Raw genomic sequence first — 144179 nt, forward strand, 5'->3', positions numbered from 1 at the left:
CTTCAGTAAAAATAGGCTCTCTGTAGATAACACAGCCTTGAGTTAGGCATTTTAGAGAAATGAGAGAAATCAGAGGAATGTTGCATGTGATTTGAAGTAATGTAGAAGAGGAACAGGATAAAGTGAAACTAAACTTTTGACTGACTCAGGAAAAAGGAGTCAGTGGTAACTAGAAAAAGCATAAGAAACATAAGAATGCCCTGAGAAATTAATGAACCAGGTTAAAGCCTTTTTATTGAACATTTAAATGACTGGTTAAGCCCAGGAGGTGGGAGAACTTTCAATTTCAGGTAACTCTATGGAAACTTACTATCTCACATGTAAACAGACCCTTTAAAATGGTTTATGTAATTCATGAGTGGTACTGCATTCACAATAGTAACACCTGATGAAGCCTGGACAAATGAAAAATAGATCCACTTGGATTTGCATTTTCTTCTATATAGTATATGTGCTTTGAGAATAATTGTTTTTAAATTTAAAAATCCTGCATTTTGTCCTCTGGCATTACTTTTGCTCACCCAACCTCACCAATCCTCTCAGCCCCAAGTGTCCAGCCTTATGTCTCATCCAGCTGTGGGTGTAGATGTGGTCAATCCAGGGTGCATCACAGCCCCTGAACTAAAAATCAACAAGACACAGGCACCCCAAAGTTTAGGGCTGCTCTGTTTACAGGAACCTCGACTTCGGTACACCTTAAATATCCCAGGAAAGAGAAAAATGGATAAAGAAGTTGTGGTACTTTTGTGCTCTGTCCCCCATTCTCTCTCTGCTCTGCCTCCTGAAAGCCTATAACTCATTCAAAATTCCTTCAGCATTGCTTCTCCTATAACCACAAACTAACCCCCCATAGCTGCTCTAAAAGGGAATGCTACTCGCTCATTCTTTTAATAAGCACTTATCTTTGGTTTTGGCCTTGCCGCGCAGCTTGTGGGATCTTAGTTCCCCGACCAGGAATCAAACCCGGGCCCCCTGCGATGAAAGTACCTGAGTCCTAACCACTGGACCACCAGGGAAGTCCCTTAATAAGCACTTTTGAAGAGCTTCTCGTGTGATCAGTTTCAAGCAATGCAGATGGTACTTGTAAAATCATGTTATGGAAAAAACTGAATTAAATTGAAATATTGAAAAAGAAAATCTGAGCAACATTCCATCATAGAACACTTCACGGAAGCCTAAATGTTATAGAAAATCAAGGTGATCTAAATGCCAATGCAGACTAGAGTTAGATTAGAAAAGATTCATAGAGTTAGAAAGAACACCTAACAAGGAGTCAGAATGAATTTACCAAGAGCAAAATGTGTTGGGCCATCTCATTTCAAAGTTTTGTCATTGTTACTGAAATGAGAGGTCCAAAAAATGATGTAGACATACAGTACTTGGAATTTTGAAGGCATTTTACAAGATATCTGACAATTTTCTTATGGATAAGATAAACTATAAAATGTATATGATTACAGCTTGGTAAACTTATTAAATGACAGAACCCAGAGGATACTGATGATGGGTCTATATAGGGAAAGTTCTATGCTTCTCCTCTCTTCCCTTTTATATTTTATCATTTTAGTTATTGACTCAAAGGGACACATAAAAAGCAAGCTTATTAAATAAATGTGAAGATAATACAAAGCTGGGAGGATCCCTCCACCCGAAAGGTATGAATCTCCTGGACTAATAAATCAGATACAAAAAAAGATAAAAAATTGAATATTTATTATTATAGTGGTCTATACTATTGACTGTAGGCCAACTGCCCAAATAAAGGGTGGAAGTGAGGGGCTTACCAGCAGCAAATTGTGAAAAGGCATGGTTTTCAGGATCCACTGAGTTCAAGATTAGTTAGCAGTGTAACGCAGCTCCCAAACCCAGTTAATTCTAGTTTATTGCCAAGGATTGAACTATGTCTCCCCTTCCCCCCTCATTCTTATGGTGAAGTCCTAACCCTCAGTGTGATAGTGTTTGGAGATGAGGTCATGAGGGTAGAGCTCTCATTATAGGATTGTGCCCTTACAAGAAGAGATACTGGAGAGCTTGCTCTCTCTCTTTCCCTGCTTTGTATGGACACATGGCGAAGGTCATCTGCCAGCCAGGAAGAGAATCCTAAGCAGAACCCGGTGATGCCGGCACCCTGATCTTGGACTTCCACCCTCCAGGACTCAAACAAAATTTCTGTTGTTTAAGCCACCTAGTCTTTGCTATGTTTTCATGGTACCCTGAGCTCATACAATTAACCTGCACAAATAAGATTCTTTGATCTTAAAAAAATTTTTTTTGTTTTGAAAGCCTCTGATTACATTTAATCTGTTCATTTTATTTTTGATATATTCTTAGTTGTTCATGGCTCATAATGTCCTTCTGAAATTGAGCCCCTAGGAGAACTCAAGTCACTAATTATGTAGCAAGCTCGCCCTCAGACTTACTCTCTGGAGATGAGAGTACAGATTTTTAAAGGGGCACAAGTCAGACCAAATAACTTGACCTTAATGTGCAGGTCTAATATGTCCTGGTAAGTACATTTATACTATTTATAGTTGACAAAAAATTTGTTTTCTTAGCCATGAAATAGAATATAGACGCCTCTCGAGTCACAGTCAAACAGGTATTGGGGGATAGGGGTTGAGGATAAAGTTGCACGTGGAAACAATGGAGAGTTTTCATGGGTGCAGGGTCAATCTAATGGTTTGAGTTTGGGACCTACATGTTAAGAACTTGAACTTTTTATTCACCATACGCACTTGGACTCTGACTGATCTTCTGTAACAGCGAATGAACCAAATAAGTTGAAGAACTATTTCTGAAATCCATCTTCACATTCATTTCTTCAACACTTGTGAGAATGTCACTCATGGCACTTGATGAATTTCTGCGAATTCCCTTTTTTAATACCTTAGTAAGGAAGTGTGAAAGAAACCATGATGAATTAATGCTAAAACATTTCCATAGGCTAGAAAAAAATCTGCCTAGAGATCAGGCCTGGAGGAGGAACAAGCAGCCCAATGTGAACTTTTGGTTGCTGTTGAGTGTTTTTGTTTTTCTAAATGTGGGCCTGCGAAGGAGAGGTGAGAGCCGTGGTCTCTAAGGAAATCCTGTGCTTCTTGCTATCTTGGCGCTGGAGTGTGGTAAATTGCTAGAGGTGGTGTACAACATATGGAAGAGGAATGGATGTGATGAGACAGACATAATTTATCTGTCTTTCTCATTTCTCTGCTATTTTCCCACTCCTTCCTATTTATAAATATTGTCAAATTTCATCTACTTCCCCTCTCTTTCCTTCTGGATTTGATAACATTGATGTCTCCTAATTCTTATTAATTCTGATTTGATTTTTAAATTTAGTTTGCTTTTGAGGAAAGAGGAAAGGAAGCAAACAGGTGCACTAAAAACCATAGAAGTTGATGCATAAACATTAATGCAATGGAATAGTGGGGTTTAGACTGCACTCAAGCTAAAGAGAGCCAGAGATAAATGGAAAGGAGAGAAAAAGCATCAAGGCAGTGGGCCTTCTCATCAGATTAACCTCCAGCTATGGTTCGCATTTCTCAGTTAAGATTCTAGAGTTAACACATGCAAGAGGACATTTTCGGCTATATGGAGATGCACAAAAAGGCTTCCTCTGGCACATTCTCTGAAACCTTTATCCCACCATAGGGAATTTGACCCAAAGAGCATCTGATCCACAGAACAGGTGACCTGTAGGGTTTCTGCAAAGACTCACGTAACAGAGATGGAGGGTTGATTTCCTCAGTGCTTTAGAGAACCTCTGGTGACTGGCAACAAAAAACCAATAGTTTAGCCAATGTTGGATATTCTTACCCTAAATTCAAAATATTTCTGTGCCTTATTCATTTAATATTTGAGACACGTACCACACATTCTTCAAGGAAAGCCCCGAAATGTTTTCGCGTGCCCATTTGTAGTTAATTAACTGCTCCCACCCACAACTCAAGGCATCAACTGACCTGCTTTCTGTTTCTATAAATTTACCTTTTTTGGGCATTTCATATAAATAGAGGTAGGCAATATGCAGTCTTTTGTGTCTGGTTTCATTCACTTAGCATAATGTTTTCTGAGGTCCATCCACGTGTGGATAGTTCCTTTTTCTTGTTGAATAGTATTTCATTATACAGGTATCCCACATTATGTTTATCCATTCACCAGAGGGTGGACATTTGGATTTCTACAGTTTGGGTTATTGTGAATAATGGTGCTATGAACATTTAAGTCTTTGAACGGACATATGTTTTCATTTTTGGGGGGGTAGCTTTCTAAGTGTGGAATTGCCAGATCATATGGTAAGTTTTCTTTTTTTTTTTTAACAGCTGAATTGTTCACATTTTTTCTCAGTTTTATCGAGGTATAATTGACCTACCTATTACCATTTTTATCTCAGGAAAGCAAGCATTTTATTTCATCTAAAAAAATAATTGACATAACAGCACTGTGTAAGTTTAAGGTGCACAGAATAATGATGTGACTTACATGTATCTTGAAATAATTACCACAGTAAGTTTAGTTAACATCCATCATCTCATAGAGGCAAAAAAAGGAAAAAAATGGTTTTTTTTTTTTCCTTTTGATGAAAACTCTTAGGATCTACTCTCTTAACAGCTTTCAAATATACCATATCGTGGTGTTAGTCATCATGTTGTATGACAGCCCCAGTGCTTGTTTATCTTTTTTTTAACAAGTGTTGCCTTGATTTTATTTATTTATTTATTTATTTATTTATTTAAATTTTTATTGGAGTAAAGTTGATTTACAATGTTGTGTTAGTTTCTGCTGTGCAGCAAAGTGGATTAGTTATACATATACATATATCCACTCTTTTTTAGATTCTTTTCCCATATACGTCGTTACAGAGTATTGAGAAGAGTTCCCAGTGCTATACAGTAGGTCCTTATTAGTTATCTATTTTACGTATAGTAGTGTGTATATGTCAATCTCAGTCTCCGAATTTATCCCTGCCCCCTCCATGGTAAGTTTTTGTTTTACTTTTGAAGAAACTGCCCAACTCTTTTCCAGAGTGGCCATACCATTTTACATTCCCACCAGCTGTGTAGGAGAGATCCAACTTATCTACATCTTTGCCAATACATGGTTTTGTCTTTTTATTGCAGCCATCTTAGTGGGTGTGAAGTATCTTATTTTGCATTTATGGATATAATTTTGTGTGTGTCTGTATGGGGTATGCGGGCCTCTCACTGTTGTGGCCTCTCCCGTTGCAGAGCGCAGGCTCAGCAGCCATGGCTCACGGGCCCAGTCGCTCCGCGGCATGTGGGATCTTCCCGGACCAGGGCATGAACCCGTGTCCCTTGCATCGGCAGGCGGGCTCTCAACCACTGCGTCGCCAGGGAAGCCTTCAGATGCTTTTATATCTGCCACATTCACTCCTATATTTGCCAGTCCAACTACACATCCAGGAAGATTCTAAGACCTGACCCTGATACATATTCCCAGAGATCTGCATTAAACATGCTTTTGAGATACAGGGTTCTTAGAAAGAGAACAGGTATATTTTAATGGGCCATCTTTAAATATTTTCTGAATGATAGAAAGATAAAACCTTGTGAAATATAAAGGTTTAGTATAAATTTGAGTAGATTGGAAAGTAATATAATGTACACCTTGACTAGCTTCCTGGTAATAGAAATGCAATAGTAAATGGGAACATGAATTTGTTGGACTTAACCTCTATAAAACAACTTTTATAGTATCAATCTACAGAGATGTGAGTAATTTAAAAATTATGTATTTTCTGTTGATTCCTTTATCCTATACTGCTTTACTCATAGTCTTCTATTTTTACTTCCCTAAAGCTAAACAACTGGTGAAATAAAGATGATTAGAATTTATTACTATTTGTCTGGTATAAAAAAAAATCTATTCCCTAGGTTTTAAGGGATAACCTAAATGACAATGGAATGTGGTGACAATCATTAGGAATTAAAGATACTGTTTTAAAAATTTTAGTGTTTCCTTAGAGCTCTAAACTTTCATTATTGTATTTCCAATGTATTAAATTAGGTATTTTATTTTCAGAATAAAATTTCACAACATCGTGTTTGCAAGTATATCTTATATCAGCACATGTTCATCATCAACATCAATCAAATTATCTCGAATTTAAAAAATGCTTAAAACATGATACTAGTATTCATACCTTATAAGAAACTGCATAAAGTTGTGAAGAAGACAAACATTTGGAGTCAGATCTGAGACTGAGCCTTAGTCATTCCACTTGCTTGCTGTCTCACGAGAGTTTTATAAATATTAAATGGGATAACCTATATGAAAGCTACTAGCTTAGTGACAGGAGTTCTCGTAGATGCTCAAAATAATTTCCTTTCCTTTTTCATTCCTATTTTCCTTTCTCTTTTTTCTATTCCTTATTATCTTTCCCCCTCCTTTCTCTTCCGTTGTTAAAAATCATTTTTCTTATCATTTCTTGCTTCTCTCAGATTAGCCTTTTCTGTCTTTTGTTCTTTTGTAACTCATTTGAGAGCTTCAAGCTCACGTCCTTAAAGATATAAGTACAGTAGAAAAGAGCCTTTCTCTACGGAAGTTCCTCCCACAAGTTCAAGGATTCACTCTGATTGGACACTTGGTGTCTCCCTAAGACAATCAGTGCTTCCAAGCGATGTGGTGTGCTGACCAATACAACCTGTGTCATCTAGTGCAGCAGTGAGAATGTGTGGGAAAAACGGGATAGAATGATTCCTTAAAGGAAATTTCAGGTATTTCTATCAGAAGAAAATGATTGGAAGCTGGGTAATTAAAACCCAACAAGCATTCATTACATTTTCTTCCTTTACGGAGCTCACAGTTTAGTTGAAGTGACAAAATGCATCATATATACATCGTTCTTCAGTTCTTTTCTGGGCCACTTTCTTTTCCCAGTCTATATAGTTACTCACCTTCTCCTGTGACTCCAAATATAATGCGTGAGCTAATGGCTTCCAATCTATATTTCTAAGACAATTTTCTCCTGAGACAAAAATCTTTATGTACATCTGCCAACACCTCCAATCAGATACCTAGAGGGAATTAAAAATCTCAACACATGTAAAATGGAACCATTAATCTTCCCCAACAAACTGTTGCCTCCTCATGTGTTCATTACCATCTACTCAGATGCTGATCCCAAATTGGGTTTTCATCCTTATTTCCACTATATCCCTAATTTTCTAAATGTCTTGGGTCTTTCCACCTAACTACCCTAGTGCCATAACCTTGTCCTGGCTGACATCTTTCCCCCTCTGGATTCCTATAATTGCCTCCTAAATGATCATTCTGACTCCAGGCTTGTTCCTCTTTAATCCATTATACGCAGCTTTTAAAAATCGGCCTCCAAATGACCAAATGTGGTTATACTACATCTCTGCCTGAAGGTATTCAATGGCCCCAACTGCCCTCAAGGGAAGCCCAGATTGTTACAGGCCTTCATTATGTGCTTTCTGCTTTCATCTTTAGTCCCAATTTTATATTCCTCTCCCTTACCCTGGTTTTCACCACTAAACCCTATTCTGCCCTCCAGGCTTTTATACCTGTTGATCCCCTCTCCAGATTATTTTTCTTCCCTCTTTTTGTTGTATTGACACCATTAAATCATTCATTGTTTGATTCTCTCTACTCCTTTGTTTCCATTTTACTAAACTCACTAGATTTTCCACATGCTTCAGGTACCAATTTTGTCTCCTTTAAGGGCTCTTTATCTTCTAAGATCAAGCATGTTGTTGTCCTGTCCTGGAATAATCAGTAGGAACCTCAAGATTTCCCAGCTAAAGGTCTGCATCATCTTCCCCATGCACTTCATTCTCCTTGGCAGTCTCCATTTCAATTGATGACCTTTCACCCACTCAGATGTCTGTATTAAATTCTGGGAATTATCCCTGATTCTTCTTTCTTTATTAGACACACATCCAATGAATCTCCAGAGTTTCCTAATTCTACTACCTAAATATTCCTCAAATGTCATCATGTTTCCTCCCATTCCTACTACTGCTGCCTTAGTTTAGATCCTCATTATGTCTGATAACAAAAATAGCTAATGTTCATTTTTGTGGCCAGCACTCTTTTAAGTGTTTCCATAAATTATCTTAGTTAATTCTCATAGAAGATTCCTTTGAAATAAAGAGTACTGTGATTGTCTCTACACAGTTGAGGAACTGGAAGGTTGAAGAAGTTTGGCAACTTGTCTAACCCCACACAGCTGCTCTAGGGTTCTTGCATTTTTATAGGGGCTCTAAAATACAAAGGCTAATGGAGTCCTTGATCTTGTATTAGTTCCTCTTAAAATCAGATACTTGTTTTTAAACACTTTCTTGAATTGTAGTCATAATATGTCACATGGCTTGCCCCAAATCCTGCGTTTTATATTGAAATCATTAAAAATATTTTCTGTGACTCTTTCGTGCTGACATTGAGGCTACCTTTCCAAGTGAATTTGGGTCAAAAGAGTAATAATCAGAAACAGCTACTGAAGGCAGAACACTTTCTTCTCTCTCTTCCCTTTCTACAGTGACATAAGCTTCCTTAGAGCTTTTAATCCTCAAACTCTGGAAGGGCTTCAGCAGACTTAATATTTTGTTTTTTTAACCTACCTAAAGGAAAACTCAAACAGTGCTTCTCCAAATAACCATGTTCTCATTTTCCACCTTATCCTTGCTACCTCATTAGATGTCCACTGCTCTCCTCCCAAGCAGCTTTCCTAATTATGTCAGTGGTGCACAGCTTGCCTTCTTAAAGACTGTGTTTTGTACTCCATTCATGCCATTTCACTGGAGAGGAAATCTGCATCCATGCTCCAGTGGAAGCCATAAGGTCACCACGTGAAAACTTGGAGGGCAAAAAGTGTTGTCAGTAATGAGATCTTAGGCATTTGGAAAGTTCACAGGGTCCTTTGTACAACACGGAAAAATCCCTCTGTTTCCTCTGGTGCTGTTTCATGCTAATTTCAGAACATCAGCCAGTATAAGGCATCTCAACTGAAACTTCAGTTCACAGTGGAGCCTCTTTTATCCTTTTTTGCAGCTAGGCAGTTAGATTTATCTTGTTGATCTTTGGAAAAAGGGAAAAAAGAAAAAAGAAACACAGTCAGGTGAATATAACAGATGGAACAAATTGAGGGGTTTGCTCCTAACACTTTTGTCCTGATTAAAATGAAAAGGGAAAATTGTTTTTCAGTGGGGTACACATCATTAGGGTTATTTAATATTTGAAAATTATGTGACATGCTAAAACTCTAAAAGTTGCTGATAAAGGCTGAAAACAACAAATAGATTATGTCACAATTACAGGGATTTTCATCACTTTGCCATTGATTTTTGCCCTGTGACTCCTCTGGTTATATCCAGTGAGGGAGCAGAAGGCCAGATTCACCTAAATTTCCCTATTTGTGACCTGTTTGATCCTACCACAGAAGAGAAAGAAATAGAGATGGAGTAAAGGAAATAATTGACTCTCTGACCTCCTACTGTGTACTATGTTGCCACTGCATCACATTTAAACTGTGAAATTTGATTTGAAAACAGATATGCTTGGGAAATTCTGGAATTGTACTCCCAGAGAGTCGCCTCATTATATTTTGCATTGTCCTAGTTCTAAAACGTTGTGATTACACTTCTAGGAATGTGCTTTCACGGTACAGGAAAGAAAGAACACAGGTAAACTTCATATTAGATTGGGCTCTAACTCCCCAGCCCCAAGTATTTGCATTGTAGAATCAAAGAAATTCTAGCAAAATTATCTGGTTTAATTCCCCACCTGTAGGCTGAAGAGTAACTAAGATTCTTGCTCTCTGCTCGTTCTTCATTAGTCTTTTTTAAAAAGTGTTTTCTATTGAGAAATGAGTCATAGTCTTAAATTTGCCAGTCTTACAAGTGGGGAATGAACACCAATCCTGTGTCCCCCATGCTCTTACATAAGGCGGTCAGCGAAAGATCCTTTTAAATTGAGAAATTGTTTTATAGAGCACAAACCATGGAATCCACTGTACCGTGTTATGATTTAGCAGTTATGTTGGTTTAAAACACCAAATCATCTATTTTTCAACCTTGTTGATGTCATCCTATAGACAGGGTGTTAGTATAAAACCATTTGTGAAATACTGGCATATAAAGGGTAGTATAAATCATAGCGTGAATAAGTGGTGATTTTTATTTAAGAATCAAGATTTTACCTAGTTTCTTATTTACTTATGTCATTTTCACTATTATTGGACAAGGTTAAATGCTGTACTTCTCCTCACTTCCTCCTCTTCTTACCTAACTACCTACCTAACTTTTCATGTTTCCAGTGTGGCATTATATATTATTTTTTTGGGGGAAGTTTTATCTGACTTGTCCTCTGATCCGCACCATGTCCTGCTGATACCATTTTACATTGCATATTGTGCTTTCCTTTGTAGCCCTTGTCAAAGGTGTAGTTATATACAGACTTGCAAATTTACTAGTATAACGTTGATCACTCCCAGGAAACTGTGAGCCTAACCAGGGTGGAGCTATGTTTATTTTGTTCAATGTCGTATCCTGTAGTGCTGGGCAAATCTATAAATGATTTCCGAAACTCTACTTAGCATTTGACTCAGTGCTTTAAGCAGAATTTATAACAAGAAACTCTTTCACTCAATTCTAAAAATTTGGAGGGAAGAATCACAAAGGCTACCTAGGAGAAGAAAGATGTAATCTGCAAAGGACCAAGAGTGAAATTAGCAAGATTTATTAATGGACACAAGAAATACTAAAAGTAAATTATGCAATATTTCAGGAGTTTTGCAGGAAAAATATTTTAAGCCTAGAATCTCATACTCAGCCAAAATTGCATTTAACTTTGAGCATAAAAGAATACATCTGGGGATATTGATAAATTCAGAAGGTTTATCATTTGTACACTTTTCCAACAAAGATTACTGGAGGATATACTTTACTAGTCCAAGGTAACTATGTACACACACGTATACACCGTATGCCTTTCCTCTATGCCAACACAGTCATGCAAAAATCACTAGTAAACCTGGAAAACAGAATCTGGGTTCTATACCTGGAAGGTGTTTGAACCAGACAGTGGCAGCTATGGGCATACTTGGGGATAAGGAGAGAGAGAAGTTATGGATATTACCTCGATGTTGGTACTGTTTTAATGAGTTTGCTCAAAATTTAGTCATAACCGTCATAATGTATAGAAGGAAAATTTCTATATCACCTCAGGAAAAAGAAAAATCTCTCAGTGTAACAAAGGGAGAAAGAGTGGGGGAAAGCATAATGGGGTGAAAGGTGTCAAGATAAGATCAAATATAGTAGTAATTAAAATATTTAAAAGAGAAGACACAGAGAATGTGTTCAAAAAAGATCCAGCTCTACAGTGTTAACAAGAGATACACCAAACTAAAAAAAAATATAAAATTTAGAAATAAAGGGGCATAAAGGAAAGTACCTGGCAATGGTCAGAAAACAAAGCATATGTAGCACCTTTAATATTGAACATGGAAATTAATACAAAAAACTAAAATCTTACTAGGTGAAGGGTATATTATTTTTAAAAGATATAATTTACCGTGATATGAATCTTGATTCTTTATATTAAAGATTGAGTCTTTATATTAACATGGTAATCTTTATAGTAATTATTTCATTAACAATCTGTATAGTAATCACGTTACTTAATAACATTAGTAGGCTTTATTTGCTTCCTTATATATTTTTCATACCAAAAGAGTAAGGAACTTGGTATAAGTCGTCATGGATGGCAGACTGTGTCTGGAGGGCTCCAGAGTGGGGCTCCAGAGGAGCAGGAGCCATCTGAACCCAAACCTTCCCAAGCGCCTTGCTCCCTGTTCCATGGGTCAGGGGGAAGGGTGGTCAGCTTGTTGTCCAGTATCAATCTCGTTCTTAAATGGTGGAGGAACAAGTTACGAATTGACAAACACATTTGAATCTTTTTTTTCACCATTGTGCTCTCCTTTCTCACACTACTAGCCTGTTACTCTAATTAAAGAAATATTGATGCCATCAAAATGGAAGCTTTTGAATAATAACCTACCCTCTCGGTTTATGATTTAATCCTTCCTTTAGAACGGCATGGACAGCTCTTTCGGTGTTTGTTTCTAGATATACACATGTAACCATAGAGGAGAGTGAATCGTCAACTATCCGTTGTTGGATAGTTCTAAACCCAAATAAGGATGAGGATGACCAGGCCTTTGCTGTTGCTTTACCACCCATATATCAGTAGGATATATTTTTTTTTAAAAAAATGAGCCACAGAAGTACAGAGCTCTAACTGTATACAAATAAATGAAAGATTTTAGAAGTGGAAAGTTTTATGCTCAGAGTGTTGAGAGAGAAATGATCCTGACAACAACTTTGGAAGATTTTTAAAGTTAAACTATACAATTAAAGAACGGCTAGGAAGCCTGAATTAGAGATTATGTAACACTTTCTTAATGAAAGTGTTAATGAAATAATTTTTCCAGCGTGAGTCCCAAGAAAGTATTAGAATGTAGTTTTCAAGTTTATGAGAAGTAAAGACATATTTATGCTACATTTCTTCTTTATTTGCCCTTCTAATTGATTTAGGGCACACAGAAACAATATTAAAAACACTTCACTTTTTAAAACTATAAGGTATCTCTATAACTTTTAAAAATATAAATTAGAAAATGCTTCTCTCCAGTTTTTTTTTGTCTTTGAATGACTGTGAAGTTTTTAGATTTGGCCAAATTAGTCCACTGAGATAGGAATGTTTGATTTACTTGAATGGGCATGTGCCCACGTAGTTTTGTAAAAGACGTGGATATGTGAGAGGGAGAACAATAAGAAACTTCTAGAGAGCTTTATATCCCCAAATTGCACAAAGTACAGCATTTTAGTCAACGATGGGATGATTTGAATATTTAGTTTCTGCACTCCCTGTTCCAGCCATGTTTTATCGTCTATCTGCTACCTTTCTGTAATAAAAGAGAAGGGGAGGCTCAGGGTCACTCTTGCTTTATTTGAACTGGTTTCCTCTCTCAAATAAACCCAGCAGGTAACAGTTGATACAGATGGAGAATCACGTTATAATTACCATCCATAGCATTGCCTTCTCCACCCTGCCCAACGCCACGTGTTTCTGGCAGGACACTCGGAGCATCTCCACTCGGAGGCCTGCTTCTGCCTAAACCATGTGCATGCCTTTTGGTATTCCCACAGCATGCACAATATACCCTGGAACACACACCGCTCAGGGTAATGTGTCTCTAATGCGATGAAATCAGTGGGAACACAGCCTTTTTTGCTTGACAGTATTGTCAGAGTGTATTATCTAGTTTAGGCTGTGGCTTCAGTTCATAGCAGTAGTCAGTTAAATTTCCCTTTCTGAAGCTGAGCAAAGTGTGGTAATGTCACAGCCACAGGCGACTGCCGTTCATAGGACGGTTACCCGAGAAGCATAGCCTCCTGGCTTGTCACACTGTATATATCTCAGGGTCTTCTCTGCCTTCCTAGTCAGAGGTTTCCAAGAATGTTGCCTGGAGCAGTCATGGGATGCAAAAGAGAGAGATTTTTGTTCTGCACTTAGCAACATTACCACACTTCACACTCAGTTTCTGAAAAGGGAAAATTTAACTGACTTGCTCTGAACTCTATCTATCAGATAATACATTCTGACAGGGCTGTGGATAAAGGCTAGAAAACCTACTAATTTATATTTCATTATCTTTGCACTTGGCTTAATCTGTTATCTTTTGCTAAGTGTTACAAAGATAACAAGGAGAGCTGAACTGAAAGGGGAAAGGGGAACCCTGACCCCACAGGGGATGCAGGAAGGCACACTAGATACTCAGCCTCCTGTCTGAAGAAGGCATGTGCCAGGGGATACACTTTGCAGCTGGTGTCAGAGATGAGAAGAGGCAGGGCAGTCTTGCACAGGTGAGGAGTAGATGGGGCATTCCTAGCATCTGCTGCTTCTTACTGTGCATCAGAGAACAACCCAAGGATAATGGAATTGTGAAATAGCACATGTTGATGCCTGGGCTCTTGTTGACCCATATCTCAGGTGGTACCACTCACGAGTAAGAATAAAATGATCTTCCCAGAAGTTAGCCATTGTTATTGAAAAAGACACTTGTACTTAAGAGTGTATCGGTACTTTCATTGGAACTGATGAACTAATAAGGGTGTTAAAAGGACCCCTGTTTTGTTCAGGGACAAATCTGCTCTCCTCCAGGGTAGAGAATGGCCAGTTGTCATAAACACTGCTGGAGGTGGAGGGCTGGCGGTTAACGACCAATTCCTAAGCAGGAAGGTAGCAGTACAATTTGGCACTTCTTTATAATATGGATAAACCTACACTGAAGTTGTCCAAGCTTTGAAAAGAGATTATAAATTAGAGACAATAAATTCAAGGACTCTCTGGAAGTATGTTGAAGGCTACTCTATACATTCAGTAGTATTTATTTATAAGGCACTAGGTCAGACACTGGGAATCCAAACATTTACAAAATTTTCTCCTTGGAGGAGAAAGGAGAATCAGAGGTCACCTGATTCTCTTTTTGATCTGTGTTGACAAGGAGCATACAGGAAGGAGGGTAGATACAGGAACATAGACTTCAGTTCAAGGTTAGCTCTGTCTGTAATTTATTCTGAGAGGCATTATACCTCTCTTGGGGGCATATGCAAAGCAGAGAGTTGTGAACTAACTGTATATCTTTGCTCTCAGAAAGGCCAAGCTGCACTTCTCAATCCAGAGCAGATGATTCCTACACTCAGAGCTTCTGCCTCCATGTGGATGAAGTGGAGTGATGGTGGGGGGAGTAAGAATGCAGGCTCCAACCATATTTTAGGGATGAAAAGTGCCAAAAAGAAAGTGACTATAGTCACAGGATTTTAGAACTCAGAGGAACCACAGAGATTATTCAGAGGAAAAGAACCAAACTAGGAGTGAGAATCTGGATTCTAATCCTAGCTATGCCATCCACTCCCTGTGTGTCTTTGGGAAAACACTTTCCCCTAAAGTCTCAGGGACATCTTCTGTAAAATGAGAATATGTGAATAGTTTACCTCTAAGAGACCTTTTTACTTTAATTCTTTACAATGGTATCTAGAGAAATGGGAATCAGCCAATGTTACACAGGAGGCTGATGAAGTAACCAGTACCAGAATTTCTGATTCTCATTCCAGTGTTTGTCTTTTCTCTTTTTTATGTCATGCTGACTCTTTTTGTGTGTTTGTTTTTAAAGTTTGTTCAGATCCTTGGAAAAGTACCTTAAAGATTCAACATTGGGTCAAGAGTCACAATACATAAATACTAGTTGTTACTGTAGAGAAGCTTCTGGCGAAGCCTTTAATGATCCTTAATGCTATGAAGCAGCTACTGAAATAAATAACTTACACAAATTTCAAAGTATTGTACTGAGATGCTCATTGAAAATACAAGAATAACTGTCTGTTATCTTTAAAATATGTCTGCCTAATGACGCACCCCAAATATCTGTGCAAAGGTAATGTCAGCTCCCAAGTTTTTCTGTTCACTCAGAATATGGTGTCCTGATTTTAGGCCTTGCTGGGATCAGCTCTCAAAATTCTGCCAAACTGCTTTTGACATAAGCCGGCTGAGAGGCACTCAGTTGTTTTGTCAATTTCTCCAGGGAACTGCTACAGTCACCCCTAGGGAGGTGGTGATAAGGGCTTCATCATTTTGAATTTTCTCCACCTCCCACACACAACCAATTTTGGTTCCAGGTTTGTGTGTGTGTGTGTGTGTGTGTGTGTGTGTGTGTGTGTGTGTGTGTGTGTCCTTAAATGCAAATTGGGAAATGGCTTTCCTGCTCTTACAGGGCCCTTCCTATTAAATTTTGCTGTGCTCAACTTTCTCTTCTTCCGGGGAGCTCTCCCACTGACATTAGTAAATAAAGTAGATCCTGCAATTCCTCATGTAACTTACAACCTAACACTCAATTTTGAGGTACTGATGAAAGCTGTATGTTATTATTTGTGAACACTTCATTCCTGATGTGTTTCTTTTCTGTAAAGGGAGCTTTGATAGTGTAACTCCAAGTCTCTCTCCAACTCATTATTTATTTCATCCCTGGAGGGATGAAAAGAATTACTTGACTACCAATATGGGAGTAATAACTGGGCAGGTGTGGCTTAGCCCCACCTTTTTTTTTTCTCTTCTGTCCACTGTCCCTCTAGAATTTCTGTTCCCTAGAGGGGGAGAGGGAGTGTGAGGTCAGCTTGGGCTCAGTCTTGCCTCTGCCTTGGGGTTAATTCTGCCTAATTCTGGGATTCAGTCATGAGGCCCATTGGGCTCTCACACTGAAGTTCACCCTCCATCCTAGTTCTTATTGGTAATAATGGTGACATTATCTTTCATGTTGTTCAGCCCTTGGGTAGGAAAGAGGGGAGTTAGTTGTTGAAACTCCCTCAGAGACACTACCTCTGACAGGAAGAAGGATTAAAATGATGAATTATCTCCGTTGAGTGAACAAACCCTTAGTGATCATCTACTAAGTGCCTGGCATGTCATTAGACATTGGGGAAATAAACATGAGTTAGACATAGTTCCTTTCTTAAAAGAGCTCAGAGTTCAATGCAGTAGATTTGTGGGGAAGACTAGGGACACCAGAAGGAAGGGGACACATTAGGACACACAAATGTTTATCCCTGCCAAGCAAGTCTAAATTACCTAGGAGTGTGGTTGGGAGCAGGGAAAGGAAATAAAGGCAAAAGATAAAAAAAAGTTTGTGGGCTTCCCTGGTGGCGCAGTGGTTGAGAGTCCCGCCTGCCGATGCAGGGGACACGGGTTCGTGCGCCGGACCGGGAAGATCCCGCATGCCGCGGAGCGGCTGGGTCCGTGAGCCATGGCCACTGGGCCTGCGCGTCCGGAGCCTGTGAGAAGCCGCAACAGTGAGGCCCGCGTACGGCAAAAAAAAAAAAAAAAAAAAAAAGTTTGTAAGTGGATTCCACGGATGCTTCATTTTATTTAATTAATTAATTAATTAATTAATTAATTTATTTTGCGGTACGTGGGCCTCTCACTGCTGTGGCCTCTCCCGCTGCGGAGCACAGGCTGCGGACGCGCAGGCCCAGCGGCCGTGGCTCACGGGCCCAGCCGCTCCGCGGCATGTGGGATCTTCCCGGACTGGGCCACGAACCCGCGTCCCCTGCATCGGCAGGCGGACTCTCAACCACTGTGCCACCAGGGAAGCCCCGGATGCTTCATTTATCAATAGAAAACCATTTCACTTTTTCTTGAGGTCATCTTTTAAAAAATTATTTCTAAAAATACAACTCTTCATGAAAATAAAACCTTTTCTGTAGACCAAAAAACTTCAGTCTAAATATATAGCAAATAGACAAATGAAAATTGAAAAGTTAAAAATGTAATTTTAAATTACATGTGACAAATTAAATGTCTTGGTGCCTAATATGTGCTTTTCCATGCCCGAACAAATTAGCCTCTTTTACAAAGTAGGAGTCACAGCAGCCACCTTGTGGGGGTTTTGTAAAGATTAGCATTAATGAATTAAAGGCCTTGGTGGGAAGTAAATGAGTAATTAATAAATGGTAAATATTATTATTTATATTGTGGCAAACATCTAGTTTGAATTAGATTTGAGTAATTCCTTGAAACTGAAACTCATAAATATCTCTTTCTGTTGCGTAGGGACATAATGCATACCTCTTAACCTCTTAGATGTGTTTGATGGTATGTAATCAAAGTGGAACATGATAGAAATTTAGATAGGCTTAGATTATGTTGCGGCTGGGGTCAGGGGGCTGAGTAGAATAAATTGAGGAAAAGGCAGAAAAAAAAAGAGAATGTTAATTTATAGACAATTAACAGTCAGTTGTCCCTTGACTTTTTAAAAACAGGCTGTTTAGAGCAATGCTTATCATTTAATTAACTATGTCTATTGACTTGAAACAAATTATCTTTGCTTCTGCAATTTTTAGCAAAAATTACTGACCTTGCTTACTTCTGTTTGAAAAATCCCACAAAGTACTAGGAGTTATAGAAACAAGTGTTAGCGTATTGGAGTCATTCTGATTAAACAAAATTTTCTGTATTCTGTGGAATCTGAATGAAGTTTTTTTTCCCGATTGTCACAGTTTAATATCAGAAAAAATAAATATAAATTACTAAAACCTACTTAGAAGATTTTATTTGTTGGCCGTGATTTACTGTAAAGGCATATGCTATGTAGAAATAATACTGTGTTCCTTTTTTTCCTAGTTCTTCGTGTTGGGCTAAATTGGAAGTGGTGGTGACTGGAGGAGCCGGGGGGTGGGGAGAGAGAGAGAGAGAGAGAGAATGAATGAATATCATTTTCACTCTGAAAGAGCTGTCACAATACTATTTCACTCTGTGCTTTCTCCCTTCTGTATCCCCCCAAATTAAGTAGTATTTTACTTTGAATCTCTTCACATTCACTTCTTTTTTGCCAGGTTAACGCACACAGAGTAGACATTACATTTTCTTTCCGGTTCTCAGGCCTATTTACATTTCGAGTCCACTGATTGTTTGTTGTGGGGGACTATATTGTTCACTGTGAGATGTTTAGCAGCATCCTTGGCTTCTACCCACCAGCTACTAGTGACATCTCTTCAGCTGTAAGAATCAAAATGTCTCCAGGTATTGCCAAACATTTCCTGGGGTGGGATGGGGTGGGGGGCAAAATTGTTCCTGGTTGAAAATTATTGAGTTAGAATGAAAAAGTAAAGGATGTGCAGAGCTCTCTCTATCATCTATCTATCTATTTATCTATCTATATCAATCCATCTATCTTCATCCATCCATTATCTATCTATCTATCTATCTAATTTATCCAACTATCATCCATCTATCTCTATACCTACTGACCTACCTGACTTAAAAAAGGAAAAGTGCTGCCTGGTGAAGCTTCCATGTTCCCCTGTTTTTTTATCAGCAGTCATGAAATGGAATGATGACTGCTTTCCCTCATCACTAGTTGCTGGAAATTAGGGGCTCGAGACCCTCGGTCATCTCTAGTTTGACCTTCCTGTTGTTAGGCTGGTGAGACTTTCCAAGGAAAGATTATAAGAAGTTTCCCCTATACAAGAAAATCTGGAATTTGCTCCTTTTTGGTTATCTCTTACATGTCTCCCAGTCACCAAAGTGGCCTGTAGGTTGTAACACAGTCCTTTAGGTCAGATACCTCTTCTACATTAGACATGCTAGCTGGCAGAGACTGGCCATATTTCCTGCATTTCCAATCTCATGATTGCTTTCTTGGACTCCCTACGGTTTATTGCCCAAAGCAATATTGCAGAAGTTTTCAATTGGCTGGTCTTCACGCATTATTCACATTTTAGCAAGATCATAGTGTGATTGGCTGCTCTCGATTTGCCTTTAGATCATGATGTTCCAAGGAGACACGCTGATTCACTGATTGTCAAATCTCAGAGTTGGTTCTCAGCTTTGGATATTGTCTGATTCATCTTCCCAACGTATCAATCCACTGTCCTTCTTGGGAGATTAGCCTCTTTGACTGGGTTTGAATATGGCTTTATGTTTGATTGGTTTTCATCTTCTTTTTTAAAACCATTTCCCTTTATTTATAAAGGAAAGATCTTATCAGAAAGACCAAATGAATTGGTCATGCCCTGTGGCTTCATCCTCGTGTGTGTTCATAGCCTCTTCATTTGCTTCATGGAGATTTACAGGTTTATACTTCCATCAAATACACTTTCAAGTAGCACAGACAGAGAGATTAAGTTCTTGCTATTTACCTTTACTCAAAAAACGTTTTCAAAAAATTTCCCTGCCTTCTTAAGCAAATATGCACTTGATTTATATTTCACTCAGATTATGTCTATAGATGGTGAAACTTTGAATCTCAATTTCTATGAACCATATTTAGATACTGTTCCATTACTCTTTCCTTTGATAAAAAAATAATGATAGATCCATGCCCATTATCATGTGACATGTATGGGAATTATAGAGGTCCCTGCCTCCGTAACTTTACGCTTGGCCGTGTGATATGTAGGTGATGCGTTTCACTCAATGGCTATGCGTGAGAAACTTGAAAGTTTTGTAAAACAATTTAGAAGGTCTTGTACAAGTGTGCCTAGGCAATACATCACATCATAAGTTAGCATGAAAATAAAGCCATAATTAATCAAGTGGATTGACTTTATTCTTTGATTTTTGGTAACATTATCTTCCCTCAAACATTAATAAATAAGGCATTTGGTTTTGTAGAAGACATCCAACTATCATTATATATCAATTGTGTACCAATTACTAATTGCCACATGTGTATGAACATTAACCTTTTATGTGTTACTTGAGACTTAAAAAAGATAACTCTCTTTGGATGTGAAAATTTTAGACTCACACGAACAACCCAGAAAGCACAGGTTAGACATGGTTTTCTTGTTGACTAATACTTGTTTGTTCATTTGTTTGTTTTGAAGGATGACTATTCGTTGAGCACTTAAATGAGTGGGATATATTGCTAAAGGAATGTGCCTTCCCTAGTTGGAGCTTCACCATCTTTGTGTAAGGTAGCTTCTATTATTTTATACATTTTCTAAGGAGAGAACTGGCTTTGTAAGGTCAAGCATCTTATGCAGTTTTGTAAAGCTAGTCAATAATTAAGTCAGAAATGACTCATACATTTTTCTCAGATTTTAGAGCTTGAACTGTTAACCACTACTGCACTATTTTTTTTTTTTTTTTTTTTGCGGTACGCAGGCCTCTCACCGTTGTGGCCTCTCCCGTGGCGGAGCACAGGCTCCGGACGCGCAGGCTCAGCAGCCATGGCTCACGGGCCCAGCCGCTCCGTGGCATGTGGGATCTTCCCGGACCGGGGCAGGAACCCGTGTCCCCTGCATCGGCAGGCGGACTCTCAACCACTGCACCACCAGGGAAGCCCCCTCTTAATCTTTATAAGATCTCTTGCCCGCCTCCACCATTCTCCCCTTCTTATATTACATAAGATTGCGTTCTTCACTAAAAAAGAAACTTGAGGGTTCTACATTTGAGGCTGTTATTTGCTTTACAATTCTCCTCTTTCAGTTCACATTTTAAAGAACATTCTTTTTTAAAAAGAAAACATGTTATGTGAGTAGTCTACATGCCCAATGAGTGTCTATACCTCTTTAGTAATGTTGATCCTTTGCCAACAGTCTCCCTAAGAACAAGCCATTTCTTTCATTAAATGAAACTATTATAGTTTAAACCGAGCGACTAAATAGTCTTAAAGATTTTGTTTTCCTGGGACAATTACACTGCCTTCAGTGAATGTTAAATTTAAGCCAAAATCTAAACAAAAACTGAATATTTAAAGTGAAAGACAACTAGGTTATTTCTTTTTAAAATGCCAAGTTACTCAATAAAGCATTGTCAGCAGGCATTTGCTTTACGTTTTCACACTGAAACTATTTGAAAACTTTTCTTTCAAAATAATTAGAGTGGCTCAGAAGAGGAGAATCTCACTTTGGGATCATAAAAGCAAATATAATATTAGACAGTTCTTATGTGGCTGAGAGATAACTTTATAAGTTGACCTGAATCTAATAGACTTTCAGTTTGGAAAATATAATTTTATTTGGAATTTTGAGAGACTTTTAATCTTTTGATTTTTGCCCTTAATATGATCTACTTGTAACCAATGGGATTTCTTTTTTTCTGGGTCCAACTACTGATACTTCAGTCCATGGGCGATAGTACCCAACAAATCTTCAGTCAGTTTTGTCTGCCTTAGTGCATATAAGCCCTGAAAAAACAAAGCAAAACAAAATAATTTGGAACTTAAATAGAGCTAGAAAAAAATTAGTAAAAATGTATTATTGAGTACTGATGAGGAGATGCAAATAAAACTACACATGTTTTAATCATAAATGCTTCGGTTACATCTCAAAGATACGGTGATCCAATAAAATGAAAAAAACCCCACAAAACTCCTTTTGAGAAGTTACTTTTAGATGAGAAGATCCTATAGTAAGTCAAAATCTGTAACAAGTTTTGGCCTGAGATAATCCAGAAATCATATTTCATAACTGGTTTAGGGATACTTAGTATTTTAATAGGAGATATGCCTTCTGAATTGTTTGCTTAAGGCAGATATTCAAATTAATCTTCATTCCCTGACCCTCAGCCGAAGGATTGCAAGGAGAGTGAGCTAGAAGAGCATGTGGCTGCTGAAGGATTGGTTACAGATCATCTAGAAGGTGGTTAATCCACAAATAAGAATTTAATGAATCAACCATATAAGTGTTATCTGAGAGCCTATAAAACCGGGGCTCTTCTCACAGAATCATAGAAAGATTCACAGATGTACTTAAAGTATGCTTATCTGCCTATTTTCCAATGAAGAACCCAAAGTAAACCATATCCTCGTTCTTACTAGCTGAGACTCTTCCTCTTCACTTTAATTCAGGCCCCGAGTGTTGGCACCACAATTTTGCTCTTAAACAACCTCCACGGTCTCACAAGCTTTTCCGTGACAACCTTTCGCTGATAGGCACATTTTAATTGTTTATGTTCTGACAAATGCTGACTCCTGTATTTCACTCCAGTCTTCTTTTTGTTGTAATAGTCTATCAATCAGAAAAATGTTCAGGTTTGATAGCTGGTTTTCAGAGGGAATACCATCTTGTATCTATGGACTGCATTTTAAGGATGATTCCATGAAGAGTGAAAAATGTCCAGAAGCCAAATATAGTATACTGTTATACACAACCACTCATGTTGGAAGCACAATTGCTTTAATTTTATCTAAGTTTCTATCATGTTCCATAAAAAATTAATAAATTTGATAGGAAACCAACATTAATTATACTCATTTATAGTTGAACTGTTGAATCTTTAATGTGAAACTGTTTTGTTTTGTTTTTTTCTTAATAAAAAGCCTCATAGGATTCACTAACCTTTCTCACATCTGTGTCATAATGAGGGCAATTCTCAGGAGAGTAATTAGCAGAGGCCTGGCTGCCATTTACATATTTAGTACACATCTTAATCTTTGCTAAGTCTAATTTGCATTGTTTGGCTTTCTTCATTTTATCCTCTAGAACTTCAGTAATGGTTCTCCATCTGAATAGCTATAAACAAGAACCTGGCGGATTAACTTACAGGATCATAGATTTGTGTTATTATAAGGCTTTGCCTGATCTCGTCCTTGTCTAATGTTTCAGCATCTTCTTACACTACCTTCTTTTAGTTTTCTACTCCCTACTACACTAGCCTACTCTCGATTCCTAGGACCAATGAACTCTTCACTGCTTTAGGTACTTTTCAGTAGCTCTTTCCTCTAAATGGAATAATCTTCTCACTAGCTGTCCTCAAGTCAGGTTTACTGTCATACTTGGTAGTTTCAATGTCACCTTTGCTGAGAGACCATTCTGTTTACTCCACCTAAACTAATTCCCTATCTTTGCTCTCCCTACCATTAACCTATTTGTGGTTCTTTAACACTGTTAAGGGTCTGTGTTCATCTTCCCATTTTATTTGTCTGCTTGTTCTCCAGACATCTTCTCCATTAGAAACTGTCAGCATCCAAGCACTCCAGTACAAGTGACTCAGCAGGAATGTGAGGTTTGGAACGACAGCCTTAGCAACCCTGTGTGTTTAGGAATCATGGGTAGTGGATTCAACCTAACAATATAGGGCAAAGGATAAATCAGATGGTAACACGGGCATGGCTACTCAGTGCCTTTTTTACCCCTCCTGCAGCCTGTAGGGTAAGTTTCACAGGTCAGAGGAGGATTGTCTTTTTATTCTGACAACCCAGGGCGGGCGTCATCATCAACAACTTAATCAAAAACTGACTCTCTAACTCTCACATCAGATGTATCGAAATGATGGGGTTCCAAAGTTTGAATGTCTATACACAGGACCTAAGGTATTCTAACCTAAGACTTACACAAAACACAATTTTTCAGTCGTGGGCCTTCCACAAATATAAGATGCATGAGAGCAAGAGCTTCGTCTCTCTTTACCACTTAAACGCCAAAGATCAATGCATGCTTGGAGTTTAGTACATAGACGGTAAAATTAATTGTAAGCATGTGTAAATAACCGAATGGACAGAATGAATGGAAAAGTGAAATAGCCATATGTAGCATCCATCTTTGGGTGTCATGTAGACATAGGTTTTAACTTTTAGTATTGAGAAACCTACAGTTTGTCTTTCGGCATTAAATAATTATTTTCCCACACGCGGAGCCTTTTTCACCTCTTCTCACATCCTCTCCAAGAATCAGGCATATGCTGAGCCAGGAAAAGAACACTTTGCCTCAGTGGGTGGGCTGTGTGCTTCCAAAACGAAAACTGACGCTTTACAAGTATTGCAAAAAAAGCAAATTATCAGGGTAACAGAAACAGACTCAAGCAATGCCTTCTGCCAGATTCTCTCCAGATCTGGCCCCCAGTAGGAGTATGTGCCTGGGGGTGTGGAAGTGGGGATGCCATGCACGCAATGAGTCTGCAGCAGCCTTTCACACAAGCACAGTGAGGAAAGGCATTCGTGTACTTCTATTTCTCTTCTGCATATCCCTCACATAACCCCATACAGGACTTCCATCCATGGGTTTAATTAAGTAAAAATACTCTCTGAGCTGTCAGTCAGGGACTGAGTTCACCTAGGGCACTGACCTCCTCTTCTGAGGTATCCCAGATGAAGCTGTCAACTTTCATCCTGCTCTGATTAAAAGTTGTGAAAAGTTTTTTTGCTTGTTTATTATTTTTCTCTTGAGTATATTCGTAATTTTATTATTTAGGCAGATTCTTGAATTGCTTTTGGAAATACTATTTGTTTCTTGAGACAGTCATCATTCATCACGTGGTTTAGCTTATTTCTTAGTATTGAATTTTTATGTAAAAACAATTATTTCCATCAACAACTTAGAATTATAATTCAATGTATATTCTTTATCTTTTACCCACCAAATTAAGAAAATAGTTTATCTTTACATTATTTCAGGGGTAATTCTTTGCTTTAGTGTGTCCTTCTGCTTAGGTCACTGTTATCACCATCAGAGTCATCTTAGTTTTTGAATACAATCTGTCATACTAAATCATGCTCAGTTTCTTCATTTGTAAAAAAAACAAAAAATTTTTTTAAACTCCTATCCCAGCATATCATGAAATACAACTAGAGAGGAAATACTTTCCCATGTAGCATATTCTTAAGCTGTGAAACATCATCCCCAGTTATATGCTACAAATTTTCTGTGTTGGTTAGAGTTCACTTTTTGGTGCCCTTTGTTTACATTTCAAGAGATAGGAAAATAGGGCTTCCCTGGTGGCGCAGTGGTTGAGAGTCCGCCTGCCGATGCAGGGGACACGGGTTCATGCCCCAGTCCAGGAGGATCCCACGTGCTGCGGAGCGGCTGGGCCCGTGAGCCATGGCCGCTGAGCCTGCGCGTCCGGAGCCTGTGCTCCGCAACGGGAGAGGCCACAACAGTGAGAGGCCCGCGTACCGCAAAAAAAAAAAAAAAAAAAAAGAGGTAGGAAAATAAATCACTGACATTGAAGATTACATTTTCAAACCAAAGAGTTACAGTGATTGGTCACAGGTAGTTGGGTAGAAGTTTACTGAGCTGCTTCTTCACATACGAGACCTTTCCGAATAGAAGGATTCTGAAGACCCAATGTGATGAAGTCATAGTGACTCATAAGATAAAATTTATCAACAGTGTGAAAAGTTACCTGAACTACTTCCAACTTCCTGGCAGTGTCTGTTGTAGTCTACTGGCATACCTATCACCTATGTCTGCACTTACTCTGGGGAGCAGTCCACACCCAAGTTGGATGTTTCCAGAATTTTAACTAGACCAACATTCTTTTATGTTATTCATATTGGGCCCCATAATCTCATAACCAGTGGCTTGTGTATATTAATATTGGACTTCATGTTTTCTTAATCTTTGATAATTTCATTGTTGGGTAATAACTTAAAACCTCACATATCAGTAGAGTGAAATTTGCCCTCTTATTTCATATGAGACGCTTTGGATAAGTCTCTCCAGCTTCCAGACAAGGAACTCAGGTTTGTAAGACTTTCATCCTTCTATGCACTTAGTGTACATTTTTAGGCTCTTGTTTCCCTTGTGTTTCCAGATCCTTTCATTGACCAAGTTCTAGTGTAGTCAACTTTTTATCATCAGGACTTTGTGTTTTATCAGCTGAAATAATAAATAGATGTATTCAGTTCCAAAATGCAGTCTCTTACTCCTATAAAATATTATCAAGTCTCTCATTTTTTCTTATTTTCCCAACATTTATGCATTGTGTATAAGATCACATTGAGTTGAGATAAATACAGAATGTTAGAATTGTGTAATCAATAAATATTCTCATAGATAAATATTTTGAGACCTAAAACTTGCCTAGCCTTACAAAGACATGGAGAAAGAAAAAATAAATCTAAGAACGTTGTTGAGATAATTTTTATTTCATAATTTAAAAGCAATGTGGAGTATCTCTTCATACAATGCATTAAAAATAAATTGCAGAATTAAGGCAATAACCATAGTATTATCCACTTATAAATAATATCCTGAAAATAGGTAAGAAAAAAATAAAAATCTGATATTAAAGAATATGGTAAAAATTTATTGGATAAAGACAATAAATAAGTACACTCCTAAGAATTTAAATGGGTAACAATTAATAAAGAAAAGCAATCAGTTACTCTAGGAGTCTAGTAATGAGCTGTATTTCTCAATGTGTCTACCACATTGAGAAAGTTTTAAGAGCTACTACATCTCTTGGTGAGATGGAAGAAAAATGCTGTATCAGTCAACATCCTTAGTTGCAAGCACCTAAGACTTGCTCTGGGTGATTTAAACAGAAAAAGGAATATATTTGAAGACTATACTGTAACTTCTAAACTAGCCGAGAAGGCTGCAAAACCAAGCTCAGATAATAAACGACAAAAAAAGGAGAAACTAATTAGCAGACACAATCACAAGTAAAATCATAAGAGAGGACCTGACTGGTGAGGCTACCACCTTGCACCCTAGGTATAGCTGCTATGGCCTCAAGTGTGATTCTCCAGTGCTTCCCCTAATGTGTCACTAGGCTCCAGATTCAAAGTCCAAGGTGGGTCCATCTGGCTGATTGAGTCTCGTTTACAAATGTGAGCTGCAGTGTTGATATTCTGGCTTCCTGCCGAGGGTCAGGAAGAAAAGTCCTTTCGTGTTGCTGCGATGAAGAAACCAGGACAGCAAAACTAAGGCGAAATAAAGGATTATGTATTGACTGGATAACTTCCAATAAGGATAAATCATTAACGTCTTTACTTTTGTTCATTGTAATTTGCACAGTTACCTGATTTTGGTTCTGTAGACATGGTTGGAAGAGGGAGTATTTGGAATAGTTGGCTGTTTAATTTGGGGTTCTGACCCACATCAGAGGAAAGTAGGAAACTGTCTATACACAGGAGGTTTCCACAAGTGACTATAAGATGAAAAAACTAAAAAGTAAAGATTGGGTCTCAGCAGTGGGATGGTGAACATTCCAATGAGAAGTTCTTTTCTGCTCCATTATTTAATTCTTTTAACCCAGCAATCCAGTTCTTCATAGGAAAGAAAGGAGTAGAGAGGTGAGCTGGGTGGGGGGCAGTTTCCAGCAGGAGGTCCACCTGGTACAGAATGTCTGGATCATAGGGAGAAAAACCACTTGGGTGCAGCACTGAAGAGGCAAGGAGAAATGGCAGAGCAAGAAAAGAATCCAAGTCAGGAACAAGCAAAGACAGTAGAATGAGAATTCCCAGGGGAAAGGTCAGAAAATGTGAAGCTAGCCTGAAGCTATGGAAGGTTGGAGATTTGTTCTGTTCCACCTGTGGATATTGAAAGCCCTGAAGAAGCCTCCTAGACCTTCAGAGTTTGAACAAAAATTCTACACACCAGCTGCCAATCCTTGTCCACACATCTGTGGTGTTACTTTGAAGGTAGTCACTGCCTCTTTCCCTCAACCTCTCTCCTTACACTCACTCTTAAGGGCATCTGGGTGCTATTTAAACATTAACCCTGCCTTTGTGCCTCTACTTTTATTTTTCCCCAATAAACTTTACTTTATTTAGCATAATGGTTTTGGAATTTTGACTACAAAATATGAGAGCCCCTCATTTCTCTATATAGAACCATGGCCGTATGTTTAGACATGATTGCAAAATACTCTTCTTCTTTGTTAGTTTTCTCTCTTTCCACATACTGACTTCTCGAAACAGTTTGGGAAGGGTTCCCCTCCCCCCCCCCCCCCGGACTAATGCTGTATCTTTCAATTGGGTTTGTTCCGAATGGGACTTCTGTATGTTGTCCATGAGAGAAGGTTTGATTGCTTTAATCTTTTCGGTTAGTAATCCCATTCTGACATATGGGGCAAGCAATTCTAATCTGAGAAAATAATGCTGAATTATAAATGTGCTGCGATTTATTTTTTTTTAAATACTCCATGAGAGAGTATATCAGCAAAACATATCTATATCATCAGCATCTAATGGCTCTATGTTGATTTAAGGTTATGACTCCTTGCTCCATAGTTCAGCTAGTATGGTGTGTGTGTGTGTGTGTGGTGTGTTTTAAAGAGTTAAAGGAAAAAAGTCACTTTTTAGGATTGCAGAAGAGCTGTTCATTCAAATTTAGAAACACTGATTGGTTTAAAAATTATGTAATGGTTTATAAAATGAGGAGTTTCTAATTATACTGCCCTGATATACTTGGAGTCTGTCACCAAAATAGGAAGGACCATAATAGGTCCAAATATGTTTGGGGGAGGAACTCAAACCTAGTGGTGAAAATATGAAACCTCATTATAGGAATCTTGAAATCAAATAAAAGCTAAAGTGCCAGAATGTAAAACCAATGGAATTCAATCATCATGCAATTCAGATTAGTATTTTCACATTTTTTTATGTCAGACTCCATACAAAGGATGATATAAAAAAGAATAAGAGATGGATCCTGCTATCTACAAACTCTCTCATTCATTTATTCATTTTATTTATTCATTCAATCAAAATTGAGCACTTCATCTATGCAAACCTCTTTGCTAGAAGAAGGAAGTCTAATAACTCTAATTCATGACTGATTATCATACCTTTTGAAACACACATGGGTAAAGAAAATGAGAAAACCTGGCACGTCAAATCTGTAACGCCCATGAAGAAAAGTGGAATTTCTGCCCAGAGATGAAGTATTGCTGAAGTGAATCAAATAGAGCACAGAGGGTTTTAGTCTGTTTTTCAATCCTTTTTCCTTCATGTGCTAGGTTTAGGTATGAGTCCAACATCAGTCATTTAAATACAGTGGAAGTTGCATGGAAATGACCATCCCCCCTCCCCCCATACACACAATATGGTGGGCTTGTAGACTCTGGATAGTTTGGTATTTTATTATCTTGACCTTAGGGAGGTCTCCATCTCTTCCTGATACAATGCACAGTGTGCTTTCTGGCAACTCCTACTGTGGTTTTCCACACATGTGTGTCTCCGTACTGCACTGGCCCTATCATTACATATTTTCACAACTCTGGGAGAGAAAAGAAAATGCAAGGGAGTGAAATCCATGGCTGTGCTTAGCTCTGACTTGACCATGGACTTTAGAATAATTATTTTCTTCTTACTTTGCTACAATTGTCTGTAGGAAATAAAAGCTCTTCTGTATTATTATTTGTATCAAATTAATATTAACACCAGCTAACCGTTTACTGCATACTTACATATCCTAATCCCTGTGTTTTGCAAGTTACATACATTGTTTGATTTAATCTTACACAGGCAGTGAGATAAGGTGCATTATCATCATTTTCCAGATAAGGAAACCTAAGACTCTAAGAGAAGTTAGGCAATTTGCCTAAAGTAGCATAAATAATAATTAGTGAAATCGGAAGTGATATTCAAATCCAAGTTTTGTGCCTCCTTTGCCTAGAATTTACCTCTATTTCTGACTCAGCCTTCTTTATTTTTACCAGTTCAGCATTCTTAATAATCTAGTGCCACCACCAGAAGGAAGTGAGAGCTTCACACCAAAGTCTCAGGGAGTCCATATGAGGCCTGCCCGCACTCTTCCCTTCAGGTCCCATTCCCTTGTTCAGGTAACCCTTGCTTTGGTTTCATTTTGTAGCTATCTTCCAGCTTTCTGCCTTTTGGGTTGGTGCTTTTGGGTGGACTCTGGTTGGATGGATTATGGCTCTTCTCAAGGCTCATTATTTTGGATGGTGCTTGGCTCTACCCTGGCTTCAGCCCGATGGCCATCCTGACATGCTTTGCCCACAACCTCAGTACTTGTAGCCTACCTCCTCCGATCTTTTTTTTTTTTTTTTTTTTGCGGTACGCGGGCTTCTCACTGTTGTGGCCTCTCCCGATGCGGAGCACAGGCTCCGGACGCACAGGCTCAGCGGCCATGGCTCACGGGCCCAGCCACTCCGCGGCATGTGGGATCCTCCTGGACCAGGGCACGAACCCGTGTCCCCTGCATCGGCAGGCGGACTCTCAACCACTGTGCCACCAGGGAAGCCCCCTCCTCGGATCTTTTAATTTCACCTCCTTTGCCTTATTTCCCTCTCGTTGGTATCCTTTCAACTCAGGTTTACGTAGAAACTCAGTTCTACAGGGAATGCTTTTTTAGGCAAAACGTCAAGTGGAAATGTCATCTGAGTAAGGACCTAAAAAACAGACCAGAAGAAATACATACTAATTTACATTCTTGGGTTTAAAAGTGATGGGATATTATGCATAAATTATATAAACAAAAGCCCATAAATTAATGGGCTTTGATTTAAGATTCCTAATATTTATGTACTCTTTGAGAAAATTACTCCCATAGCTCCATTGCTAATTGTCTTTTTGGCTGGAAGTAGTGGTCTCTATATTAAGAAATATGTTCCTGGCACAGAGCTGGGTTCAAGGTAGAGAATCACAAAGTTTTTGTTTAATTAAACGGTGAATTAATGCACAGGTGCTCCAGAACTCATTTGATGGGCTTCCTGTTTTATAGATGGTGTAGTGTAGATTTGAGCATTAAAATTAGATATTTTAAAAGGAGTAAAAAAAAATCAAATATGTCATTTCTTGTCGAATAAACTGTTTGCAATAAGCATTCTTCACTTTCCACTCCTGAAATAAAGAAAAACTTGTGCTATATAAAAGATACCTTAGTTAGCTTAGGTATAGTCAATATTCTGTCTGTTTTTGTGTATACCTTTATTAATTGCAATGTTCTCAGTTTGTCTCTTCAGAGTGAAAGCATAAGAAGTCAGTGGTTATATTTAATTTATTAATTTAACCAACTCAGTGCTTTGTACATAGAAGAGGTTGATGCATTATTTTGCATACTGGTGTTTCTCCTTTGCAAAGAGATCTTTATTTGGTCTGCATGGTGAACTTTTTTTTTTTTTTTTTTTGTGGTACGCGGGCCTCTCACTGTTGTGGCCTCTCCCACCGCAGAGCACAGGCTCCAGACGCGCAGGCTCAGCGGCCATGGCTCACAGGCCCAGCCGCTCCCCGGCATGTGGGATCTTCCCGGACCGGGGCACGAACCCGCGTCCCCTGCATCGGCAGGCGGACTCCCAACCACTGCGCCACCAGGGAAGCCCTGCATGGTGAACTTTTGACAGTTGGCTATGGAAAAATAACTGCAAAGATTCTAAGTGGTATTGCTGTATGCAGCCTAATTAATTTACTTCGATAACTTCCCATTCTTTCCGTTGAGAACAGCGCCCCCTCTGTCAGCCTCCCACCCCCCCCCCCACCCCCATAACTGTTTATTACAATCTAGTAACCTCTGGGAAACTGCGTTCTCTAAAATGCCTTTCTCTGTGGCTTAAAGATTTTTTTAAATAAATAAATACAGTTTATGTTGGGCATCTACCACTTGAAGGGCTAATGATTATTGACTAGCCTCCAGCAGGTATCAGGGAGTCTTGCCTCAGGGCCTTCCAACTAGCCCCCAAACATGCCGAATGTTAACACATGTTTCTGGATTCTGGCTGAGATTGGACACAAACAAGGCAGTCAGAATGGACCATTTAGTGTACAAGTCAAGATGACAGATCTCTGCTTAATACAAGGAAGAGAAAAATTCGTATCTTATTGAAAACGGCAGAAGAGCCCCGGGTGCTTTCACTTTGTGATTCTGCAGCAAAAAAGTGGGTTGTGTCAATATAAGTTTATGTCACCAGCTCACAGCTGCCACCCTGAATTGACCCTGTTCACGGCAGACATAAAGGCCTTCCATTTCCAAATTCTCTCTCATGCTCATCTGTGAATGGGAGCAGAATGTGGAAAAAAAGCCAACAAGTCGTCTTAGCTATAGGCGAGGAAGAGAGACAGAATTGCCTTAATGCAGCACAGCGATCTGCGGTGTGATTTCTACCATCCGGCAGCCAAACCAAGAATACTCCAGCTCTGACAGCAGCAGCTCATGCTTTGCAAATCATGAGCCAGAAAAATCTTCGTACCCTTCTAGATTCTTCTAAATGGCACAGGGCTGGATTAAATAGCACAGGCCTGTGTTTCAGAAATGGGTGGTGAAGATGGCCTTTCTCAAATGAGGTGCTACAGAATGTATGTGAATGTCCATAGGAATTCTTGCAGAGGGTTTCTGTCATCAAAATAATTTTTTGGAAAGGCTTGGATTTAAAGTGATTATTAAATTTTAGGACATTTCAGTCATATTTTGGGCCAAAGCTATAAATAGCTAAGAAAGATACATAAATTTCATAGTTTATTTGAAGGTGGAGATTTTTTTCTGAGGAAGAGGTTTAAAGTGTTCTATGGACCACTCTTTAGGAACGCTGAACTACAAGAAGAAGCAGTATTGAAACTCCATCATCTATTATATTAGTGTTGCCAAATTAAAATATACCTCTCCATGTGTACACTACTGAATGTAAAATAGTTGGCTGGTGGGAAGCAGCAGCATAGCACAGGGAGATCAGCTCGGAGATGACCTAGAGGGGTGGGATAGGGAGGGTGGGAGGGAGGCTCAAGAGGGAGTGGATATGGGGACATGTGTATGCATATGGCTTGCTTTGTTGTGCAACAGAAAATAACATGGTATTGTGAAGCAATTATACTCCAATAAATATCTATTAAAAAAATAAGATACACCTCTCACCCCAATATTTTAAGTTAATATGTTCATTTCAGCAAATATGAATTAGGTACCAACTACATGTAAGGAATTATATCAAATATTGTGGCATGGAACCAAAGAAAATAACAAGGTATGCTTTATGCTATGTGGAGCTAATGATTTGATGATATTACAAAATATTGAGTAGTTTTGGAGTAAAACTAATATCCTCCAGGTTATACTCAGGATTTGCTGCTTTTTGTTATTATTTTTAGGATAACATAGCCATAAAGTAATTGAAAGGGAAAAATCTTATTCTAATAAATTGGAGAGGACACTTATTCTGTCACCCTCCTTGTAGACAGGGCTATCTATAAATCATCCCAAATGTTTGTTGTTTCTGAAACTCATTGGACTTGCTCTTTTCTCTAGTTAATCTAGAATTCAGCTTCTCTTACAGGTAAATCTCTAAAAATTTGGCCAATATTTTGTTTGGTAAAGAGTAGGAAAGAAAGACATGTGTTCAGAATTAACTAAGATGAACTAGGTGAATGCTTTAGTTTGTCGTAATGGGATTCTTAATTGAACATAAAGCTTCATGAAGAAAGGAGTTTATTTCAATTTCAATTGAACCATATACACACAGTGCAGACCCCATGCATTCAGAGCCTGAATAACCATGGTGTCCAATTCCGCCTTCAAATGTACTGGGATTCAACTGGATTTACCTTATTACTTAATTTGATTCATATATTGACAGATAACTTTAAAAGGCAGACAAAGGAGTAAGTCTTTGTACAGTGTAGTTGAAATAGCAAATCAACAAAATAGGCAACAGAAACAGACTATTTCTAAATATGTTTTTAGTAGCATTAATATAAATTAGGACTAAAGAAATACTGTACCTGGCATGATAGTTAAAAAAAGATTTTAGAATTGGCAGAAATATCAATCTTTTTACTCTATTATTTCTTATTCTTATGGTCAAAAATTGCTTTAATCAGTTTGATTACTATTATTATGTACCAAATTTGGCTCACAATTGTTGGCTATTTTCAAAAAGCGAAAGCTGCCATCAGAAAATGAACATTTGTCATTATTAAACATGTTTGTTAGAGCCACAACTCAAGAAAGATAAGCCAAAAATGTTCCTTTGTTCACTTGGTAATTTGACAGTTATTGGCAGACCTACTATATGCCAGGAACTGCATTATATATCATAGGTGTCCAGAGGAATAAAAAAAATTCTTGAGTGCAGATTATTCACAAATGTTAGAATAGTGGAACATTGCTAGATTAAATGTAGAGCTTTCCAACCTGACTTGTGTGAAGAGGTAAAAGTTCATTGGATTTATAAATTCTTAGAAGTAGTGTCATTACCATCTTCATTAGCTGACATCCTCTTAAATAAAGTCATATATATATATATGAATGTTAAATGTGTTTATTTGGTTAGGCATCATGATATGAGTAAGATAGTCTCCACGTCAAGGTGCTAATAATTCAGAAGAATTGAAATGTGTACCAATGTCCTTATATTATTTAACCATGGCATGCAAATGATACAAATAAGGGAGTTATAGGGGTTCAGGGAGAGAAATCAGTTTCAGTTAATAGAATGAGGAGCAGTTCTATCAGTTTGAGAATGTTCTTGAACAGTGTAAATAAAGACATACAAGTGGAACACATCATTTGATATATGATGGAGTGTTGATAGAGAAAAGGCTGTTTTGGACCAAAAGGTGAAGACAGCTTGAAGTCCAGAGTTTGGACATTATCCCTTCCTTCTTCCCTCCATATTCTCTCTCTCTCTTTCTCTCTTTCTTTCCATAGGTTTTGGGGCAGAGGGTGCAGGGAGTGTCATGGAGGATGTGGTGGAGGATGTGGAGGATGGTGATGGAAAACAAAAACAGGAGATAGTTCAGGACATTATTTGCAGGTTTAAGAGAAGATGATGAAGAATTATATAGGACAGATGTTGTAGAGGCAGACTCAAAGGGACTTGTCAACTGATGGTACAGAGGCTTAACAGAAGGATGAGTCAAGGATAACTGATACTTCAAGCCTGGAGCCATAGGAGTAGAGAACATCAATAGAGCATATGTAGAGAAAAGTGCAAGGGTCCAAGGAAAAATAAGGAAAAACATATAGGAAGGCTTTAATGAGATGGAAAGAAACAGGGAACCATCAAAGAGGCAATCAAGGAGTGATCAGTGAGATAGAGAGAGAAACAGGGTAATGCAGGGACCTGGAACACAAGGAAGAGGATTGGGTTAAGGAGGTTTTTTAAAATATATTTATTGGAGTATAACTGTTTACAATGGTGTGTTAGTTCCTGCTTTATAACAAAATGAATCAGCTATACATATACATATAATCCCCATATCTCCTTCCTCTTGCGTCTCCCCCCTCAGCCTCCCTATCCCACCCTTCTAGGTGGTCACAAAGCAACGAGCTGATCTCCCTGTGCTGTGTGGCTGCTTCCCACTAGCTATCTACTTTACAGTTGGTAGTGTATATATGTCCATGCTACTCTCTCACTTTGTCCCAGATTACCCTTCCCCCTCCCCATATCCTCAAGTCCATTCTCTTATGTCTGCATCTTTATTCCAGTCCTGCCCCTATGTTCTTCAGAACCTTTTTTTTTTTCTTTTTTGGTATTCTATACATATGTGTTAGCATACGGTGTTTGTTTTTCTCTTTCTGACTTACTTTGTATGACAGACTCTAGGTCTATCCACCTCACTACAAATAACTCAGTTTCGTTTCTTTTTATGGCTGAGTAATATTCCATTGTATACATGTGCCAAATTTCTTTATCCATTCATCTGTCAGTGGACACTTAGGTTGCTTCCATGTCCTGGCTATTGTAAATAGAGCTGTAGTGAACATTGTGGTACAGACTCTTTTTGAATTATGGTTTTCTCAGGATATATGCCCAGTACTGGGATTGCTGGGTCATATGGTAGTACTATTTTTAGTTTTTTAAGGAACCTCCATACTGTTCTCCATAGTGGCTGTATCTGTCTACATTCCCACCAACAGTGCAAGAGAGTTCCCTTTTCTCCACACCCTCTCCAGCAAATATTGTTTGTAGATTTTTTGATGATGGCGATTCTGACCAGTGTGAAGTGATACCTCGTTGTAGTTTTGATTTGCATTTCTCTAATGATTAGTGATGTTGAGCATCCTTTCATGTGTTTGTTGGCAATCTGTATATCTTCTTTGGAGAAATGTCGATTTAGGTCTTCTGCCCATTTTTGGATTGGGTTGTTTGTTTTTTGATATTGAGCTGCATGAGCTACTTGTAAATTTTGGAGATTAATCCTTTGTCAGTTGCTTCATTTGCAAACATTGTCTCCCATTCTAAGGGTTGCCTTTTCATCTTGTTTATGGTTTCCTTTGCTGTGCAAAAGCTTTTAAGTTTCATTAGGTCCCATTTGTTTATTTTTGTTTTTATTTCCATTTCTCTAGGAGGTGGGTCAAAAAGGATCTTGCTGTGATTTATGTCATAGAGTGTTCTGCCTATGTTTTCCTCTAAGATTTTTATAGTGTCTGGCCTTACATTTAGGTCTTTAATCCATTTGGAGTTTACTTTTGTATATGGTGTTAGAGTGTGTTCTAATTTCATTCTTATACATATAGCTGTCCAGTTTTTCTAGCACCACTTATTGAAGAGGCTGTCTTTTCTCCATTGAATATTCTTGCCTCCTTTATCAAAAATAAGGTGACCATATGTGTGTGGGTTTATCTCTGGGCTTTCTATGCTGTTCCATTGATCTATATTTCTGTTGTTGTGCCAGTACCATATTGTCTTGATTACTGTAGCTTTGTAGTATAGTCTAAAGTCCAGGAGCCTGATTCCTCCAGCTCTGTTTTTCTTTCTCAGGATTGCTTTGGCTATTCGGGGCCTTTTGTGTTTCCATACAAATTGTGAAATTTTTTGATCTAGTTTTATGAAAAATGCCATTGGTAGTTTGATAGAGATTGCATTGAATCTGTAGATTGCTTTGGTTAGTATAGTCATTTTCACAATGTTGATTCTTCCAATCCAAGAGCATGGTATATCTCTCTATATGTTTGTATAATCTTTAATTTCTTTCATCAGTGTTTTATAGTTTTCTGCATACAGGTTTTTGTCCCCTTAGGTAGGTTTATTCCTAGGTATTTTATTCTTTTTGTTGCAATGGTAAATGGGAGTGTTTCCTTAATTTCTCTTTCAGATTTTTCATCATTAGTGTATAGGAATGCAAGAGATTTCTGTGCATTAATTTTGTATCCTGCTACTTTACCAAATTCGTTGATTAGCTCTAGTACTTTTCTGGTAGGATCTTTAGGATTCTCTATGTATAGTATCATGTTATCTGCAAACAATGACAGCTTTACTTCTTCTTTTCTGATTTGGATTCCTTTTTTTTCTTTTTCTTCTCTGATTGCTGTAGCTAAAAGTCCAAAACCTATGTTGAATAATAGTGGGGAGAGTTGACAACCTTGTCTTGTTCCTGATCTTAGAGCAAGTGGCTTCAGTTTTTCACCATTGAGAATGATGTTGGCTGTGGGTTTGTCATATATGACCTTTATTATGTTGAGGTAAGTTCCCTCTATGCCTACTTTCTGGAAGGTTTTTATCATAAATGGGTGTTGAATTTTGTTGAAAGCTTTTTCTGCATCTATTGAGATGATCATATGGTTTTTCTCCTTCAATTTGTTAATATGGCTTATCACATTGATTAATTGCATATATTGAAGAATCCTTGCATTCCTGGGATAAACCTCACTTGATCATGGTGTATGATCCTTTTGATGTGCTGTTGGATTCTGTTTGCTAGTATTTTGTTGAGGATTTTTGCATCTATGTTCATCAGTGATATTGGCCTGTAGTTTTCTTTTTTTGTGACATCTTTGTCTGGTTTTGGTATCAAGGTGATGGTGGCCTTGTAGAATGAGTTTGAGAGTGTTCCCCCTCTGCTATATTTTGGAAGAGTTTGAGAAGGATAGGTGTTAGCTCCTTTCTAAATGTTTGATAGAATTCACCTGTGAAGCCATCTGGTCCTGGGCTTTTGTTTGTTGGAAGATGTTTAATCACAGTCTCAATTTCAGTGCTTGTGATTGGTCTGTTTATATATTCTATTTCTGCCTGGTTCAGTCTCAGAAGGTTGTGCTTTTCTAAGAATTTATCCATTTCTTCCAGGTTGTCCATTTTATTGGCATACAGTTGCTTGTTGTAATCTCTCATGATCCTTTGTATTTCTGCAGTTTCAGTTGTTACTTCTCCTTTTTCATTTCTAAGTCTATTGATTTGAGTCTCTTCCCTTTTTTTCTTGATGAGTCTGGCTAATGGTTTATAAATTTTGTTTATCTTCTCAAAGAACCAGCTTTTAGTTTTATTGATCTTCACTATCGTTTCCTTCATTTCTTTCTCATTTATTTCTGATCTGATCTTTATGATTTCTTTCCTTCTGCTAACTTTGGGCGATTTTGTTCTTCTTTCTCTAATTGCTTTAGGTGTAAGTTTAGGTTGTTTATTTGAGATGTTTCTTGTTTCTTGAGGTAGGATAGTGTTGCTATAAACATCCCTCTTGGAACTGCTTTTGCTGCATCCTATAGGTTTTGGGTCGTTGTGTTTTCATTGTCATTTGTTTCTAGGGATTTTTTGGTTTCCTCTTTGAATTCTTCAGTGATCTCTTGGTTATTTTAGTGTATTGTTTAGCCTCCATCTGTTTGTATTTTTTACAGATTTTTTCCTGTAATTGATATCTACGCTTATAGCATTGCGGTCAGAAAAGATACTTGATATGATTTCAATTTTCTTAAATTTACCAAGGCTTGATTTGTGACCCAAGATATGATCTATCCTCAAGAATGTTCCATGAGCACTTGAGAAGGAAGTGTATTCTGTTGTTTTTGGATGGAATGTCCTATAAATATCAATTAAGTCCATCTTTTTTAATGTGTCATTTAAAACTTGTGTTTCCTTATTTATTTTCATTTTGGATGATCTTTCCATTGGTGAAAGTGGGGTGTTAAAGTCCCCTACTATGATTGTGTTACTTTTGATTTCCCCTTTTATGGCTGTTAGCATTTGCCTTATGTATTGAGGCGTTCCTCTGTTGGGTGCATAAATATTTACAATTGTTATATCTTCTTCTTGGATTGATGCCTTTATCATTATGTAGTGTGCTTCTTTGTCACTTGTAATAGTCTTTATTTTAAAGTCTATTTTGTCTGATATGAGAATTGCTGCTCCAGCTTTCTTTTGATTTCCATTTGCATGGATTATCTTTTTCCATCCCCTCACTTTCAGTCTATATATGTCCCTAGGTCTGAAGTGGGTCTCTTGTAGACACCATTTATATGAGTCTTATTTTTGTATCCATTCAGCCAGTTTGTATCTTTTGGTTGGAGTGTTTAATCCATTTATATTTAACGTACTTATCAATATGTATGTTCCTATTACCATTTTCTTAATTATTTTGGGTTTGTTATTGTAGGTCTTTTCCTTCTTTGTGTTTCCTGCCTAGAGAAGTTCTTTTAGCATTTGTTTGTAAAGCTGGTTTGGTGGTGCCGAATTCTCTTAGCTTTTGCTTGTCTGTAAAGGTTTTAATTTCTCCATCAAATCTGAATGTGATCCTTGCTGGGTAGAGTAATCTTGGTTGTAGGTTTTTCCCTTTCATCACTTTAAATATGTCCTGCCACTCCCTTCTGGCTTGCAGAGTTTCTGTTGAAAGATCAGCTGTTAACTTTATGGGGATTCCCTTGTATATTATTTGTTGTTCTTCCCTTGCTGCTTTTAATATTTTTTCTTTGTATTTAATTTTTGATTGTTTGTTTAATATGTCTCTTGGCATGTTTCTACTGGATTTATCATGTATGGGACTCTCTGCACTTACTGGACTTGAATGATTATTTCCTTTCCCATGCTAGGGAAGTTTTCAACTATAATTTCTTCAAATATTTTTTCAGTCCCTTTCTTTTTCTCTTCTTCCTCTGAGACCCCTATAATTTTTAAGTTGGTGCATTTGAATTTGTCCTAGAAGTCTCTGAGACTGTCCCCAATTCTTTTCATTCTTTTTTCTTTATTCTGCTCTGTGGTAGTTATTTCCACTATTTTATCTTCCAGGTCACTTACCCGTTCTTCTGCCTCAGTTATTCTGCTATTGATTCTTTCTAGAGAATTTTAAATTTCATTTATTGTGTTGTTCATCATTGTTTGTTTGCTCTTTATTTCTTCTAGGTCCTTGTTAAACATTTCTTGTATCTTCTCCATTCTATTTCCACGATTTTGGATCATTTTTAATATCATTACTCTGAATTCTTTTTCAGGTAGACTGCCTATTTCCTCTTCATTTTTTAGTCTGGTGAGTTTTCATCTCGCTCCTTCATCTGCTGTGTATTTCTCTGTCTTCTCATTTTTCTTAACTTACTGTGTTTGGGGTCTCCTTTTCACTAGCTGCAGGTTCGTAGTTCCCATTGTTTTTGGTGTCTGCCCGCAGTGGCTAAGGTTGGTTCAGTGTGGTGTGTAGGCTTCCTGGTGGAGGGACCTGGTGCCTGTGTTCTGGTGGATGAGACTGGATTTTGTCTTTCTAGTGGGCAGGACTTGGTCTGGTTGTGTGTTTTGGGGTGTCTGTGACCTTAGTATGATTTTAGGCAGCCTCTCTGCTAATGGGTGGTGTTGTGTTCCTGTCTTGCTAGTTGTTTGGCATAGAGTGTCCAGCACTCTAGCTTCCTCGTCATTGAGTGGAGCTGGGTCTTAGAGTTGAGATGGAGATCTCTGGGAGAGCATTCACCGATTGATATTATGTGGAGCTGGGAGGTCTCTGGTGGACCAATGTCCTGAACTCAGCTCTCCCACCTTAGAGGCATAGACCTGACACCCGGTTAGAGCACCAAGACTCTGTCAGCCCCTTGGCTCAGAAGAAAAGGGAGAAAAAGGAAAGAAAGAAAATAAATAAAATAAATGTATTAAAATCAAAAATTATTAAAAATTAAAAAATTAAAAATTAATAAGAAAAACATTTTAAAAAAAGAAAGAAAAGAGCATCCAAACTGAAAAACAAATCCACCCTTGATAACAAGCGCTAAAAACTATACTAAAAAAAAAAAATGGACAGACAGAACTCTAGGACAAATGGTAAAAGCAAAGCTATACAGACAAAATCACACAAAGAAGCATACACATACACACTCACAAAAAGAGAAAAAGGAAAAAATATATATAGTCCAAGTCTACAGTTGTTCCCAAAGTCCACCACCTCAATTTTGGGATGATTCATTGTCCATTCAGGTATTCCAGAGATGCAGGGTACATCAAGTTGATTGTGGAGATTTAATCTGCTGCTCCTGAGGCTGCTGGGAGAGATTTCCCTTTCTCTTCTTCGTTCGCACAGCTCCTGGGGTTCAGCTTTGGATTTGGCCCCGCCTCTGCGTGTAGGTCGCCTGAGGGCATCTGTTCTTCACCCAGACAGGAGGGGGTTAAAGGAGCAGCTGATGAGTGGGCTCTGGCTCACTCAGGCCGGGGGGAGGGAGGGGCACGGCGTGCGGGGCAAGCCTGCGGCGGCAGAGGCCAGCATGACGTTGTACCAGCCTGCGTTCTCCCGGGGAAGTTGTCCCTGGATCCTGGGACCCTGGCAGTGGCGGGCTGCACAGGCTACCGGGAGGCGAGGTGTGGATGGTGACCTGTGCTCGCACACAGGCTTCTTGGTGGTTGCAGCAGCAGCCTTAGCATCATCTCATGCCCGACTCTGGGGTCCGCGCTGATAGCCGTGGCTCGCACCCGTCACTGGAGCTCATTTAGGCAGTGCTCTGAATCGCCTTTCCTCGTGCATCCCGAAACAATGGTCTCTTGCCTCTTAGGCAGCTCCAGACTTTTTCCCGGACTCCCTGGCTAGCTGTGGTGCAGTAGCCCCCTTCGGGCTGTGTTCATGCAGCCAATCCCCGTCCTCTCCCTGGGATCTCACCTCCGAAGCCCGAGCCTCAGCTCCTGTCCCCGACCTGTCCCAGCGGCTGAGCAGACAAGCCTCTCAGGCTGGTGAGTGCTGATCGGCACCGATCCTCTGTGCGGGAAGCTCTCCGCTTTGCCCTCCACACCCCTGTTGCTGCACTCTCTTCCGTGCCTCTGAAGCTTCCCCCCTGCCACCCACTGTCTCCACCAGTGAAGGGGCTTCATAGTGTGTGGAAACCTTTCCTCCTTCACAGCTCCCTCCCAGTGGTGCAGATCCTGTCCCTATTCTTTTGTCTCTGTTTATTCTTTTTTCTTTTGCCCTACCCAGATACGTGGGGAGTTTCTTGCCTTTTGGGAAGTCTGAGATCTTCTGCCAGCGTTCAGTAGGTGTTCTGTAGGAGTTGTTCCACATGTATATGTATTTCTGATGTATTTGTGGGGAGGAAGATGATCTCCATGTCTTACTCCTCCGCCATCTTGAAGGTCTCTCCTTGCTTATTATTATAAATTAAACTTTGAAACACTTTGTCAAAATCTCAAACATCTATTGATATCCTGATTGGGATTCGGGTTAAGGAGTTTTTATATGCTCTGCAAAAAACTGAGGATGATGATGAGAGTAACCCATCATATTTCATAATACTAAATTCATAGTTGGCCTTCAAATAAATGGTATTAATAAAAAAATCCAAATTACTATGGAAACTTTCTTTCAAGAAAAATGGTGAAGTCCCCATGCAAACAGTAAACAGTTAGTAAATGTTAAATTAGTAACCTATCTGAAGGTCTTTTCTTTAGATAGGATAAATTACTAAAACTTAAATATATTTCATGGAGAATGTAATATTTCCACAAACATTCAATGTACATAAGAAATGAAATGTAATCCCTACCTTTTAGGAATTTGTAGTCAAAAGGCAGAGTCCAATGTGTAGGCCTAGGTAAAGAATTACAGTACGATATAAAAAATTACAGTGTAATACCTTATTTTTAAAGCAAAAAGTTGCATAAACAATGCGAAAGTAAGTTAGAGAAAGGGGCAATTCCATCTGGAGAAGAGGTGGGCTTCATAAAGAGGGTAGCATTGTATCTGCTGTGAAGGATGTGAAATTGTAGGAGGAAAAGCCATTTCAGATGAGGGATCAGCATGTGCAAAGTCACAAGAAGAATTCTCTGGAGTACAAGAAATTCTTGGGCATGTATGGAACCCAGCATAAAATACTGATTATTCGTTTCATTTAAGACATTCTGATAAATAAGGTAAGACTGAGTATTTGCTGTGCATATATGATTACCATGACATTACTGTAGTATTGTTTTTATACTTGTTACTACTTCATGGAAATGTTCTTCAATATTGAAATAATTGTGCTTAGTTCCAGTTAGTTATCTAACTGGATTATCCAATATGAGAATATCCTGTCAAATGACAAAACTAAAACAATTTAGTAATGAGTTTGATACCCTTTATTCAAGGAAGAACAATCCATGGATTGGGGGAGTACAGTGCCTCACAAGCAGTGGAGCAGAGTTCGCAAGGGATTTGCAGTAAGAGCAAGCTTTATAGAGCGTTAGAATAGGCAGTGAGAAAACAGGGCATGATTGGGAACCTCCTCCATCCTATCCAGGAAGTTCAGGCTAGTGGGTCCTTATAAGGCTAGTGGGTCCTTATAAGGCTAGTGGGTCCTGTTTTCTAGGGTAAGGTAAGCTGGCTAAAACTGAGTTGAAGGATTGTGATTGGTGTATGTTAGGATTCCTTGATGGTGAGGTGGTTCCCCTAAGTGCAGGCTGACTTTATTTATGATGTGGGTTGGGCCACTAGGGTGGCCTCCATTATGTGGGTCCCAATATATTGATTAACTTCATCATAACTAAGCCCAAATCACCTTCCAATTAAAATGAAAAATTTAAAAGTATCTATCATCTCTCCTCCCCCAAGTCCAAGTTTTAGACTCTTTATTCCAGACAGGTGTAGTTGAGAGGACTGTGCCTCCCTTCTCCAACATAGCTCCCACTTGTAGGGCAGAAGCTCCAACCCAAACATAGGAGGTAAAGAATATTGGTCCCAGATTGCCCTTGCCCCAGACAGTTCATAGGGTGGAGGTTCCATACTAGTAAGTGTAAGCTGAGGAGATCAGGACCTACCATTCCCACCTGGCACCTCATTAATGAAGCAGGAGTGTCTTTCTGGGTAAAGCGTGTTGCTCTCCCTTGTCCCAGCTCTGGTGCAGTGGTGCAGAGATTCTGCCCATGGAGAGAGGCAGGCAGTAAGAACAGATAGATTTGCAGCTCTCCCAATGGGGAATGATTTTTCTTAGAAGAGACCCTGGGGAAGATTATCATAAAGGAGGCTGGTGGGTCCATGACACAACTATAGACATGCAAAACAGTAGACCAGCTAGAAGTATAATAGAGAAACTCAGAGAAAGAGATAGCAAAAAAGAGTCTTTTTTTTTGATCAGAGCAAACATTTTTTTGATTAGAGCAAATGACAAGCCCCAGAGGGAGAGCAGTACCCAAAGTTGCTACAATATATTATTTAAAATGTCCAGTTTTCAACAAGAACAACAACAAAAAAAGATGAGATGTACAAAGAAACAGGTAAGTGTGAACCATTCAGAGAAAAATATCAGGCAGTAGAAATTTGAGAAAACCAAATGTTGAATTTACCAGACTTTCAAAGTAGCTACTATAAATATGCTCAAAGAACTAAAGGAAACGACTTATGAAGAATTATAGGAATGTCTGATTGACTGTCTTATCAAATAGAGAATATCAATAAGGAGATAGAAATTTTTAAAAAGTGCAAATTCTGGAGTTGAAACAGCCAATAACTGAAATGAAAAATTCACCTCAGGGGTGCAAAAGTAGATCTGAGAATGCACAAGAAAAAATCAGTGAATTTGAATATAGATCTATAATAATCATACAAGGTGAAGAATATAGGGGGAAAAGGATTAAGAAAATGCACAGGACTTCTGAGAAATGTGATACACCATAAATGTACAACATGTGTGTAATGAGAATACCAGAAGGGGAGAAAAAAGAGAAAGGCGCAGAAAAAAATTCAAAAACTTACAGCTGAAGTTTTCCCATATTTGATTTTAAAAAAAAATTAGGCTACATATCCAAAAATTCAGCCAACTCAAATCCAAATTGGATAAACACAGAGCTCCACACCCAGATCCAGCAGAGTCAAAGTGTTTTAAGACAAAGATGAAGAGAAAATCTTGAAAGCAGAAAGAGAAAAATGACTCATCACATACACAGGGAATCCCAGTAATAGAACAGCTGACTTTCCATCAGAAACAATGGTGTCCAGAAAGCAGTGGTATGACATATCTTGAAATCCTGGAGGTGGAGAGTGGGGAACCATCAACCATTTTCCAATAATTTTTCAAAAATAAAACACATTTTTTGTAAAAGAAATATATTCTCAAATTTGAAAAAGAACTTAGAGAATTTGTTTATAGCCGACCTACCTTACAGTAAGTACTAAAGTTCTTCAGGCTGAAAGCAAGTGACACAAGACAGCACTTTGAATCCACATGAAAAAATGAGGAGCACTGGAAAAATTATTATGTAATAATTATATAAGACATTAATTTGATTACTTCTCCTTTCTTCTTTTCATTGATTTAAAAAAACAGTTCCTTAAAACAATATAATGAAATTGTGGGATCTAGAATATATAGAAATGTATTATATTTAAAAATAACGCTATAAGGGAAGCATGTAGCAACAAAGCTCTAAGAGTCTATTATAAAGAAATGATACTAAAAAGTATCCACAAGAAGAAATGCAGAGAACTAGAAAAGGTAAACAGGCAATTAGTGTAATAAACTTTATAAGTATATTATTGCTCTGCTTTCTTCTATCTGCTGTTTTAAAAGATACACAGTTATGTAAAGTAATAATAAAAGTTTACGTTTGAGTTCTAAACCGATATAGATGCAATGTGTATAATAACAATAGCATTAAAAAGGGAGGAGAAGCTTTGCTATATAGGAGTAAAATTTCTAAATCTCTGTGGAATTAAATTAGTATAACTATGAAGTAGTCTGATAAGTAGATGAACATTTTAAGCCCTAGAGCAACCCCTAGAAAGTAACTCAAAGAATAAATATAGTTAAAAAATCATGTAAGTAAATATAATTTTATATCAGCAAATATTCACATAGTGCAAAAGAAAGCCATAAAAGAGGAACATTTTGATGTCTTTTTATACATCGGATATATAAGAATAAAAGCAAAATGGCAGTGGTAAATCCAATGATATAAATAATATTAACTGTAAGTGGATTAAACAATCCGATTAAAAGACATTGTAAGGCTGATTAAAAAAATCAGAATCCAACTATAATGCTGTCTACAAGAGACAAAATTTAGATTCAAACACACAGATAGGATGAGAATAAAAGGATGGAAAAAAATACACCATGCAAGCAGCCATAGAAGAGTTAGGGTGCTTATAAGAGTATTAGACAAAATTAATTATAAAAAAAATGTTACTAGAGATAAAGAGAGATATTTTAAAAGAATAAAAGGATTGATTCATCTGGAAAACATTATAATTATAAACATAGATGGATTTATGAACAGAACCTCCCAATAGTCTGGGCTGCTATAACAAAATACCATAGGCTAGGTGGCTTATACACAACAGAAATTTATTTCTTACCATTCTGGAGGCTTGGAAGTCAAAGATAAAGTTGCTGGCAGATTCAGTGTGCTGAGAGCCCACTTTCTGACTCACAGATAGCTGTCTTCTCTCTGTGTCTTCACATGCTGGAAGGAAATGAGAGAGTTCTCCTTAGTCTCTTTTATAAGGTCACTAATCTCATTCGTGAGAGGTCCTCCCTCATGACCTAATCATCTCCCAAAGGTCCCTCCTCCAAATACCATCATATTGGGGATTATGTTTCAATTTATAAGATTTTCGGGGAACACAAACGTTCCATCTGTAATGAATAGTATCAAATAAAATTGATTTTAAAACAAAAAATGTTACTAGAGATAGAATGCTGAGATAGATGAACTTGGAAACATTATGTTAAGTGAAAGAAGCCAGACATGAAATAACACTTATTGTATGTGGGTGTATTTATATTATATACATTTACATAATAAGCAGTTATTTAGAGGCAAAAAGTAGATTGTTGGTTACCTAGAACTTGGAAAGGAGGTGTGGGGAGGAGAATGGGGAATGCTAATCAGTAGAAGGTTTTCTTTAGGGGTGATGAAAATATTCTAAACTTAGGTTGCGCTGATGGTTGCACAACTCTGTGAATAAATAAAAATAATTGAATTGTACACTTAAATGGGTGAATTGTATGGTACCTGACAACTCAATAAACTATTTTTAAAAAGTGTGGGATGACGATGGCCATGAATTTGCTGGTAACCAATGCCTTAAGTAAGACTTAATTTCAGAAAAATTGTGACGAAGACAGCTAGCCTTCTCCTCTCCTGTACATATCCTTAAGAACTTTCCAGAGGCAGCTGCTTCTCTGGTTTCTGGTTCACTCAAGACCCCTGTCAGAGTGTCTTTCCCCATAATTCACAAGAACAAGAAAAGCAATATATTTAATAAGCAAATACTATACAGCATGCATGGTGTAATTGCTTTATATATATTATCTCTAATTCAATGTTTAGTCTTATGTAAACCATAAGATATATTTATTCTCATCTCACAGATGAGGAAACTGAATACACAGTGTGTTAAATAACTTGTCCAAGCTATAGGATAGTAGGGTCAGGTTTGGGAATCGAACTCAACACAAATATGAATGCACCGTGTTATAGAGTTTTTCTAAACGTAGTAGAATTTGATACTTCTTCCCTATCAAATCAAGCTCTTATCTTTTGTGATAATTGCTTCAATTTACTGAGCATTTACTATGTGCTGAGCACTCTTCTAAGCCATTCGCCCAGCAACCTTATGAGATGGGCATTATTATACTCTATTTTAGTAAAAAGCACACTAAGTTTCAGAGAGTTTAAGGAACTCACCCAATTGGTAAGTGATGTAATACATTTGAAATATTAGCACTATTTTCCCTTTGACTTGGCATTGGATCATTTTTATATATATGTAACTCAAGGTACTGCGTTCTTGGAATAAACCAGAGGCAGCAATGGTGAGGTGGCAAGACTGAATCATGAAAATGGACTCTTGTCTTATCTCTGCAGCTGGTATCTTGGGCAGAACTTCTCATCAGGGCACCTGGTCCCTCTCTTTTGTGGGTGTCAGGCTCAAACGAGCAAATTACATAAAATGTCTTTGAACATGATAAAGTGCTATAAAAATGTAAGGCATTATTAATATAAACTAGGTCAGAATCAGTAAATCCATAAAGTTTTACAACACTCTGCCTGCTCATTAAGGTAGCAGTGTGGTTTCAAATCAATAATTTACAGCAGAGTGAGGCAGTGTGGGCTGGTGTGGGAGAATAGAATGTCAGGGTCTGAAAACTCAGATCTATAAGTTGCTACCAGAGTTCAGTCTAACCTCAGGCAGGTCCCTTATCCTCTGCATTTGCAAAATTATGAACGTATTACTGACCTATTTTATAGAACTTTTGTTAAGAGGCACTGATAAAAAGTGATTATAAAGCACCTTGCAAGTGGTATTGGATGTAAAACTGTTCTAGCATAGGTTATGAATTTTACTTGAACATTCATTTCAGTAGGTAGAGCTCTTTAAATTCTAAAGTTTAAACTTAAGTTTGAAAATTGATTATTGCAACTAAGACAGGCTGTGGGCTGAGTTTTAGACCTATGTTTCCACCTTTTCAGTTGCCTGTGTTGGTGGCTATGAAAGTAGTTCAGTAATAAAGGTCTTACAACTCTATATCCTGTAGTCTAAATGATCAGATATTTTATAGCATTTAAAATAATGGAGCCATGCTTCATAGTGACTCATATCTCTATAGCGGGATAAAACAAATTATTATTGCCAGTAGAACATAATTCTGGAAGAAAATGTATTTACTTATGAAACTTTTAGTGAGAGGGGGTAGTAAGTAAATTACACCTTAAAATAAGGTTTTCTGCTGACTCTGTACAATTCAGATGATCTACACCTGCTAATTGTTCTGTATAAACGGTTATTATAATAATGAAAGCTACAATTTAGTGAGAACCCTGTGTATCCTGGGTGCCAGGAAACTTACTTATATTTGATCCTTAGAGGAAGCTTAAGAGGAAGATATTATTTTCCCCATTTTAATGACGAGATATCCAAGGCATATGGCAAAACACTCAGGTGATATATGAATATGGGTCTCCTATGTAAGAGTATAGACTTTGGTTTCTAAGATAAGGCAACATTTCTATCCTTTGTTAACCTCTGTGTTTCATCCGTTAACAGACTCTTCTGATGATAAGATAGATTCTACTTAATCCTGCAGTAATGATGCTCAACGCATGGTCCCTGGACCAGCAACATCAGCATCAATTGGGAACTTGTTAGAAATGCAGAGTTTCAGGCCCCACCCTGGACCTACTGAATCCGAAACTGTCTTTAATTTGCCTTCCAAGTGAATCTGCTACAAGCTAATGACTGAGAACCACTGTTATAGAAAAACTGTGGTTCCGGGCTTTCATTCATTCATTCAGTATTTCAAGCACCTACTAGATACCAAGCACACAATAGTTTGGGGAGAGTGATTTTGGTGTTCATCTGATCAATTGATTGCTGCTGGACATAAGGGAAGATTCGAACAGGAGCCTTGGTATGATGAATTTAAAATGAGTGCTTTAAGAACCAATGGCTCACGAGGTGACATCAAGAAATAGTCCTCGATAAACACAAAGGGCAACATCCCCATCGGCAGTCATATAGCTTCCTGGCAAACGTGGTGGCTACTGGGATTGGAGGGGTTGAAATTGCAGGGAACACAGACGTTCTCATATATATGTCATACTTATAAAAGTACACTTTTAAGCCAAGAAGGAGATAACCTCATCCTAAAACTCAGAGATAAGAGGTTTCATAATATCAGTTAAATCTCTTCAGATATATAAACCAGACTAGTCTTTGTTTCCTCTTACCTCACTCCAGGACCATACAAAGCCAGAACTATTGGAAGTTTTGTCTTGGTTTGGGTAGCACTTAGTATATGTGAAAACTGAGATTAGTATCATGTTCTTCATAGGGTTGTCAAGGTCAGATAGCAAAAGGCCTGGCTTGTGAAGTTGCAGCTGCTGGCTACCTGCTGATATTGATTTTCCTTACTTTTTTTTTTTTTTTTTTTAACAGTGGGATTCCTGAGGTTATAGGAGCACAGGGTCACCTGGCCTAAGACTATCTTACGTGGTCTCTCTTGTGGTAGATATAACCATGTTGATGAGTTCTGGACATAAATTGTGCCACTTGTGGCCATAGCACTGAAAGAAAGGAATGAGCCCGCATTCCTCTTGCCCTTTCTCCTCCCGCAGCTAGAAGATGACAAAACAGCTGCAGATATTTTAGCCCTAGAAGCTGAGATGACTGCCCCTTCATTGGACTGTTCAGCGAGAGAAGCATGAATTCCTGTGTTGTTTAAGCCACTATATTTTAAAATCTTGTTGCAACAATTTAGGCTGTACCATAATTCGGCATCACCTGGAGATCTTGTTAATATGTAGGTTGCAGTTCAGTATGTCTGGGATGGGGCCCAAGGTTATGCATTTCTAACAAGTTCTTAAGTGATGCTGATGTTGCTGGTCTACGTACGGACCGCACCTGGAGCAACACTACCCTGTATCATGCAGTTGGCATTTAATAAAGACTATTCAATTATTCCTGTCTTGCTGTCTTAGTTTAGGCTGCCATAATAAAATAGTAGAGACAGGGTGGCCTTTAAACAACAGAAATGTGTTTCTCACAGTTGTGGAGGCTGGAAGTCCCAGATAAGCGTTTCAGCAAGGTCCGATTCTGCGGAAGGTCCATTTCTAGGTTGCAGATTGCCAACTTCTAATTGTATTCTCACATGATGGATAAAAATGAGAGCTAGCTCTCTGGCCTCTTCTCATAAAAGCACTAATCTCATTCAGGAGGGCTCCACCCTCATGACCTAATTATCCCCTAATGGCCCCACTTCCATCCTATGGGGATTAGATTTCAACATACGAATTTAGGGAAGAACAAACGTTTCGTCCATAACCACTCTTTTTTCTGAGCCCTTATCAGGTAAGTGGCTCTTCAACCTTTCAATTAAATGTTACTGAGTGGTCCTCATAGTGTAAAGGAGTAAGCCAAGAAAGGTGTGTGTAGCTGTGTCCTGAATATCTATAACTAGTTAGTGTTCTGTCCTAGTAAACACAGATTGGCCGATGGAGTCATATCTATTACATATCAATAACTTATTTATTATGTAACAACTTTTTATTATATTATAGTTTTTAACAATCCCTCTGCTTCATGATAACGTGAACTAAAACTTTGGTCAGTCAGAGCTCAGATGTGGACTTGAGGTCAAAGGAGGTGCTGGGATCATCACTTGCTCCCCCAACCCCTGAGAACAGCTCACAGTGTGTGTTTTGCTGGTGCTTAGTGCTGGGTCCCTGGCATTATGATCATACGTGGGAAAGCACAACAGGTGGTCTTATTGGGCCCCTCCCAAAGAAGAAGCATTTCCCTACTCTTCCTCATGCCTCCCTCCTACCCTGCCATGTGGCTTGGCTAGAATTAATTCTTGAGTGGGAATGAAGAGCAAATTTATCTTCATTTTAATTCCTATGCGTACATTCTTTTTAATGGTAGTGGCAATAGACTTCTTAAAAAATCACTAGTTTTCAATCTGCAGACAAAGAAGGGAGGGAGCAGGAAGCACTTATTTATTTTTTTAAACATCTTTATTGGAGTATAATTGCTTTACAATGGTGTGTTAGTTTCTGCTTTATAACAAAATGAATCAGCTATACGTATCCATATATCCCCATATCCCCTCCCTCTTGAGCCTCCCTCCCACCCTCCCTATCCCACCCCTCTAGGTGGTCACAAAGCACCGAGCTGATCTCCCTGTGCTATGCGGCTGCTTCCCACTAGCTATCTATTTTACATTTGGTAGTGTATATGTGTCCATGCCACTCTCTCACTTCGTCCCAGCTTACCCGTCCCAATTCCCCGTGTCCTCAAGTCCATTCTCTATGTCTGCGTCTTTATTCCTGTCCTGCCCCTAGGTTCAGGGAGTTCTTATTTTCCTCACACCCGGTTACATCTGCATTCTGTGGAATTTCTCATAGGCAAAATGGATATTGGTGTCTAAGTAGTTATAATTCCAGGGGCACTTGAAAGCTCTTCTCTTAAAAAATGTCCCCATTTACACAAGGATGCTTAAATGCCAAAGAATGGCTTTCTTTTTTTGGATAAGTGTATTTGACCTCAAGATCACAGTATTTAAAGATTCATGTATAGGATTCAGTACAGGTGGGAATTCATTAAAATTACTTGCAATACTTTATATTTCAGTGTAAGCAGTCATTTCTCTAAAGACAAAACCTTTAGCTTTCATTAAATTCCCAAAGGTATTCATGGTTCAAGAAACTTTTAAGAAGCAGAAGCAATGCTTCTACCTAAGTTGTGAAGATGTTATCCATCTACATATTAGTAGGAATTAATTTAAGATAATTTCTGGACAATAACTTTTTTTTAACATCTTTATTGGAGTATAAATGCTTTACAGTGTTGTGTTAGTTTCTGCTTTATAACAAAGTGAATCAGCTATATGCATACGTATATCCCCTCTCCTTATCCCACACCTCTAGGTGGTTGCAAAGCACTGAGCTGATCTCCCTGTGCCATACAGCTGCTTCCCACTAGCTATCTGTTTTACATTCGGTAGCGTATATATGCCAGTGCTACTCTCTTACTTTGTCCTGGCTTACCCTTCCCCGTCCCCGTGTCCTCAAGTCCATTCTCTACGTCTGTGTCTTTATTCCTGTCCTGCCACTAGGTTCATCAGAACCAATTTATTTTAGATTCCATATATATGTGTTAGCATACAGTATTTGTTTTTCTCTTTCTGACTTACTTCACTCTGTATGACAGACTCTGGGTCCATCCACCTCACTACAAATAACTCAATTTTGTTTCTTTTTATGGCTGAGTAATATTCCATTGTATATATGTGCCACATCTTCTTTATCCATTCATCTGTTGATGGACACTTAGGTTGCTTCCAAGTCCTGGCTATTGTAAATAGAGCTGCAGTGAACATTGTGGTACATGACTCTTTCTGAATTATGGTTTTCTCAGGGTATATGCCCAGTACTGGGATTGCTGGGTCATATGGTAGTTCTATTTTTAATTTTTTAAGGAACCTCCATACTGTTCTCCATAGTGGCTGTACCAATTTACATTCCCATCAGCAGTGCAAGAGGGTTCCCTTTTCTCCACACCCTCTCCAGCATTTATTGTTTGGACAATAACTTTTTTTTTTTTTTTTTTTTTTTGGTGGTACACGGGTCTCTCACCATCGTGACCCCTCCCGTTGCAGAGCACAGGCTCCGGACGCGCAGGCTCAGCAGCCATGGCTCACGGGCCCAGCCGCTCTGCGGCATGTGGGATCTTCCCGGACCGGGGCACGAACCCGTGTCCTCTGCATCGGCAGGTGGACTCTCAACCACTGCGCCACCAGGGAAGCCCTGAACAATAACTTTTGATGAGAAGAGAGTATTAGAATTCTACTTCATTTGGAAAATGACAGGGAAAAATGTGTTAAGGAAGAAAAAGATTGAAGTTTCAGTTTTACAATTTTGCCCATGAATGGAGGAGGAAAAAAACAGAGTACCCTCTATTTCAGACACTTATTCCTTTAACCTAAACAATTATAATAATTTTCTTAGTATGTCTCCCCCTACAGACTTGATTTTCTTCGATTCATGCTGTACACCCAAAAATACCACTTTGGAATTTTTCTTAAAACACTTTTATTATTTTATCATTCTGCTCAAAAATTTTTCTACCACCCTTTTAGCTGCTAAATAAAATCCAATCAACTAAGCCTAGAATTCAGGATTCTCTATGATTGTGACCAAGCAACTGTTTTAGCTATTGGTCCTACTACCAACAGACATCTTAAGTTTTAAATAAACCGGAACACTTGCCATTTCCCAAACTGCCTGTTTTGCAGTTTCTGTATCTTTGCCAATATGAGAATTCTTTCATGAAATGATGTCTTTTCATCCTTACTTTGTAAGTCCTGACTGTTCTTCTAGATTAAGGTTGTCCAAAGAACCTTCTCTGATGTGCTAGCTTGTTGTGTTGGTCAAGCTGGGTGTACGTTTTCTATGATCCCCTTCCCTGTGGAGCTCCAGGTGAAATTTGGCCAAAGGAATTAGTAAGTTTTGAGAGTTGGAAGTGAAGCAGCAGCCATCACCCTTTGAAAGTCTTTGCCATCAGAAAAAATAATAGATGCAGAATTTTCAGGGGTGGGGGGAGAGGGAGAGGATAGCCAGCCACCTGATGGCAGGTTGATTACTTTGAACTACTTCCATGAGGGAGGGTTGGTGCTTTGATCTTACTGGAACAGATCTTTCTCTGGATTTGTATTTGTCATCCCTGACCACAAGGCTTCTGCCAAAAGCGCTATCCATGCACGGACAGAATTTACTCATTCACTGTCATAGAATTCCACACAACATTGCTTCTGACCAAGAACTGATTTTACAGTCAGTGAAGTACAGCAGTGGACTCATGCTCATGGAATCTGCTGGCCATGGTAACATGTTCCCCAACACTATGAAGGAGCTGGATTTATAAAACAATGGAATAGCTCTTATTAAGGCTTGGTTACGGCACCAGCTGGATGGCAACATCTTGGACACGAGGGGAAATGTCTTTCAGAATGTAGTATGGACTCTGAATCAGCCACCAATATGCGGTACTCTTTCTCCCATAGGTAGGAATCATGGCTCCAAGACGTAAGAGTAGAAATGGGAATGACCCCTTCACTGTTATATCTAATTACCCACTAGTATAGTTTTTACCTCCTGTCCCTATAACCTTGGGCTCTCATTGTTTAGGGGTCTTAAATTCTAAGAGATGACATAGCTATAGTTTTATTAAATTAGAAGCTAAGACTACTACCTGACCTCATGGTAGTGGCTCAGTATTCAAAGAAAGGGGTTACTTTACTGAATGGGGTAATTTGTTGACCTGTCAAGGGGAAATCAGGTTGCTAGTACACAATGGGGCAGAATTGCAGATGTTTCCCTAGGGCACTTCTTAATACTTCCATGTTCTGTGACAAAAAGTAATGCATAAATATAATATCATAATACAGGCTGGAGTGCTAATGGCACAGGAATGAACGTTGGGATCATTCCACTTGTCAACGAACTATGACCTTCTGGCATGGTCAGAACAGGGTGAAATAAGTGAGGCACCCGCCTGAGGCATGAAATTTAAGGGAGCAACAAAAAATTCAGGAATCCAGGTAAACTGTATTTTAATCCAATGTTTTAAAAAATCAAAATTAGTGCACAAAGTTCATGAGGAAAAAAATAAAAAATTTAAATAAAGACAGGATATGACCCTGCACCTGTATAACTTACCTCATTTATATCACCCTAGCCTCAACCCCGTCGTTTCCTGTCTCAGGCCAAGTTGTGTTGGGCTGTTCCATTGCCAACTTGGCTAAGCTGGGAATTATGCTTCCTAAATCCCCTTCCCTGTAGGATTTTAGGTTAGAGTTGACCAAAGGAGGGACTTGCTCAAGATGTGGGAGACAGAAGTAAAGCATAGGTCGTTATTCCCAGAACGTCTTTGCTCTCAGTTGGACAGATGAAGAGGTACCTGGTGGCTTGCAGCTTGTCTCTCCTCACTCTGCAAACAGCTCTTCTTCCCATTGGCAGGCCCGGTCCAATATCAGACACTCAACTTCAGACCAACAGGGAAGAGCTACTCAGAAGCAAGCACTTCCCGTAGACCAAACACTCAGTGACTCCTCTCTCAAAAGGGGCACAGAGTCTTAGAAGGGCAGGCTTGTGCCTCTTTTTCTGAAATTCTAACTCCACCTTTTTTTCCCAGCAACACCCGCAATGACATAAGGTCAAATTATATTAATCATTCCCTTATTCCTTTGCATTGATAGTGACTCTGCTTCCCTATTTGAACCCTGACAGATCCATGTGCTTCTCTGAGTCAGAAATGCTGCAGGTCCAAAGTTTATCACCTGAAAAACTTGAAGCCAGATGTGTTTTGGAATTTAGATTAGTTTTCCTTTTAGAAAGAAAGTATGGTGCATATGCTGTGTAATATTTAACAGCTCTACAGTGGGATCTAGGATGACATCTCCAATTCAGACACAGTCATATTTCTGTAGTGGAATAAGTGGGAGAAATAAAGAGTATAAATAGCCTTATATCATTTCAGGGCAGTTTTCGTTGCTGAATTAATTATGCAAAAGGTATGACTCTTAGAGCTTTTTGGATTTCCAAATTGCAGGAAAGGTGTTATGCACATGTATCTGGCACATAATAAACCCAATAAATTTTATCATTAGAGTCCATCCTCTCATTTCTCATTACATTTTGTAGTACTTATTTTTTTATATAGTGGTATATTATGACTTGTTCATATATCTATTATTATTATCATTATTATTATCATTATTATCAATATCTATCATTATTATGACTTGTTCATATTTTACATCTCCTGCTGAACATCAGGCCTCTTGAATAATGATGATAAGTCCCGTAATTTAGAAGAGTCATCTGTGATAGTTGCTTTACAGGGTTTCTGTCTTAGGCAAAGCAGCAAAATGTAGCCCTATAGTGTGTGAACATGAAAACAGCCAGCGATTAAATAAAGGACCTGTCATTTAGTAGTTATGTAACAATGTGCAAATTAATTCACCTCTCCATGTCTCAGTTTCCTTATCTGTAAAATAGGGATGCTAGTAGCTTCTCTAAAGTGTTACTGCAGATCATCTTACCTATATAGTGATTACAAAGCATTTAGCATCTGCATATAGTAAGTATCAATACTTAGTAAGTCAAAGCTATGATTATTATTTCACTGCATCATGGCAATGACTTTGAACTACCCCACCCCCTACCCTCATCTAATGGAGTGCCTACTTTATGGAGCATACTGAAAACATTCATGTTGCAAGAATAAATAGTTAAATGAATGGAGATATTATCAGGAAGATACCCATTTATGTAACGATATTTGGAGAAGAATTCTCCTTTGGGGTGTGAAGATCTAAGGTAGGGAAACTCATAAATATTACATGAAATACTCTAGATGGGTCCCAGTCTCTTGGGTATTCCTAAGGGTTTGGAAAACAATCGAAGAGAAAGAATCTCAGACTGTACCAATTGAAAGCAAACTCAAATAGACAATCAGGAGAGTGAGACGCTGCCTACCCAGGCCACTGTCTCTTTAGGCAGCAAGGTTAACTAATTAGAAGGGAGAATCCCTGAGCTAAGTAGATCTGGTTGCACAGAAATTACTAGACAAATGTGCTTGAATCTAGTTGAACAAAATCTGAATGTGCTCTTTTTTTGTTTCCTCCCGCTTTGAGTAGTCTACAGCAGAGACTATTTGATGTCAGAATTCAGCTATTATGTCTCTCACCTTTTGCTGCTGTAATCAAGGTAATATAGGGAATGTTTTGGTGACTTTGACTATCCTGTTTAATAGCTAATAATACTTTCTTGGTCATAGCATTAATGCTAGTCTTTTTTTCCCCAAGGCTGTGGAAACTGTATTAGCTTCTGAGATCACAATTGCTATAAGAATCTGATGTTATTACTTTTCATTATATCTTAGAGACACCAGTGAGATTTCAACTGGCCTGTTTTTCACTTTGTTTTTACTTTTGTTTTTGGTGCAAATTATTATGCCTATGATTTTTAGGTGTACTTACTTATAAAATATAATTTTCACTATTGTATTTTGCTGTCAGTTTTACTTGTAACCAATCATTTTCCCCCCCAGTATATCTACTGGACTTCACATCTCTCAAAGGAAAGGTGAACATTTGGGATTGAGACCTGTGATTGTAAATTATTGCATCAGTTACCACTTGGCTAGTATTTCCTGATCTAACCATATTCAAAGGAAAAAAAAGATCAGTATTTCTTGGAAACCATCTATCCAATTACTATGTAACAACTCATGCCTAATAGTTTTTCCTGTACAGATTTTAACATTTTTGCTGGAAATTTGATTATTCTTTAGAATTTCTTCTCTCTTCTAGGGTCAGAGGAATAAACTCATGTCTGTGCCCTTTCAACAAAAGTTCTTGACCATGAGTAAAGTAACTGGCTTCCGGCAAAGGGGAGATGTATATCCCTTTTGGAGTAAACATAGACCCTAAGTGACACTGAGTGTGACCAACGCTATTGCAGTTGGTCACTCTGAAATGTCCTAGCAGAGTTGCAGTGTCCTTGCGTTGTTACTTACGTATCTAGACTTCCCATTCATGGGGCACTGGCTTGGTACATATTCAGAGTTGAATTGGACAGGAATTTCAGCCACTCATTTTTTCTTTTTTTTCTTTTTCAATGTCCCCTAGGCACTATCCAGAGGAAATTGTTTAAAAGTGGGCTCAATTGTTCTTTTTTAACATCTTTATTGGAGTATAATTGCTTTACAAAATTGTGTTAGTTTCTGCTGTATAACAAAGTGAATCAGCTATATGTATACATATATCCCCATATCTCCTTCCTCTTGCCTTTCGCTCCCACCCTCCCTATCCCACCCCTCTAGGTGGTCACAAAGCACCAAGCTGATCTCCCTGTGCTATGCGGCTGCTTCCCACTAGCTATCTATTTTACATTTGGTAGTGTATATATGTCCATGCTACTCTCTCACTTAGTCCCAGCTTACCCTTCCCCCTCCCTGTATCCTCAAGTCCATGCTCTACGTCTACATCTTTATTCCTGTCCTGCCCCTAGGTTCATCAGAACCTTTTTTTTTTTTTAGATTCGATATATATGTATTAGCATACAGTATTTGTTTTTCTCTTTCTGACTTACTTCACTCTGTATGACAGACTCTAGGTCCATCCACCTCACTACAAATAGTTCAATTTCATTTCTTTTTATGGCTAATATTCCACTATATATATATGTGCCACATCTTCTTTATCCATTCATCTGTCAATGGACACTTAGGTTGCTTCTATGTCCTGGCTATTGTAAATAGTGCTGCAATGAGCATTGTGGTACATGACTCTTTTTGAATTATGGTTTTCTCAGGGTATATGCCTGAGATTGCTAGGTCGTATGGTAGTTCTATTTTTAGTTTTTTAAGGAACCTCCATACTGTTGTCCATAGTGGCTGTATCAATTTACATTCCCACCAACAGTGCAAGAGGGTTCCCTTTTCTCCACACTCTCTCCAGCATTTATTGTGTGTGGATTTTTTGATGATGGCCATTCTGACTGGTGTGAGGTGTTACCTCATTGTAGTTTTGATGTGCATTTCTCTAATGATTAGTGATGTTGAGCATCCTTTCATGTTTGTTGGCAATCTGTATATCTTCTTTGGAGAAATGTCTATTTAGATCTTCTGTCCATTTTTGAATTGGGTTGTTTTTTTGATATTGAGTTGCATGAGCTGCTTATATATTTTGGAAATTAATCCTTTGTCAGTTGCTTCATTTGCAAATATTTTCTCCCATTCTGAAGGTTGTCTTTTCATCTTGTTTATGGTTTCTTTTTCTGTACAAAAGCTTTTAAGTTTCTTTAGGTCCCATTAAAAGTGGGTTCAGGGCTTCCTTGGTGGTGCAGTGGTTGAGAGTCCGCCTGCCGATGCAGGGGACACGGGATCGTGCCCTGGTCTGGGAAGATCCCACACGCCACGGAGCGGCTGGGCCCGTGAGCCATGGCCGCTGAGTCTGCACGTCCGGAGCCTGTGCTCCGCAACGGGAGAGGCCACAACAGTGAGAGGCCCACGTACCGAAAAAGAAAAAAAAAAGTGGGCTCAAATTTAATTGATTGTTTCATGCATGCTAGCAATTTATGTGAAATAATATTTGGCTAAATATCTCAGGTAGGCCATATGTTAGATGCCCAGAACTTACTAATAGGTTGTTTGGTCATGGATGTTGGAAAGTTCAGAGATTTTAATCACTAGGTAATATATGTGTGTTTCCTACACACACACACACACACACACACACACACACACACACATATAATTAAATCATATTAACCATGTATTATGTAGAAAATAAAAATAGAGTAGTCAGTTTTCAGATAATTCTGAGTTTCACCAATAAATGAAGTAGAAATGTTCTTATTTAATTTTATGAAATTTATACTTACATTTACTTTGAGATAAGGGGTGTCCTAGAAAGAAGTCTTTTCAGTGGAGTAGAGGATTGAATTCCTAAATTACCTCTGACTTGTTGGGGATATTGTTTAATATATGAAGGTTAGTTTCCTGAATTGTAATATATATGCATCTGTATCTATCTATCTGTCTATCTAGATTAGGCAAAATGATTCTTCAGATCTGTTGTATCTTATTTGTTCAACAAGTGTTACTGAGCACCTTCAATAGGATGAGTGTAGAGGTCCATGATGAGTCAGGGAGGTCCATGGTGAATTTATGGTACTCAGTGAATTTATGGTCTAATACTGGCATAAATATGTTGCATCAAGTGCACGTTTCTACTCCAAATGCCATATTAAGAAGGCTTCTAAAATAGAGTCCAGAGTCAGGAAAAAAAATTCTGTGGTAAATTAGCAATACCAGCCAAAACTGAACATAGAAATGGGAGTGGCAGCAGGCATGACTTACACCTGCTGTTCTTCATCTAATCTCTAAGACTATATGCCCTCATTTCTAAAGATTGGCAACCAATTCCCCATCATACTGGATTGAGAGAAATAGAACAAACATGCTGGAAAAGCAAGACTTTTCTTATAATAATAGCCAAGTATATCAGCTATTGATAAACATATGTTAGCATTTACCTATTCATTCTGTTGGAGATAACTAAATAACTCTTAAGTGTTTTGCCCTCCAGGCTTACATTAAAAGTTAATTATCACCACGTGGGACAGGCCTCCTGAGGCCATCACAGCCTTGAACTAGTATCAGCAAAACGTGCATCTTACATTAGCCCCTGAGTTGCTAACCTCTCACAATAGAATGCGTTCTCCTTGAGTGAATGATTACAGGTTAAAAACCACACCACTTTCTGTCTGAGTATTAAGTTGAAGAAGGACAACTTTTATCGGAAGAATAAAATCAAAGGACAAGGGCACCATAAGAGAAATCTGGCATCAGATGTAAGTGTAGGGCTGTCATTAGCTACACCCTGTTACCCAGAATTTATTCTGTGTGAGTGTGTGTGTGTGTGTGTGTGTGTGTGTGTGTGTGTGTGTCTGTCTGTCTGTCTGTCTGTCTCTACCTCTCTCATGTTTCTTCATCTTGGCTCTTTGTGGAAATTGCCATGGACATTTGGGAGTAATATGGTCTAATAGTAGCCAGCAGGAGCAAAGATAGTTTAAGGGTAAGTGCAGTAAAGTATGTTTTAATCAGTCCTGGATCACTCTTGCCCCTAAATCCCTCTTTGACTGGTTTGCAAAAGACCCTCATTTTTTTTTCCATCAAATATTAATTTCTCAATCCATTAAATAGAAGCAGGCTACACGGACCAATAGTGAGTGTTTTTCAAGACCAATCCTAGTCTGTGCATTTGAGGTCAAAAATTAACTTTAAAACAGGAAAGACTAAAGTTTGGATTTCTTTGGAGAGCACCAGAACCACAACGTTTCATACACTATTATTGTACTTATAGGTTGGTCTCATATGTTGGTCTCTATTTAGGTTTCAGGTTATTTTTTCACTTATTTAGGGTTTTTTTTCCCAATTGGACTGTAAATTCCTTGAAGGCAGGAACTTTTTCTTTACAGTTCTATAGTAGCGTCCAGTGCAGTGCTTTAGATTTGGAATATTGCAGAGAATGTGAGTGTCTGGTAATCCTTGGAAATTCATCCATTAATCTGGACCCTTATGGACTGTACAATTTCTCTTATCAGAGTCTGTGTTTTCCTACACTGCCTACTGATTGATATGTTTTGAGATATCAGTGTCTTCTTTGTATCTATAGGCCAATGATTATAATCATTTTAAAAAAACAACTACTGAAATGCATTTATAAAAAGGTTATCTTTGTTATGGAACTAAAAATGATGTCTACCTGGTTTGAAAATATTAGTAATAGTCTTCAGCTAGTGACGAAAGTCTTCAGACTGAACTTTAATACTAAGCAGCCTGAATTTGTATGCTCATGTACCAATGAAGCAGAATAATATGGCATGTCCTCATAGCTAAGGAGAATCGGATCTAATTACCATCACTTCCACCCTATAAAAATATGTAATTTTCATATCCCTATTTTCAGCTTTTTTGAATTTACTTAAGTCTTTATTAGCATTTTACATTTAATGAAGGCATTTGTTCAATGACAGTTGTTAAGGCTATACAAACATTGTAAAAATGGTTCAGTACCTTTTGCATTAAATTTTATATGAGTTGGGATCAAGGACCATACCTGCTCAGCTCACCAAGTTCATTATCAAGTGCATGGAGAGCCTTGATACATGCTTTGGATGAAAAAGAAGATGCTGCATCACCCAAAATGAGGGAAGGGGACTATTAGGGAATTTTAAAGGGAGACATTGAGTAATTATGGTGGGGAAAAGTGGTAATATTGCTATATATGCAGGGGGAAAATGAGATATGAGGAGACAAAAAGGATAAGAAAATAGCTCACACAAGGAATTGAATTGGACCAGTAAAACATCTGAAAATCTACTCCTTGCATCAATGTCAAAAAATATGAAGTGAACAGGTGATTTGAGCATGCTGCTGACAGCCATCCTCACACCCTCTTGGTCTATAAAATCCTTCTTTAGCTTCCTTGAACAAAGACACCACAGTGGGCTACACAAGATGTAGCAAAGGAAAGGAAAGCTCTTCCATCTCCTCAGCATGCATTAGTCATTCTTCTTCCTCTGAGTCTGTGTCTTAATTGCTTTGCCTGTCTTATTAGATTGGAAACCCACTGGGTTGGGACCATCACTACTAAGGTGTGCAGCATGGAGCTTGGCAGGTGATCAGCACTCAATAAATGTCTATTGCTACCATAAACCAATGTATAAATTTCAGAAATAGGCATAATAATGGACCTGACAGATTAATGCCCAGGGCTATTTTTGTACAGCAGCATGGGCTAGCCAAATCAAAATCAGACATCTCAGATTCAATTCTTCTCAGTTTTGCATGTAATTCTCAGCCTCTCACACTTTTGTCCTGTGACAGACAGGAAGAAATGAGTCAACTTTTCAACATAACTGGATTAAAAAGCATCTCTCTCTCTTTTTTTTTTGTCTGTTTCTCAAATGCTATTGACCCATTATGTAGATGGCATTGCTTTTTTAAAATTATTGATAGGGTGGTTTCAAATGCTGCAGGAGATGTGATACATCGTATTTATACTCAACACTTCAAGTCCTCTTCTTTGTGGGAGATTTTCTCTAGCAGCAAGAAATTATCTACTTCAGACTTAAATGCTTCCTCTGAGGTAACTAAGGAAGAGCTTTATCAGTTTTTCTATTTGGGTAACAAAATTAACATGTGGAGAAACTGAGGGACTTAAGCAAGATCCCCCAGAGAAGCAGTAGTGAAGCCCTAGGTAGAATTCCCCTGAAATAAGAGCTCTTCACAGGTACAGGGTTGTTTCTGGGAGTCATTGAAGCTTTGTGCAGTTATCATAAAATACAATAAGCTTCACATTCCATTTTCTTTCTTATATGAAACGTCAGCTTTGTCAACCTGTTAAAAGAAGATTTTTTTTCCCAATCTTTACAAAGCTTCCTGTAGGTACAGTCTGCTATTAGTTTCCTTTTTTTAGTTAGACATTTTTATATTTCTTTTCTTGGTTTATGTGTGAAAAGTCACCCAAATTAGATCGCCCAAATATATAACATGATCATTAAATTGTCTGAAAATTTCAATAAATTCTTTAATAACTCTACTTTTTTCTGTGACAGGAGGATTATACATTTTAAAAAAATCAACTAAATAATCTGTTTTCAGACCCAGTCTTTTTGAATATGAGTTCAAGGATAAAGACAGAGCTGGCCCTATGACCAACCAGGGTTAATGAGAGGAAACTGGATATTGAGAGTATGGAATGAATGCAAAATTTGATCCTGTGCCTACAGAAAAGGAAGAATCTAGGGTTCAGATTTACACTACATAAATCAAGAGGGCTAAAAGAGGCAATTGTTTATGTAATTCAAGGACAAAAATGCCTTTGTATCTATCATTAAGATATTTCAGGTGTTTCCAGATATTACCAGCAAATATATGCATTCATACAGAACTATCCACAAGGCACTTGAAACCCTTGGGTGGAATGAAAAGGCAAAGGAAATATTTTCATGTAAATATTACTTTCCTAAATATATTTACATGAAAGTAAATGGAGAAAATTTTGATTAATCAATTAACTTTTTCAAAAATATTTTGAGTGCTGTAAACTAGACATTATGTATTTTTTCTTATTCCTTCTAGCCTCCCTTCCCCCAAAATAGATTTATGGTTGCTCCGTGTCTTTTGTTTGAAATAGAGATGGATAATAAACAAAGTCTATAAAGGAAATGTGACAGCTGCACAGAGGAAAAAAAAAAAAACGTGTCCAAAAAGATTCTGAAGTTTATGAGCTTGGGTGACTGCGAGAATGGTGGTACCATTTATAGAAGTAGCCAAGTGCCAAGTCAGGAGAATAAATAATTTGTGAAGGGGTACTTAATGACTTTAGTTTTGACTATGATGTGAATATGAAACCATCATAGAACATTCAGACGGAGGTTACCTGCCATGTGTAGAATAGAACCAGAATTTGAAGCAATTTGAACTAATTAGTCCTGAATGCCTAAATTGAGTCATTATCTGCCAAAATATGTTAATTTAATTCAATATTTGTCTATTTTGTTTTGTCTATATAACCGTACTAGGTAAAAAATAGAAGTCAAAGTGCTCAATACATCTGGAAGAAAGAAAGAGGACTTTTTCCTTCTAGAGGAAAAATTGAAAGTGCTTCTCTATGTGTGTTTGGTTTTTTTGTTGTTGTTACTTTAAAATTTTTTGGCCGTGCCATGTGGCATGTGAGATCTTAGTTCCCCGACCAGGGATCTAACCTGCACCCCCTGCAGGAGCTGGAATCTTAACCACTGGACCGCCAGGGAAGTCCTCTATGTGTATTTGATTAGCTGACATTCCACTCTGCTCTCAGATCTGGAGTATCTTTTCCCCCAAGATAGGTTAAAGCAGGAGAAATATTTTAAAAAAAATTAGAGACATATCTATTTTTGAAATTATATTTATTTATAATGTTTCTGAAGTTGGTAAAATCCATGCAGGGCCTTATTTGATTTTTTAGAAGCCCTGTGTTCATAAAAGAATGATTAAATCTTTGTCATTTGGCTTGCTAAAAGAGGTACTAAGCGTGAGGAAAACCAAACCAAACCAAACAACCCTGCAAAATGTTTAGACCATGGTGCTACCATATTTTCAGCATCTTCTTCCATTGCCTCTGACTAATTTCCCATCACGAATATCCTGTTTCTACTCTTTCCAGCCCTTATTCAGGCATCTCTGGGCCTAAGGAATCATGGGTCAGTTGGCATGACTTGGAGGTTATGAGACACATGGATACCTAATGAGAGGTACAATTTTGTCCTTTGTTCATTCAGATTTTTGCTTCATCCGATTTGATTAGAGAGGTTTTCACCTACCCCTAAGGCTCACTTTCTACAAAGGCTTTATGGACTTTCCAAGATCAGAAGTCTTAACCTAAGAGCATCTTTCAATGAGAGTGTACAACATATAGTTCACAAGCTGTGCTGGAATCAGAAACACTTGCGTTCTCATTCCAAATTATGTCACCCATTAACTATGTGGCTTAAACAAATCGCTCCGCCCTTTATAAACTTCAGTGACCTGCTATCTAAAATCAAGATAACAAAGGTACCATATGGTTTGTTATGGGCAGTAAATGAGATGTGCAGAAACTACATGGTTGCACATAATCCACGGCCTGTACATAGGGTGTTTCACTGTTGTAACTAACCTCTTCTGTGTAAGCAAAATATAAAGCCAAATTAGAAAACTGGCACAAAAGAGGTCAGGTAACAAGAAGAAGAGAAGTAAAGGGTGGGAAATACAATGATTCTTTCAGTAGTAAGTAGTAAGTCAGAGTTCCTGCATGAAGTTATTTCTTGCTTTCATCACTCTTTTCTACTTTGCTGATCAGGTTCTGGTTCTGTCAATAGCTGAACTCCCTGCCCCTTTTGTTGCCTGTGACCTTCAACAGGTCATTTTAGACACATTTTCATTTTTGAAATTATGTAAATTAACCCAATGTTGTTTCTGGAATTTGAATTGGTATATCTTGTTCTCTTTGTAATCTTTCCAAGATTCAGTTTTGAGATTATCTGCTGCTCCATAACCCCAGCAGACTCTCTGTGGTCTACACTGAGTTTAAAAGATCCTCCAGCCTCTTTATTTTGGGCGTCCCTCTGCTCTCCCCCAGCTGCTTCCACGTATTCTGTAGTCCGGGCATACCATTACATCGTGATGTTTTTACCTTAGATCTTTGTCTGTGGTTCTTCTTGATCAATCCAGTTATTTCTTGGGTTTGTCAAAAATTCTACTTTTCTGCTAATGCCTTACCTAATCCAATAAAATGAAATAAATTGCTACTGCTCACTTTGTATCACCACTGTGCCTTCTACAGAACACTATTATTGCATTAATCATATCATATTGCAATTCTGTGTCAGTTTACTCATTTACTAAGTTATGACCTGCTTGAAGAACCTTAGCTGCAGGGTCAAGAAGAAAAGAATGTTAAGCAAAACATGTCCACAAATCAACTGATATCTGCTTACTATTTTAAAATTATTTTTTTCAGAAGTATAGACCATTATTTGCAGTGAAAATAATGTCTAACGAGATGTCCTTTAGCCATCCCTGTTATGACCAAATAACATTAGCTAACAGAGACTGAGCATTTAGTATCTTCCAAGTACTTGGTCAGGGTTTATATTTTCATTTAATCCTCTCAACAAACCTTCAGTGTGGCTACCATGTTTATTCCCATTGAATAGTAGTGGAAGCACACAGAGTTTAACTTGCTGAAAGTCACACACACAGTTAGTAATTGATGGAGCTAAGATCTAAACGTAGAAAATCTGTTGATGAAGACTGTACTCTTCTTAACTACTGTGTTACATTATCACTAAGGCAAACCAGTCTGTAGTAACCCAAATAAGGAGCACTCTGAACAGCTTTGTAGCCAGTTACCATTAACAGCACACTTTTTCCTCCCCTAACACAACCAGGAAATCCCTCCCCATATTTTATAGATTATCATCTCCCACATTCTTAAATATGTTTATCCGGGAAAGGAGACTCCCAGAATATAAGCTGTGTGTTTTGCAAATGCAAATTGTCCAGTATTCTAGCCAACATTCTTTAAATTATTTTCTTCAGTGTTTGATGCTGTCTTCAAAAATTAGCACAGAAAATATGATTATATTCATTGCCACCAGCTAAAAAGTATTGGACTTCTATAGCGAAGCTTGAGGGATTTTGTAGGTTTTCTTTTTTCCATTAATATTTAAGCTTAAGTTAAGGCAAACAAAACTGAATACATAACAAATAACCATCAAGGTTATTCTTTATGGGTCAAACATAATGAGTCTCAATTATTAAAATTCACTGCAACTCAAGGCAGTGATTTTTATGATGAATATTTTGTAAGTTCTTCCTCAAACTTGCTGGTTTTCCAGTTTTAATAAACTAAACTTGGGATATTATCCAGCCATTGGGTAGAGTTGGACTTTAGCTTTTATTTTTCTTAAAGGTCTCTAATCCCCTATGTTAATAGTAAATAACCTTTAGGCTGTACTATGCTCATTTGTGTGTCAAATTGAGTTGGAAGCAGCAAGTCCTGAGATTTAAGGAGTGTGGTCAGAGTCTCTGACCCCAAGGGGGAAGACCAAGGACCCTTGGGACCACTTGACCCCAATCTAGGTTGAACTAAAATGTTACCTGTTCCTAGGCTGTCCCAAATCCCCAGCATTCTTTGAGAACCCCAGAGTGGAAGATCCTGGCTCTGAAACATGCTGGAATTCCCTAATATGTGGTACAGACCCTACCATCGCCTTACCAGCCCCACCTACCTTCCTTTTTTATTCTCACATTCTTGTTCTTTCTTATATCTAATAAATCCCACAGGCCCTCTGTCATATTCTGATTTATTTGAGACAGATATGTCCTCTCCCTGAGGACAAAGCCTGGTTAATATTAGTCGGCTCTCCCACGCAAGCCTGTCTACCCTTCTTAATGAATCTTACTCCCGTTGATACCATGGGTCTGAACTCTGAACATTGAGGCTCTTTCTCAACCTCTCCCAACCTCAGAGCTCTTATTTCTTCATGTGGAACTTTATTCCCTGATGCCCTGCCCCACAGCCAGCCCCCCTGCATACATTTTCAGCCTGCCAAAATAATGACAGATATTAAGCATGGAAAGATTGACTTGTCGACCAATGGCTAGGATGCAGGGTCAACTGAACATGGGCTTTTCCCCTAGGTCAGCTGTCACTGGTTGAGGTTCCTGAGGGAACTACACAGAGAAGAAATGGCTAGCAAACTGAATGGTTGGACTGGAATCTTGAAGCAGTCCTTTGGTGAGCCAGTCTGTTCCTGTGGAACATTCCTTGTACCTGGATCAGAAACAGGCCTACGGTCTGAAGCACAGCAGACAAAGGATGAAATATCTTGTTTTTACTTATGCTCACGTTCCAATTTCAGAAAAGACTTCAGTGATGGTGTAAAGGGCTAGCCCAGGAGAAGCAAAGGCAAGAACATGAGAATCAATGCAAGGGAGTTGCCTCTTGTTGCCTGTGCTGGGATTTCTTGACATTTCAGAAGGATAAGTATATCATCTTTTCTCAGGAAAAGTATCCTGAGAGAGAGAATGAGAGGTGACACAAACACTCTGTCTGTCTCTCTCTCTGTTTCAAGGTTATATCACTTAATTCTCACAACAAAACTATAATATAGCTACCATTATCGTTCCCACTGAAAAGTTGAGGCACATGGCTTTTAACTTGTCTTACAATGAGAGAGAGAGAGAGAGAGAGAGATTCTTCTTACATTGGGGCATGCAGGTAGTAGTCAAGGAACCAGGAACCCCACCAAAGTCAGACTCAGAACCTCACAAGCTTGTCTCAGGTGAGTTTGGCGGATGTATAATGTCCATGCCATCTTTGGGTAATCAGTGAGGAGCATAGTGGTGTTCTTGGAGTGCCAAGGAAAAGCTATCGAAGGAGTTGCCCTAGCTCAGACAGGTCACCCCTGGAGGACTAGGAAGGAGGAAGCAGAGTGGGCTTCTCCCCCTCTGCATTCAGGGATGCAGCGAAAACCATGCAGGAAGAACATATTCTTAGGATGTTAAAAAGGAGTGGTCCCCCACCCACTAAGGGAACTCGATGGTTTCTGGGGCTTTTTATTTCAGTTTGAAATGGTTCCCACCTGGGGCTGTGTAGTGTTTCAATTCACTTACAATTTTGGATAGAATTGCTAGAAGCATGTCTGCTGGATAAAATTCATCTAATGTCAGAACATGAGACAGATTGAAGATTAAGTTCAAGAAAAGAAAAAAAAAAAAACACATCCCGATTCCCAGGTCTCTGCAGAGTGAGCCAGTGCTGATGGTGATGGGGTTCACAGCCCCACCTTGAGCTTTGGTAAGAATGCCTTTTGTTTGGTAAATTCTCTCTAAATGGCTAGGGGAACATGACAGCTTTTGGATTTGTATCAATCTTAGGAGCTTCCTGTTACCTATTCTTTTCAAACTCTGTTTTTCACAAACCTAAAAACAGTATAAGATGATAAAGCTCTGTGTGTCTGTCTGTCTGTCTCCCTACTTATTCACTTAGAAAAAGCAAATGCTAAATAACCTCCTGCGTGCAGGATATTTACTGCTTTAGGGCACAATCTGTTGCAGAACAGTTAAAACTGTTGCTAAGGCATCTATTGTCATCATATATGCCTCGGCAGCCCTGTGGTCTGTCTCGCTCTGCATCTGTGAGTACAGTGATTTATTGGTAATACTAATCTGTGGAAGTCGAAGTGCTGCTAAGTCAAACATGTTTGAAGAGGGGAAAAACAGTTTCATTTTCTGTTGTTTGTTTCCATGAAATGTGCTATGACTGCTTGAGAAAACATTTTATTTGGAAAGAGAGTACATATTTATGTAGTTGAATAAAAAATAAGGAGCAGCATCTTTAGTATTCTATTATTCCTATGAGATCTGCCCTGCTACTTTCATTTCTTTAGGACAGTAGTATCCTAAGGATTGCATCATCATCACCATCATCGTGCTTGCTGTCATCATCAATTAGCCTTACTGAACAGTCATTATGTGCAGAGCGTTTAAGAAAAAAGAGGAAAATTGGAAAACAGAGACCCTAAACACAAACACAGTCTGACTCTTCCCTTCAAGAGAAGTTCTTGGAAGAGAGTTCCTACCCAACTTCTACCTTCTTTTTCTGTCCTTCCACAGAGTATTAGTAAAACTAGGAGAGCTTGACATTGATTGTATCCCAAAAAGCAGTGGGCTGAACCATTGCATTGAAACTCAGATACTGTGAAGGACAGTTGGGAGGAAGGTGAGGGTCTTCCAGGCAAAGGTGCATAGGGTTTGCACACTCAGCTATCTTCCAGGTTGACCCCAAGGTGATGATTGGGTCATGGGCAAAGATGAATAGGAAGCTTTACTCTTGTTTCAGGCCTATATCACATCCTCTATCCCAGGACACCAAAAATTTTTTTTCTTTTTCTTTTTCTTTGTGCTCAACTCCTTCACTGTACCAAATGCCTTCACCTCCCCATTCGCACTAAGGTAAAAGTTAGTGATAACAGCTCCAAGAGGTAATTGCTCTCAATCAGATATAAAGTGTCTGTCAAACACTATACAGTTGAGCCTTGCACAAAGAGGGGGTTAGGGGGACTGAACCCCAAGCAGTCAAAAATTTGAGTATAACTTACAGTTGGTGCTCCATATACACGGTTTCTCATCTGTGGTTTCAACCAACCTTGGATTGCGTAGTACTGTAGTACATATTTATTGTAAAAGTGGACCCGTGCAGTTCAAATCTGTGTTGTTCAAGGGTCAACTGTAGTTCTAAATTGAGAACATTAGTCACCCCATGGAAGAAGGCTTGATCTGTGGGAAGAAAGTCAGCAAAGATAAGGTGGGGCCTTCTGACTATAGTTTGGAAAGGTTAGCATAATTATTAACATTGTGAACTCTGAAGATTGGTTGACCTGAATTTAACTTTAGCCTCATCACTTACTTGCTGTGTTAACACTGGGTGAATTTCTCAATCTTTTTAAAAGCCAGTTTCTGTTAAAGTAGAGATAAAAGTAGTGCATACATTTTCAGGGCTGTAGTGCAGATTAGATAACATAATGCTAACCACAGTGCTGGCACTCAGCAATTGCTTGTTGTTATTTATGTGAGACAGATGATAGCATGCCTGTGTGTAAAGATAGTAACGAATGATTCCACTAACTGAATCTGCAGACTCCATTGATTTGAGTTCTTCCCACTAAGATAAAATATTTATTTCTTTTTCTTCTGGTTTAGTCTTGGATATTGGACAACAAACACAAAAGGAAGCATGAAATATAAATGTATACAGAAATTAATATGAGAGATCATCTATAAATAAGCTAGTCTAATGTGCACTTAAAACAGCAATTATCACAAGTGTGCAGTAATTTGATTCTTATTAAATAACGTCACATCAAACCTCATCAAGTCAAAATTCAAGAAACAAAAAAAAATAAATTGTTGGATTTTAATAATTTGATTATTATACATACCATATAGTCATATATGAGGAATAGCTATTTTGATTAAACTCCACATACTCTTCCAATATATTAAGGCAATAGAACATTCTGCAGACTTGGGAGTCTTTATAGTATTTTGGAATCATGGTTTTACTAATTTTGTAGCTGAGGGAACATGTCTGACTGCTTAGAGCCTAAGTTTCCTCATCTACCACTTTTATAAGATTGATTTTAGGATTAACAAGAACATATTCATAAAGTGCTACATACAGAGAAACACTCAACACCTGGTGGGTGTCATGATCGGAAGTGGGCACTTACTATGTGCAGAGGACAGCCTTTTCAAATTTCCCATTCTTGGCAACAATCTGCTTAGCAACACTTTCCCCATTTAAAGCACCTCTTTAATTTTATCTTTATTGTTAAGAGACCAGAGTAAATAAAAGTTTGAGTATGTTTTCACTTGCCCAGAAAACAACCAACCAATCAAAGCAAGCAACACACTTGGCAGTACCCAAGCGATGAGGAACAGTCTTTGCCTGCCTATTTTTTCTGTCAACGTTTAAGAGCAAGCCATTAATTCTCTACAATCTGTAAATGCTTTGTTTGAGGGCTTTGCACCTTTGGATGAATAATGAATATTAATTAATGATGGCAATGACAATAGCATTCCATGCTTTTACCTTATTGCTCTTTATGAGTCTCTAAGCCTTTTCCTTCTCAAGTGGGTTCCTTATTATTTTATCCATTATTTTACTCCTGGAAACTTGTGCTTTGTTAAAATACAGCAGATATCTTCTTGTGTGTTACCATAGCAAATTGCATAAGAATTTACACTATAAATTATTCATTACAGCCAATTTAGTATAATTATTAATTCCCGCACACACTGGTGCCTGATTACATCTCAGTGTTCACTGCAGGATCTTGACCATGTTCTGCTGAAAATAATGATCTGTCATGGCTAATCAGGATCTAACAAGTCCCACTAAAAGGTGAAAACGTTTAATTAATATTGGTTTAATGAAACAATGATTGATCCAGTTGCTACAATCTGTCAAAGATTCTTTCAAAGGTAATCCAAAATCTAACTGGTAACGAATTTAAGAGCTAGCCGTGCTGTACAAGCAATCAACGTGCTTTCCAATTCAAGGGCAAATTGGGATGTCCTCTTCCTTTGGTATCTTTCTGCAAAAGTAAATCAGCTCTACTTTCACTGGGAAGCTTTGCTCCCAACATCAGTTCTGGTATTTCAAGCTTTCATGTCTTCTTATGCTCCCAGTGAGCCCTTTTTTTTGCATTAAAGATGCATCCTGTATTGTATGTGAATGTTCCAAGCTGCACTGCCTCTCATGCGGATCTCATTTTAACTCTAAGTTGAGCTGAGCAAAGTTTGCAGTTCCATTTCCCACTGGGATTAACTGTGTAGAATATGGCTTAGAATTCAGTTCAAAAGCCTTTTGGCTGCAAAACCATGTAGTCTAAATATCCGCAGAGCATCACTGAATAGATATGGCCTTAAGTTTGATTTAAATTTGGATGGCGGGGGTCTGTTGAAATGTAGAGCAGAAATCGGTCCTATGTGCAATATGATCAATTTTATTACATTTATTTTATATATTTTGAACAATTTCTTTGTTTTATGTTGAGATCCCTCAGGATCAAGAGTGAGACAATATTAATTAATTTTAAATCTAAAGAATAAATTTTATGGCTTATCTTTTTACTCTTATAGGAGAAAATAAATTAAGATGGTAACATCTCTCTTACTGAGGGCCAATGATGTACCAGAAACTTTGTATGTATTTGCTTTCAGACTCACAATGGCCTTTTAAAGTAGATAATGTATTTCTCATTTTCAAGATAAGAAAACTGAAGCTGGAGGTCTTCATCTAGTAAATTGATGAGTAAAGTTGTAAACTCAGATCTGCCTGATCTACTCCAGCACAGTTTATTGGATCATCTCTAAACCAGGGACATAAGACAGGGACTGTTTGAAGAGCTAAAGTGATTACCTTTCTGATCCTTTTTTTGTTAGACCATGGGTGAATTTTAATGTATTGTTTAGAAACACACACGTGAATGAGACAAATGAGGGGAACGAGGCAGAATTTATATACTTGCTACCAATTCAGTATCAGGTTTTGATTGACTTGGCTGTGTATTTGGCTCTGTTTCAAGGGACATAAACTTGTGGGTGTCAGACCCGTGTACTGTAGAAATAAGTCCTATTATAAAACTATACATCCATCCCATTTCAACTTTCACACCTCCCCTACTGATGCTCTGTGTGTTTTCCTAGGAAATCACTTCTAAGGCTAGGTTTTTTTGTGTGAATTTTGTTTAAAGTACCTTACCAGAGCTTGTTAGGACTGGGATTCTCAGGAACCGTCATTGTCTGCCTTGAAGGCTCAGGGGTAGTGGATACCTCAGCAGCACTTTGAGCGGCCACCTTAGAAAGCCATCGATGGACAAATGCTATCATCTTTGCCCTGCAGTTCAGTGCACACAAGCTTGAAGGTGTTCTATACCACTTGAGAATTCATTAATGTCTTCAAGGCTAACCCCCTGTGTTCCACATCAGTTCACCCTAGAGTTCTTCAACACCAAACATCACTCACATGTAAGAGGAGAGGCCACATAGCCATAGCTATGTTTATATATAACCAAACATTCTGTTTGCTTCTGGGACTTCATTATACCTAGTGTCACATCATGCAATTTTAGAGGTCTTTGCTTGCACACTCGGTATAGTCCTCAGGCATTGCTAAAGCTTGTTACAGTTTTCTCTTATTTTCACAAGTTTATTGGGTCGCTGTAAAGCTGAGAGAAAAACTCCCAGGAGAAAGAACGTGGGAACAAATACTCGAAGAACCAGGCAGAATGGGGAAAGAGAAGCCACAGGAATATAGACAGTCAAAACTGCAAAAAGACGGTTAACCCCACTAACCTTTCCCCGTATAAACATATATCGGTATTTTCACCAAAGAGTCAAGTAAACTGCCTATTTATTTACTGACCAGTCAATTGCATAATTCATATCCTTATATTCTAGGAACAGACAATCAAATAATACAAAACAATTATTATCTCTTTTTCAATATATTTAACTTTGGTTTGTTGAAAAGTTTCAGGAAATGTCCATTTGAAGGTTTTACACCTATAGATGGGTAAGAGGAGGAGAATATTTATTCCTAATCTTGGCATATTTCAGTCCTCATGAGAATCCATTAAACATGTAGAAACAGGAACATGATGTAGGATTACTCAATATAACATGATTGTCATATTTCTGCACCTTGGAAATGCTGTTCACTTTTGGAAGATGACTTTGGAGATACAGGAAATGATTCTCACCTTCCCCTTCAAATAGGAACTTTCTCCACCCTTATCCTATCTAGTCATCAGAAAAGGACATAAAAGTGTTGGGGAAGCTAATATTTTGACCAAATATTAATGTGTTTTTCTCTTTTGCAAGTTTGCACATAACACATTTATAGTCAGGTCAAGACAACCCCCTGTCTCAGGAGTAAGGTTCCATATGTCAGAGCAGGAATGGAAGCACAAAGATTTCATCTTAATTTTCTGACATTTAGTGTAGGACTTGGTATAAAATCTCCTTCAGCACATCAAGAGCCAGCTTGGATTCTGTACAAGAGGTTTTCTCTCATGGTCCATGAGTAGAATTTAGGAAAAAAAAGACAGAGAGGAAGTAATTGAAAGAACTTCAACCCTCTCAAACAGAGGATTGAGGGATCAAGAGAAAGGGCAGAAGAAGACATTAAGTGGTCAAACACGTGGTCCATTCTCACCTGGAATGAGAAAATGTGTTATGATACAATGGTGTGAAGGACTCTAGCCTTCTCTCACATTGAGACTCTGAAGGAATATAACTGCACAGTCGTCCAGCACCAACAGTGGACAGTCTCACTCGTTTAAGAGTGTGGAATTGCATTGACAAAAGTAGAGTGTTCAAGTTTGAAATTCCAAGATCGCTACCAATTCTTGTGGGGGTAATGAGTATGTTTTCTATGAGGAAAGTTGTAGTGAAGGTGAGATGATGCCTAAGCAGAGGCTGGAGTAGGCTATTTTAGGACAGAAGTCAAGATAGAACACAAGGCTGAAATCTTTAGCACTGGCAAATGCCAAAGCCCAGAGAGAGGCCAGCCTATGAATTTTATTATCTGCTAACAATGGCCACCCACACTGGAAGATGTCCAGAAATGGGACCAGTCACCCTCAAAGGTCACCAGCTTGTGCACGTGAAGTAACCACCTTTTTTCCCCCAATGCCATGAGCTTCGTTTTTCCTATACCTGGACCTCATCATGAAGAGGAATCAGGGAAACATGGAGGAAAAAAGGCACTGAAGCTGAAAAAACATCTCAAAAGTCCAAATAATGCCTAAACACCTTCATTTAATTGTAACTTTTTGTGTCAGACTTCTGAAAAATAGGATGCAATAAAAGTCAATAGAAGCAATATGCAAACAAATTTCAAAGTTTCCAGAAAATCTATTTTGTATTGTGGGAAAATTTGTAAACTTGTTTGAGGAAAAGAAAAATTTAGGTCATAGCAGTGATGCATATCTTGATATGTGTAATTCTATTGGATCTTCTGCTAAGAGCAAGTTTAACGGGATAAACGGGTGCAAATTGGTATAGGAGAAAGGACAAAGGCCATTGACCAAAGTAGTCAGCACTTTCTGATCTCTTTCTCTCCCTGGAGACACTTTCCCTACTCTCAGTGTTTATTATACTTAATGTTATGTTAGGAAGATGATAACAAAAATTATGATAGTTACTATTGATCATTTATAGTCACAATGAATAAAGAAGATATTTCACTAGCAGAACCTAACATCAGATCTTAATAGTGGTTTGGTGAAAGTGCCTGACAATCACATGTGTGCTTTTTACCAATCAAGGACATGAGGGGAACAAAGGCTCAAACTGCTGAAAAGTAGTAACATTAAAAATATTGAACTAACCAGATGAACACAGGCTGTAAACCACCAGTGTGGGCGTATAGGTGCACAGTAGCAAATGCAGCTCTTTTTATAAGGCTTCTGTCTGAAAACTCAAATTGCATTTGTTTCCTAGAAAACAAATCAGGATAAGAGAAGTGAAAATAGTGAGTGCATCTAGATAGGAAATCCACCAGATGATCAAGCTGTTGAGATATTGATTGATGTCACACAACAATTAAAATAGTTTAAAATGGGCATTGTTTCATGATTGGAGCATTTAACACATTAGAATACATGAAGCAAAGTTATCTGTAGTTCTGCCTTCCAAAGATGATGACCAACAACTAATATTTGTGTCTTGCATTTCTTTCCTGAACAGGTATTTTTACATTTTCTTTGCTTTTATGTTAGAGACATTGTTTACTCATGACCACACAGTAAAAAAGAAATATGTAGATCTTTTTTGTTTGTTTTAAAAACACATTTTGAAGTTATCAAAATGGTGACCAAAGTATCATTCTGCCTCACTGTGACCAGATAGGCACTTTGAAAAAATTATTGTCACAAAAATACTTTTGTGAGTAAAGCAAGGATGCTTGCGTATGCATGTATCTACGTTTGTAGTGTGTGTATGTGTATGTTACTGTCTCCCGTATACCCTTGTCTGGAAAGTCTAAACTGTAAGTGAGGGGACGTAGCTCATGGTATCCTTGTTATTCTCTTTCTTTTAGTGCAAATCGTATACTGGTCATCCAGAGAATTGAGGATTCCGGAGCTATAGGCTATCTTTCTTTGCAGGACAGTTTCTGGGCCAAGCAAATAAATATTTAGCTGTTGTGGTAGAGAGGCTTCTCATAGCAACTTTGCTATTAAAAAAGAGGCATTATGTGATAAAGTATAGGGAACACTAAGGAGGGGCCCAAATGTCCAATTAGGTATTTCCCAGTCCAAAAAATGAGGTAATGTGAACTTACTATAAAATTTTATATATTTTTTGTGACAAGTTAAATATACCCTTTTCCATTTTTCCTTACTAATTATATAGCCTTGTTCACATTAGGTAAGTGCAATTTAGGGTTATGCTAACTTTATAAATACATTTTCCCCATGTTCATACTATATATCAGCTTTGGTACTTCTCTGCCTCTTGCTAGTCCTCTTGAGAAGGGATAAGAATCATTAAACGTCCTGGTTTCTGAGGAGGATTTTTGTGGGCTTATATCAAACAAAGATCTCTGTTTGGGAGAGGAGTTCAAATGCTCCCTACTATGAGTTCAGTTTTGCCTATGGTGACTATACCTGTGTATACACACACACACACAAACACACACACACGATAACCATGCATGTTCAGATTGTAACACAGACACATATAGATAGAATTTTACCCTTTGGGAGATTCTACCCTATCAGGGGTAGTAAATGAGATTACAAAATCTGACAACATTCATTTAAGACATATGATAAGTGACCAAAGTAATGCGGAAAGTAAAACCTGTTAAGGGGTAGAAATGACTCATGTCCAACTGAAGTTTAAGAATCAGGAGATCTGATTTTCAAGATCCGTCTTTACCTAACTGAGTTTCAGCAAGTCAGTTAAACTACCTGGTCCTCAGGTGTGAAGTGAGGAGACTGGGTGAGATCTTTTAATTGATAGTCATCCAATAATCACTTTTTTTTTTGAACCTCATATCATCTTTATTTTTTTTAACAACTTTATTGGAGTATAATTGCTTTACAGTGGTGTGTTAGTTTCTGCTTTACAACAAAGTGAATCAGCTATACGTGTACATATATCCCCATATCACCTCCCTCTTGTGTCTCCCTCCCACCCTCCCTATCCCACCCCTCTAGGTGGACACAAAGCACAAAGCTGATCTCCCTGTGCTATGCAGCTGCTTCCCACTAGCTGTCTATTTTACATTTGGTAGTGTATATATATTAATACCACTCTCTCACTTCATCCCAGCTTACCCTTCCCCCTCCCCGAGTCCTCAAGTCCATTCTCTATGTCTGCGTCTTTATTCCTATCCTGCCCCTAGGTTCATCAGAACCATTTTTTTAAAATTCCATATATATGTGTTAGCATATGGAATTTGTTTTTCTCTTTCTGACTTACTTCACTCTGTATGACAGACTCTAGGTCCATCCACCTCGCTACAAATAGTTCAATTATGTTTCTTTTTATGGCTGAGTAATATTCCATTGTATATATGTGCCACATCTTCTTTACCCATTCATCTGTCGATGGACACTTAGGTTGCTTCCATGTCCTGGCTATTGTAAAAAGTGCTACAATGAACATTGTGGTACAAGACTCATTTTGAATTATGGTTTTCTCAGGGTATATGCCCAGTAGTGGGATTGCTGGGTCGTATGGTACTTCATTTTTAGTGTTTTTTGTTTGTTTGTTTGTTTTTGCGGTATGCGGGCCTCTCACTGTTGTGGCCTCTTCCGTTGCGGAGCACAGGCTCTGGACGCGCAGGCTCAGCGGCCATGGCTCATAGGCTCAGCGGCCATGGCTCATGGGCCCAGCCGCTCCGTGACATCTTCCCGGACCGGGGCATGAACCCATGTCCCCTGCATTGGCAGGCGGACTCTCAACCACTGCGCCACCAGGGAAGCCCCATTGTTAGTTTTTTAAGGGACCTCCATACTGTTTTCCATAGTGGCTGTATCAATTTACATTCCCACCAACAGTGCAAGAGGGTTCCTTATTCTTCACACCCTCTCCAGCATTTATTGTTTGTAGACTTTTTGATGATGGCCATTCTGACTGGAGTGAGGTGATACCTCACTGTAGTTTTGATTTGCATTTCTCTAATGATTAGTGATGTTGAGCATCCTTTCATGTGTTTGTTGGCAATCTGTATATCTTCTTTGGAGAAATGTCTATTTAGGTCTTTTGCCCATTTTTGGATTGGGTTGTTTGTTTTTTTGATATTGAGTTGTTGAGCTGCCTGTATATTTTGGAGATTAATCCTGTCAGTTGTTTTGTTTGCAAATATTTTCTCCCATTCTGAGGGTTGTCTTTTGGTCTTGTTTATGGTTTCCTTTGCTGTGCAAAAGCTTTTAAGTTTCATTAGGTTCCATTTCTTTATATTTGTTTTCATTTCCATTTCTCTAGGAGGTGGGTCAAAAAGGATCTCGCTGTGATTTATGTCATAGAGTGTTCTGTGTATGTTTTCCTCTAAGAGTTTTATAGTGTCTGGTCTTACATTTAGGTCTTTAATCCAATTTGAATTTATTTTTGTGTATGGTGTTAGGGAGTGTTCTAATTTCATTCTTTTACATGTAGCTGTCCAGTTTTCCCAACACCACTTATTGAAGAGACTGTCTTTTCTCCGTTGTACATTCTTGCCTCCTTTATCAAAACTAAGGTGACCATAGATGCATGGGTTTATCTCTGGGCTTTCTATCCTGTTCCATTGATCAACATTTCTGTTTTTGTGCCAGTACCATACTGTTTTGATTACTGTAGCCTTGTAGTATAGTCTGAAGTCAGGGAGCCTGATTCCTCCAGCTCTGTTTTTCGTTCTCAAGATTGCTTTGGCTATTCGGGGTCTTTTGTATTTCCATACAAATTGTGAAATTTTTTGTTCTAGTTCTGTGAAAAATGCCAGTGGTAGTTTGATAGGGATTGCATTGAATCTGTAGATTGCTTTGGATAGTAGAGTCATTTTCACAATGTTGATTCTTCCAATCCAAGAACATGGTATATCTCTCCATCTATTTGTATCATCTTTAATTTCTTTCATCAGTGTCTTATAATTTTCTGCATACAGGTCTTTTGTCTCCTTAGATAGGTTTATTCCTAGATATTTTATTCTTTTTGTTGCAATGGTAAATGGGAGTGTTTTCTTGATTTCTCTTTCATATTTTTCGTCATTAGTGTACAGGAATGCAAGAGATTTCTGTGCATTAATTTTGTACCTGCTACTTTACCAAAATCATTGATTAGCTCTAGTAGTTTTCTGGTAGCATCTTTAGGATTCTCTGTGTATAGTATCATGTCATCTGCAAACAGTGGCAGCTTTACTTCTTCTTTTCCGATTTGGATTCCTTTTATTTTTTTTCTTCTCTGATTGCTGTGGCTAAAACTTCCAAGATTATGTTGAATAATACTGGTGAGAGTGGGCAACCTTGTCTTGTTCCTGATCTTAGTGGAAATGCTTTCAATTTTTCACCATTGAGAATAATGTTGGCTGTGGGTTTGTCATATATGACCTTTATTATGTTAATGTAATTTCCCTCTTTATCTTCTTTCTGGAGGGTTTTTATCATAAATAGGTGTTGAATATTGTCAAAAGGTTTTTCTGCATCTATTGAGATGATCATATGGTTTTTCTCCTTCAGTTTGTTAATATGGTGTATCACATTGATTGATTTGCGTATTTTGAAGAATCCTTGCATTCCTGGAATAAACCCCACTTGATCATGGTGTACGATACTTTTAATGTGCTGTTAGATCCTGTTTGCTAGTATTTTGTTGAGGATTTTTGCATCTATGTTCATCAGTGATACTGGCCTGTAGTTTGTTTTTTTGTGCCATCTTTGTCTGGTTTTAGTATCTGGGTGATGGTGGCCTCTTAGAATGAGTTTGGGAATGTTACTCCCTCTGCTACATTTTGGAAGAGTTTGAGAAAGATAAGTGTTAGCTCTTCTCTAAATGTTTGATAGAATTCACCTGTGAAGCCATCTGGTCCTGGGCTTTTGTTTGTTGGAAGATTTTTAATCACAGTTTCAATTTCATTACTTGTGATTGGTCTGTTCATATTTTCTTTTTCTTCCTGGTTCAGTCTTGGAAGGTTGTGCTTTTCTAAGAATTTGTCCATTTCTTCCAGGTTGTCCATTTTATTGGCATAGAGTTGCTTGTAGTAATCTCTCATGATCTTTTGTATTTCTGCAGTGTCAGTTGTTACTTCTCCTTTTTCATTTCTAATTCTATTGATTTGAGTCTTCCCCCTTTTTTCTTGATAAGTCTGGCTAATGGTTTATGAATTTTGTTTATCTTCTCAAAGAAGCAGCTTTTAGTTTTATTGATCTTTGCTATCATTTCCTTCATTTCTTTTTCATTTATGTCTGATCTGATCTTTATGATTTCTTTCCTTCTGCTAACTTTGGGGGTTTTTTGTTCTTATTTTTCTAATTGCTTTAGGTGTAAACTTAGGTTGTTTATTTGAGATGTTTCTTGTTTCTTGAGGTAGGACTGTATTGCTATAAACTTCCCTCTTAGAACCGCTTTTGCTGCATCCCATAGGTTTTGGGTTATTGTGTTTACATTGTCATTTGTTTCTAGGGATTTTTTGATTTCCTGTTTGATTTCTTCAGTGATATCTTGGTTATTTAATAGTGTATTGTTTAGCCTCCATGTGTTTGTATTTTTTACAGATTTTTTCCTGTTATTGATATCTACTCTTATAGCATTTTGGTCGGAAAAGATACTTGATATGATTTCAATTTTCTTAAAATTACCAAGGCTTGATTTGTGACCCAAGATATGGTCTGTCCTGGAGAATGTTCCATGCGCACTTGAGAAGAAAGTGTATTCTGTTGTTTTTGGATAGAATGTCCTATAAATTTCAATTAAGTATATCTTGTTTAATGTGTCATTTAAAACTTGTGTTTCCTTATTTGTTTTCATCTTGGATGATCTGTCCATTGGTGAAAATGGGGTGTTCAAGTCCCCTACTATTATTGTGTTACTTTCGATGTCCCCTTTTATGGCTGTTAGCATTTGCCTTATGTATCTCCTGTGTTGGCTGCATAAATATTTACAATTGTTGGGCTTCCCTGGTGGTGCAGTGGTTGAGAATCCACCTGCCAATGCAGGGGATGCAAGTTCGTGCCCCAGTCTGGGAGGATCCCACATGCTGCAGAGCGGCTGAGCCCGTGAGCCATGGCCACTGGGCCTGCGTGTCCAGAGCCTGTGCTCCGCAACGGGAGAGGCCACAACAGTGAGACACCCACGTACTGCAAAAAAAGAAAAAAAAATTTACAATTGTTGTATCTTCTCCTTGGATTGATCCCTTGATCATTATGTAGTGTCCTTTGTCTCTTGTAATAGTTTTTTTTTTAAGTCTATTTTTTTCTGATATGAGAATTGCTACGCCAGATTTCTTTTGATTTCCATTTGCATGGAATATCTTTTTCCATCCCCACACTTTCAGTCTGTATGTGTCCCTAGGTCTGAAGTGGGTCTCTTGTAGACAGCATATATACAGGCCTAGTTTTTGTGTCCATTCAGCCAGTCTATGTCTTTGGTTGGAGCATTTAATCCATTTCCATTTTAGGTTGTTATCAATGTGTGTGTTCCTATTACCATTTTCTTAATTGTTTTGAGTTTGTTATTGTAGGTCTTTTCCTTCTCTTGTGTTTCTGGCCTAGAGAAGTTCCTGTAGCATTTGTTGTAAAGCTGGTTTGGAGGTGCTGTATTCTCTTAGCTTTTGCTTGTCTGTAAAGGTTTTAATTTCTCTGTTGAATCTGAATGAGATCCTTGCTGGGTAGAGTAATCTTGGTTGTACATTTTTCCCTTTCATCACTTTAAATATGTCCTGCCACTTCCTTCTGGCTTACAGAGTTTCTGCTGAATGATCAGCTGTTAACCTTGTGGGGATTCCCTTGTATGTTATTTGTTGCTTTTCCCTTGCTGCTTTTAATATTTTTTCTTTGTATTTAATTTTTGATACTCTGATTAATATGTGTCTTGGCGTGTATCTCCTTGGATTTATCGTGTATGGGACTTTTTGTGCTTCCTGGACTTGATTGACTTTACCTTTCCCATATTAGGGAAGTTTTCAACTATAATCTCTTCAAATATTTTCTCAGTCCCTTTTTTTTTTTCTCTTCTTCTTATGGGACCCCTATAATTTGAATGTTGGTGTGTTTAGTGTTGTTCCAGAGGTCTCTGAGACTGTCCTCAATTCTTTTTATTCTTTTTTCTTTATTCTGCTCTGTGGTAGTTATTTCTCCTATTTTATCTAACAGGTCACTTTTCCATTCTTCTGCCTCAGTTATTCTGCTGTTGATTCCTTGTAGCAAATTTTTATTTTCATTTATTCTGTTGTTCATCATTATTTGTTTGCTCTTTAGTTCTTCTAGGTCCTTGTTAAACGTTTCTTGTTATTTTCTCCATTCTATTTCCAAGATTTTGGATCATCTTTACTATCATTACTCTGAATTCTTTTTCAGGTTGACTGCCTATTTCCTCTTCATTTGTTTGGTCTGGTGGGTTTTTATCTTGCTCCTTCATGTGCTGTGTATTTTTCTGTCTTCTCATTTTTCTTAACTTACTGTGTTTGAGGTCTCCTTTTCACAGGCTGCAGGTTCATAGTTCCCATTGTTTTTGGTGTCTTCCCCCAGTAGGTATTGTTGGCTCAGTGGGTAGTGTAGGCTTCCTGGTGGAGGGGACTGGTGCCTGTGTTCTGGTGGATGAGGCTGGATCTTGTCTTTCTGGTGGGCAGGACCGTGTCCAGTGGTGTGTTTTGGGGTGTCTGTGATTTTATTATGGTTTTAGGCAGCCTCTCTGCTAATGGGTGGGGTTGTGTTCCTTTCTTGCCATTTGTTTGGTGTAGGGTGTCCAGCACTGCAGCTTGCTGGTCATTGAGTGGAGCTGGGTCTTAGCCTTGAGGTGGAGATCTCTCGTAGACCTTTCACTATTTGATATTATGTGGAGCCGGGAGGTCTTCAGTAAACCAATGTCCTGATCTCGATTCTCCCACCTCAGAGGCTCAGGCCTGACAGCCAGCTGGAGCACCAAGACCCTGTCAGCCACATGGCTCAGAAGAAAAGGGAGAAAAAAGAAAGAAAGAAAGGAAGAAAGAACAAAAGTTATTAAAATAAAAAATATTATTAAAAATATAAAAATAAAAAAGTAATTTAAAAAAAATGAAGGAAAGGAAGAAAGAAGAGAGCAACCAAACCAAAAAACCAAGTCCACCAATGATAAGAAGCCACAAAAACTATACCAGAAGCAAAGAAACAAACAAACAAAAAGTACGGACAGGTAGAACCATAGGACAAATGGTAAAAGCAAGTCTATATGGACAAAATCACAGAAAGAAACATACACATACACAGTCACAAAAAGTGAAAAAGGAAAAAAACTGTATATATATATATAAAAAAAGGAAGAGAGCAACCAAATCAATTAACAAATCTACCAATGATAATAAGCTCTAAATACTAAATTAAGATAAACATAAAACCAGAAACAAATTAGATGTAGAAAGCAAACCCCAAGTCTACAGTTGCTCCCAAAGTCCACCATCTCAATTTTGGGATGATTCGTTGTCTATTCAGGTCTTCCAGAGATGCAGGGTACATCAAGTTGATTGTGCAAATGTAATCTGCTGCTCCTGAGGTTGCTGGGAGAGATTTCCCTTTCTCTTCTTTGTTCCCACAGCTCCTGGGGTTCAGCTTTGGATTTGGCCCCGCCTCTGCATGTAGGTCACCCTCAGGCATCTGTTCCCACCCAGACAGGACAGGGTTAATGTTAATGTAGCAGCTGATTCGGGGGTTCTGGCTCACTCAGGCTGGGGGGAGGGAGGGGTACGGATGCGGGGCGAGCCTGCGGCGGCAGAGGCCGGCGTGACGTTGCACCAGCCTGAGGCACGCCGTGTGTTCTCCCTGGGAAGCTGTCCCTGGATCCCGGGACCCTGGAAGTGGCGGGCTGCACAGGCTCCCGGGAGGGGAGGTGTGGATAGTGACCTGTGCTTGCACACAGGCTTCTTGGTGGCTGCAGCAGCACCCTTAGCTTTCCATGCCTATCTCTGGTATCTGCGCTGATAGCCGCGGCTCGCGCCCGTCTCTGGAGCTCGTTTAGGCAGTGCTCTGAATCCCCTCTCCTCGCTCACCCAGAAACAATGGTCTCTTGACTCTTAGCCAGGTGCAGACTTTTTCCATGACTCCCTCTCGGCTAGCTGTGGCACACTAGCCCCCTTCAGGCTGCTTCATGCAGCCAACCCCAGTCCTCTCCCTGGGGTCTGACCTCCGAAGTCCAAGCCTCAGCTCCCAGCCGGGTGAGCAGATGAGCCTTTCGGGCTGGTGAGTGCTGGTCCGCACCGATCCTCTGTGAGGGAATTTCTCCGCTTTGCCCTCCGCATCCTTGTTGCTGCGCTCTCCTCCGTGGCTCCGAAGCTTCCCCCCACCCACCCCCCGTTTCTGCCAGTGAAGGGGCTTCCTAGTGTGTGGAAACTTCCTCTTCACAGCTCCCTCCCAGAGGTGCAGGTCCTGTTCCTATTCTTTTGTCTCTGTTTTCTCTGTTTTCTTTTGCCCTACCCAGGTACGTGGGGAGTTTCTTGCCTTTGGGGAAGTCTGGGGTCTTCAGCCAGCGTTCTGTAGGGGTTGTTCCACGTCTTGATGGATGTTGTTCCCCGTATTTCTGATGTATTTTTGGGAGGAAGGTGATCTCCTTGTCTTACTCCTCTGCCATCTTGAAGGTCCCTCATCAATAATTACTTATTGAATGCTGCTCTATGACAGGCATTTTGTTAAGTTCTAATTATCTTGGTTTCTCCCAACTCTAAAATGTGAATGGACTGTGGATTCAGAAGAGTGAACAATATTTGTGGGCTTAGATCTGTGAGCTAAGGAATGCTTCTTAGAGCAAGAGGAAAAGGGAAACTGAAGCTGGCCCTTGAAGGAGGGGTATAACGTATAAATAGGAGAAGATGGGGCTGTGCATCTCCAAGCTACCTCCCATGCACAATCCAAGGAACTGAGACTAGAGCACAGCTTTTGGACAAAGCTTTGATGGCTCACACAGCCTATGCCCACTGGCACCTGGTGAGGGATGTGGTCTTGTGTGACCCCCTACGGGCATATACTTTCCAAGTCAAATGTAGAGCAAAGTGACACTGTGCCCTTTATAATTATTTTTAATGGACATAAATTCAAGCATTATACATATATATTTACGACCAACAAGTTATTTGAATGTTTGAACCTTCCAAACTACATAAGGATATAGTCAGTGACAGAGTTCTGACAACTTTGTTCTGTTGTGGAGTTTGACATCAGCACACATGAGCAAAATTAGACTTATACTGGAAATACTTGCACAAGTTTGGGTAAAGCCTACACTTAAAAAAAATAAGCATTTGGTTACAGTATTTATTTCAAATGACTTTTAGAATATTTCTTCTAAAGAAAAATGAAATAGGTTTACCATTCTTTTCCAGGCCAAAGAGTTGCTGCCTGTGCCCATTTGTTTGGTAAATAAATGAAGGCTATCTGTCATCATCATCTACCTATGTATATCATCTATTAACTGCTTAACCATCAGCTTCTTACCTATGTCTAATACTTATGTACATGGTTATGCTTTTGGCTACTAGTCATACTGGGTGACTATAAAAATTATCAGTGCATCCTAGGAGGATAGTACACCAAGGAGACAGAATGTAAAGAAAAAAATAGTGTATCCTTGTCATTAGAGGGGACATTTCAATTGTTACATTGCTACTACATGACTAAAAGAAATACATATTGGTAGAATGAAGCTTGATGCTAAAAAGAGAAGGAAAAATAGTCATAATTCAATGGCATTTACAATCAAATTTCAAATAACTGTCAAAAGCTTCCTTCAAATGCTAATAAATAAGTTATTCTTTTGCCATATCAAGGGACCGTGGTCTGTGACACACAGTAAATGCTCTGTAAAAGAGAGTTCACATACCTTTAGGATATGCCGAACTGTATGCAACACGGGAAAAGAGGGAGTAAGAGATGAAGCATTTGCTGAAGTTGTCATTCACTTGAAGCTTCTTTGTGTCCTGGGCTCTGAGAATTTTATCAATGGGGTGAGTGAAAACAGAGCCCACCAGAGAATATGCCTTGGGGAGCTGCCTGACCTGGGGTATTAGGGACTGATTGCGGAGACCCTGGTGCAATTTCTACAGCTCATGCTTCTGGAATCTACAGATTCTGGTTGGGAACAAAACAAAACAAACAGCCACCCCTACCAACACTGCCATGTCTGTCTAAACACTTTGTAATCTTTGGCTGTGTTCCTCTCCCTCTTCTAGAGGCTCTTAATTGGACCCAACTCATAGTCAACCTTCTTAGTGGTATACTTCAAACCAGGTTACTGCAGAGTAATATAGACACAGAAGAGTCAAATATCATAAAAGTGTAGGTCAATGGATTTCCATAAACTGAACTCTCCCCTTATAACCGTCATTCAGGTCAAGCAACACATTACCAGGACCCATAGGTCTCCCTTGTGCCCCCTTCATGTCACTACCACCAAGGGTACCCCATCCTCAATTTTAACACCACTGATTAATCCTGCCTTTTTTTTGTTTAATATAGAATTACACATTCTGTGCTCTTTTGTACCTGGCTTCTTTTATTCCACATTGCATTGGTATGTTCATCCATTTCGCTGCCTGTAGCCATAAATTTATTTTTTCATTTTTATTGCTGTATTCCATAATGTGCATATGCCACAATTTACTTATTCTTGCAACTCTTGAGGGACATTTAGGAATTTGAAATGGTCATTTTTGAAGGGCTATAAAGGAGCCCTGCTGCTCAAATATGCCTTTTCTCATAACTCTCTATACTGACTGGCATTTCTTATTGAAATACGTCCTTCAGCTCAACACATTAACTGCAAGCTCGTTAATGGGGCTTACTTGTTCCTGTATGAGCTGGTTTCTACTCTTTCCCCAGCTGTCCTCTATCGCTACTTCTGCCTCTGCTATAGTTACACTAAACTACTTTCTACTATTTTTTCTCTGTGTGTTTCATTTTGGATATTTTCTATTACTAGGTCTTCAAGTTCACTTTTTTTTTTCTGTAGTGCCTCATTGGCAGTTATTCTCATCCATTGTATTTTTTATCTAAGCGTATTTCTCATCTCTAGGAGTTCATTTAGAAAACAAACATCTTTCATTTCTCCCCTCATCCTACTTAGACTGTCCTGTACCTTCTAGAATAGCTACCTTCTAGCTATTTATCAGAGCGCTTTCAAGGTCTTTGTTTACTTTTATAATCTGTGTTATTTTTCTTGTATCTCTATTAACCTGGTTGTCTCTGTTTATGGGTCATATTGTTCTGCTTTCTGCCATGCTTATTGATTTCTGATTGGTTGAGAGGACATTGTGAGTTTTACATTGTTGGGTGGGGGATCTTCCTTTTAATGCTTTTAATGTATAGGACTTTGTTCTGGGATACAGCTAAGTGTGATCCTTTTGGTTGGCCTTGCTAGGAAGGACAAGAATGCCTGTAGCCTAGAGTTTCTTTAGGCCTGCTGCTGAGGCAGTCCCCTTCTGAGAACTGAACATCATGCCCCGTGTGAGGAAGTCTCACCTCTCTGCTGGTGGATTCATGGATTCCCTCCTCTGTGTGAACTCCAGTGACTGCTGGTTTCACTTGCTTCTGTCTGGTGATTCTTTCTCTCATCTCAGTAGTTTGCTCAAACATATGTGCAGCTAAGTACTCAGGGGACCCAAAGAAGGTCTCCAGAGTTCTGTTTGTCTGTGCAGCTTTCTGCTCTACCGTACTCTGTTTTGCAATTTCTAGTCACATATGCCAGAAGTCCATACTTTGCCTCCCCAACTCAGGGACACTGCCATGATCAGTTTGGCTTGCCCTACCAGGTGTGTGGTGTGGAAAGTCTCTCCAGGCAGTGACAAGTTGGGTCACTTGTAGGGCTGACACCACCTCATTTGTTTCCCTTCTCTTGGGGTCACTGTCCAGTGCTGTTTATCGTCTAAAAACTAAAAATAGTTATTTTGTATCTTTTTCTAGTATTTAATTGTTTAGCGTGGGAGGTAAGTCCTTATTTCATCATGGCTAGAAGCAGAAGTCACCACCCTGACCTACTTTAATGTAACAGCAAACCTTGCTTCCTGTTTCTGAGATTGAGACATACTGTTCTTTGTTCCTCTCTCTCACCTCATTTTCCTTGGCTGACCTAACTCCCACTCATTTTAATGGCCTTAATTTAATAATAATAGCTTACATTTGTTGAGAACTACCAATATGCCAGTTATTCTTCTAAGCAGTGTGTGCATTGTTTCATTTAACCTTCACAACAATTTTATTATTTTAGTGCTGCTATTATTATCTTCATTTTACAACGAGGGAATGAAGCTCAAAGACACTGAGTCACTTGTTGGAGGTCCCATAACTAATAGGTGGCAGGTTGGATTTGAGCTCAGGTGGTGTGGCTTCAGCCTTTGATGCTACAGCCTAATTATCATGCTGTACCTTCTCTCTAGTTATCAGTTATTCTGGAATGATTTTGCTGATACTCAAATTCTGTTGTTATTTTGTTTTGATTAAATATGTTTCCATAACACCTAAAGTTTCCCCAAATTAAACTTGTCCTTCCATATTAAAACCACCTGCTTACTTGTCTACATTCTTTGTTCAACTCCATGCTCTGGGAGGGCAGAGACTATATTGTCTTGGTAATCATCACTTCAGTAGCATCCAGAACATAAAAGGCAATCAATAAATGTTTATTGAATGAATGAATAAAAGGATAATATCTTGATGAGATGACACAATGATTTTTATCAAGGTCTTTATTAGAAATAGATTTTACATTTATTTCCTATATTCCCAAGAGAAGGAGTCACAGAAAAAAATATATTTTAGACATATATGGGAGGTTAGGAAAAGTCTGTATCTTGAAGCCTTGGCCCTTGACGGTGAGCCTGTTTGTGTACCAGAGCAGGGGCTCAAAAACTCAAGAGGAAGAAAGTGGGGAGGGGCTTGAGAAGAGGACAGAGAGAAACAAAAGGGAATAGGGAGTTGTTGAATAGACAACACTTGGTCATTTTGCTTAGGGCTGGCCCGCTTACTAAAAAGAGACATTTATCACATCCTATTCAAAAATCTATGATCTCTGAAGGTTGGAAGTCATTTTGCTTATTGGGCACAGATAGGTAGCTATTCTGTCAGTCCAAATAAATTACTTAGTCAATAAAGTTGCATTTTAGTGACAGAAAATTGGTATTCTTTTGAGAGTGCTTGATCTTCTTTCTTATGATGTAAAAGAGCACAGAATGAGTGAACATAGTCAAATCTGAAAGTGGCTGTTTTCATATTTATATCAGGCTGTTTAGATGATGGTAGTTGATTATCATTTCTTTCTCCTTCTTACCCAGACTACACCAGAGTGAGGGGATCACTATGAATATTACTTTTTCCAATCTGAGTGTCCTTTGTATATGTGGTTCTCCCCTTCAGTTTGCAAAACAAAAAAACCTTTCTTATGTATTATTCTATCTAGTCAAAGCAGCAACGATACAGTGGGAATTAAGAGGTTTTTACAACCTAACTTTATATTTCTGAGCCTCAAATATCCCTATATATAAAACAACTGTATTCTTTATAAATATTGTAATTCCATCCTGGTTTTCTTATTGTGCTCCATGAAAACTTAGGATTTTACAGAGGCACCATAGAGTGAAATATTGAAGGAAGAGAAGGGGAGACCAAGCAGGAAGAGGTCCAGCACTCTCACCTTTACACCAACTAGGGATGCTTTGCCTCTTCTCTTTTATCTGTGAGGGAGGATTTGCATTAAACCATCCTCACTCCCTCCCCTGGTACCGTTATAATGAACTGACCTGAAAATAAGTGCATTAAGTGGCCACAGAATGTAAAGACACTAATTAGTTCACTTGGGGATCAAATCCATGATAACAGACTTATTCATGCTTCTCTCTATCCCCAAAACTATACAGATGAAAGCAAAGGGGGAAAACAAATCTATCACATATATGACAATCCTCAAGAACAAACACTTTAAATTTCAAATATGATGTGGGTGATTCTGTCACAGGGAAAGAATCTTATCAGTAGTTAAGAATAAGTAATAATTGAGTCTGGACCCATAGCAAATAATATTTCACAGCCAAAGAATGCAAATAGCCAATAAACATAAAAAAGGTTTAGCCTCTCTGATGATCAAAGGAATTTATATTTGTATTATGAGACGCTATTTTAGACTTTTAAATTGCCAAATGTTTTAAAAATGATATATCATGATGATGCAGGGAGGCGGAAACCCTTTCTTCAGTACACATCAGTAAATTATTTCTGGAGAACAATTTGGCATTAGGCGAAAGCCCTAAGCATATTCTTGTACTTTGACTAACAGGTTCTATTTCCAGAATCATCCTAAGGATATAATCACAGGTGTGGCAAGGGTACATACCCAAGTTTTATTTTTGTGGTGTATAGAACTTAGGCTCCCTTACTTTATTAGGAAGAGATGCAGGTTTACCCCCAGATGTTATGGGTTTGTTGCAAGAGCTACAAGGAAGGGTAAGGAAGGAAGACAAAAAGATTTGCCCAGCCAGGCTAAGTGAGAGTGGCCTGCATGCGATTTGGAGCGAAGAGGGTAAGGGAGTCCTTCATGATATGTTGGCGTTCCTCCAAGAGCATCCTCTTGTCCTGTCCTTAGCAGTGGGCCCATTGCCCTCTCCTCTCACAACCTACCACTTTGGTTAAGCTGTGCTGTCTTTGTTTACTGCTGATTATGTCTCTTGCCTGAATCTTTATTTTCTCACTACCTCACGACTGCTGCTCCTAGATACTGCTTGTTGCTTTCTCTTGATATTGTGGTTTCTGCCTTCACAAGGAGACTCTGAACTCTTAAATACCTTTGATATATCTTCTTAAAAAAAAGATTCTTCCGGAAACCTCACTATTGTCCAGCCCATAGGTTGGTTGTCTTTTGTCTGGTACCCGGTACTATTCCAAATAAGTCATGTTTCCAGAGAGGATCATACAGTTTCGTTTCTATAGAATGGGTTGTGAGTGTGTCTGGTACTTGGAAGAGAACCTATTCTTACCCCAAATGTAGTAAAAGCCCAAATGGGAACCAACATAGTTATTCAAAAATAGGGGTATTAGCCCATGTATTATACTATACACATAAATTATAATATTATGCAACTATTACACATGTTTTGATAACATTGTGATTCAGGGAACATGTATATCATAACATTTAAAGTGAAAAAGTGTTTGAAACTATATTGAATAGTGTCAACTTCAGAAGATATATATGTAGAATACATATATTGGGACAAAATACACTAAACCGTTGAGCAATTACCGAATGGTTACGATATGGTGATCTCTGTTTTCCTTTTTATATGTTCGTCTTCCAGATTGCATCTTAGTCTATTGTACTTTTTTAATCATGATGCTATTTAATAGATGTAAAGAGGCTGATCTGAAAAATCTAAAATCTAAAATTCAATGAAATAAATGTATGTGGTTTGCCCATGAGACAAATTTTCCCGTGACGCTTATATTTATGCAGGCGGGAGCTGAGAGTCATTAACTTACCCAGAAGATTGAATACCTTAGGAAAATGACTGCACATTCCGAGTTTTTCTATGTTACTGTAGGGTCCTTTTCTCTAAAATGTTGCAAGGAACTTGTCTCTTGTTTCTAATCCACTCCCAGACAACCCGCCTTATCATTTTCCAACAAAATGATCAATGAATAACCATTGTGATAAAAAATGTTTATATATTCATCCTTTAGAGAAGTAGTACATTTGCCATTTTCCACAGACCTTCTCCGTGCTTTCCAAAAGGGCAAAAAATAAGCAACAGAATAAACGTAGAGCTAGCCATGGCTCCAGGTGACTACTCACATTTAAAGATCCACAATAAAAAGATGTTCTATTTGTTTATGTATTGATATATTGGACACATCTCCCTTGTAGATGGTGAGCTTCTGGGACCTACAAACAGCATTTGACATTTCTTTACATAGTCTCAGCACCTAGAACATAATTTAAAAAATGAATTTCAGAGCTGCAAAGACTTTAGAAATCATATAATCCCCTTCTTTGGCAATTGAGGAAACTGAAGCCTGTAGTGAATAAGTGGTTTTCTCAAGATCAAACAAGTTAATGGGAAAACTGACACTGGAACCAAGGTTTCCTGATGTTCACTCATATGGGGAAGAAGAAAAAATTCAAACTTTCTGATTTAGAGAAGACATCTTTTCTAAAATGAAACTACACAGAATCAAAATATGATGAAAACGAACAGTAGTACAATAGCTAATAGTGCCAGGTTAGGTTCTGGGAGAAGCAGCGGTTAAGATAGGATGAAATGTGCAAGATATTTACTGGGAGAAATACCTGGGTAAAGAGGAAGGAGTAGAGGGGAGAGTCTTCAGATCACAATGCAGGTCAGACCTGTGAAGGAGAAAGGGCAGGAAGAAGGATTAGACAGGAGCAGTCTCAGACTGCAGTACAGTTCCAGGAAATTTTCAACTAGACTGTTGGAGAGTACTCAAACCCAATTTATCCAATAAAGATGCCCCATGTTTTGTGGGAATGGCTTTCTTTGGTATCCTTGTTGTGTTTAGTCACTGGAGCAGGTTTCTGGATGCCTGACGTTGGTGCAAACTCAGTAGATCCGGAAATTAGCAGCTGGGGTTGTCGGCCAGTTATACATCCTGTAGGAGAAAATCTGGGTGGGACATTTTCATGGCTACCACACTTATTGGGTACTTGCTATGTGCCAGATACTGTGATTAAGTATTTATATGCATTATCTTATTTCATCATCAAAACAAATTTATGGCATGGATATTATTATTTCCACTTTACAAATGAAGAAATTGGGACTGAGAAAACGTTAATAACTTGAACAAGATTACATATTTGGTAAATGACAGGGAGCAGCCAGGCTGGTGGGGGGGGCACAGACAGCTGCAATAAAATGAAAGGACAGAATTTTGTTTTTTAAAAATATGTGAATTTAGACTTGTGTATTTGTGCACCACAAATAAACAAAATAAGGGATTTGTGAGTGGAATTGGATTTTCCAAAGGCAATGAAATGTTCAAGAGTTAAAGCCACTGTTAGACATTTCTCCAAATAGAGGCCAAGGAGAGTAATTGTGGAACTAATAATCTACATGTGAGGGTAAAAGGGAGAGGGACGACTTGTCCGTTTCAAAGGCTCAGGAGCAAAGAATTTGATGCTTTTTTTCTCTTCCTTGAGACCGCCTTTTCAACTGAAAATAGGAATATCTTGAATTGCAATAATATTTAAGATATCAGAATAACAGCCTCCAGAGTGGAAAATTTCCATTTCTAATTTTCCCTAAATCTTCATCTTGATAAAAAAAATTGGTCTTGGTTAAGAAGGGTTATTGTAATGGGTAATATATTAGAAATTTTCTAAAATACTAAAGTTGTGATTCTCAAAAAAAAAAAGTTAAAAAGTTAAAAAATAAACTTGTGTATTTGACAACTTGTGGGATCCTGTAGGTTTCTTAATTTTCCTTCAGTGTTTTTGTATTGTTTTAGTTTTTAAAAAATAAGCATTGTTAACCAATTCAAGTCTCTTTGTCTTTTTTACTTTTAAGTATTGCTCACAAAGAACAACCATTGTAAGTTGAATTGGGCTGGTAGTGACTTTAGCAACCTACTGATATAAACGGTTTCCCTTGTTCCTTTTGCTGCCAAAGAGTGGTAAGGCTAGTTGGTGTAAGGGGTAGAAAAGGAATTGTTAGCAACATTCTTACCTACGTCTCCATTCATCCCACCACTCCCAGAAACAGGTGGTTCACGCTATTTCTTTTTAGCAGAGCTCTAAGGTGGACAATTTGGTTCACAGTCCCCCTAGCCTCAGTCCTAAAGGAGTTCTCATAACCATAGTAGGTTGCAGGTTCATATGAAAAGATGAAATGAGATAAAAAGCATATGAAACATTATTTTGATGTAAAATTGCACAAATCATATCAAAATTTTTGTCAGCTCTAAAATGCTATGATTGTCTTTTTTTTTTTACATCTTTATTGGAATATAATTGCTTTACAATAGTGTGTTAGTTTCTGCTTTATAACAAAGTGAATCAGTTATACATATACATATGTTCCCATATCTCCTCCCTCTTGCGTCTCCCTCCCTCCCACCCTCCCTTGTCCCACCCCTCTAGGTGGTCACAAAGCACCGAGCTGATCTCCCTGTGCTATGTGGCTGCTTCCCACTAGCTATCTACTTTAGGTTTGGTAGTGTATATATGTCCATGCCACTCTCTCACTCTGTCACAGCTTACCCTTCCTCCTCCCCATATCCTCAAGTCCGTTCTCTAGTAGGTCTGTGTCTTTATTCCTGTCTTACCCCTAGGTTCTTCATGACCTTTTTTTCCCTTAAATTCCATATATATGTGTTAGTATGATTGTCTTCTGATTCTTAGCTTTGTGGCATGTGGTTGGCATGTGAACAAACATTAACCCGAAACTTTCCTATAAAGACTAGTACTGATGTCTGCATTTGAGGACACATGAGCAGCAACTAGCACTTTTGATTCAGAGGATTGAGAATGACCCTTTTAACGAAAGCTCCTTTTAAATACAAGTCCTATTTTAAATAGATGAGTCATGTGAATCTGTATATTAATGTTGATGTCAGGATTGGACGTTTGCTGCCTTTCAGTTTAAAAAACTCTAAAATATTGCTTTGTGATAAATTAGATTCAAACTTAAATGATTACAGGGGTGACTTTCTATATAAGTAACATGATAATATAATCGGGTACCATCTCCTGATATTTTTATGAGATTACCATTATTATAATCATTTACAGACCTCTTGCACCATTGATAGTATATTTGCAATGTGCATTCAGTATTTGAGAACTTATTTTGAAAAGAGGGTTATTTCTACTTTATGCAGAAATCTGACAGAGTTTTACTAATGACCTGATGAAGCATCCCAAGAAACTCTAACAATAGGGCACATATTCCCAATGATGAAAACTGTACTCAATTTAAATACAAGATGAATATTAATAGGATGCTTTGTTCCCTTTCAAATGCCTTCCCTGTTTTACTCTCTTTCCTGGGTCAGTGGTCTTTAAGCTGTGTTGTGATTGGGTTGTACAACCTTATCTTTTATAGAATTATGCATAAAATCCATAAACATCCTATGAGACTCTCTAGAATAAACTGTATTAATTCTGATTAATTCTTGTATTTGCTGAAATGTTCTTCCTCTTGCTATGCTGCATGCATTCAATTATGGGAAATGGGAATGCTTTAAAATACCACATTCTGGCATGAAGTGTTTTGAAAATCTTTGGGGACATTAGTTTGCCTTTAATAACAAGTCCAGAATCGTGCCTACTGGGCCTTTCCACTGGAAACAAAGATAGTATATTGCTATAAAAAAACAGTATTGTCATCTGTCTGATGTCTGTCTAATGGAGAATAGCTCCATAGCACAGGAGAGAAGAGCTCCATAGCACAGGAGAAGCAGGAGAAAATAGGCATTCAAAGGTGAGAACTATTCTTTTTTCCCTGGAAGATAATTTTTTTAAGACAAGAAGAAGAAAGCGTTTTATTTTTTGGTCCCTCTCTCCCCAGGCTTTACAAAACCTAGATGCTTTGTTTTCAAGTTGGAAAATTGGAGCTATGGTTACCTTAAAAAAGTTTTATTTGTCAGAATTTCTTCTCAGCATGTAAAACACCGCTTTGTAGTGTCTCATGCCACTATTTCACTTCTGTAAGACATACCGTGGAGAACAACTTGTCCAAAAGAGTCAGTATCAATGCTTTTCCTACCAGGCCAATTGATTCTAGGAACTTTCTACTTTCTTTTCCACTGGGAAAATCTTTGCTACTTTTTGGAGGATGACAGATGTAATTTAATTCTGAAATATCCAAAAAGAAACAGAGAACTGTATGGATTTGGGATTGGTTCTACAAAATAAATTGAAATTCAGTGGGTACAAGTGCCTGGTAATATGTTTAAGGGCATGCCAATAAAATACAGTTTATAAAAGTTCTGGGCACAAAGAAATAGATAGAAACATATTTCAACATGAATAGCTGATAATGAATTAAAAATGACTATCAACATGGTAGTTTTAATAGAAAAAAAAAGCAAAATATGAAATAGGTAAGGTTTCTATCCAGCAGTTCCCAGTATCTCTATAACTTCAAAGTTTCCCCTTTTAGTAGTGCCACAGCAAATCCATCTTCCCATAAAATTCATTGTCTATGCCTTTTACTCACTATTAAAATCTGATTTCAGAAATATAGACTATTAGAAAGACTCTGAAAACTGGGATATGAAGTAAGGCATTAGTTCAAGACATGGTTTTGCTTCTTATTGACTGTGTGTCCTTGGGCCAGTGGTGTCCTTTTAAATGTCTAACAACAGATTTTCAGGGAAAAAAAGTTTGAAGTGTCTGATTTCCTTGGTGTATATAGTCCTACCATGGCCAGTGTCCTGAATGTAGAGATGAGGATTGTGGACAGTTGGCTCTCATGACCTGAGAGGAATTGACTTTATCATATTACTGCCTTGAACAGATATATCACTGTTCTGACTCTTTTCTCTTTTGTAAAGTTGAAATAATAATGTTTATCTCACACAAATAGTTGAACAAAAATATTAGTGCCCTAGTTTATCAGAAAAATGTATTAAGATTAGAGACCAATGTTGAAAGGCCATGTAAATTCCTACTCAACATTTCAGTAATGCCCAGATAGAGAAGGGATATCCATCACACTTATGAGTATATAAAACTAGGAAGAACAGTTGACAGGATGGAAGACAGATTGTGAGTAAAAAAATATTTTGAAAGATTTGAGTATTGGCTATATAACAATAGAAAATTTACTGGTAACATCTACATCTACATGTGCAACTAAAAAAAAAATAAAACACATAAGCGTTAAACCGGTGAGGAAGAACACATTTTAAAGGCAGGCTTAGGTGTTTTGTAAGACAATTATCTTTGTTTCTGCAATTGATATGGTGTCACCAAAGTTTACAAACTCAGGCTAAATTGAGGCAAGTTAATTCAATTAAGAAAGTAAGAATTTCTCTCCAATTAATGGTGGCCAGTCCACATATAGAAAATCTGCCTTTTGGTTCTAAGTGCTAAACATTAAGAATAAAACAGAAACATACAGCCCATGAGAAGTAGATTGACTAGATCCAGACAGGACTTAAAATATATATATTAACTGAAGGAATTACAAATGTCTAGCTTGGATGAATGAAGATGCAATGAAAATGTGATTGCTAACATTAAATATGTGAAAGTTCATCTTACATATAGTTTCAAAGATAAAAACCAGTGTTGAATAGTTTCAGGAAAACAAATTTTTACCTCAGCCTACGAATTTTCTAAAGATGAAGTTATCTTCATTGGGAAACTGGGTTCTCTAAAATGATTGCTGGTCAGATGGCAAATAGATGACCAGATGTGAGAAGAATGGGATTTGAGGATGAGAAGCCTGGCTGTACTTTATGCCATCAAGCATTCTTTCAGTTTTAAGTTGTTATATTTTTGAGTTTCTGTTTTTAGAAATAAATGGGAAAAAAAAGAATATTTTCTGAAGTCTAAGGGTAGAGGACAATCTTGAAAACTTTCAAAGTTAATTTGTCCCCTTAATTTCAAAATATGTTAAAAACATCAGCGTGAAATATCAAGGGGGCTAAAAAAAAAAAAAAAAAAAAAATCAAGGGGCTAAGAATGTGACCAAAAGTCAACTACCTGAGAATACCAAAGGGAAGAGCTTGGTTTCTGGGGACGGTAACAGCAAGGGAAGCATTACCATGAGTGGAATTTTACAACATGATGTGTTAACTATTATCTTCATTCAGCCAGTGACAGTTATAACGTTGGGTGTTATTATAAAAGGAGTCATTTTTATCCACACAAACCGTGGGCTAAGACTGAGTCATTTCAACACACACATTCAGATCTCTGAAGAGCAATGCATGTTTATTGATCATTTCCTGGTTCCTCATTATGATGGTTATTTTAAAAATGCCCAGTGTATGCTTGTAGTTTGAGCAATACTTGATCTGGGGAAATATTTGACTTTTCATCATCCATTACATATTTCAAATAAACTTACATTTTCTGTTACTGTTGCTCTACTTTACATCCATACACATCCTTGGCTTCTCTCCTTCCCTAAATAGACACTGTCACCAGCTGGGTTTCTCAGAATGAAACCTTGGTACTCATGGAGCAAGGATAGTTTTTTTCTGTTACCTTTCAATATCATATAAATTCTCTTTTGCTTAGGTTAATCTTAAATTCAATTTTTGGTTTCCTGAGGAAGAGGCTTTGGAAAACCACAACTAGAGGTGTTAAGATTTTTTAATTTGCTAATCCCTTAACCTTGGTGTCTGCCCATTGTGCTCTGCCCAGGTTCTCAACAACTACCGTGCGGTGATGTGAAGATTTGTCTAAAACCACTGCAGGCATGGTCTTCTGAGGACTGCCACTAGTTTTTGTTATTAAAGCCCTGTGTCCTAAATGCTGGAAGTTCTAAATGTCTCTGAATGCTTGATCAGGATGTGTTTCAGTTCCTGTGTTTGAGGGTATTGGAAAAGGTCATCAGCCTCCTTGGTGCGGGCTTATCTTGGATGTGTAGTCAGCCTGAAAGTTAAGATAAAAGTTATGCAACCACTAATCATTGGTTGCTTGTTGCCCCCAATTTGGTGCTGATGCGCCTGTAGTTGAGGGAATTTTTGTCAGTCTGGAATGTCTGTCTGATTGGCCTATTTACATTGAGAAGTGGTAAACTTCTGAGCAGACAGCTTTGAGCAAAAGCTTAAGATTTCTTCCCTACATCTTTCTGTTAGACTAGAGCTTCTAATCCCTGTTATGAATGTTTAATGTGAAGGATTTGAAGAACCACCAAATGGGAGCACACAAACCTGAACCAAGTGAAGTACCAAAATCTTGAACTTAAATTCTACTCTTTAAAGACTTGTTGGAGGCTGCCAGATTCCTTTACCTGACAAGCCAGTTTTTACCTGATGGGTTAAGCTCCCAAATCTCCTAGTTTCAAAAGTCTTAGTGGCTGTTTTTCCAATTGCTCTGAATCTCTGTTCCTTGCCAAATTTGAAAGCCGCTTCCTTTTCCTCACTGATACGGGTTTCACTAATTGGAATAGGTTGGGGAGTTGTGACTTATCTGACAGTAATAGCTTCAGCAGAGTTCTTTAGTCCCCTTTTCCATTGCTTTTCTCGAAGGCCTTCTGTGTCAGTGGCTGCACTTTCTGATGACCAGCAGCCCTATCATCTGCAATATTCATAAATACTTGCTGGAAAGTCTTCAATATTTCAGGCAGTTACCAAATCATTACTTACCTTGAGAAAAATGCTTCAGAGTTACCAGTGGGAGTTTATATCAACCTCAGTGTCTTTCCCCCTCTCTATTCATGCCTTTGACAGAATCTCAGCCAGATTTTAAAGACTATTTTTTTTCAGGGATAAACAGCATTCCCTATGATAAATCTCAGAAAATGACATATATTTGTTGAGTGAATGGATGGATGGATGGATGGATGAATAAATTGTGTACTTTTTAAAAGCTAGCATGCTTTATAGAAATTCTTTTAACTATGGTCTACAGACCACATGCAAATGAATCCTCATAGGTGCTTAATAAAGTATATTCTAGTGCCCCATGGAAGGCAGCCCCAAAGATGGCCCTCAATGATCTCTGCCTCCTGGTATTTACACTCTTATGTAGTTCTCTCTCATATTCTATCAGGACTGATCGAGTTCAGTAGCATGTAGCAGAAGTGATGATAAATCACTTCTGAGAACATAGAAGACAGATTTGTGGTTGTCAAGGGGGAGTGGGGATAGAGGAGGGATGGATTGGGAGTTTGGGGTTAGCAGATGCAAACTGGTATATAGAGAATGGATAAACAACAAGGCCCTACTGTATAGCACAGAGAACTATATTCAATATCCTGTGATAAACCATAATGGAAAAGAATATATATACACACACACACACACACACACACACACACACACACACACACATATCTGAATCACTTTGCTGTACAGCAGCAATTAATACAACATTGTAAATCAACTATACTTCGGTAAAATAAATTCACCAAAAAAAAGACACTGAAAAAGACACTGTGACTTCCAGCTTGGTCACTTAGCCTCTCTGTTGGATGACTCACTTTGGGAAAAGCCGGCTGCCAAGTGGAAGAGCCCCATGGAAAAGCCCACATGGCGAGGAACTGAAGCTTTCTGGAAAAGACGAAACAGAATGGAGGCCATCTGACAACAGCCACATGAGTAAGATACCTTGGAAACAGCACTTCCAGCTCCACTCAATTCTTCCAGTGATAAAACCCCAGCTGATAGCTTTACCGTAACTTCAGAAGTGACCTTAAGCCAGAAACACCCTGCCGAGTCACTTCTAGATTTCTGACCTCAGAAACTGTGGGAGATGATACATGTTTGTTGCTTTATACTGCTAGGTTTGGAGGTGGTTTGTTATGCAGCAGTAGATAACTAATACTAATACATCATGTATCTACTGAATCAATATCCAGACAGAAGGGCCCAGGAAGCTTTACTGTTAGCAAGCATCCATCACAAGGTGACGAGACCTTTGCGTATTGGCATTGGAGAACCAGGCTATTATTCGTGTTTTTTAAGCTCTGAATAACTGTAGACTTTCATTTTTCACTAATTCACTGCTAAATATCCCTGATCTTTTAACCTGTGAATGGCTTTAGTTTCTTCTCAATGCTATTACGGTGCCTAAGGACTTCTTAAATTTTGTTTGTTTTGATGGTTCTGCATTTCTCAAGCTCACTTTTGAGAATGAAATTCTATGAGTTGGTCAGATTTAGGCATTTGTAGTTTAATGTGGTTTTCAGAATGACTCCTGAAAGGATGATTACAACTACTTGCTCTGTATCTTTAAATCTAACCACCAAAATCAAAGAAAACTCACTTTACCGTAATTACTTGGATGAACAGGAAATGCTCAGACTTCTTTCTCTCCAGTCTACTTTTCTTTACCAAAGCATGGGACCCAACTCTCTAAGATCAAAGAAAATCTTTTCTTTTTTTTCAAAGCTAGCAAGCCATTAATATCCATCTCTGTAAAGTAATCCAAATGAATATTTCAAAAGTGACTTGTATAATTAGCAGAATTTCACAACAGTGTCAGCATTCATCTGAGGACTGTAGGGGAGTCAGAGGAGCCTGGGGTAGGAGCCGTAGGCAGCAGTGACTCGGTAGAGTTGCCTTCGTTTCTCTGAATTGAGGCTGCTTTATTTCGGAATCGAACATGCCTTTTTTTCTTTATAAAACAGGAATTAATTAGAAACGCTAAAGAGTCACTTTGTAATTCTGAGCATTTTGAGAATGAATATTATTACCATCACCTTGGGTTTCTAACCCCCAAAGTCCTACTTTATTACTTCCCCTACTTTATGACCTCTTTCTACTTTATTGCTACTTCCTGTCATATCAGTCAGGGTTCAATCACAAAAGCAAAACCAATAGGAGTAGAATAAAATAAGAGATTTATTATAGGGTGCTACACTTTTGTGGAAGGCACTAGAGACATGAGGGTCCATGAATAATGTTGAAAGATCTAAAAAATTGTCACTAACAAGAACTCCTGGAACACGGGCCAGTGTTGACAAGTCAGGGCTGGCAGCCAGAGGGAGACCCATGGGAAGCCCTACACATCTCCTAATCCCCTACTTGCCCCTACCTTGCCCCTCCCCCCTTCCCTCTCCCCACTGGTAACCACTAGCTTGTTCTCTATATATGTGAGTCTGCTTCTTAACTAACTTCACGAGTTTAGTCTCCTCACTTTCCTTCACTGGGCCTCAGTTTTCACATTTTTATAATAGCTAGTGTTAGGTAGGGGTGTAGTGAACCAAAGAACTTTAAAATAACTTCTATCCATGATACTCTGGTAATTCTAGACATTTCTTTTTTTTAACTAGACATTCTTTTTCAGTTCTAGCTCTTAAATTCTATGGTTCAAAGAAGCAGTTCATATCTAATAGAGTTCTCCTTATTTCTAAAGTACTTACCTTCCATTAAATTTGCTCTATTAACCCCTGTAAAAATCATCTGCACCCAGTTATATGCGTAGAAGCAAAGATACACCGAAGGCTGCTCTCTTATGCCTTAAACATACTGTGGGTCCAGAACTAGATGCCTCAAAGAAATGTGTGTGTGACTCAGGAGTTTGGAAGGGCATTCAGCTTGGCTATACACTGTAATCATATGAGGACATTTAAAAAAATACTGATTTCTGAATTCTACCACTAGAGATTTTGATTTAATTGATCTGCAGGGAAACTCTGGCATCATTACTTTGTTTTTTTGAGCTCCCCAGGCAGAGTTAATGTCCAGTCAGCACTGACAATCACTAAAATTAGATGCTCTGAAAGGAATAAAATATGACTCATTTTATCTGTCAATAGCTATTTGTAAAAACAACCTCTTCAGACTCAAGTTCTATGGTTTGTATCAGTGTAAGGCTGAGAGGTCTGAGATTCTTAGGAAAGACTCTTCCTTCCAGCCAGCTAAATCAGTGGGTCTGCTTGTGGCCGCTTTCCGTATGATAACACACCTGGGTAGAATTCTTTCACGATGGATTTCATACAAAATGGAACTGAAAGGACCCAGATCAGCACCATGAGAAAATCATGGATTCATTATTTAAATAGTAGAAATACGGTCATCAGATTCTTGCCCCTGCCCTCCATTGGTTCTGCTGCTGTTATTCTTTTGTCTGCAGTTTACTTTTGTGTCGTTATATTTGCACACTCATGCTTTGGATAACACCACTGAGTGGGAAGCTCTTACCTCTTTTGCACCCTGTCCTAAATATATACATTGTTCACCTGCAGATGGTTCAGTGTCAAGATGCTGTACTAACCTGGGCACCATTTTCTGCACTTCCTCTTGAGCCTCCAGTGTCCATAAACATAGACCTCATGCCTCACAACACCTTAGTTGATTTTAGTCAATCATAGCCACAAGGATCTTGGCTTTAATAGCAATATTTGTTCCTGGCTGCACTGGCCTTCTTGGTTCAAGTGACTGTACCTTCAGTAACTAGTGTAGCCTTAGCTCAGGTTTTAATAGTTCTTCTAGTCTTGACTCCCCTCATGCATATGAGGTGGATCTTAATCTTGACAACATAAGCTTGAAGAGGAAGAAGTAATTTTTTGGTGTATAGTTAGATGTTCTCTGAGAAACAATAAGCTCATTTTTCTTCTCAATCTCTTATCTTTCTCTTGGCTTTATTTTTTTAGATTCTGTCTTCTCTCATAATGGTGTAGCAAAAGTAAAATATGCAAAAGCTTATGGTATTCAGATTGAAGCTGTTCATGCATTGAAAGCTTGTTCAGCCCTTTCAAGTATATTTCTATATAACTAAATATACGAGATGAAGGCCTTAAAATTTAGAACTTGAATTATGAGAAGATGACCAAATATAATACATCCCCAAAGTGTCACAGCTTTGCTGGCAACAGTGAAGATGGGTATCACAATAAAAGTATCTTTTATAGCTACCCTTTTGGAACTCACACCCAGCAGACTCATCTGGTCAATACCTCTGATTCCGTTTTAAATCTGACTCTATGCTGGGCCAATAGGCCAGCCCATCAGAAGCATTTGACAAAGTGAAACAGAGCAAGTAATTAAAATAACTAATGATTAGCAGAGACTTATGATCTGTCAAGCATGGCTCCAAGAACTTTACGTGTATTAACGAATTTAATCTTTAAAACAATCCTATGATGTAAATGCTCTCATTATTCTCTTTTTGCAGATTGAGGAACCAATCCAAAACACATTACAAAGAGGGGTAGCTACAGTGTAAGTCTGGAAAGACTACATGCAATGTCCAAGTTCTTAATTCACACCACCATTATTTCATCCATCCTTTATTGCTTCCATCCATTCATCTATTCATCCATCCATAAAAGGATGTACTGCCCTGGAAGTAATGGTATACTGTCTACTAAAGTGTGCTGGTTATTCTGTTTGCTCTTCCACATCCATTGTTTATATCACCTGGGTTCTGTCACTGGATAATCTTAGACTTAGCCAATGAAAACTTCCAGCAGGAGATAAGATGATGGAAGAGAGGAAAGCCCAGTATTTCTTCCCCACTGGTCCCCACTTTGGTGCTTTGTCTCTGGGCATAGCTGTATTCTTCCATGACTACTGGTTTTGCCTCATGGCCTCCTCCTCCACATTTCCAATTCCTAACTTATGTCTCTTGGCTCATTGGACTTGTGTAGTTTAGTCTGAACTGTGTTCTTTCAAAATTGCCAACATTGTAAAATCGGGTGACTTGAAACATACAAAAAATTAGAATTCTGGCTTCCCTTGAAGAATAAAAGTTCTGACGGGACAGAGTCCTATATTGCCATAAGATGAAAAGCAGCTGGTGCTGATTTGAAGCCATGTTCTCTTCCTCTGCCCCACCTACTTTGTCACCTGCCTGATACCTGTAGCCGTTTGAGATTGCCACCCCTGCTCTTGTCAGTTGGATTGCTACTGGCTATTGTACAACCAGAGCAGCCATTGTTCTGTTCTGACATTGGGAAGCAGAATGAAGTTGGCAGAAAAGATTGTGTTCCCTAGAGATGGAGAAGAAAGCCTTTGTTTTTGGCTTCTGGTTCCCAGTTGCAGTTCATCCAGTTACAATGGAAAATATAAGGTTTCAGAATCATCAGGGATACAGCATTTCAGAGCCGTCAAAGGAGAGTTTGCTTCTAATTGTTTGAGTAAAGTGTTGAGTTTGGAGAGTAAAAATTTAGGACAAAGTCATGAATGCAGAATAATGATTTTCTACATTGTATAAACAAAAGCCTAAAATTTAAATATTAAATATATTCTTTCACAGATAAGAATTCTTTCTGGGTACTGGAAGTTTGTTAGATTGGCTACTTACAACAGCACTTCAAATTCTAACACTTTTAATAGATTCTTAAGTGCACAAGCTGTGTAGCTTCCTCTTCATTTTTTCATTAGCCCATACTTTCTATTTTTTCTTGCTAAGTGAATGGCAGGAATATTCATTTTCTTTATAAGGTTATGGCGTGCATTTCAATTGTGTTAAAAAAAAGCAAAACAAAATCTGGAAAATGTTACTTTGCAATCAGAAATGAGATACCAGTTACTGCAAGATGAACTTACTCATATTTTTGCTTTTAATATTTTCCTGAAATAATGTATTTCAAGATTCTTACCAATATGTTCATTTTAACTATGTTCTCTATGGGACAAAAGAAAAGAAAACTAGGCCACAGGGAGAGAGTATAAAAGTTGCTTCACTTTTAGCTTTACTTTTAATTGTTTCCTTCCAAACGCTGTAGAATTTGAAGATATTTGAGATTCCCATAATCCTTTAAAATGCAAATTTATTTTAAATTTTCTTCTTGGGAGATCTTTCCTAATCTAGCAGCTTTTAATAAAATAAGCATCAAACAGCAGACTTAGGTGTTGATTTGTTTAATTAACGTATTCTCCCCACTACAACTTCTCACTGCTTTTCATTTCATGGAAACCTTTGCTAATGACACAGATGACTCCTGTCTAACATTTGAAATCTCAGAACTGATGGGCAAGGGAAGGAAGGTGAATGACATGCTGAGTAAGCCAGAGTAGGCTAAATAATTTGCCATAAGTACGATAAAGAAAAACAACTTTGCTTTACTCTTAGCTGCCTCTGAATCCTTAAGAGCAGAGCAAATATTATGTGAACAACACCATGAAATGGAATGAGGTGTGATGGCTAGATTCCCAGCAGAAGCACTGTGTGAAATAAACTCTATGACCAGAGATCTTAAAAATAAGAGTGAAACTGACATAGCCATTTGGTAGCTCTTCACTGGTGAACGTGTCTCTTTATTACATTTGTCTTTCATCATCATCGTTATTATTGTTTTGTAATATAATCATCATTTATCTATTAGCATAATTTCTTGGTTGGAGAAAATTAATGTCAGAAACCAGAATGCTTTGCTTAATTTTTACCCGACCCAGTGCCAGTCAATATTCACAGAATTCCCAGTGCCCTGTCAGTGCTCTTCAACCCTTGCTCTCGTTGAATCTTTCTTAATTGACTCCACGGAAGCAAATCCAATTTCTGCTCTCAGCCCTTGTACACATGTGTGAAGACTGCTAAATTTAAACTATTTCTGCTCAATTTTGTGCTGTCAACTCTTGACACACCAGACAGAATGAGATCACCGGAATTTGCTTTATATCTTATTTTAAGATCATGTAATTGGAATGATTTTGTGCCATTGTTTCAGGATAGTATTAAAGTGATATCCTAGAGGTGAAAAACAAATACATTATTCGACTCCATCATCCAATCTCTTTGAAACCACCTTCTTTGCTTTGTCTGCATGACTTGATTTATATATGAGATATAAGTGTCAATAACTTTTTTGATGGGTGCAATACTGCCAGGAAAATGGATATAGTTGAACATTACGCTATAAAGAGGGGCATGGGGGCTTCCCTGGTGGCGCAGTGGTTGAGAGTCCGCCTGCCGATGCAGGGGACGCGGGTTCATGCCCCGGTCCGGGAAGATCCCACATGCCGCGGAGTGGCTGGGCCCGTGAGCCATGGCCGCTGAGCCTGCGCGTCCGGAGCCTATGCTCCGCAACGGGAGAGGCCACGGCAGTAAGAGGCCCACGTACTGCAAAAAAACCCAAAAAAACAAACAAACAAAAGAGGGGCATGAAATATAATTCAGATGGGGTTCATGACACTCGTCCCTCATCTGACACACATTCTTTTCATTTCCAATTTCACTGGAACAGCAAAAAGAATGGTTTCCAATCTGTCCCACCTCATAAAAATAGACCTGTGTTTAATTCTTCAGGACCTGAAATTATCCTTTGGATATTGTCAACCAATCATCCTAGGAAAACGTTCCTGGCCAAAGTAATAGAAATACTCTAGGTATTGAGATGGCTAAAATATTACTGTTACCTTGCCTTTAATGATTGCACAGAATATTGCAGAAAACCAAATGTGATGATGATAGTGACATAGCTTGCCACTTCTATTTTTTTTTTTATTAAATTGTGCCTTTTCTCAGTAGTATATGGCGGTTTGCGAATATAACATTTTTTTAATAGGAAGAGACCAATTACAGACCCTGATATATATGTTTTAATATAGTAAAGGAACTGTGTTTGTCAAAGCCGAAAGCCTCATTTAGTTGTAACCAAAGATCTTACATAAAAGATGTTAGTTTTATTTATGATTATAGTTCATGATGGATCATCGACGTTTCAATTAAAATCTTATTCTGGCTTTCTTGATCAGCAAGTTGGATTATAAATATTATATCTCTAGAGCACAGCAGCCTGATAGAAAGTTAGCTGCCTAAATTTCAGACATTTAGACATTTTCTAGCAGAGGCCATTAATTATGTCACATCAAGCTTGTTATGAATAAACTAAATGTCCTTACAGAAATCAGAGAATATTCTTCAAAAACTTGGGCATTGAGTGAAGAATGAATTTTAGTTCAAGATTACTGGGGGAAAAAAATGATAGGTCATCTATTATCTTAAAAAGCCTATTGAAGAGATAATAAAATTTATAATTTCTCTGTCCTAGGCTTTGGAAAAGCTGAATCTGCATCATCTCATGCATGTTCTACATACACTAGCTAATAAATGCATAATTCCAAATTTGGCAAAAAACAATAAAATCTAATATGAAGCTTATTCTTTGGGGCTTACTCAGAGAGGTTAGTTATTTTACATTTATATTAAATTTTTTACACTTTCTTTCTTCTGTTCATAAGTGACTCCTTGGAAGCTACACACTGTGGATAAGGCTCTGTGGACCATATGTGTGACTCTGTGTGATCAAAGAGCCCCATTTGGTGGTGAAATCATTGGACTGAAAATCAACCACCGTCAACATTAAGAGGATTGTCAACTAGTAATTAATGTCAATTAAACTACTGTGATTGTTGATGGATTTTTTTAAACACTATATTTTAATTAGGAAAAAATATTTGAATCACACCTCTCTCTCTTTAAACTGTTCAGCCATCAATAGGGGAAACACAGGGCAAGGATTAATACTTACATAAATTGTGTTCTTGCATAAACATAGTAGCTACTGAGACCAGGAATGGTCTAGAATAGAGTATTTTCTAACAGGTATTTTGGCTGATTCCCTCTATCAACAGGTTAAAGATCAACTCTGGCTATTGAACATGACCAGTTGTAACAGGTAAAAGGTGAATTTGTGTCTCCCTAAGGGAGACACTTCATAGTTAATTTTTTCCCCTGCATCTCTCCTCCCCTAATGGCAGCTTGACTGATGCAAAACATAGTTCCTTTACGTGTATTCTCAGAAACTCCTTGAGCAAATGAGTAACACCACAGTGAGGAATCCTCCTAGGCTCGAAGCCTAATGCAGACAAGGAGAATTTCTTAGTAGACAGTAAAGGATTGAAATAAAGAGAAGTGAAGGGAGTAGAGGCTCTCGATATTTCTCAAGCATCTACAACATGACAGACACTGTGTCGGAAGATTTATGCATACTTCTTGAGTTAATTTTCAGCAGAACTATGAGTTAAGTTTTCCTAGTTCATTTTGCGAGCGGGTGAAATGAAACTCAGAGAGGCTAAACAATTTTCTTAAGGCAACACAGTGAGGAGACAAGATGTATCTGATTCCAGTTACACGAAGAGTGTCCATGAATTTCTTCCATTATACGAGGCTATCTTAAAATTTATAAAAATATGTATGTTTCTCAAACCGTAGCGTGAGGAAAATGCAAACTAGTACATTTTATAAATATGTAAGATAATCTGCTTTATAAGACCAGTGTGAATACTTTCTCTGCTGAAAACCTCCACACTCTACCCATATCCTTCATTTGTCTTAGAGTTGGGCATCTTTCTCATGTGGATACATTGTTTTGGAAGCATTTGTGTTAATGTTCACTAATTTTCTTTTCCACTTCCTGTCTTTTGTTTACCTACTTTTTGACTCTTGTTAACAACCCCTACAGGACACTAAAAAAAAAAAAGGAATTAGTGTTATTTACTGCTATGAAAAAGGTATTGGGGGTTGAAAACAATACCCTCATTAATGGATTGATTTTGCCTGTAGATTCTTATCTCTGACAAATTTGAATTTAAAGTTGGATTCCTTTGGGGCCCATCACCATAGATGCCATCTGTATGTTCTAAAACTTAGCCTGTGTACCTAGGTTTATAAGCTTCCAAGTTTTTGTAAGTCAAATTGCAGTTGTTGTCTTAGTCTCCAAGGCACATTAAAATTGAAACAGAACTTTTCTCAAAGTGCTTTTTTGGGTATTGACATAGGAAATCAACAATGGTTTTCTAACGATTCCTCCAGTTGCAGCGTGAGTTTGCTGTCACCTGCACCAAAAGAAAAAAAAAGAAACTTAGGTAATTGGTTCCTGACCTACTTGTGCCTCTGTCAGATGAATCACTATTATATATCTATAAGTGAGAATGCTTCACTGTCTGATTTCTTCTGTTGAAAGTGCAGCTAGATAACCATCCTTTGTGATTCAAGTATTTGAATAATCACTATGAGAGGAAAAAGTACCATGTGTAGATAAAAGCAAGTGTAGATATAGTATATAAGTTAGCTACAAAAATTGTAATATCAGTAATGCGATGTTGGAAGAGTTTGCTGTCAATACCGTTTATATGTTAAATGTATTATTAGTAGATAGATGTACTGGAATCTTGATATGAATTTCACGTGGATGCTGAGACTCTCAAAGGCCAAATTAGGCTCTATGGAATTGCAAATCTCTCTTTTCTATTGCCTCATTAACTTCATGATAAAGAGTGACATTTATTATCTGGAAATATATTTTTTTAAAGTGTGTGTGTGTGTGTGTGTTTGTGTGTGTGTGTGAGAGAGAGAGAGAGAGAGAGAGAGAGAGAGAGAGAAAACTCAGTTTCCCTCTTCCTCCTTTCTCTTATTTTTCCAGCAATCACCTTTCAAAAAGGAGGAAGAAAGTAAGAGGACGGGCAGGGGGAGGAACAAGGGAACATGTTTAGCCTCTAGAATTTATAAAGGTACACAACTCATCCAGGAATTGCAGAATTATATAAGACTAGGAATCATCTTGAAAGTCTTTGTTCTAGAAGTTCTTTACTCAGTCTTTAAGTCTTGTGACTAAAGGGGACCTTTCTTTCCCATTACTCATCTAGAGAATGTTTCAGAGTCCAGCCCCCCAACCCAAAAAATGAACACATGTCTTTCCTGAGCTTTCTAAATCATCTTCTAGATATGATATTTGCACTTATTGTGAGATACTGACCTTAAATCACGATTGGGACAAGGAGAGAGAAGGAAAGCACAGTGAGGTAGTGGCCCATTATTTATCATGTTATCAAGCCCTGTAATCAAAAGAAATCATGGGGGCTTCCCTGGTGGCGCAGTGGTTGAGAGTCCGCCTGCCGATGCAGGGGACACGGGTTCGTGCCCCGGTCCGGGAAGATCCCACACGCCGCGGAGCGGCTGGGCCCTTGAGCCATGGCCGCTGAGCCTGCGCGTCCGGAGCCTGTGCTCCGCAACGGGAGAGGCCACAACAGTGAGAGGCCCGCGTACCGAAAAAAAAAAAAAAAAAGAATCATGAAGACTGAGGATAGAGAAGTAATGCATTTTTAATTAATAAGAATATTTCTTCCATGTGGCACAGGAGGTGAGGACAAACTATGGCTTTTTTGATCTAGAATAGGTGGGCAAAATGTTCAGTTTTGTGTTCTAGATGCGATCATACTTCAAGAATAGGAATTAAACTCAACATTTATTTTGTCCAAAGTCAATAGATGGATACATTTCAGAGTATCACAATGATTTCTGGGTAAAAAATTCTGCCTCTATAAGCAAACGAACTAAATCAGACAACCTTTCACTTTTAGATGGCTTTGATTGTTTTAAGTTCTTTGTATGGTGAGCTGAACTTTTGCCTTTCTATAATTTTTGTACATTTCCTATTGGCTAAAGGTACATAGAACAAGCCTAGTTCCTAGCTGCAGTCCACCAGTGTCTGAAAAGATAGGACATTCCTCTTCATTGTACCTAAGGTTCAAGTATGCAGGTGCCACTGGGGGTCATTTGTAGTATATTAACTGACAAGCTATAAATACACTTATATCTGCTGCTACTATAGGCTATTCCACATTTCTGCTCTGAGATGTTTTTGAAGTTGATAATATCAAGTGTCCTGGCAATTTTCATGTTGCTCTAAAACTAGGGACATGGTTTAACTGATTTGTGGTTACAGGAAGTTAAACAATTGTGTTTCAGGAAAAGATTGTCCCTTTTAGGGACAGAGAATAACCTTTATCTAGAGATTCAGTTGTTATGTTCATACTAATGTATGCAAATAAAATCAGAGTTTCAGTAACTACTGCGCCTCTAAAAGGTCATATTCTTTTAATTAGAATCAAGCAATTAATTCTAAATGTTTCCCTATATTTTTCCGGAAGCATTTCCTTTCATTACCAAAAGCCTCAGATTTCTTCCCATACTATTTTTTTAGCATATGAAATATAAAAATTTGTACTTTAGTTCATCCTGGAATTAGTTGCCCCTCCCTTTAGCGCATATCAATTCAGTGTGGCTCTTTGGGATTTTATGTCTTTTAGTGCATGTAATACTTGTTGGTATGTAATGTTAGAACAAATTGAGTGTTCGTTATGATTTTGACACCTTGAATCCCATTCCTCTGACTTAAGTGACTAGGAAATTACCAATAATAAAGCCTTACTCTAGCATAAATTTATTATTTTTAATTAGTTAAGTGTAAAGGGGATAAAACCTAAAAATGTTACCAAAAACTTCCCTGTACTAAGAAATATAATTAAGCTAAAATTCAAATTCAAATTTCTTTTGCACTGGAATGCCCTCAGTTTGTACGTTGTTTGTTTTTTTTTTTAAATTTGATTGACTATAGCCAAAGTATTATTTAAAAATGACTGACTTAACATGCAGGATTACCTTTCTTTTGTTAATGCTTTACTCTCTCCTCCCTCTCCACTTTCATGCTCAAAAAATATTAAGAATGTTACTCATTAATGCTTTTATTCATTCCTTTAGTTATCCACTTATGTTTTCAGTCAACACACATTTATTGAGTACCTACTGCATGTTAAGCATTAGATGAATGAGCTTCTTCCCTCCCCACAAGGAGTTCCCAACTCACTCTCCTGCAGCCTGTGTAGATAGGAGCCAGGTCTGAGCCACTGCTTCTGTGAGCCAAGCTTTGCTTTAGAACAGTGCTTGTCAAATTGTAATGTGTTCGTGAATCACCTGGGGGATTTAGTTAACACTCCGATTCTGATTTGGTAGGTCTGGGTGGGGCCTGAGATTTTGTAGTTCTAATAAACTCTTGGCCCAGGGAACATACTTCAAGGATCAGGGCATTAGATCAGAGAATAGATCTGATTCCGTTGAATTGATTTTTCTGTCCATCACAAAATCAAGACATTTGCCTTTGTAAATGGAGATCATTTTGAAAGGACATACTCATATTTTAGTTATTATGAATTCATCCTCTTTGCTTTTATGGCACTTATCACACTGTAATATCTTTAATTGCTGGTGTCTCTTTTGCTGAATTTAATTTCCTTGAGAATTGACATTAAATTCTATTTAGTTAGTGTTTGTACCAACTATCGTGGTGTTTATGGCTCAATCATTATGTGATGAATCAATGTAGTAATGCTTAACACTGTCAGAGTAACATCTATTCTTACTTGCTAAGGGTCAGAAAGAGGCTTTTTCCTCTTTTCTTTTTCCCACTCTGGTCTTAATCCAGCTAGCCTTCCGAAAGAGTGAAATGGTCAAAATTGAGCTAGTGTTGGTTTTGATGTGAGGTGGAGGGACTGTCAGGATTTTGAGAAAGGAACAAAAGCAAACAGGAAGTCTTATGTTCCAGACAAGATAATATTGGAAATGAAAGAACTGTTAGGTTGCCAAGTGTCTCGAGTGGGGTGACTGAAAGCAAAGACCAGAGTTAATGGAGACTGGGCCAGGTAAGAAGGTATGTTAGAGAATAGTGTTCAGAGATAGTCCCCTGGGGAAACCATACAACGAGGAAGCCATCAGCTATGCTGGAGGGATCTGACCCATACCTTATTTTGTAGTCCTGAACTGTAGTGTCACCAGTGATAGGAGGTCAGCATGGTAGGAGCTGTGGCAAGTATGTGGGTGAGGGTATAGGTTTCTACCTGACCCCTGAATGGTCAGAGTCCCAGACAGATCCTCTCACCAACCAGCCAATGGCCTTATAATTTTCTTATGAGTTTACAAAAGCACTCACACAATTATTTCAACATAATAATAATAGCAAACTCTTATAGTCTACTTTAGTGAGTGGATAGACATATTGGACTATAGAAGTATATATAAATGCATTCTTTGTAAGGCACAGAACTAAATAATTTAAGAAACATAGCATGTCAGAATTATTGCTTTATAGTTAATATAACACCATATTTTTCCTTTGAAATGTCATAATGATATTCATAGTTACACTTAACTTAGAGCTTACTAGGTACCTGGGGTTTTTCTTAATGTTTTACATATATTAACTCATCTAATCCCTCTGAGAGAGATACTATTATCACTATTTCATAGATAAGGCAATCAAGGCCCAGCATGTTTGTGTAATTCGCTCAAGGTTACATAACAGTAAGTGGTGGGGTGGATTTTGAACCTGGGCAGCTTTGGTTCTAGTGTCTTTGCTTTTAACTACTACATGCCACTGTCCATCACATAAATAATTGTTTCTCATAAACTTTGAACGTGAGAGACATACAACTAAAATGGATCCATTTAAATAGAATTAAGAAGACAATACAGTTCTCATTGAAACCGGGTAAATAAACAGATGGGAAGTTCAGATCCACGGAGTCAAGGATTTATATCCCTAGAAGTCAGACCAAGTTGGTGCCACGTTCTGTTCCTTTGTGTCAACAGGATATCATGTGTGCCTCGTAAAATGGCTGCTGAGAGACGCACATCTATACGTATACAACGCGTTCCATGATGATTCTCTTAATATTCTTAAGGACGAAATGGGAAAATACGAGCAATCCTCTAATCCATAACTAATTGAACAACTATCCGAAGAGTTATCTAGCAATGGATTGATGCCAGGCTCTATGGAGATCTCTAGAATGGGGATTCTCCACTTGGCTCTCTTTTGTTCAGCAGTTTGTTCAATAGTTAGAATGATGAAAGAAGAAATGCTTACCACTTTTGCAGGTAATGCAAAGCTAGAAAGGGTGGCTGTTGGTTTAGATGATAGCCACATGCCTGAAAAACGATCTCTCCAGGTTGGAACTATGGGCTAAAACTAATAAAATGAAACTTTACTGAGTGATTATAAAGTCTTGTGTATTGCACATTTACAGGAGAAGGAAATTTATGTCAAAATTCCTGTGGTTTTATTTGCCTACCTGCTCAATATGAGCCAGTATGGTGTTAACAGATGCTTTAAAAAGTTAATGCATTCTTAAACTGCATTAATAAAGGTAGAGAGTCAAGTTCAGGGTGATAATAGTTTCACTATAATCTGAACTGCTCAGGCAGTGTCTTGAATATTATATTCAGTTCTGTAGGCTGCGTTTTAAGAGTTGCTGAAAAGGTGGATTACACCTAGAGGGTGACTAGAATGTTGAAGAGGCTGGAAACCATAGTGTTTAAGAAATTGAGCTCATCTAACCTGGAGAAGAAACTGATAAGGCATTATGAAAGTGCACATTGTAAAATGGTTTATTTTTCTTTAAGGGAGATGATAATTTGGTGTAATTCTACAGAGAAGTAGATACAATAGATTAGAAAGTAAAGGATTAGGTATATCGTTACAGTTATGGCTAAGAAAAGGTAGAATAAGGCACCTTGAAAATAACGTGGGGTGGAGCAAAGTATATATCATTTCTCCTTTTTGTTATAATAAAAACTGTTTTTTAAAAGAGGAGATTTTTATTATAAATGTAAGTTGCTCAACCCAAAACTGTCAAACAATTTGGAGGGTATCAACTAAAAATTAAAATTCTTTTCCCCGTCAGTATCACACTGACCACCATATGGCTGTCATAATCATCAGTAACACTTTCTTGCTCATTTTTTAGAAAATATCTATGCATAGAAAACATCACACAGGCATATAGACAAAAATGATTATACATGTATAAATATACAAGTCCTTTTATAACACTAACGGGATCGTACTATACATGGTTTTCTTGAGCGTATATTTTGGATATATCCTTTCATATCAGTGAAATGAGACCTAGCTTAATCTTTTAAGCTGCTTAGAATTTCTTTACTAAATACCCATAAATATTTAGGTGTTTTTATCGTACATCACAGTGATTATAAATTTGACGATAATAGCCAACCTTGTACATAGATCATTCATTTCTTTAGTCCTAATGGTTAGAAGCAGAGCTGTTAGGTATGAATGTTTTAAGACTTTTGAGATATTTTATGAAATTAATCTCAAAAAAGATTGTAAAATTAAACTTCTACCAGCAAGGTGTAGATAATTCCATATATCTCCACCTGACCAACACTAAGTTTTCTCATTATTTTTATAGTTTCCAATCTTATGGATGAAATAGGGCATTTTGTTTTGATTTCTATTAATAGTGAAGTTAAAATGTTATTTAGTGTGTTTATTACTCATTTACATATATTCCTTTGTGAATTCCTGTTCATGTCCTTTGGCCATTTTTCTAATGGATTGCTCTATTTTCAAAATATTGAATAGAATTATTTAAATATTTAGAATTCTAACACTTATAAATGGTGAAAATAGTTTTTCTTATCTAACATTTGCCCTTTAATTTATTTGTCATATTAGTGACCTCCATTCTCTATTATATGATAGTTTTGATTACCAACAAAAAAGGAAGAAAAGCCAAAAATAATACTCCATTAAGAAAGCCATAGTCCTCCTTGGATTTTCAGTAATACCTACTCTTCCCTGGATATCAGAATATATGAATATAATAACATCTAAGATCTCACAAAAACTAGTGATTCCAATTTTTAAATAAATTTAATAAAAGGAAATTTTAAAAAATCATTGGAAACTGTTCTAGATATTGAGGAGAACTTTACAAAAAGAAATTCTGTAAGTTGTTTTTAAAAATTAAAAATAATTATCATTCCACATTCATCAAAAGTCAACTTGAGATTTATTTTAAAATCATAGCTTTAACCATATAAACAAAAAGTGTGAGTTGATATTTTTTAATTTAAAAGTTATGCCAGTAATTTTACATTAATGGTGTGTGTGCATGTGCATGTATATGTATGTGTTTTAAGTGTATGAATTTTAATTTATTTTGGCTGTTTTATCATGTGCCTCTCCACTGATATGTTTTTGGTTAGAACATCAAGGCACAAGTATAACTGTCAGCTTTTGTGTGCTGCCTAGTTGGTGTATGATGGCTAATTTTTGTACCTGAAGTTTCTGGTGGAGTGTGGCCAAAGAATGATGTATAAACTAAAAGAATCTCATTAAACTGCTAAGGAAAGACAGTGGCAACGGAAGCATCTGTTCTCCATTCTCCATACTAATGCTGTAATAAAGAAAGAAATCAAGCATCTCACTGTATAATATTTCCTTGTGACTTTTTATAAGCAAGATTTCATTGAAGTTGAATTTTCTCTAATTGGCTATGTCATTATCAGCTTATATTTTAGTAATTGAATTGTTAGTATGAAAATCATGTACCTATCATTAAAAAGGACATAAATGTAAAAAAAAGTTTGGACAACAACAACAAAATGTCTCTCAAGTTACCAAACTATAAACACTACATAGACAAGGCTGACAAATGCCCAAACTGGATCCTGGATTTGGGATTGGTAATTAAGAGGACGTTAAATCTCTTTCTATGGAGAGATATAGATAAAACCAAACTTTTTTTTTCTTTTGAAGCATTTATATAGAAGTTAAAATGACCTAAACATGACCAAACACTCATTTTCTCAAAAACTTTTACTGGACTCCTATTACGGGTCCAGTCACAAAGCTATCTTGCCTAACTTTTCTGACAGTGAACAACTATTTTCTACCTTCACTTGCAATAATTAAGTGAAAATTAAAAGAGCTAGAAAACAACGTTCTTTCATTATCAGCTCAGCAACTATTAAAATATCTGATGACACCCAATGCTGACCAGGGTATAGGGAACCTACACCTTGTACAATTTTAGTAGAACTGTAAGTTGATACAATGCTTTGGAAAGGCATCTGTCAAAATTATCAAAATTTAAAATATGCATATTCTTGGGCCAGCAGTAATAATAATGATATAATAATAATATCATTAATAATGATAATAATAATTTATTTCACAGAAATAAGTTATATAATTGTGTGATGATAGATATGTAAGAATATTGATTGCAGTGTTCCTTAATAGTGATTAGTTATCTCAAATAATGGTTACTAAGAGAATTAATAATAGTTACTATTGTATGGATGATTTTCGGTTTCCTCTTTATATATTCTGTATTGTCTGAAAGTGTTATAATAGTGGTATATGTAAACTTTAACCTGGAATCATTATCGTGATATTTCATTTAAAAATTTTAAAACCAAGAATGATATAGAGTCCATGTTATTCAATTTAAAAATTAAAAATCAAAACAATAATATAATACAAAAAACCATAAGCTGGGAATTTAAGTGTTTTTTGTATACAGGAATTGAATCACTTCAAAGCTAAAGACCTGGAAACTTGACGCCTGATTGACTAATGTTATTTTGTAAAATTGAGTTACAGTTTTAGGGTAGGTGAGATTCTTGGACTGCCACCACTTGAAATGAAAACAGTATACCACTAAGTAGGAAATGTGATATAAGTAATGTCTCTATATGTTGTGCCGTAATTTATACCAGTGGTCCCCAACCTTTTTGACACCAGGGACCAGTTTCGTGGAAAACAATTTTTCCACGGGTCGGACGAGGGGGGATGGTTTCAGGATGATTCAAGCACATTGTATTTATTGTGCACTTATAATGAAATAATTATACAACTCACCATGATGCAGAATCAATGGGAGCCCTGAGCTTGTTTTCCTGCAACTAGATGGTTCCATCTGGGGGTGATGGGAGACAGAGACACCCCAAATGTGTGGCTTATGTCCAGTCTACTCCATGATCTTCTTTTGGTTGCTGTCACTGCAGAAAACCCTGCTTCACAAAGATAGGATGCTGGAAATGGAAACAGGCTTTTCAGTGCTTCTGTGGCAATCTCAGGATATTCGGCCTTGACTTTGATCCAGATTTGGAGATTAGAGGTTGTCTCAAACATATTTTAAGGTCACATGTCATTTGCGATCTCAAGCAGTTGATCCTGTTCTAGCACGGACAAAGCCGATTCAGCTGGCTTATTCACAAATGGGTCGCGGATCCATTCCTTCCCAGTCTGGGGGTCTTTTGTGGTTGGGAAGTAACGCTCAAACTCTTCTGAAAGCTGAGATAGGTGATCATGCACCAGCTGGGAGAAAGAAGGCCTTGGCTCAGTCTCTTTGAAAATCTCTGCTAATGTTTGAAAGATGTCAAAAATCCCAGTGTTCACTCGTCCCCATAAGTCCTGTTTGGCTTTAAAGGCAGCCAGTTTATCTGCCGACGTGAGCACAGTTGTTGTTCTCCCCTGAAGTGACAGATGGGTCGCAAGTTTTGTGACCCATTCTGTGTCACTGAAATAGGTTGCCAATGGTGACTGTTCTTCTAAAAGAAATCTCTGGAGTGGCTCTCATAACTCAAAAACTCTAGCCAGTGATCTACCTCTAGAAAGCCATCTCACTTCTGTGTACAGGAGAAGATGTATGCTCTGTGCCCATCTCCTCACAGAGCTGTGTGAGCAGACGTGAGTTGAGGGCATGTACTTTAATGTGGTTGATCATTTTAATCACATCCTGCAAAACGGTGTTAAGTTCAGGTGACATTTTTCGGCTAGCCAGCATTTCTCTATGGATGACACGGTGCATAGACTCACATTCAGAAGCGACCTCTTTGACCTGAGTAGTGAAACCAGAAAGCTGTCCAGTCATGGCAGCCGCTCCATCCATGCACACACCAACACAAAATGACCAATCCAGTTTTCCTGGTATGTAATCATTCAAAGACTTGAATAGTTCTACAGCTGTGGTGTTGGTTGGCAAGAAAAGTGCACATAACGTATCCTCATGCACATCCTCCTGAAAAGCACATCACACATAAACAAGCACTGTGGCCTTGTTGTCAACATCAGTAAACTCGTCAACCTGGATTGCATACCACAGTGACTCATTAATCCTCTCTAACAATTGTGCCTCAGTACCTCTGCCATGTCATCAATTTGTCTAGTTATGGTGCTAGCCAAAAGAGGAACATGTGCCACCTTTTGAACTGCAGCCTCGCCTAAAAATTCACAACAGATGTCCTTAGCAGCAGGCAGGATCAACTCTTCACCAATGGTAAAGGGCTTCTTAGCTTTAGCAATGTGGTTAGCCACTAAGAATGATGCTCTCAGTGCACACACATTTGATGAAGTGGTGGCCTTCAAATAATTGCTTCTGTCCTTCCTGTTCACATTTTTTTCTTTTGAAAAACTCCAAAGGCTTGTCTTTAATGCAGGGTGCTTGGTCTCCATGTGGCAAAGCAGTTTTGAAGGTTTCATGGCTTCCTTGGATAGCCAGTCGCCACATATCATACAAAGCGGGCTTGGAGAACGTGAATCACCTGTTGCAATGAACCCACAATTTAAGTAGGACTCTTGGTATTTCCTTTTAAATGCAGCTTTCTTTTTGTTGGCAGTCTTAGAGGCTTCTGCTGTCTCATCATTGGGTCTTTCCCCCTTTTCAAACAAGCTCTCCGGCGACGTTTGTCTTTTACTCGTTTTGGCGAGGGTTAGCTGGTGGGCTTACCAAAACTGTGACTGAGACAAGTGCACAGTGCGGGGAAAGAGGCGCGGATGGAAGTGGTAAATAAAATAATGGGCGGGCCATGTGCAGACTAAAATAAGTGTCGGATTCTGACTTAAAGTCTGCCAGCAGCTGCAGCTGTACAACTGAAGTACATCAGCTCACTTGCCACTATAAAGCCTGCCACCAGATGCAGCTTAATTGTCACTTGCTACTCACCAATAGGGTTTTGATATGAATCTGCAAGCAGTTGATTTATTATGGTCTCTGTGCAGTCAAACCTCTCTGCTAATGATAATCTCTATTTGCAGCCGCTCCCCAGCACTAGTATCACCGCCTCAGCTCCACGTCAGATCATCAGGCATTAGATTCTCATAAGGAGTGCGCAACCTAGATCCCTCACATGTGCAGTTCCCAGTAGGGTTCACCCTCCTATGAGAATCTAATGCCCCTGCTCGTCTGACAGGAGGCAGAGCTCAGGTGGTAATGCGAGTGATGGGGAGCGGCTGAACATACAGATGAAGCTTCATTCACTTGCCTGCTGCTCACCTCCTGCCGTGCAGTCCGGTTCCTAACAGGCCACGGACTGGTACTGGTCTATGTCGCAGGTGGAGACCCCTGACCTAGCATACATACAGTAGTTCACCCATCCATGTTTTTGCTTTTCAAGGTTTGTTACCTGCAGTCAACCATGGTCTGAAAGTATTACATTGAAAATTCCAGAAATCAACAATTTAAAATTTTAAATTGTGTCTCATTCTAAATAGCTTGATGAAATCTCATGCCACCCTGTTCCATCCCACCAGGGATGTGAATCATCCCTCCACCCTATGTATCCCACTGTGGGTCACTTAGTAGCCTTCTTGATTATCAGGTCGACTGTCGAGGTATCCCAGTGCTTGTATTTAAGTAACCCTTATTTTATTTCATAAAATAAAAGGGTCAAAACTTTTGACCCAAAAGTTCAAGAGTAGTGATGCTGGCAATTCGGATATGCCAGAGAAACTGTAAAATGCTTCCTTTAAGTGAAAAGGTGAAAGTTCTCGACTTAATAAGGAAAGAAAAAAATCATATGCTGAGGCTGCTAAGATCTACTCTAAGAATAAATCTTCTGTGAAATTTTGAAAGAAGGAAAAAGAATTTCACACTAGTTTTGCTGTCACACCTCAAACTGCAAAAGCTATAGCCACAGTGCGTAAGTGCTTAGTTAAGATGGAAAAGGCAGTAAATTTGTCCAATAAGATATTTAGAAAGAGAGACCACATTTACATAACTTTTAGTACAATATATGGTTAAAATTGTTCTATTCATTTATTATTATAGATTTATTATTAATCATTTACTGCGTCTAACTTAAAAATTAAACTTTATCATAGGTGTGTATATATATAGGAAAAAACACGGTATGTATGGGGTTCATTACTATCTGTGGTTTCAGGCACCCACTGGGGATCTTGGAGTATATCCTCCAAGGATAAGAGGGGGTGACTGTATATTCTTAGTAAAGCACATCACAGCCTTCTTGCACTTAGAATGTTAGAGAGCTCTTCAGCGCTACACTTGGGTGCCATTTTAAACAGCTAAGTCAGTAACAAAAAGCACAAAAATGTGGCACTAAGTGGACCTTCAAGAGGGTACTTGTTTACAGTAGGAGAGCTGGAACAAGAAGGCAGAGCATAGCCCTGCTCTACCTCAGCTGGGAATGAGTGCTTCCAGCAGCCCAAATATTTTTCTGCCTACACAAAATATGCACAAAGGACCATTAAAGCACATAAGTATGGATTTTGGGGTAACAGATAAATTTTAGTTAGTTGGATAATTCAGAAATACAGAATCTGCAAGTAATGAGGATTGACTATATACACACACATACAGGCACATACACACACACACACACACACACACACACACACATACATATATACAGAGAGAGAGAGAGATGATATATATATATATGAAGTGTATTAGTCATTTTAATTAAATAATATCAAATTTTTTAAAAAAGAAAGTAAGGTTTGAATTCTGCATCACTCTTTTTTATTGGAGAAGAGCAGGAAGCACCACTTTGGAAAATACTAGAAAATTCAACCCAACATAAATTAACTAAGTAATAAAGGTTCTATTGTGAAGAAGGGAAAATGGAATATGTTAGCCTAATAGTTCCGTAATTGACTTAAGAATATACTAATTTGACAAAAATCTAACTTTCTAAATCAGAAAAATCTATTATTATTTTTCCAAATGTTTCCATAATTATAATCAATACTACAGACTTAGTAAAGTAAAAATTTGTAAATGCCTTAAAGGTGAGACTCTATGTTTAAAGATTTTATCTAATGTGGCTTCTGTTGCTAACTGTGATCATCTGAGATGCTGAGATTAGTTAATGCTCCAGATTTTGGAAGAACATCTCTACCCACCTGCATTCCTGGGTCATCGCTGAGCAGGACTGTCTCATTCTTTCTTTAGTCTCAGGGGTTGGGCTTCTTTGCTTAGCCTCTCCCTATTAGTCATGGGGTGGAGGGTGTTACTCTGAGCCTTTTCTCCTGAAGGGAGGAAGTAGAACTGGCCTTTTTTGGAAAATAAGATATCCAAATCAGGCAGAAGTTATCTCCTTTCAGTAGATCCATGATGGCACCTTCTGGAGTGGTAGAGTCAGCGCCCATATGTCTACACCCTAGATATGTCTCTTTTTCTTCTATAAATAAGTTATTACAATGAGGCTCTTGGTTATAGAAGCTGTTCCCAGCTGGCCCGATAAAGCCTATATCTTAAGCTTCTGGTTCATTCACATAATCAGAGCAGTTTTGTCATCCCATGCATTTTCCAAGTTACTCAGTGCTCAGCTTTATCCACTCAAGCATGTTAGAAAGGTTTCCTCCCCTATTGGGCTGCTAAGCAACTTTATGAAACTATAGAAAAGCTACCGAATTCCTCATCTATCTCTTTCCTGGAGGGATGTGCCCTGGTGTGAGCAATTTACATTTTCCCTCCCAAGGGAAATATTATCTAAACTCACTAAGTAAAGGTAAGTGGAAATAATTTCTGTCTACAAGGAAGAGGAAGATGGGGCAGTGTTCTTGTGCAGCCTATGGTCACCTCCTCTGTGCTTGTCCAGATCCACCTGTCCTCGAACACAGACAGAGCAGGAGATTCAGTTCCATGGGTGTGGGGCAAGAGGGGTTTAGGGAGGCTGTGAACATACTCCTTTTTGTGGTCCATGTGATTTGTAAAGCCCTGAGGAAACCCAGGGTTTGAAGATCGTGAGCTGTGGTTCCTCTTCTGGAGTACACGGCTATTCTGCTAGTATTCTGTAGAAATTTAACAGAAAGAATTTGTGCTTACCCTAGACAATTTTAATGAATTTTTTCTCATCTTTTGAAAAAATTTATAACAGGAAATCCTCTTGTTAATAGAATAATTTTTTCAAGGGGGATTTAAATAAATCATTGATACAGTACTAATCTTACTATAGATAAATATGGCTTCTCCTATATGACTAAAAGCTCATGTGTCATAAGGTGTTTAAATTAGTATACTCAATTAAATTTTACAGCCAATTTAAATTTTATAATGAAAGTCACTGTGAAGGAAAAATAACATACTTTAGAAAAATTCATTTGTATGAAAAGCTTTCTAGACGCATGTAAATAGTCATTTTATTGAGATATTTTTGGACTTAGATATTTTTAGCATATATTTACCAGCATTCATTTATTTTTCAAGTCTGAATTTTACACACTCTTCAATAATCACTTGCATTGCAGAGGTTCCTTCCCTTAATTTTATTGTGTATATGTTTCCTTGAAGACTTATCACTCTCCAAATTAATCTGGGGGATTTCTTGGTTGTATAAATCAAGGGTCCCCAACCCCTGGGCCATGGACAGTAGTGGTCCACGGCCTGTTAGGAACCGGACTGCATGGCAGGAGGTGAGCAGCAGGCAAGTGAATGAAGCTTCATCTGTATGTTCAGCCGCTCCCCATCACTCGCATTACCACCTGAGCTCTGCCTCCTGTCAGACGAGCAGGGGCATTAGATTCTCATAGAAGGGTGAACCCTACTGGGAACCGCACATGTGAGGGATCTAGGTTGCGCACTCCTTATGAGAATCTAATGCCTGATGATCTGGCGTGGAGCTGAGGCGGTGATACTAGTGCTGGGGAGCGGCTGCAAACAGAGATTATCATTAGCAGAGAGGTTTGACTGCACAGAGACCATAATAAATCAACTGCTTGCAGATTCATATCAAAACCCTATTGGTGAGTAGCAAGTGACAATTAAGCTGCATCTGGTGGCAGGCTTTATAGTGGCAAGTGAGCTGATGTACTTCAGTTGTACAGCTGCAGCTGCTGGCAGACTTTAAGTCAGAATCCGACACTTATTTTAGTCTGCACATGGCCCGCCCATTATTTTATTTACCACTTCCATCCGCGCCTCTTTCCCCGCACTGTGCACTTGTCTCAGTCACAGTTTTGGTAAGCCCACCAGCTAACCCTCGCCAAAACGAGTAAAAGACAAACGTCGCCGGAGAGCTTGTTTGAAAAGGGGGAAAGACCCAATGATGAGACAGCAGAAGCCTCTAAGACTGCCAGCAAAAAGAAAGCTGCATTTAAAAGGAAATACCAAGAGTCCTACTTAAATTGTGGGTTCATTGCAACAGGTGATTCACGTTCTCCAAGCCCGCTTTGTATGATATGTGGCGACTGGCTATCCAAGGAAGCCATGAAACCTTCAAAACTGCTTTGCCACATGGAGACCAAGCACCCTGCATTAAAGACAAGCCTTTGGAGTTTTTCAAAAGAAAAAAATGTGAACAGGAAGGACAGAAGCAATTATTTGAAGGCCACCACTTCATCAAATGTGTGTGCACTGAGAGCATCATTCTTAGTGGCTAACCACATTGCTAAAGCTAAGAAGCCCTTTACCATTGGTGAAGAGTTGATCCTGCCTGCTGCTAAGGACATCTGTTGTGAATTTTTAGGCGAGGCTGCAGTTCAAAAGGTGGCACATGTTCCTCTTTTGGCTAGCACCATAACTAGACAAATTGATGACATGGCAGAAGGTACTGAGGCACAATTGTTAGAGAGGATTAATGAGTCACTGTGGTATGCAATCCAGGTTGACGAGTTTACTGATGTTGACAACAAGGCCACAGTGCTTGTTTATGTGTGATGTGCTTTTCAGGAGGATGTGCATGAGGATACGTTATGTGCACTTTTCTTGCCAACCAACACCACAGCTGTAGAACTATTCAAGTCTTTGAATGATTACATACCAGGAAAACTGGATTGGTCATTTTGTGTTGGTGTGTGCATGGACGGAGCGGCTGCCATGACTGGACAGCTTTCTGGTTTCACTACTCCGGTCAAAGAGGTCGCTTCTGAATGTGAGTCTATGCACCGTGTCATCCATAGAGAAATGCTGGCTAGCCGAAAAATGTCACCTGAACTTAACACCGTTTTGCAGGATGTGATTAAAATGATCAACCACATTAAAGTACATGCCCTCAACTCACGTCTGCTCACACAGCTCTGTGAGGAGATGGGCGCAGAGCATACATCTTCTCCTGTACACAGAAGTGAGATGGCTTTCTAGAGGTAGATCACTGGCTAGAGTTTTTGAGTTATGAGAGCCACTCCAGAGATTTCTTTTAGAAGAACAGTCACCATTGGCAACCTATTTCAGTGACACAGAATGGGTCACAAAACTTGCAACCCATCTGTCACTTCAGGGGAGAACAACTGTGCTCACGTCGGCAGATAAACTGGCTGCCTTTAAAGCCAAACAGGACTTATGGGGACGAGTGAACACTGGGATTTTTGACATCTTTCAAACATTAGCAGAGATTTTCAAAGAGACTGAGCCAAGGACTTCTTTCTCCCAGCTGGTGCATGATCACCTATCTCAGCTTTCAGAAGAGTTTGAGCGTTACTTCCCAACCACAAAAGACCCCCAGACTGGGAAGGAATGGATCCGCGACCCATTTGTGAATAAGCCAGCTGAATTGGCTTTGTCCGTGCTAGAACAGGATCAACTGCTTGAGATCGCAAATGACATGTGACCTTAAAATATGTTTGAGACAACCTCAAATCGCCATACGTCTGAATCGAAGTCAAGGCTGAATATCCTGAGATTGCCACAAAGCATGGAAAGCCTGCTTCCATTTCCAGCGTCCTATCTTTGTGAAGCAGGGTTTTCTGCAGTGACAGCAACCAAAACGAGATCACGGAGTAGACTGGACATAAGCCACACATTTGGGGTGTCTCTGTCTCCCATCACCCCTAGATAGGACCATCTCTTTGCAGCAAAACAAGCTTGGGCTCCCATTGATTCTGCATCATGGTGAGTTGTATAATTATTTCATTATATATTACAATGTAATAATAATAGAAATAAAGTGCACAATAAATGTAATGCGCTTGAATCATCCCGAAACCATCCCCACCCCACCCCCTTACCCCCAGTCTGTTGAAAAATTGTTTTCCACGAAACCGGTCCCTGGTACCAAAAAGGTTGGGGACTGCTGTGCTTGTAAGCTTTATTCAGGCATAAGTTATATAGTGTGTTGGCTGACAAAGACTCTCTCCTTGACTAAACTCTAGTCAGGCTCCTTTGAGCCCTCTTTTCGACTAGGCTTTGACGTTGGCCCTTTGTTGTCCTGTCTTTGGCCTGCCCAGTGAAGTTTTAGCAAAGTATTCTCTTAAGTCAGTTTAGGGAAAAATCCTTCCACCCTGATATCTGATCACCTTTGAGGTCTAATCAAGTTCCTCATCCTCCACTCTTGATGTGTAAATCCTTGGCCTGCCAGTAAGAAGAATCCTGTTAGGTCAGTAAGAATCTCCCTACTCTTGAAGTCTCCTTTTAATAACTTTCTATCCTCTGACCCCTCACTCTGTTTGTTGGCTATAAATCCCCATTTGTTCATGTTGTATTCAGTGTTGAGCCCTATCTCTTCCCTATTATAGTATCCCTACTGCAATAGTTTTGAATAAAGTCTTCCATGTCATTTTAGTAAGTACCAGAATCATTTTTTTCTTTAACACGGCCAGGAGTTCAACCTTAATAAATTGATAACATTTATTAAATAAGGTGTCTTCAAATAGAAACACACATAAAACAAGGTTATACATTGGTTAGGTGATGAAAATGTTGTGACCAGAGGTTCCATAGGAACCGAATCCTGTATTGTTTCTAGGAGCAATGGCTCAGTGGTTTCCAATTCAGTATTCACAGTGACTTTATAGAATATTAACTCCTCTGGAAAATAAGAATTGACTGTATATATTTTATATACACACATATGCACAATGAGATCAAAATAAATATTTTCCTTTTTTATGGCTGCACATCTTAAAAAAATTATTTGGAGAGGGCTTCCCTGGTGGTGCAGTGGTTGAGAGTCCGCCTGCCGATGCAGGGGACACGGGTTCGTGCCCCGGTCCGGGGGCCCGTGAGCCATGGCCGCTGAGCCTGCGCGTCCGGAGCCTGTGCTCCACAACGGGAGAGGCCACAACAGTGAGAGGCCCGCGTACCGCAAAAAAAAAAATTATTTGCAGAAAGCAAGTGATAATTTTGAGAAGTAAAATAGTTTCTTCTCTTTTTTGATGTCCTACTCCTCTTTCTGGTAACTTTTCTTCCAAAATATTGGGAATATTTTTGTTTCTCAACCCAGGTCAAGGAGGAGAGGGAGTGAGAGCAAAAAAGAAAGAGAACAAGAACGGGAGATTAGATGCTTGACAGTTGAGAACAATGTCTCATGTGCCTGTGACACAAACCATCTCAGTGGTTTGCCTTGCAGAACACAGGGAGAAAATGTGACAAATAGAAAGAAAGTAGAACACCCTTCAACAGCAAAGGGAAGCTTGGAGGGAGGGAGGGGGCCAGGAGTTAGTTGGCTCATTGAAGCAACGAAGATCTGTCTTCCAGCGATACTTAAAGCAGCTGAACTGTTCTGTTTTATATTCTGCTTTGACAGCAAGTCTGCTCTGCAGAGAGAGAGTGAGAGAGATGGGTTGGGGGGTGGGGAGAGAGAGAGATCATTTCTAGATGCTGAATAGAGCAGAGCAGCCCTTAAAATGATGAATAATTCTAATGGGGGGCATCCTTGACAAGTAGTGAAAATAAAAGTAAACACATTTCTGCATTCTGTTCTCATTTCAGTTTATTTTGCTGCTTGAGGTAAATTAAGTAATTTGTTTTGGTAGAGAAAGTAGTTTCAGAAGCTATTCATCAACCTCATAGTAAATAATAATGACTTCCAATTTTCAATCCTAAGTCTTATAAAATGGAGCTCCATCAGGTGCATTTAACATCATACCGACCTGTGATAATACAACCTGTAAAAATACAGTATAGGGATTGGCCCCAGGTTACCAGTCACTGATTAAACATATTTCCCCTTCCTGGTTCAGGGGCTACGCCAGACTAAATGTGGTAAACAAACCTTGTTTCATAGCTTTGAAGTCTTCTTGCTAGTTTCCCCCAACTTAGAAAAATTATACTATTTATAAAAGTGCATAAATTGTAATTTAAGTTAAAAAAAAGCCTTGAAATTTTTATCAAAAGCATTCAAATTACTCTCTCCCCAGGTCAGCTAATGAGTTGTCAGAAGCTGGCCTCTCACTGTAGTGCACCTCCTGCAGACTAAGACAGTTAACCATGTTTTCATCAAAGGAAATGCTCATTAGTAGAGCTTTCAGAAACTGATTTGATTATGGTTTCACTTGTTAAAGTGAAATATTTTGAGCTCATTAGGATGATTATGATTCAAGGTCATCGTTTGAAGCTAGTCCTGTCAATATAAGATAAATGGTCCCTCATCTTTTTCCTTCTTTACGTCTGTGCTTTTTAAATTCTTCTGTGTAAAAAGTTCCATAGCCATAATTAATTTTTAGTTCTTCTGTTACAAAGCAGCTTAAAAAAAAAAGAACAAAGATTTTGGCTACCAAAAGGGCCTTGAAGAACTATTAAGAGGAGGAGGAGGCTATCTTGTTTTAGAAAAATCAGAGAAAAACCTTGAAAAGTTCAGCTTTTGAAATCCAGCTATTTTCTCCTTGACCTTTCCAAAGTTTCTAAAAGGTACTTTGTACATAATTTTGCATGTACCCTTTCATCTCAAAAGTATAAAACTAAGCTGAAAACCACCCAAGAACTACCAGTGGCTTAATTAAACATCTCCTCTCGCATGGCACAAGATGAAGTTAACACCTTTTAAAGTTCTTTCCTTTCTTTTTCTAAATCTAGCACTTAAATCTCTGAGTGTTGAAGGGCCACTTAGACATTATAGGGAGTGGTGTTAACTTCTATCAGTCAGGCATTCTAACATGAGTTTGCCCCTTTAACTTCCTTGGTCAAATATTACCTTTTCCTTTAACATTAAGGAGGGGTTACAATAAAAGTACTTAGAGTGTTTTTTTTTAACCTCTTGTATATTATATTTTGGCAAAACATTTTGATCTTTAATATGATTGAATCTCCAAAACCCTTCCCTTTAATTCAAATCTTCCCTGAACTTGAGCAGTGGATGATAGTTAAAAGGTTACAATAGACTATTAACCTCTTTAGTTCATAATGTTAGTCTTTTTTTTCCCCTTACTTCTGTGGACAACAGATGATTAAAATTTATCTCTGCTTCCTAAAATAATAAATCTTTAAAGGACTTATTCTAAACCCATGAGTTTAGCATTTAAGATATCGCTTATTAATCAAAAAAGCTAGTGCCCAAACATGCAATTCTGTGACACTGGATCAGAGGTTGGTCAGTAGATAATTATTTGAGGACAGATATAAACACTGTACCTTGAAGTAATTAATTTTTATTCTCACATGTACCTAAGGGTTCCTTTGACCATGAAATTTAAAATATAACTATGAAGCTAAGTTTGAGTATTGGGATGCTTGCATGAAAGTCCCTTACATGCTAAATTAATCTAGGTTTATTTTTAAACAAAACAAAATGAAACTAAAGCACATGGTAGGTAGACTGTGGTGGAGGAAGGGTATCTACTTCAGTGGTGTGATGCTGCCAGGATGTACATGCAGTTGGATATGTGAAAGACAGAATGAACTCATTGAACTCCCTCAAAATGTGATGGGAAAATAATGTATAAGAACTGCGGGGTCCAGAGACACCTACAGTGAAGAGGAGAATGCTTAATTCAAATTGCTTGCCAAAATTGCTTGTGAAGACTACTCTTTACCTTTACTTTGCACCCCACTTTCAGTTGTTACATTGGATTGTTTCCTAATGAGCCCTTATCACAATGTGTAATAATTTTATTCATTTACCATGGATCTCTCTCAAATAGGATTACGACTTCCTGAGGGCAAGAAATTGTCTTTTGGTCACTGGTGAATTCCCACTGCTCAGCACCATGTCTATACAAAGTAGGCACTCAAATGCATTTGTTAAATGAATGAATAAATGAAACCACAGGTCAATTATATATTGATGTATATTCATTCTTTGCATCCTGGGTATTCTTTGCATCTTGCATTAAAGTGAATCTCTTTCAGCTGATGTACTCAATTGACTTCTGATTTAAATACTCCAGACAAGGCATGATGAAAGCTTGTCCCAGGGTAGGAATAGTGGGACTGCAAAAGAGAGGGAGATACAGGGTTAATTAGGAAGGAGTATCAACAGATCTTGAGAAATATTGATGGGCAGCTTGAAGGAGAGAGAAGAGAAAAGGATGAACCCCAGTTTTCTACCTGGGACTATTGGATGGAAAGTAATCCACTGACAGAAATCCTAAAGGGAAAGCCAAAAGTTCGTTGGTAGAGGTGGATGATCCCAGAAGAGAATTTGTTCTATTTTAGACATAGAGAATTGAGTTGAGGTGTTTCTGGAATCCCAAAGAGAGGCTTTATTTTGTAAGACAGTGCTGGAAATCTCATATGTGCCTTAAAAGTCAAGTATTAAAAGCAAAATACAGAATATTTACTATTGGGAAGGTGTGGTAAAGGGAAAAGGAAATAAAAGAGGAGAAAGAGCGAATGGAAAATATGGAAAAATAGCTCAATATTTATTTGTTAGTGTAAGGGTTACTTCTGGGCACCATTTTGAAGTAGCTGAAATTGTTTTTGAAACTGTCCCACCTCATTTTCTACATTTTAATTTCATGTTTTGTACCCCTTATCCAGGACAACTGGTTTCTTCAATAAGAATTATAAGTCCCCTCACAAGTACACTCCTTCTCACCTGGGTGTTTTATCAGAACCTCGTGCCTCCCAAGCATTCTCTGCTTCATCCCTTATGCAACTAAGCATCTTGTTACCCAACTTCTCTCAATTAGTTGATAATGTAGCAGTCCTGTTCAGTAACCCACCCTAATATGTGCATTACCATTTTCTATACGTATAAATAAAAAAATAATAATAAAAGCACCCAACACATGTCAAATTGAGAATGTCACCAGGAAAAGTCCCTGGGCTGTGAAGAAACTTCCTTCACTGGGTCGTTAACTTTGTGAATTTGCCACAAGCCAAAGCCAGCTTTGCAATCCAGTGGGTATATATTTAAATATGGACTTCCATCCATACATGTTTTTAACATGAGAAGGTAGATAGACACTCTCTTAGTATAATAGCATACAGAAGGGACACTGGAGAGAGGATAGCTTTCTAATACAATATGAACATGTGGATTAGTTTCTTTATACTACACCCTGAGATTAGATCAAAAAGAGCCCTTCCTCCCTCCTTTTGCCCACCCTAGAGAACCAGGAGACATAACTAATGGACAGAGGATGAGTGATGACTCGTGTTGGAAGTTAGGCAAAAGAGAAAGCAGGACTTAGGGCAAGAAACAAAATAAAACAAAGCACACAAAAAAACGGGTTGAAGGATTTGCAGGATGAGAACAAAGAGAGAAAGAGAGGGATCAGATACAAGATAAACACTTTAGGTTTCGGTAGATTCTGGGTTGGCAAGTGGTCCTGCTGTCTCATGCCCTAGACATGTTTCTCCACATGAGTGGTCTACAGACAGAAGGATAAGCATTGGTAGAAAGACCCAAATCAGGTCAGGATGGACAGTGAATTCCTGTCATTCCCTGGGTAGTCTAACAAAGGTTAGGTCTCTGCAGCTTCAGTGCAGACAGCAGAGTATCGATCATGAAACCATCACAAGAGGCAGAAGCCAGGTGTGTTTAGGATAGGTATGCTCTTTGTGACCCACTCCAACATCTTACATGTGTTAAGCTGCTATTGATTATTGATACCTGCAGGCTACAGAGCAGTACTGTTTTTAACGATGTTTCCTATACTTGCTTTTTCAGTGTTTGCCCCATTAGAAACAAGCTGGAATATTATGACTCATCTTTGCAGGAAGGCCCTGGAAACTAATCTTCACTTAGCATTAACTTCAGCTTTTCTCCAGAACATAAAGAACACAAGGGGAGCATAAAAGAAATTTCAAACTAAGTGTAATTTGTTCTCCCTTGATGAATAGGACAAGAGCTATGAAAAGGGGAAGACGTATCAAATGGATCATAAGTCTGGCAGCGTTTATGGTGTATTTTATGTGAACACTTGTGTTGGAGGTCACGTTAGGGTTTGTGTTAACAGACTCTAATGGATTTTTACCTGAGTCTTGAAGGCCTGCACATCCTTAAAGAATATAAGAAAGGAAACAGAAGAAAAACCAGAATGTGAACAAATTGTTGTATTCCGAACGATGTAATCATGACCATTTCACCAGGCCCCAAATTCCAAGTATTCTGAAGTGGCTCATTGGCTCTCAGAGTCATATTTATGACATGAATGTCTTTATATGTTTGCCTGTTCAGGTGCATCAGATTATTCTTAGCATGAGCCACTGAGTTATAGTAACTGCTGTGGAGCCACAAGTGGTGAATTTAGATAACAGAATTACATTCAGAGGGATCTTGTGTGAGTTTAAGCAGACCCCTGAAGGTGATAAGCTGCTTGAGGAAGTGATTTTAAAGAGTTCCTTGACAAAGTTTAATTATTCCAAATGTTTCTAAAATATCAGTGTCATATATTATATTGACACAGAGCAAGCGAGTATTGAGGTGAAATCTTATTGAGCAGTTCTGAACAATCAGCTTCAGGAAGTGAAGACACTTTGGTGCACAACAGGGATTGCAACCATGTCATCAACGCCTGTTCCCAGGTTGTGCAGCCTCTGACTAGCAGGTCAGTGATAGGACCTCCTGCTAAAGAAGGATGATACAGAAGCCCAGGTTCTGTGGAGAGTTAGGGGTGGGGTGGGGCGAAGGTCCCCATTCTTATCCACTGTCTCTAGTGCCTTAACTCCCAGGTGAGAAGCTGGTGATAACCACTGACCACTATGGCTAAGAGCACACATCCCTTCGTCTGAGTTCTTCTTCCCAGAGATTCTGCCAATCTTCTTATGTAATTTGACCCACGTGACTTTGTATTGGTTGTCACGTAATCATTTTGTAGCATTTGCGGCTATCAATCTTTGCACATGAACTTACTTTGCATGTGAAAAGTCACTTAACCAGTATCCATTCCACTCTATAATTTTTTTCTTTTTTTGCGGTACGTGGGCCTCTCACTGTTGTGGCCTCTCCCGTTGCAGAGCACAGGCTCCGGACGCGCAGGCTCAGCGGCCATGGCTCACGGGCCCAGCCGCTCCGCAGCATGTGGGATCTTCCCGGACTGGGGCATGAACCCGTGTCCCCTGCATCGGCAGGCGGACTCTCAACCACTGCGCCACCAGGGAAGCCCTCTTAAATTTTTTAAAAATGTGTTCTGCTGAGTTGTGGTTGCATGTTTCACTTGATAATCATATTTGGTGTTTAACATTGTCGCTGTTTGTCTCTCTTTAACTTGGGCATCCAGACTTGTTTTCATGTTCTTATTACTAGCTCTCTATTCCTCTCCAAAACCAACAGATATTCAAAATATCTGCTTTGATAAAAGGAAGAGGCATTTTAAACTACCTTTAAAGTCACATCCTGTTTGGCATATGGCTTGAAAATACTTCTCTTGGAACTGCACCTTGAAAATTCCTATGTTACATTATTAAACATCCCTCTCTTCTTCCCTCTTCTTAAGTCACTAGTAGAGGAATCAGAGTTATTATTTATGATTACATTCTGACAATTATGTCACTTAATTGGATAGATCATTGATGTGATCCAAGTATGTTTATCTTATCTGCTTATGCTTCTCTTCTACTCTTTGTAGTGAGTTTTTAGACATGTACCTCTTTAAAGACAGGGAAGTGAATCTCCTGAATGTGTCCAAGCTTCCATCCAGATCTGACTCTATTTTAATTCTACAATGCACAGTGTATTTCACAGGGTTCTCCAGAGAAACAGAATCAATAGGATAGACAGATTCCATACAAAAGGAGATTTAATGTAAGAATTGGCTCCCGTGGTTATGGAGGCCAAGAAGTCACACAATCTTCCGTCTGCAAGTTGGAGAACCAGAAAAGCTGGGATGTAATTTAGTCCAAGTTCAAAGCCCTGTGAACTGGGAGTAAGGGATGGGCTGGGGGCGAGGGGTGTAGTGGTGTAAGTCTTGTTCTGAGTCCGAAAGCCCTAGAACCAGAAGCAGCTTCCCAAGGACAGGAAAAGATAGATCCTTTAGCTCAAGCAGAGAGTGGATTCACCCTTTCTCTACTTTTTGTTCTCTTCAGGCCCTCATTGGATTAGAGGATGCTCCCCTGCATTAATGAGGGACTACTTTACTCAGTCCACTGATTCAGTGCTAATCTTTCCTGGAGACACCCTCACAGACACATCCAGAAATAATATTTTACCAGCTATCTGGGCAGCCCTTAGCCCAGTCAAGGTGACATATAAAATTAACCATCACACAGAATAACTTCAGTAATTCTTAGCAAAAAAATTGTCTTCTGAATTATCCATGATATTTACTTACATGGCCCAAAATGAAATAATAGCAACTGTAGATATTTTTTCTTCAATAGTTTAAAAGTGCTCTTGGAATCTTCAATTATTTAATAAGTAGAAGCCAACGAAGCTAGTTAATGTTAAGACTGAGTGTACCTGGTCACATAACTTTGAGGAAAATTTTTAGAATAAAAAACCAAAACAATACATGTCTGACATCATGGGGTCAAAACTTCCATTTGCCAGTTGGAAATCTAGCATTGAGTAGAAGATAAAACCATTACTATTTTAGTGTTAAATCCTTCGGTTGGCTGAGGCCTTAGACAAGTTAATGTTTCACAAATTTCAAAATACTAAATACCTCATGAAATAAACCCAAAATGAACTCATAATGCAGTTTCAAAATATGAAATTATTACTAGCTTTTGCATCCCTACTGCCCACTGTCATGTGAAAGCATGTATAACTCACCAAGAAGCCCATGAAACGAAGCCTCAGCAAATATAAACATGATTTATGGCTTTTTTCCCCCCACATAAAATGAATATCCACGTCTTTTGCCTTCTGCTTATCAACACGGTGTCAGCACTCGAATGCATTATACATCCAGTATCCAGGAGAGGTTTCTAATTCTCCACTTCTGTTTGTTAAGACCTGGGGAAGAGAATATCTTCTTGCTCTAATTCTCCACCATTGACAGGAGCTATGTTAGAAAGTCAAGATTCTGTAAATGTACATTGTTCCTCATTAGCCTCAACTTGAAGACAGTATCTCATTTTTTTGAGAAGGGTTCTCAAAGACCCATTCAGGGAATCTGGGCTAATGAGGCCATACTCTTGAATGAGAGCCGGCCTCGGATGTCTGGATTCTTGCTGTCTTGCCGTCAGAGCCATGGCAGATGCCCTCTGAAGGCTGAGAGTAATTATTTTAATGACTAACCTGTGGATTCCATTTTTAAATGCCCTTCCTGAGAAAAATATATTTGCAAGTCATTTTCACTCTTTTATTCCTTTTTCCCCCCAAGTTTAATCCTACCTAAATTTTATTTTTTTTTTAAGATTTTTTTTTGATGTGGACCATTTTTAAAGGCTTTATTAAATTTTTTACAATATTGCTTCTGTTTTTATGTTTTGGTTTTATGGCTGCGAGGCATGTGGGATCTTAGGTCCCCGACCAGGGATCGAACCCACACCCCCTACATAGGAAGGCGAAGTCTTAACCACTGGGGTTAGTTAAGTCAGGGAAGTCCCTACCCAAATTTTAAAGAGAGAATATTTTTTAGGAGTTTACTACCTTAAGATTCTAAACTGAAAGAATTGCTAAATAAAAGCGAGTTAACAGTAGGTGTAATGAGAATGACAGTAGTTAATTTATTCAGATTCTTTGTTTTAGATATGGTGCATCTAAGGATAGTGGCAGGGAAAAAGATTTATATAAATGCCAGTGAAAGCAGACATGTTTTTCCCTCCTTATCTTAAAAACTTAGTGAGAAAAATCCTTTCCTATACTGTCAAATCTAGAATTTAGCAACTCAGATAAAAGAGCAAGTCTTTAAGGTTAGAACCTCAAATAGCAAAGAAATGTGACATGCTTTAAATTTTTATCCCGTTTTATTGAGATGTAATTGACATATAACATTGTATTTATTTTAGGTCTACAACATAGGGATTTGATACTCATATATATTGTGAAATGAGTAGCACAATAAGTTTAGTTAACCTCTATCACCTCATATAGTTCTAATTTTTTTCTTATGATGAAAAAAATTTTAAGATCTACTCTCTTAGCAGCTTTCAAATGTTCGATACAGTATTGTTAACCATACTGTAGTCACCATGCTGCACATTACAACCCCAGTACTTATTTATTTCATAACTGCAATTTTGTAACTTTTGACACCTTCACCCATTTTTGCCCTCCTCCTCCCACCTTAGGCAACAACCAGCTGTTCTCTGTGTCTATGTTTGTTTGTTTATTTTTTTTGGATTCCACATATAAGTGAGCTCATACAATATTTGTCTTTCTCTTCCTGACATTGTACTTAGTACTTCAAGTTCCATCCATATTGTTGCAAATGGATGGATTTCCTTCTTTTTTATGGCTGAATAATATTCAATTCAATAATATTCAATTGTATATATATAGATAGATAGATATACACACACACACATATACACCACTTTTTGGGTATCCATTCATCTGTCTATGGACACTTAGATTGTTTCCATAGCTTGGCTATTATAAATAATGCTGTAATGAACATGAGGGTACAAATATCTTTCCAAGATAGCGATTTTGTTTCCTTTGGATATATACCCAGAGGTAGAATTGCTGGGTCATATGGTAGTTCTATATTTAATTTTTTGAGGAACCTCCATACTGTTTTCCATAGTTTCTGCTACAATGTACATTCCCACCAACAGTGCACAAGGGTTCCCATTTCTCCACATCCTCCCCAGCACTTGTTATTTCTTGTCTTTTTGATAATAGCCATTCTAACAAGTATATAGTGACATCTCATTATGGTTTTGATTTGCCATTTCTTGATAACTAGGGATGTTGAATAGCTTCTCATGTGCCTGCTGGCCATCTGTATGTTTTCTTTAGAAAAATGTCTGTTCAGCTTTTCTGCCCAACTTCTGGTTCAATTGTTTGTTTTCTAGCTGTTGAGTTGTATGCATTCTGTATATACTTTGGATATTAACTCTTTATTAGCTGTATGATTTGCAAATACTTTCTCCTGTTCTATAAGTTACCTTTTCATTTTGTTGATGGTTTCTTTTGCTGTACAGAAGCCTTTTAGTTTAATATAGTCCTACTTATTTATTTTTGATTTTGTTGCCTTTAATTTTGGTGTCAAATCCAAAAAATCATTGTTTATGGCTTCAGGTTTTATATTCAAGTCTTTAATCCATTTTGAGTTGATTTGTATGTATGATGTAATATAGGGGTCCAGTTTCATTCTTTTGCATAACTGTCCAGTTTTTCGATCACCATCTATTGAAGAGACTATCTTTTCCCCATTGTGTATTCTTGGCTTCTTTGTCATAAATTAATTGACCATATATGCTGGCCAATATGGTTATTTCTGGTCTCTGTATTCCAGTGCATTGTTCTGTGTGTCTGTTTACAATTGCATCAAAAAGAATAAAATACCTAGGAATAAATTTAACCAAGGAGATTAAAGAACTGTACACTAAAAACTACAAGACACTGATGAAAGAAATGGAAGATTACACAAATAAATGGAAAGATATTTCGTGCTCATGTGGTTTCCTCCTGGAATGTTCTTCCCCAGATATTGACATGATTTGTTCCATGCTCCCTTCCACTCACTTTCTTTCACTCTCCACTTAGTTTTCACCTTATAAAATAGGAATTCATTGATATTTTAGGAAATACCATTCCTCATTGTTTTTCACCCTTTTTTCTGCTTCAATTTTCTTTGAGCACTTATGGCCATTATGGCATATTATACATGAATTTAGTGATTTGCTGAACTATTTCTTGCTCTTTGTTTCTGGAATGTGAGCTTGTTGAAAAGGAAGGACTGTCTTAGCCTTAGGCTACTAAAAAAAATAAAGTAGGTAACTTAAACAACAGAAATTTATTGTTATACTGTTCCAGAGGCTGGAAGACCAAGATTAGGGGGCCAGCATGGTCAGGTTTTGGTGAGGACTCTCTTCCTGTTTTTCAGACAACCACCCCTTGCTGTGTACTCACATGGTCTTTCCAGTGCATGTTGGATAGAGAGAGAGCAGGAGAAAGAGAGAAAGAGGGAGGAGAACTTTTCTCTTTCTCTTCTTATAAGGCCACCAATCCAATCAGATTAGGACCCCACTCTTATGACTTCATTTAACTTTAATTACCTCCTAAAAGCCCTATCTCCAACTACAGTCTTATCGTGGGTTAGAACTTCAACGTATGAATTTGGTGGTTGGGGAGAATGATCTTTTTTTTTTTAAGGTTTGCATGTTTGTTTATAATTACAAGTTTACTTTGCTCCAACAGAGCAGCCACGTTGGTATGTTCTAATTCTTAGCCATTAATTCCTACAAAAATAAACCTAAGCTCTTACAGTAACTTAATCGATACAGAACTAAAACCGTTCCGCCTACTTAAAGGGATTTAGTTACCAAGGTGCTTATGCTCACCACGATGCCCTGTCAGAGGGACGCATGCTTCTACTGAAGGTCTGATCCCTTTGCTCATGCAACAAATTTATATTCCCCACCCTCCCTCCACCCACCAGTAAAACAAAAACGCAGAACTATTTACAATTGAGAGGAAATATGCTCTCGGTCAACCGACCTTGAAAAAAAAAAAAAAAAAAGACTGCCTCATTTCCAAGTGGATGAGACACCGAACAGTGTTTGGCCAGAGTCCAACGCTGACTGGCCTGGGTCAGGGACTGGCAGGGACAGGGCAGGAGGGAGAGGGACGCCGCAGAGGAGCTTGTCCTGGGCATTCACCCCCAACCCCGATTCCTATGGAAGCCACACTCCAAGTGACAGCTCCCAGCTCCCGTTCAGGGCCCCGTCCTACAACTCCAGCACCCCCGACCCCGCCAGCCCGCTACCTTGATGTCGCCGCTCGGGATGTCAGGGTCGTCTGGTTTGCTTCTACAACATGATCCGTGGGACACCCCACTTTCCATGCCCTAGGCCCCCCCACGCCCCCATGCTGGCCACGCCTGGCTCCTAGGCCCTGCCTGCGGCAGTGGGTGCCAGGCCAGCAGCTGAATTACAGAGATGCGCTCGGCTGCTGCATTGGCCAAATGGGATTTGGTTCCACTTTAAAAATCAAAGCTGTCCAGGAAAGGTCACAAAGTGAGGATCACACTTTCGCTCTAGAAACCTTTCTGCAAAATACCAAAACCTTAGAATCAGGCTGTGCACAACTAAAAAGGAAAACTAGGCCAAGATACCTCAAAGAGGTTTCCCATATACACGTCCCCCCCAAAAAGTGGTTCTAACTCAGACCATGTCCAAGTTCAGTTCAGTCCAAAACATAAGCAGTAGCATGGGAATTTTCCAAACTCAGTAAACAGAGTGACCCACGTCTCCCGCAGTAAGTGCAGTAAAGCAGGGACTTTACTGAATTGTGGAATGAATTAATGGAATAATTCTTCCCTTGGACCTCTTGGCTCATATGTAAATCAGAGAATATGGTTGGACACCTGTATAATATATGCAAGCATTCTGGACAGTTAGGCGCTCTTAGAACTTTCTGTAACATTTAAGTATCTTTGCGTGTTTCAATTTTTCTAAGAGCTTTCTCTAACATTTAAGCATGCTTGGCTCATTTTGCATATGAACTTACACATATACATACACACACGACTCTGTGGGTGGAGAGTGTTGCCTGCTCCATATGCTAGCATCTCTAAATCCTAGCTCCAGCCCAGCCAATACACTTTCTTCTGTTCCTCTCATGTGGAAACTTTACAGTCCCTTCCAAAGTTCTATGCCATTTAAGTAGTTCTAAGGAAAGGAAAATACATCCTTTCATTTGGAATACCTGGTAATTTTGCAGGGCTGGAGATTTTATTTTCACAGGTTAAATAGTATCAAAGCATGCCAGAAACAGTATAAAGAGCATATATTTGCATGCTTTTATTTTCATGGTGCCAATTCAGCTTCCAAAGTGGCTTCTATCTTACCAACTCATCTGTTCAATGCTATTATCACAGTTAGAGTTCCTCCCGGTTCTGGAACAAGTTTTTCGGGGATTCATGTGACCCATGGGCAGGCAGATGCCTTTCACTTAAAAGCAGTCCTGAGATGGTTACAATTCGTTCGTATGAGTGGGCTAGGATCTGTGTCCTCAGGTTCGGGTCCCAAATCAGGATTAGAAGAGCTGGTCCACACCTCCGCTTTAGGGAAACTTTTACCTTGGTCTTTACTGGGACCTGAGGTCAGGGACATTTAATTATTACACTATTTTCTGATGGCTAAGTAGAAATTTTCCATATTGAGGTAGACTGCCCTTTCCACTGCTCTATCCTCGCATCTTAGGTTCTGCCCTCACATCCACCAGCTGTATCAGCATATATAGTAATTCCGGAGTCCTACCTGTTCTGAAAACAAGAGTTTACTGAAGGTAGGGATTAATCATCTGATGTGTTTTCCAAGCAAGTTTTCAGGCTACTTTTAGCTTTCAAAGCTTTTAAACTTTCAAACCTAAAAATGTGTTCAACCATAACAAGGTGGTAGGATTCACTGATTTTTGAAGGATTGCAGCAGACATGTGCTCCCCGCAAATCGGGAGGTGCTCTCTCTAGTCTTAATATTCCTTGCAGTTCCCTGTAAACTCTGAGGTTGAGAGGAAGTTGTTGCATCAATGTCTGGAGTCCTTTCACTGCTGTTTTGTTTCTCCTTTTTATTTTCAAAAGTAGCTTTTCCCCTGCCTCCTCTCGAATTAGGTTCTCTCACTGGAATAATGTCAACCACCCTTTTTTTTTTTGCTTTCTAAAAATAAATGAAAGTATTTAATGAGGGTGAGCCTAGCCTGACTCCTTTTTGGCTGTGACACTTTTCTCTAGGGCTTTCTGGGCAGGATTTTTTTTTTTTTTTTTATGACAGGTCTTAGGAAATTTAACCTCTGTGGTTCTGAATTCATCATTGTTGTTTTTTTTTTAACTCCTGTTTTAATATTCTCATAAATCTGCCACAGTGAAGGAGACCCTGTTTTCCCAGGGCTCACGGATGACTTCTAGAACAGTCACACAGGCTTTCCATTAACGCTTTCATATATATTTAACCTTTTCAGCATCTCATTGGCATGATTTAGCTAGAGTGCAAGGTCTCCTCCAGCTGTGGGGCTGACACAGCTTTCTACAAATTATTTCTCTATTTTTAGGGCCACATGGTTGTCATTTGGGGTTGTATAGTCTTCCCCGAATAGATCATATGTGAACTACCTGGCCCAGCATACGGGCTCCTAGAGAACCCAACAGCATCCTCATACTTAGGGCTGGAGAGATACTTTCGTATTAAATCTTTTGTTACATCTGACATAATCTGACATAGTCTACCTCTTTCTTTTTGTGAATGCTTTAGAAATCCTGTGTTCATGGTAGAAGAATTAAGTATCTTTTTCTAGAGGAGGCTCTTTTCACATAATAATGTTGATGAAGAGATACTGATTACCACATTCAGCTAGGTTTGCATTTATTTTCTGGTTTTATCTCCATTGGACTTTAAAAAAGCCTATCAGAGGACATTAATTTCAGTATCACTTGAGTTCACCGCTTGAGTCTAGCACTAACAGTGCTTTCTCTGAACTCACATCTGTTGGTGGTACAAAGGTGGTTGTGTTTCTTTTTTCTTCAAGCTTTATTGAAATATTTATAATTGACATATAACATTGTATAAGCTTAATGTGTACAATGTGAAGATTTGTTACGTGAATATATCGTGAAATGTTTGCCACAGTAAGAATACGTAGCACATCTTTTACCTCACTTAATTACCATTTTGTTGTTGTTATGGTGAGAGCATTAGAGCTTAGAATAGAGCAGTTTTCAAGTATACAATAGAGTATTGTTAACTATAGTCCCCAGGCTCTGCATTAGATCACCAGGACTTATTCATGTTATAACTGAACATTTTTACCCATTTACCAACATCTCATTTCCCCCAGTCATCAGTCTCTGGCAACATACCCTCTGTTTCTGTGACTTCAGCTTTTTCAGAATCCACGTATAAGTGAGATCATACAGTGTTTGTCAGTATTTGTC

The sequence above is a fragment of the Tursiops truncatus genome, chromosome 10 (assembly GCF_011762595.2).
Source record: "Tursiops truncatus isolate mTurTru1 chromosome 10, mTurTru1.mat.Y, whole genome shotgun sequence".
NCBI lineage: Eukaryota > Metazoa > Chordata > Mammalia > Artiodactyla > Delphinidae > Tursiops > Tursiops truncatus.